General features: G+C 39.3%; 3 protein-coding genes across 3 annotated transcripts; 2 read left to right on the forward strand and 1 right to left on the reverse strand.

Moving 5' to 3' along the window:
- Nucleotides 1-47047: 47047 nt before the first annotated feature.
- LOC122479179 (olfactory receptor 2G3-like) lies at nt 47048-47983 on the forward strand. Its single transcript, XM_043573256.1, has one exon. It carries the CDS (start codon nt 47048-47050, stop codon nt 47981-47983), a length of 936 nt encoding a protein of 311 aa, XP_043429191.1.
- Nucleotides 47984-68173: 20190 nt separating this feature from the next.
- On the reverse strand, nt 68174-69142 carry LOC122479195 (olfactory receptor 2B11). The gene has a single exon (XM_043573257.1). It carries the CDS (start codon nt 69140-69142, stop codon nt 68174-68176), a length of 969 nt encoding a protein of 322 aa, XP_043429192.1.
- Nucleotides 69143-70286: 1144 nt separating this feature from the next.
- On the forward strand, nt 70287-108467 carry LOC122479211 (olfactory receptor 2H2-like). Its single transcript, XM_043573258.1, has 3 exons — nt 70287-70338; nt 70944-71040; nt 107507-108467. Exons 1-3 carry the CDS (start codon nt 70287-70289, stop codon nt 108465-108467), a joined length of 1110 nt encoding a protein of 369 aa, XP_043429193.1.
- Nucleotides 108468-121299: the final 12832 nt, after the last annotated feature.

A 121299-nucleotide genomic window follows, 5' to 3' on the forward strand; every position in this document is an offset into this window, starting at 1 on the left:
AACACACAAGAAAGTATTGGATAAGACAGCAAATGGAGACTGTGCCCAGCACTCTCCAACTTCTATGTGTAGATCCATGAAGTTAGGAGACTCATTTGCCCTTTAACATTTTTTTATCATAGACTTATTGATAGCTATTGTATGCAAAGCAGTATGTCTGATTATCCTGGAGAGTAGATGGATTAACTCAGAAGTTGCCCTCCTTGGTGAATAATGTTTGTAAATAATGAGAAGGGAGAAGGTAAAAGTTCTCTAAAAGATTTGTTAAAAAGCTCAGTGTTTTGCAAATTATTCCCAATTGATCAGGGAAGCCCCTATAGCAGAGTTTACATTATAGGACACAGTTGTACCTGAGAGGTTTTGTTTTGTTTTGGTTTGGTTTGGTTTGGTTTGGTTGTTTTTCAAATAACAAATAATAATTTTACATGATGTATGTTAAGCGAAATATGTTTCGAGTAGAGAAAGTAGTACATGCACAGACACATAGAACCAAACTCACAGATGATGTTCAGGAAATTCACAAATATACATGTAGGGAAATTCCTTAACAACATGTAATTTTATTGAGATTACACACAGTAACTTTTGACATTCACTATAAGAAAGAGCTGAGATGATAGAATGGATTCTGCCTCTGTTCAAGGCACATCTACTAATGTGTGTCCTAATTTCCAGTTTCTCTCTCCATACCTTGGCTTTTCCTTGTATAAGCTAGAAAGGAGGTTACAATCCTCTCAAATCCCAACCCAGACCTCACATATGTGTGGGACTGGTGGCATCAGCAATGTGCCCTGAACATTTTTAGTTTTTCATGGTTTCCACAGTTCATGCCAAGGGCTTTGACGGGGCTCAGCCTTATAGCACTAGAGTATACCTAGGCTTGTGTCAGCCGTGGTAAAGCAAATGGTAATAACCAGTAAGAAATGGCTTTATGCAACATGAAAGGAAGCAGTGGAACACTTTGAACTATGCGTATCTCTGTGTGGCTGCAGTTAGCATCTGTCTAGCTTAACAGTGAAGAAGTTATGAACTCTCTCTAGCTGGGCCTACAAGCAGGAGTTCTGTGAGTTCCAGGCATAGGACCCTCTTGTAAAAACCCATGAAGAGACAAAAAGGGGCAGAGAATTATTAGAAGCAGCCAACTGAAAACCCAAGACTATGTGATCTCGGTAGGTCAACTAAGTACTCAAAGAGAGACATTCCCACACACACTTTGCTGATGGTGGTTGAGAAGAACAACTTGCACTTTTGTATCCATAAACCTGTCATAAGCTTTCATCCAAGTTCAAGAGATTGCATAAAGGGATCCCAGAGAGGTAAGGAGAAACTTAACCACAAATTGCTTAACAACATACATCACTTAGGACCTGACTCCTCAACCAAAAATGGGAAGTTACCACACTGATTTCTTTATGATATAACTATTCTAAGTGACATTTCTCAATGTGATATTCCTTCATTCGAAGGTAATCTGATGTTCATTGTTATGTGAAACATCCACAAGCTACCAAACAAATATTTCAGGTATAAATTGCCATAGTTGGTTTTTTCATGTGTTTTAGCTCATATCCTTAGTCTGAACCATAAAATTGCAAGGAATGGGGCTGAAGGAAATAGAAATTGAAAAGGAATACAGTTACTCAAATACCTGTAGTAGTTTAGTTAGCACATAACGTTACAAACATGTACTAATTTTAAAAACTTTGGCCTAAGGATCTGAAATTGGATTGACGTATTGGGCTCGATTCTCTGACTGGATCTGCACCAATCCACAAAGGAGAACCTGGAAAATGATATTTTGTGCCTACTGAATGGGACTAAAGAATGCCAAGCTGTAGAACTATTTTTTATCTGTTTTAGAAAAACAGTACATCCTAAAAGCCACCACTCTTTCCACATTTATATTAGGTTAGATGTTTCACAGAGCTTTTCTACCTACAGTTATAGCCCATTCTCACAGCAGCCCTGCTAGATTAACAGACCCAACAATAGGATTTCGGTTTAGAGATGAACAACCTCAGTGACAGAAGGGTCCAAAAGTAGACAATTTTGCATGACAGCTTTATATCAGAGCAAGGTCCACAATGCCAGTCCCACCCTTTAGCTCAAACTTCCATTCATTCTTCATTTGTCCTGCTCCTATGTATTTAAACTTGTTTAAAGTTGGCTATTTCCTACTGCTTCTCTCAATAATCTGCACATAAAGGTTTAACAATGAAATCTATCATTATAGAGAAAAGCTGTGATCATTCTCAACATTGCCAGGGAAGCCTTGCAACACTTGATTTGTCTCTGTCCCAAATGAAACTAAACATACAGATTTTCTGTTCAAAGTGGCTCTCATTTCATTGAAGAACTCAGAAGGATGATTTGATGTGTTTGCATTAAGGTCAGGAAATGCCTTTGGGTCGGCCCAGCTAGGAATGCAGAAGAAGTAGAACATAGTCTCTCCTAATCTGTCTGTCATATATTTACTCTTTTTAGAATTGGGTGTATTCAACCTTTTCTGAACAGAATGCAAACTGGAGTTAATGTGAAAAGTGGCATTGAGAAAACTCTTACACAGGTGCCCTAACAGATATAAATCTTAATAGAGTAATCACACATTAGAATTATATATTCACATACAAGGGACCAAAGATACAGAAATAAAACTCATTGCTACAACTAAGCTCCTATCCACTTCCTCACTCTTGTTTCTCCCAGAAAGTGGAAGACCTACTATTATGTCAACCCTCCTTACTTCAATTCCAGAGATCAACCAGGAGTTTTCTCAGGGAGAAAGAAGGCAACTAACTCTGGTCCCTTTTAATTTCTGGATCTTCCAGGAGAAATTCCAACAGAAACTGATGGGGAAGTGAGCACCAAAATACAGTCTGCCCCATCAAAATGTTAATGAACGTTTAAGTAGCACAGTTTTGAAATTAACTACGGGCTAACATTCTCAGGACCAGCCTGAGGTAGCATCTCCTCTGCAATTAGAGGATAGAGTGGCATAGTGCCACATTTCAAATCACATATTCTATCTCACACACATATATACAGGTACCCTAGGGTTATGGAGATGACAGATGACCCCGAGGGACAGAGGGAAGTGCACCTATTTCCAAGAGCTTTAAAGAATTTACATAAATGTCATTTTATTGGTGCATACCAAGGGCATTTAATATTCTGTCACCTTGGGAATTTGGAAAAGTCTGGGGGCCTGGGGACAGATACCAGTTTGTTTACAGAGCTAGGACTTTAGGGACTGGTGTTCTCATTCAAAGGTTGGTTCAGTCCCCCAGGTATAAAGGCAGAACTCAGGAGGAGGGCATTACAGAAAGTTCCCAAACAGGGGACTCAGGTCTTCTTGAGGGGAAAACTGATTTCTGGGTTTCATGTAAAAATAGAAGTAGAGCAATTTCTTCATTTGGCCTGGACTCACAAAATTAAAACCATGAAATTGTAGAGAGGCAAGCATCGAGATAGTTGAATTTGCAACCTCTAGCATGGGAAAGAATAGATTAAGTGAAAATATCTAGGAAACTTCTCGGGTCTGTCATTGTCATATTGAGACACCAAGAGAAACTTCACGTTCCCCCTCTACTACCCAGTGTATAGTACACCTTCTACATGGATGGTACCACATCGTGAGGCTACTGTTCAGCCAGTCCAGCCAGGGCAAGTGAGCGAACAATGTCTATGCCCCTCCCCTGCCCATATTCACCATACAGACATCTTTCCAGGGGCCAGGCCTCCCGCAGAACTCCCAAACAGAAATACATGGTAGGAATGTCAGCCTTCCATGCAATTGACAAAAACAATTTGACTGCAACATTTTATTTAACTCTTTAAATTGGCAGTGGCACTACCTATTTCATTAGGACAGGGATATCTGAGAAGTAACAAAAAATCAAATAGATCTGATTTTATTGGGTCATATAGCTGCTCACTCCATATTGATTAGAACATACAATCTTGCATACAGCTTAGAAAAGATGAACTTATAATACTATGTATAAAGGAATTAACTTCTGGGTATGTTTTGACTTACTCAAGGCCACATTCCTAGTGGATAGTGGCTGCCCAAACTACAATCAGCTCTCTCAGACCTTTCTAACTCACACTGTATTCGATCAAATAGCATGCAACTGGTACTCACTGAGGTGGAAGATAATTAATAATTAGATTCGAATCCTGACTTTTCCAGCTGCAAGTTACAAATTTAAGCCCTATTTTCAAAGAATAAAACCGTGTTTGCTGAATACAATCCTGTCTTTTCATGGACTTTGGAAATACATAGTCTTATCTAAAACTGGAGATAATTTTTGCATCCGAACCTTAGTATGACACCTTTTTCCTTCTACAGTAATGGAGTTTGGAGTTTCTTCTTTGATTTTGCATTTCCCTTTATTAGAAGGGTAAGGTCCATCACAATAAAGTCTGTGACAGAAAAGGGATGTAAACTGATGCTCATATGCCTAATTATCTGGCACCTAAACTATCTTTTCATATTTCAGGTATTATCTGAATCTTTTAAATACACAATTAAGCACCCTGAAAATGGTAATAAGTTTTTATTCTTTACTCAGATAACAAATATTGCTAAAATTCTTCATTGTGCTAAAATTTCAGTTGGATTTGTGAATTTGTGTGTACTAAGCGTAGCTATATATTTTTATATTTTTTTTCCTAGAACTCTTGGCATGTATTATTTCTTAGTATCTGCTTATAAACACATTGAGATTCACATAAAGTAGCTTAACTTTGGGTATCAACAATTTTGATAGAGTTTTATAATTGTTAACGAGTCTTCTGAATTCCTGTAAAGTCTGCATCTTGGTGTTTGGATACATGTATTTGCAACTGTTTCTATCTGTTTCAGTTTAGGTATGTATGTGATATCTTGGCAATTAAGTACTTAGGATTCCCATTGTAGAATGTAAAATTCTTAAAGCCACAATCCTATACATATTTAGAACTTATAGAAATTTTAGAAATTATTTGGTCCTTGAACAGTAATAGCAATAATGAAAAACTCAATCGGAGACTTGACTAATACCTGGCCCTTACGTTTGGCCCTGACTTTCTTTGTAGGGAGACACAAAACATGGGCAAGTACCCATCATTTCCAGGCCAACAGTTCTCAAAGTATAATCCTAGACCCAGTATCATCAGCATCACCTGGGAATTTGTTAAAATTCCAAATTCTTTTTTTTTCTATTACATGTGCCTTCACTTTTTCCAGGTTTATTGAGACATAACTGACATATAAGATTGTATAAGTTTAAGATGTACAACGTGATGATTTGACATATGTATGGACTGTTAAATGATAACCACAATGGGGTTGACTAGTACTTCCATCATGTCATATAATTAACTTTTGTGCATTTGTTTGGTAAGAACACTTAAATCCTACTCTCTTAGCATCTTTAAAGTATAATACAGTTTTGTTAACTATACTCACCATGCTCTATATTAGAGTCCCCAGAACTTACTCATCTTTTAACTGAAAGTTTGTACTTCTTGGCCAATATCTCTCCCTGGCCCCCCACCACCCCCCCCCGGGCCCCTTGCTTTTTCTATGCCTTTGTTTCTATGAGTATGGATTGGGGGGGGGCGGTCATTGCTTTTTAGAATCCACATATAAGTGAGATCATACATTGTATTTCTCTGCCTGATTTATTTCAAGTAGCGTAATGTTCTCAAGGTCCATCCATGTTGTCACAATGTCAGGATTTCCTTCTTTTTAATGGCTGAATAATACACCATTGTGTAATGTGTATATTTATATATTGTGTTCCAAATTTATGCCGTTCATCCACTGATGGACACTTTGGTTGTTTCCATGTCTTGACTACTGTGAATAATGCTGAAATAAACAGGAACATGCAGGTATCTCTTTGAGCTAGTAGTTTAATTTCCTTCAGATATATATATATATACATATATATATATATATACATATATATATATATATGTATATATATGGGTTTAATGGATCATATGACAGTTCTATTTTTAAAAAATTGTAGGAGCCCCTGAGTGGTTCAGTCAGTTAAACATCCGACTTCATCTCAGGTCATGATCTCACAGTTTGTGGTTCAAGCCCTGTGTCAAGCTTTGTGCTGACAGCTCAGAGCATGGAGCCTGCTTCAGATTCTATGTCTCCTGCTTTCTGCCTCTCTCCCACTCATGCTCTGCCTGTCTCAAAAATAAATAAATGTTTATAAAAAGGAATTTTAAAAAAACATATACTATTTTCCATAGAAACTGATCAATTTCCATTCCCTCCTACAGTGCATAAACATTGCCTTTTCTCCACATCCTCACCAACACTTGTTATCTCTTGTCTCTGTGATTAGAGCCATTCTGACAGGTGTGGGGTGATATCTCATTGTGGTTTTGATTTGCATTTCCTTGATGATTAGTGCTGATGAGCACATTTCAACATACCTGTTGGCCATTTGAATGTCTTCTTGTGAAAAATGTCTATGCAGACCGTAGCCCATATTTTAATCAGATTGTTTGTGTATGTGTGTGTGTGTGTGTGTGTGTGTTTGTGTGTTTCATTCTTTTTTTGGGGGGGGTTGTTTTTGCTATTCAATTGTATTAATCCCTTATATATTTTGGATATCAACCCTTTGTCAGATATATGATTTGCAAATATTTTTCCCATTCTGTAGATTGCCCTTTCATTTTGTTGATTTTTTTCTGTTATTGTGAAGAAGCTTTTTGGTTTGGTGGAGTCCCACTTGTTGATTTTGCCTTTGTTACTTATACTTTCAGTGACATATCCGAAAACATTGTTGTCAAGACCAATATCAAGGAACTTTTTCCCTGTTTTCTCATAGAAGTTTTATAGTGTCAAGTCATACACTTTATGTCCTTAATCCATTTCAAGTTAGTTTTCCTAAATGGTGTAAATTAGGGACCCAATTTTATTATTTTGCATATAATTATCCAATTTTCCTGACACCATTTATTGAAGAAACAATTTTTTTGCCTGCACTGAATATTCTCTGCTTCCTTGTCAACTATTAGTTGATTGTATATGCAAACATTTATTTCTGGGCTCTTGATTCTCTTCCATTGGACTGTATGTCTATTTTTTTAACTTTTTAATGTTTATTAATTTTTGAGAGAGAGAAAGAAACAGAGCACAAGCAGGGAAGGGGCAGAGAGAGAGGGAGACACAGAATCCAAAGCAGGCTCCAGACTCGGAGCTGTCAGCATGGAGCCCGATGTGGGGCTCAAACTCACAAACAGTGAGATCATGACCTGAGCTGAAGTCAGACATCCAACCGACTGAGCCACCCAGGCACCCCGTATGTCTATTTTTCTTTAACAGTGCCATACCATTTTGATTACTATAGCTTTCTAATATAGTTTAAAACCAGGAAGTATGTTGCTTCCAGCTTTGTTCCTCTTCCTTAAGATTCCTTTAGCTATTCATGGTCTTTTGTGCTCCAATATAAATTTTAGGATGGTTTGTTTTGTGTGAAATTCCATTGGAATTTTAATAGGGATTGCATGGAATCTTTAGATTGTTTGGGGTAGTATGAAAATTTCAACAATACTAATTCTTCCAATCCGTGAACAATGAAAGATACCATGGGGTACCTTTCCATTGTATCTTCTTCAATTTTTTTATAAAAGTCTTTTGGTTTCGATATACAAATCATTCACCTTCTTGGTTACATATACTCTTCAGAATTTTATTGTTGTCAATGCTATTTTATTTATTTTTAAGAGATTTTATTGTTAGTGTATAGAAATGCACCTGATTTCTGTATGTTGATTTTGTATCCTACAACTTCATGATAAAATTCCAAATTCTTGAGCTGTATTTCAAAGTTGCTAAATGAGAAATTCTGGGTGGGTCCCAACCATCTGTTTTAATAGAGCCTCCAGGTGATGCCTATGCATGCCAAGTTTGAGAACCACTGCTGTATGCTTACATCTCTTTATATTTAAAGTTCCCTTTAAAGAACCTTCTAATGTTTGAGTAATAATCTAAAGATATTAAACAAAGATATATATTGGATCAATTAAACAGTTTGTATTGGAAAATTTTATTATCCATGTGAAATTTTTATGTGGTTTAAAGTAGTGTTTTTTAATCAACAATAAGTTCAAAGTTTCCTAAGGATATTTCAGGAGAATTTTAATGATATCAATTAATATAGTGAGCTATAAATGCTTCTACTTACTTTTTTTTTGAGATGCCCCTGAAGATAGTAAGACTTTGAAGCAACTAACAAAGAGAATAATCTACATTACCTCATGCCTATACCTGGAAGACCTGGTTAGTTGAGAGGGAAGGCAATCAGGAGAAGGTAATAGGAGCCACCTTGCTCAGGATGGAATATCTTTAAGAGAGAGAAGAATATTGTGAAACACCTAAATTAGCCAACATTTTTTGGCGTTTTGCTGTAAAACCTTAGAATAAGACCAACTGGGGCTTCAATTCCAACTTTGCTTCTTAATAGCTTTATAATTTTGATGAATTGTCTAACCTCCTTAAGCTTCCATTTTTCATCAGTAAAATGGAAACATGAATAATGTTTACTTCAAATGATTTTCATGATGATGCAATGAAAAACAATTAAATGTAAAATGTTTCTCACAATGCTGATACATAGTGAAAACTCCATAGACAGTAGTTATAAATCACTGCTAAATCAGTTTGTGCTTTGGTCTGGGAACATCTTCAGAACCAAAAAGGTGATAAAAGTGGACCAAGCCATGTATTTTCTTGCACAGTTCTTAGTGGGGAAAACGAGTTCAAAGCACTTTGAAGAAGATGTTCAAGATGGTACCTAGAAAAAAGAATGGAATATTATTTTCTTTGATGACTTGTGAGTAGATCATTAACATTGATTTTGTGGAATTATTGGCAATCATAGTCTTTTTCATCTTTTTTGCCTCTGTAATACCATTCTGATTCAATCCACCCCACAAATCTACTTCCCATTCCTCCTTTTCTTTTCATTTGCTCTTCATAGGTTCTCTTGGGAGAGTGGGTAAAGAAATAGAGGTAACATGTATTTGAAAGTCTATATTTACCATTTTCATAGGAATGTATCATACATCAAGAAATATGGTTACATCAAAAAGTGGACATACCCATGAAGCCACCAAAGGGAAGAAAGAATGAAAAAGAAAGTAATGAAGAGGAAAGAAATAAAGAAGAAAGAAAGAGAAAGAAAGAGAGAAAGAAAGAAAGAGAGAAAGAAGGAACAATCAACAAAACTAAAAGGCAACTGACGGAATGGGAAAAAAATATTTGCAAATGACATATCAGACAAAGGGCTAGTATCCAAAACCTATAAAGAACCCTCCGAAATCCACACCTGAGAAACAAATAATCCAGCGAAGAAATGGGAAGAAAACATGAATACACACTTCTGTAAAGAAGACATCCATATAGCCAACAGGCACGTGAAAAGATGTTCAACATCACTCCTCATCAGGGACATACAAATCAAAACCACACTGAGATATCACCTCACGCTGGTCAGAGTAAGTTATAAGTTACCCAGTCTATGGTATTTTGTTATATCAGACCGAATGGACTAAGACATACAGTATGCCAAAACTTATGAGATATAGCAAAAGCAGTTATAAGGGGCAAATTTATGGCAATAAACACCTATATTTAAAAAGAAGAAAGATCTCAAAGCTAAAGGTATTAGAAAAAGAAGAACTAAATCCAAAGTTACCAGAAAGGAGAAAATAATAAATATTATAGCAGGAAAAGTCAAAGAGCAAATAAAAACAATATATTCACTAGGAAAAAAGCAGAAAACTCAAATAAATAAAATCAGAAATGAAAGAGGATACGTTATAATGGTAAGCTTAGAAATTTTAAAAAAAGATTATAATAGACAATTGTGAACAATTATAAGCTTCAAAATAGATGACCTAGAAGAAAATAATAAATCCTTAAAAGCATATAATCTACAAAGACTGGATCCAGAAGAAATAGAAAGCCTGAATAGATCAATAATGAAGGAGATTGAATCAGTAATAGAAAACCTCCCAAGAAAGGAAATCCCAGGACCTAATGGTTTCCCAAGTGAATACTGCCAAACATTCACAAGAGAATTTGTACCAGTTTTTCTTAAACACTTCCCAAAAATAGAATAGAGAACACTTCCAAACTTATTTTGTGAGGCCAGCATCATCCTGATATCAAAATAAGGCACTCAAATGGCAAACAGGCACAAAAAAATGTTAAACGTCACTAAACATCAAAATACAAATCAAAACCGCAATGAGATATCACCTCACAACTGTTCAGATGGCTATTATAAAAATTACAAGGGATAACAAATAGAGAATCCTTGTACAGTTGGTGGGACTATAACTTGATAATCTTTATGGAAAACACTAAAATCTTCTAAAAAAATGGACTCAACATAGAGAAGAAACTGAGGGTTATTGGAGGGGAGGTAGGTGGGAGATGGGTATTAAGGAGCACAGTCATGATGAGCACTGGGTGTTGTATGGAAGTGTTGAATCACTAAGTTGTACACCTGAAACTAATATTACACTGTATGTTAACTAACTTGAATTTAAATAAAAGCAGTATGAATCTTCCTCAAAAAAAAAAAACTAAAAATATGACTACCACATAATTCATCAATTCAGCCTTTGAGTACATATCCAAAGAAAATAAGATCATTACCTTGAAGAAATATTTTCAGTCCTATGCTAATTGCAGGATTGTTCACAGTAACCAAGATATGGAAACAATTTAATGAATAAATGAAGGAAGAAAATGTGATATACATGTACAATAGAATATCATTCAGCCTTAAGATAAAAAGAAATCCTACCACTTGTAACAACATGGATGAACCTAGAGGATGTTATGTTATGCTAAGTGAAATAATCCAGACATAGTAAAACAAATACTGCATGATCTCACTTATATGTGGAATCGAAAATAATAAAACTTATAGAGGCAGAGAATAGAATGTTGATTTACAGGAGCAGGGGGAGGCAGAAATAGTGAAATGTTGGTCAAAGGTACAAACCTTCAGTTATAAGATGAGTAAGCTCAGGAAATCAAATATTCAGCATTCAGATTATAATTAACAATATTATCTTGTAGAATCATTGTGGTATAAGATGTCCTTGTTTTGTTCCCCATTAATATCAAAATTTTGGTAATTATGAACAAAAATGACCCTGTGGGACCTGTGAGATCTAACACCACAGGCCAGGGGACTCAGTGGGAGTCTCACCTCTGTGCATTAGGTAATAGGCAGACAGATCTCAGCATGGGCTGTGTAACTGGTAGGAGCCTATGAACCAATCTGAGGCACCTTCAGCCACATCTCCTGGAAAATGCTGAATTGGACAGATACACATGGTTGAGCGAGCCTTTGTAGAATTCCAGGTTTCTAGAGAAGTTCCAGTACTCCAGTGGAGCAAAAAACATGTGAACTTGAATGCATTCAGGTTGGTAAGACGAACTTTGTGAGTATTACCCCCTACCACCACCACCTTGGCAGTATAAAGAAAGAGGAAGCTAAGGAGCTCTCCCACAGGGAAAAGGGAGAACAGTAAGTGCCCACTTCACCAGTTGTGTGAACAATGCAAAAGAAAGTCATTTTTCCCCATAGTACCCAGAGTGTTAACATAAGAACTGGGAAGAGACAGATCAGGACAATAGCAGATAAGAATACCAGAGGGCATAAAGGCAATGTGGTTTCCACTGACTGGAGGATCCCAAGGATTCTTCCCAACTAGTCAAAGGTACACCCAATGCCCCAAGTGCCAAACCCACACTTCTTCCCACTCTGCAGCCAGCTGCTTGTGCCAACTTCTGAGAGTGGCAGACAGAAAGTCCAAGCAGAAAACAAGCCAGGCTGTGTGAGCAAGGGAGAAACCACAATCTTGACCTATATCACCACCTGCAGGAAAACCAGAAGGAAGGTTCTGGCAGCCAGCCTACTGAGACTAAGATTGAGAGAAGAAAACATAAGCTTACTAATCATGCCAAAAAAGTAAAGAGGAAATGTGGAGCTGGTACAAAGTCAGAGAAAATCTCAGATATAAACAGGACAAACAAAATATCTCTCTAGCTGAAGGCAGCTAGGGAAAATTAGGGGAGATGACTGCTACCTCAAATGTGAAAAGAGCAATACAAACCTCCAAAGAACATGAAGAATCAAGAAAATATAATATCGCCAAAAGTTGATAATAATAATGCAATAACTAAACAGAAAAAGTCCTTCTGGGTGCCTGGTTGACTCAATCAGAAGAGCATGTGACTCTTGATCTTGAGATCATGAGTTCAAGTCTCACATTGGACGGAGAGATTACTTAAGATAAATAAATAAATAAATAAATAAATCCTGATATTTAACCAATAAAGAATTCAAAGTCGTTCTTCAGAGGAAACTCAGTGAGCCACAAGAAAACACATATATTTAACAAAATCAGGAAAACAATATGCAAACCAAAAGAGAAATATGACAAAAAGGTAGAAATCAATAAAAAAAAAAGAACTAAACAAATTTTGGAGCTAAAGTATTCAGTGAATAAAATGAAGACTACAATGGAAAACATCAACAACAGAAACTATCAGGAATAAGACAGATCAGTGAGTTAGAGGATGGAAACTTTGAAATAACCCAGTCAGAGAATGAGGGGAAAAAATGAAAAAGAGCAAAGCATCTTGGTAATCTATGAGATACCATCAAAAGAACCAATTCCAGAGTCATTAGAATTCCAGAAGGAGTGGGAGAAGGGAACAAAAAGTTTATTGAAAGAAATAATGGCTAAAAGCTTCCCAAACCTGGAGAGAAAACTGGACATATGAGCTTATGAAATTATAGACCACCTAAATATTTCATATCCAAACAATCTTCTCATCTTCTCCAAAACACATTATAATGAAACTGTCAAAAAATCAAAGACAAGAAGAGAACCCTAAAGCAAGCATCGACCTACCATCAGCTTTCTCAGCAGAAATCTTACAAGGCAGGAGAGAGTGGGACAATGTATTCAAAGTGATGAAGAAAACAAAATCTAGTATAAAATACTCTGACAAAGTTATCTTTCAGAAATGAAGAAACAATAAAAGCATTCCCAGAAAACAACAGTTGAGAGAGTTCATCACTGTTTGACTTTCTCTATAAGAAATGCTGAAAGGAATTCTTCAAGCTAAAATAAAAAGAAGCTATTTAGTAACATGAAAACGTACCAAAAAAAGAAAACAAAACAAACAAACAAACAAACAAACAAAAAAAACATATAACACACTGGTAAAGGTAAATAAATTAAGAAAACTTTAATTCTGTAATATGATGATATGTTAATCACTTAACTATATTATAAAGGTTAGAGGAAAAGAGCACAAAAAATAACTATAAACACTATATTTTCTTAACAAATACACAGAATAAAAAAGAGTTAAACTGAGCCACTAAAAACATAACATAGGAGAGACATCTAGAGTTTTAGTTAAAAAAAAATCAAAGTAGGGGCGCCTGGGTGGCGCAGTCGGTTAAGCGTCCGACTTCGGCCAGGTCACGATCTCGCGGTCCGTGAGTTCGAGCCCCGCGTCGGGCTCTGGGCTGATGGCTCAGAGCCTGGAGCCTGTTTCCGATTCTGTGCCTCCCTCTCTCTCTGCCCCTCCCCCGTTCATGCTCTGTCTCTCTCTGTCCCAAAAATAAATAAACGTTGAAAAAAAAATTTTTTTTAAATAAAAAAAATAAAAAAAATAAAAAAATCAAAGTAGCTATCAGTGTACTATGGATTGTTATATCATTAGAATATTTTATGTAAGGCACACGGTAACCAAAAAGGAAAAACCTAGAGTCAATTCAAAAATATAAAGACAGGAAATTACAGTATACCACAATAAAAGGTCATCAATCTACAATAGTCGGCAGTATGGGGGGGGAGGGAGTAGGACTTACAAAATGGCCAGAAAGCAATTAAGAAGGTGGAATTAGTAGGTTCTTACATATCAATAATACTATAAATGTAAACGGATTGAATTCTCCAATCAAAAGTCACAGAGTGGCTGAATGGATTTTAAAAAGAGTCAAATATATGCTGCCTCTAAGACAGTCACTTAAGATTTAGGTACACACATTAAGCAGATCAACCCAAACTGAGAGTTGGTTCTTTGAGAGAATTAACAAAATTGATAAACCCCTAGCCAAACTTATCAAGAAGGAAAAAGAAAGGACACAAAGATATAAAATCACGCAAGACAGAGCAGAGATTACAATTAACACCACAGAAATACAAACAATTATAAAAGAATATTATTAAAAATTATATGTCAACAAATTGGGCAATATGGAAGAAATGGAAAAATTCCTAGAAACTCAGACACAACCAACACTGAAACAAGAAGAAGTAGAAAATTTGAACAGACCCATAATCAGAAAAGAAATTGAACTGATTATCAAAAATCTCCTAAAAAACAAGAGTCTTGGACCAGATGGCTTCCCAGGGGAATTCTACTAAATAATTAAAGAAGAGTTAATATTTAGTCCTTTCAAATTGGTCCAAAAAATAGAAATAGAAGGACAACTTCCAAACCCATTCTATGAAGCCAGAATTACCTTGATTCCAAAACCAAAGACCCCAATAAGAAGGAGAATTACAGGCCAATATCCCTGATAAACATGGATGCAAAAATTCTCAACAAGATATTAGCAAATTGAATTAAACAGTACATTAAAAGAATTATTCACCATGATCAAGTGGGATTTATTCCTGAGCTGCAGGGCTGGTTCAATATTTGCAAATCAATGTCATACACCACATTAATAAAAGATAAGAATCATATGATCTTCCCAATGCATCTAAAAATTTTGACAAAATATAGCATCCATTCTTAATAAAAACTCTCAGCAAAGTAGGGATAGAAGGAATATACCTCAGCATCATAAAAGCCGTATATGTAAGGCCTGTAGCTAAAATCATCCTCAATGGGGAAAACCTGAGAGCGTTTCCCCTAAGGTCAGTAATGGACAAAAATGTCCACTCTCACCATAACTGTTTAACATCGTGCCAGAAGTCTTAGCCTCAATCAGACAACAAGAGGAAATAAAAGGCATCCAAATCAGCAAGGAAGATGTCAAACTTTTACTATCTGCAGACAACATGATAGTCTATGTAGAAAATCCAAAAGACCGCACCAAAAAAAAAAAAAAAGCTAGAATTAATACAAGAAATCAACAGTCACAGTATATAAAATCAATGTGCAGAAATCTGTTGCATTTCTATACACCAAAATAAAGGAGCAAAAAGAGAAATCACGGAATGAATCCCATTTGCAATTGCACCAAAAACAATAAGATACCTAGGAATAACCTAATAAAGGAGGTAAAAGATCTATACTCTGAAAACTGTAGAAAACTTGGCAAAGAAATTGAAGACAGAAAGTAATGGTAAAGCATCCCATTCTCAAGGACTGAAAGAGCAAATATTGTTAAAATGTCTATACTACCCAAAGCAATCTACACATTCAATGCAATCCTTAGCAAAATAACAACTACATTTTTCTCAGAGCTCCAACAAAAAACCCTAAAATTTCTATGGAACCACAAAACATCCCAAATAGCCAAAGCAGTCCTGAAAAAGAAAAACAAAACTGGAGGCATCCCAATTCCGGTTTTCAAGCTATATTTCAAAGCTGTAGTCATCATAACAATATGGCACAATCACAGACACATAGATGAATGGAACAGATAGAAAACCCAGAAATGGACCCACAAACATATGGTCAACTAATTTTTGACAAAGCAGGAAAGAGTATCCAATGGAAAAAGACAGTCTCTTCAACAAATGGTGCTGGGAAAACTGGTTAGCAATGTGCAGAAGAATGAAACTGGACCACTTTCTTACACCATACAGAAAAGTAACTTCAAAATGGATGAAAGTCCTAAATGTGAGACAGGAAATCATCAAAATCCTAGAGGAGAACACAGGCAGCAACCTCTTTGACCTCAGCTACAGCAACTTCTTCTTAGACACGTTGCTGAAGGCAAGGGAAATAAAAGCAAACATGAACTATTGGGACTTCATCAAAATAAAAAGCTTCTGCTCAGTGAAGGAAACAATCAACAAAACTAAAAGACAACCAATGGAATTGGAGAAGATATTTGCAAATCACATACCTGAAAAAGTGTTAGTATCCAAAATCTATAAAGAACTTATCAAACTCAGCACCCAAAAAACAAATAACCCAGTTAAGATGTAACCAAAAGTCATGAATAGATACTTTTTTTTTTTTAATTTTTTTTTTCAACGTTTATTTATTTTTGGGACAGAGAGAGACAGAGCATGAACGGGCGAGGGGCAGAGAGAGAGGGAGACACAGAATCGGAAACAGGCTCCAGGCTCTGAGCCATCAGCCCAGAGCCCGACGTGGGGCTGGAACTCACGGACCGCGAGATCGTGACCTGGCTGAAGTCGGACGCCTAACCGACTGCGCCACCCAGGCGCCCCTAGATACTTTTCAAAGAAGACAGACGTATGACTAACAGACATGAAAAGATGCTCAATTTCACTCATCATCACGGGAAAACAAATCAAAACCACAATAAGATACCACCTCACACCTGTCAAAATGGCTAAAATTAACAACACAAGAAACAACAGATGTTGGCAAGGACACAGAAAAAGGGGAACACTTTTGAACTGCCTGTGGGAATACAAGCTGGTGCAGCCACTCCAGAAAACAGTATGGAAGATCCTCAACAAAACCAAAAATAAAACTACTTTACAATCCAGGGGCGCTTAGGTCTCAGTCGGTTAAGCCTCCAACTTTGGCTCCGGTCATGATCTCGTGGTTTATGTGTTTGAACCCCGCATCGGGCTCTGTGCCAACAGCTCAGAGCCTGGACCATGCTTGGGATTCTGTGTCTCCCTCTCTCTGCCCCTCCCCCTCACACTCTTCTCTCTCTCCTTCAAAAATAAACAAACATCAAAAATTTTTTTAAAGAACTACCTTACAATCCAGCAATTGCACTATTGATTGTTAACCCAAAGGATACAAAAACAGATTTGAAGGGGCACGTGTACCCTAATGTTTATAGCATTATCAACAATAACCAAACTATGGAGAGAGCCCAAATGACCGAAGAATGGATAAAGATGTGGTATATATACACAATGAAATCTTGCCATTTGTCATGACATGGATGGAGCTAGAGAGTATTATGCTAAGTGAAATAAATCAGTCAGAGAAAGACAAATACCATATGATTTCACTCATATGTGTAATTTAAGAAGCAAAACAGATGAACACATAAGAAGGGAGGGAAGAAAAGGATAGAAACCACAAGGACTCTTAATGATACACAACAAACTGAGGGGTGATTGAGGATGGTGAGTGGGAGATGGGCTAGATGAGTGATGGGTATTAAGGAGAGCACTTGTTTTGATGGATATTGTATGTATGCACTGAGTATTGTATGTACGTGATGAATCACGAATTCTCTTTAAAAAAATATTGCACTGTATATTAACTAACTAAAATTTAAATTTAAAAAAAGGAAAAAATGGGGCACCTGAGTGGCTCAGTCAGTTGAACATCTGACTTTGCCTCAGGTCATGATCTCATAGTTCATGGTTTCGAACCCCACATTGGGCTCTGCACTGACAGTGTGGAGGCTGCCTGGGATTCTTTCTCCCTCTCTCCCTCTGCCCTTCCCCCATTTGTGCTTGTTCTCTCTCTCTCTCTCTCTCTCTCTCTCAAAATAAATAAACTTTATAAAAAGTTAAAAAAAAGGAAGAAAAAAACAAATAAATTACACTAATAGCCGGTTTTGAAAAAGATAAACAAATTGGCAAACCCTTACCTAGACTAAGATAAAAAGAGAAGACTCAGCCCAGAAATAGAACAAACAATCCTAAAATTTGTATGATACCATAAAAGACCCCAAATAGCCAAAATGATCTTGAGTAAAAGAACTAAGTAGGATGCATTATGCTCCCTAATTTCAATCTATATTGCAAACTATAGTAATCAAAAGAGTATGGATTTGACTAAAAACCAGACAAAGAAATCAGTGGGACAGAACAGAGATTCCAGAATACACCCACACATATGCAGTAAATTAATTTATGACAAAAGTTGTGAATATACAATGGGAAAAAGATTATCTCTTCAACAAATGGTGTTGGGGAAAACTGGACAGAGACATGCAGAAGAATGAAATTAGGCCACTTTCTTACACCATATATAAAAATTAACTTGAAATGGATGACAAATTTAAACATAAAACCTGAAATCATAAACTTCTAGAAGAAATACTAGGGGGTAATCTCCTTATCATCAGTCCTGACAATGATTTTTTGGATTTGATACCAAAAGCAGAAATAAACAAATAAGACTATATCAGACTAAAAGTTTCTGCACAGCAAAGGAAGTCATCAACACTATGAAAAGAGAACCTAAAAAATGGGAAAACAAACATTTGAAAATCATATATCTGATAAGGTGTTATATCCAAAACATATAAACATCACTAAATATATCAACATCACTAATCAATTCAATAGCAAAAAGACACGATTAAAAAATTGGCAGACAATCTTAACAGACATTTTTCTCCCAAGAAGACATGCAGCAATCCAACAGGTAAATGAAAAAGTGCTCAGCATCACTCATCATCAAGGAAATACAAATCAAAACTACAATGAGATGTCACCTCACACCTGTCAGAATGACTAAAATTAACAACTCAAGAAACAACAAGAGTCGGTGAGGATGTACAGAAAGGGGAATCCTATTGCACTGTTGGGAGGAATGTAAATTGGTGCAGGCACTCTGGAAAACAGTATGGAAGTTCTTCAAAAAACTAAGAAACAGAACTATCTTTTGATCTAACAATTCTTTATTGTCATTTACTTGAAGAAAGTGAAAACATTAACTCAAAAAATATATATAACCCCCATGTTCAATGCAGCATAATTCATAAGAACTGAAATATGAAAACAACTTAAGAGTTCATCAGTAGATGAATGGGGTAAAGAAATATAGTATATATACATAATGGAATACCACTTAGCTATACAAGAAGAATGAAATCTTGCTATTTGCAACAATATGGATAGACCTTGAAGGCATTATGCTAGACAGAGAAAGTTAGACAGAGAAAGACAAATACTATATGGTCTCATTTAGTTGTGGACTCTAAAACAAAACAAAACAAAAATGAGTGCATAGAGACAGAGAACAGATTGTTGGTTGCCAGAGGCAAGGTTGGATGAGATGGGTAAAGCAAGTTAGAAAGGACAAATTTGGGGGCGCCTGGGTGGCGCAGTAGGTTAAGCGTCCGACTTCAGCCAGGTCATGATCTCGCGGTCCGGGAGTTCGAGCCCCGTGTCAGGCTCTGGGCTGATGGCTCGGAGCCTGGAGCCTGTTTCCGATTCTGTGTCTCCCTCTCTCTCTGCCCCTCCCCCGTTCATGCTCTGTCTCTCTCTGTCCCAAAAATAAATAAAAACGTTGAAAAAAATTAAAAAAAAAAGAAAGTACAAATTTCAACTATAAAAGAAATAAGTCATGGGAAGGTAGTGTATAGCAGGGTGACTCTAGTTAATAATACTTTATTGTATATTTGAATATTGCTAAGACAGTAAATGTTAAAAGTTTTCATTGACAAGCAAAAACATATAACTATGTATGCTGATGGATGTTAACTATACTCACTGTGGTAATCATTTCACAGTATATGCTACTACCAAACTATTATATTGTACACCTGAAACTAATATAATATTATATTTCAATTATGTCTGAATTTTTGATAAAAACATAAGGTTCATAAATAAAATCAGAAATGAAAGTAGAGGGGCACCTGGGTGGGTCAGTCAGTTAAGCGCTGGACTTCAGCTCAGTTCATGATCTCCCCGTTGGTGACTTTGAGCCCCGCATCAGGCTCTGTGCTGACAGCTCAGAGACTGGAGCCTACTTCAGACTCTGTGTCTCTTTCTCTGCTCCTCCTCCTCTCATGCTCTGTCTCTATCTCAAAAATAAGTAAGCATTACAAATTTTAAAAAAAGAGAGAAATGAAAGTAGAGACATTACACCTGATATCACAGAAATACATATGATCACAAGAAACTATTATGAACAAGTATATATGCCAACTAATTGGATAACCAGGAAGAAATGACTAAATTCCTAGAAACATAAAACTTATTAAGACTGAATCAAGAAATAGAAAATGTGAAGAGATCAATGAGTAAGGATACTGAATCAGCAATTTAAAACCCCTGACTACAGAAAACTCCAGAACCAGATGCTTTTCCTGGTGAATTTTACCAAATATTGAAAACAAAATTAATCCAATTATTCTTAAAATCTTTCAGAAAATTTAGAGTATGAAAAATTCTCATGCTGATTTATGAAGCTAGCATTAACCTCATACAAGAACCAGATATAGATAGTACAAGAAAAGAAAATTATAGGTAAATATCCTTTGTGAATATAGATGTAAAAAATCTCAAAAAAATTAGCAAACCAAATTCAACATGTTACAGAACCTGGTCTGGATTACCCAGCGGAAGAACCAAGCAGCACTTGAACATCTTGGAAGGCAGGAGGTTTATTTCACACCGGCAGGTTCAGAGGACATCACTCTCCAGAGGTCTGAGTCCTGAGGCTAAGCATGGGGGACAATTTATAGTCTGTTAGTTCCGCATTAGTGGCAATTTGTCAGCTTGGCACGAGGGGCAGGAAGAAGAACCCAGAAGGAGAGTCTTTGGGCGGGGACTAGAATTCCCCTATCAGTCCTGTCAGCCATCTTATAACATAAATTTTCCCTATCAAACAGTGATGAGGTTTGAGGGTGGGGGGTGGGGATCCAGAGCTGACAGCCAAGAAGAATTCTTGAAGACGTCTTTGATGCAAAATTGGGATTTTATTAAATCAAGGAACAGGACCTGTGGGCAGGAAGAGCTGCACTGAGGTTGTGCACTGGTTGTATACTATTGAATTGGGGCAGTAAAGGCAAACCAGAAGTTCCAGAGAGATTTTCATAAGCTAAAGACTCACAGATTACTGGAGACCTAGCTATTGCCAACCTAAGGTTGTTTTTCCCTCTAGTAAAGCATTAATATTAAGATAGTAGGGAGTTCCTGAAGAAATGTTATACTTTGTATTTGTCTCAAGTATTTGTCAATGGGCTGCAGGTTATAATGAAATTCAATTTTATCTGCCATTTCCTTCTTGCCTTTGTTTCCCACATCACTGTGAAGGGGAGGTGATGTTGGGGTTCCAGGAAACTGAGTCTATAGGTTTCTGGAGATTAGGCTATTGATTTCCTTTTTCTTGTATTTTACAAAGATATTTGTAAACTCATGGAGACTCTATCAGCTTAATGATTTGTCTTTTGTCCTTCCCTTTGTCCTTGGGCAGCCAGGAGTGCCTGAGAAATGGAAAGCCACACATATCGCACATGGGGGTGGGGAAGCAGGTAATGCTAGCTTGTGCTTGGCCCTCAGCTTGCTTTATGGTCCCTCATCAAAAGCACATTAAAAAGATGATGCATTATAATCAAGTGGGACCCATTCCTGGGAAGTTGGGATAGTTCAACATATGCAAATCAATAAATATGATATACCATATTAATTGACTAAAAGGTGAAAATCATATGATTCTCTCAATAGATCCAGAAAACGCATTTGATAAAATACAATATCTCTCTATGACAAAAACCCTCAACAAATTAAGAAACATACTGCAACATAGTAAAGGTCTTGTAGAGGAAATCCACAGCTAACATGATACTGAATGGTGAAAGATTGAAAGCTTTTTCTCTAAACTCAGGAATAAGAAAAGTGTGCCCACTCTGGCTATTCATTCAAAATAGTACTGGCATTTCTAGCCAGAGCAATTAGGTAAGATAAAGAAATAAAAGACATCTGAATCATAAAGGAAGACAAAAATGGTCTTTATTTGCAGATAATATGATATTATATAGAGACAATGTTAAGGACTCAGCCAAAAAAAAAAAAAACTAATGAAACTAATCAAGGGATTCAATAAAGTTGCAGGATATAAATTCAACATACAAAAAAAAAATCTATTGCATTTCTGTGCACTAACAATGAACTAATTGAAAAAATAGCAATACTATTCACAAGGGCATCAAAAACAATAAAATACTTAAGCATAAATTTAACCCAGGAAGTGAAGGATCTATACAATGAAAACTACAAGACTTTAATGAAAGAAATCACAGAAAACACAAACAATTGGGAGGATATCTCATTCTTATAAATCAGAAGAATTAATATTATTAAAATGTCCATCCTACCAAAAACCATCTATAGATTCAATGCAATCGCTATCAAAATCTCAATGGTATTGAGATTCTCTCTCTCTCTCTCTCTCTCTCTCTCTCACTCAAAGTTAAATAAATAAACTTAAAAAAAAGAAAAAATGGTATTTTCACAGAAATAGAAAAAACAATTCTAAAATTTGTATGGAAACACTGAAGACCATGGATAGTGCCAAGTAAATCTGAGAATGAACAGCATATCTGGAAGCATCACACTTGCTAATTTTAAATATACTACAAACTTATAGTAATCATACAGTGTGGCCCTGGCACAAAAATAGACTCATAGACCAATGCAGCAGGATTAAGAACCCAGAATCCTCACATATACATTCAACTAATATTTGACTAGGGAGCCAAGAACACACAGTGGAGGACAGATAGTTTCTTCAATAAATGCCGTTGGAAAAATAAAATTGAACCCCTATCTTACAATATTCCCAAAAATTAACTCAAAATTGATTAAAGATGTAAACATAATACCTGAAGCCATAAACTTCCTAGAAGAAGACACAGGAGAAAACCTCTTTGATATTAGTCCTAACAAATGTTTTTGAATACTAGACCAAAAGTGTAAGTAATGAAGACAAAATCAGCTGGGCCTACATCAAATTGTAAAACTTCTGAGCAGCAAAAGAAACAACCAACAAAACACAAAATAGGCAGCCTATGGAATGGGAAAAGGAGTCTGATAAGGAGTTAATATCCAAAATATATAAAGAACACATGCAACTCAGAAACAAACAAACAATCTGATTGAAAAAAAATGAGCAAAGGAACTGAATAGACATTTTTTCCCCAAAGAAGACATCCAAATGGCCAATAAGTACATGAAAATGTGCTCAACATCACTAATAATTAAGGAAGTGAATATCACACCTACAATGAGGTATTACCTCACACTTATTAGAATGACTATCATAAAAAGACAACAGATAGTGAGTGTTGCTGAGGATATGGAGAGATAGGGACACTGGTGCATTATTTGTAGCAATGTAAATTGATTCAGCCACAAAGAAAAACAATTTGGAGGTTCTTCAACAAATTAAGAATAAAACTACCTTATGAGCCAGAAATCCCGCTTCTGGGTATATAGCCAAAGGAAATGTAAACAAGATACCAAAATGATGTCTGCATGTTCAAATTATGTAAGTATCCAAAGTGTCCATCGATAGATGAATAGGTAAAAAAGATGTGTGTGTATATGTATATATATATATATACCCATTCCCCTGCCCACCTCCCCTCCAGCAACTCTCAATTTGTTCTCTATCATTAAAAGTTTGTTTTATGGTTTGCTTCTCTCTTTTCTCCCACTATGTTCATCTGTTTTGTTTCTTAAATTCCACATATGAGTGATATCATATGGTATTTATCTTTCTCTGACTGATTTATTTCACTTAGCATAATATACTTTAGCTCTATCTACATCATTGCAAATGGGAAGATTTCATTCTTTTTGATGGTTGAATAATATTCCATTGTGTATACATACTACATCTTCTTTATTCACTCATCACTGGATGGACATTTGGGCTCTTTCCATAATTTGGTTATTGTTGATAGCACTACTATAAACATTGGGGTGCACATTCCCCTTTGAATCAGCATCTTTGTATCCTTTGGATAAATACTGAATAGTGCAATTTCTGAATTGTAGAGTAGTTCTATTTTTAATTTTTGAGGAACCTCCACACTGTTTCCCAGAGTGGCTGCACCAGTTTGCATTCCCACCAACAGTGCAAAAGTGTTCCCCTTTCTCTGCATCCTCGCCAACATCTGTTGCTTCCTATGTTGTAATTTTAGTCATTCTGACAGATGTGAGGTGGTATCTCATTGTGGTTTTCATTTGTATTTCCCTGATGATGAGTCATATTGAGCATATTTTCATGTGTCTGCTAGCCATCTGGATGTATTATTTGGAAAAATGTCTATTTATATCTTCTGCTAAATGGGCCAATTCTTTAAAGGCAGAAAAACAAATCCATAGTATTAACCTAAGAAGTATATGCATTGTATAACCAAACATTACATCATCAGCATCCTCAAATACAAGGTTTCTTACACATCAACGTGTAAAAGTACACATTTTTATGAACTGCAAATTTATATTTTGACATCTTAACTCCCAGAATTTAACAATGTGACTGTGTTTGGATGTAACATCTTTAATTTTTTTTTTTCAACGTTTATTTATTTTTGGGACAGAGAGAGACAGAGCATGAACGGGGGAGGGGCAGAGAGAGAGGGAGACACAGAATCGGAAACTGGCTCCAGGCTCCGAGCCATCAGCCCAGAGCCTGACGTGGGGCTCGAACTCCCGGACCGCGAGATCGTGACCTGGCTGAAGTCGGACGCTTAACCGACTGCGCCACCCAGGTGCCCCTGGATGTAACATCTTTAAAGAAGTAACTACTATAAGATAAACTTAGTAGTGTGGGCCCTAAGCCAATATGACTAGTGTCCTCATAACAAGAGGCAATTAGAACACAGGCACATACAGAGAGAAAAAAAAAAAAACAACATGTGAAGACACTGGGATAAAATGGCCACGTACAAGCCAATGAGAATGGCCTCAGAGGAAAACAACCATGTTAACACCTTGACCTCAGACTTCCCGCCAGAACTGCGAGAAAACAAAATTCTGTTGTTTAAACCACCTTCTTTGTGGTAGTTTGTTATTGTAACCTTAGCATCTATTATACATATGCATACCAAAACAATGAACAAAGATAATTAATTTACAAATAATAAAAATTACAAGCCCACATCTGTGAGTTACTGTTCTAAGGGTTTTACATAAGCAAATACTGAACCAGCACAATATGTTCTGATACTTATTATTCTGGCAGAATTATACTCAACAGGAAGCATTAGTCTACTTTTTCCCAGTAACCAGGTTTTGCTGGGGTCTACACACACCTAGACCCCATCATAAAGAAGGTGTGGTCATAGCCTGAAGAGACATTTATTGTTCAGAAAGTAAAAAGAAAATCATTTCCCTCATGCACAGATATGCTTCTTGGGAGGTCTCATTACACTTTTTTCAAGTTTCCATAAGGTAGAACAGCAGCACAGTTGTCCTTTGGGAACACTTCCTAAGAGGCTCTCTGCTACTCCCATGCTTACTGTAAGAAACACATAGCAATTAATACAACTATGAAACGAGTTAATTTAAAAGTAAAAATGATAGACTTCATTGCAACTGAAATATTAGCTAATTATGATACGACTTTCTGTTCTCAAACTACTCTTTTCATAGTTATTTTTTAATGATTCCTCAAATAAAGTCTCTGAATTCTCCTTCCTGATTGAAATTTAAACAGCCCTGCTTTAGAAATTAGATAAAAACAGCGAGGGAGGCGTGCCATAAGAGACACAAATACAGAGAACAAACTGAGAGGTGCTGAGGGGTTGTTGGGTGGGGGGATGATCTAGAAGGGTGATGGGCATTAAGGAGGGCACCTGTGATGAGCACTGGGTGTCTTATGTAAGTGATGAATCACTAAATTCTACTCCTGAAATCATTTAAAAAATCATTTAAATCATTTAAAAAATAATAAAAATAAATAAAACGCCTTGCTTTTAACCCTTAGAATTTTATTTTAAAATGCTACAGAGGGGCACCTGGGTGGCTCAGTTGGTTGGGAGTCCAAGTTTAGCTCAGGTCATGATCTTACGGTTTGTGAGTTCAAGCCCCACATCGGGCTCTGTGCTGACAGCTCAGAGCCTGGAGCCTACTTCAGATTCGGTCTCTCTCTCTCTCTGCCCCTCTCCCGCTTGTCTCTCTCTCTCAAAGATAAATAAACATTAAAAAATGCTACAGAAATGTTGGCAAGATGACAAAATAGGAAGCCCCACACCTCATTTTTCCACAAAAAAATCAATTTAACAATGGCATACGGACCAAAATACCTTTATGAGAAGTCCAGAATCCAGAGAAGATGCAGTAATTGAGATGAGTACAAGAGTAAGACAGCAACAGGGAGAAATACCATCGTTTTGTTGCCTGGGGCAGCTAAGAAAAAAAGAAGAGGTGGGTGTCTTGCTGTGGCCAACACAGCTCTGTAAGATGGAGATAAAGAGCAGAACCTGAGGCTTCTCCCCTAGGGGTAAGAAAGCAGAGTGGAGCCTGCTCCAAATTCCCCACCCGTCAGTGGGGACCAAGGACCTGCTTTCTGTGTCATCTCACTGGGGATGCTGTAGGGACTGATATAGTTTGATAGGGGCAGATAAGAACAAAAGAAAGAGAGTAGGTAGCTTGAGGCAATGGAACAGCTCTGTGAGATTGAGAGAATGTACAAAACAAACAAACAAACAAACACTGAATCTTCTCTATCAGGAGGGAAGGAAAAGAATAGATCCTGCCTCCAGGGTCTCAGACTATGGTATAACAGTCAGACACCAGAGCCAACAAGACCTAATGGGCTTCTGGAGAAAACAAACAGCAGGAAATCATTTTAATTCGAAGTCTACATGCACAAATCCAGAGAAGTCACAAGCATAGAAAACATGTGAGAGGATCCCAAAATTTCTCACAAGGCAGACTGGTGGAGCCAAGCCATAAAGGCTGGGAGAGGTAGCTGTTTTTCCAAATGCAAAGCTACAACAAACAGGAATTCAGGGAAACAAGACACAATCAAAGGAACAAAATAAACCTCCAGTAACTGATCTTAAAGAAATGGGGTTCCATGAATGTCCTGACAATGAGTCAAAGCTTTGTCTTAAAGAACCTCAGTGGGTTAGGAAAAAAAAAAAATGAAGAAAAAAGAAGCAATGTCACCAATGTGGTGACACAGCTCATTCATGACTTCAGAGCCTTCATAAGAAGACCCCCAACTAGCAAGTATCCAGAGACAAGACACCACTGACAAAATCTCATAACCTAGGAGTGAGGCAAACACACCCCTCTGCACTAGAAACAGGGGAGAACCACTTAAAAGGGTGAGGGGAGTGGCTATGCTCTAACCACATGGCCTTTCCCCCAGGATGACACAGCACAGGACTGAGAAGACCCCTGGACCTGTAGTTTTTCCAATGGAAAAAAGAGACCCAAGATGGACATACAACTTCCTCAGCACTGTGGGACACTTCTTGGGAGGGCAACTCAGATCTTGCCTCAACAGGATCCACAGGGGAATCCAAAAAGCTTGACCATCAGGCATCAGATAGAGCTGGAGAAGAGGCACAGAGCTTCTATCAATAAGAGCCCAGATCTTGGTGGGCCAAATCTCAGCTTGCAGAGGCATAAAGCAGAGATCGTAGCCAGGGATCCTGCCCATCTGCAGAGCCAGTCTGGTGACACTATCTGGTTCAGGACTTTGACTGGCAGTTATGTCTCACTTGGATTTCTAGCCAACAAGCCAAGCCAGCTGTGGAGCCCATACACGGCCCCACCCAGGCAAGGAAGCAAATTCACAGCCCTGCACAGTTGCTGAGCCTAGCCTCCAGTCCTGTACCTCCAAAAGCATGACCACAAAAACCCAGCACCAAAGAGTATTTCCCACAGCCTCCTTGGGCAGGGCACCATACAGACCAACAGAACAGAAGAGAGAGCCCAGAAATGAACAGGTTTTCCTGTTAAAAGGAAAACCAAACACCCAAAATGATGTGACTTAGGCCAAGTCACCACACTGGGGCTTAATCCCTAACCTAATTGAAGTTCCAACTTTCCCCCCAGAAATGTAGTCTTAACTGGTCAGTAAGGAATTTTCTTGTCAGCACTAATATATTATTCTGTCATATATACCCTCTTCACGTCTCCAAAGAAAGATGGGGTAATACACCTAATGAGACTCTTGTCCCCCAAAGAAGGTTCACTCATCTAAAATAATCTTTTTTTTTATGTTTATAACTTCCTTGCCTTGCCTTTAAAAACCTTTCCCTTGTGGGACACTTGGGTGGCTCAGTCAGTTAAGTGTCCAGCTCTTGATCTCAGTTCAGGTCTTGATCTCAGGGTTTTGGGTTAAAGCCCCACTTTGGGCTTAATGCTGGGAATAGAGCCTACTTAAAAAAAAAAAAAAAGAACTCTTTCCTTTTCTATAGCCCTTTGGAGGCCCCCTCTACTTGCTAGCTGGGATGCTGTCCAATTCATGAATCATTTAATAAAGCCAAGTAGACCTTCAAGTTTACTCAGTTGACTTTTTTTAAGTTCATTTATTTATTTTGAGAGAGAGAGAGTGAGTGTGGAAGGAATAGAGAAAGGGAGAGAGAGAATCCCAAACAGGCTCAATGCTGTTAGTGAGGAGCCTGACTGGGGGGGGAGCTTGATCCGACCAACTGTAAGACTATGACTCAAGCCAAAATCAAAAGTCAGAGGCTCAACACACTGAGCCACCCAGGCTCCCCTCAGTTGAATTTTGTCAACAAATTCCACACATGTATGATCAGCTGATTCTTGACATGGTTGCCAAGATTCCACAATGGTGAAAAGATTAGTTTCTTCAACAAGGTGTGCTGAAAAAACGAGATATCCACATGCAAAATAATGAAATTGGATATTTTTCTTAAACTGCACACAAATACCAATGCAAAAAGGATTAAAATTGATTAAAAATTTAAATATAAGGCCTGAAATTTTGAAAGTCCTAGGGAAAAACTTCGCAATTTAGGCAATGATTTATTGGCTATGACACTGAAAGCACAAGTAACAAAAATTAAATAAACAGGGCACTAAATCAAACTAAAAAATCTTCTGTACAACAAAGAAATGATAAACTGAATAGGTAACCTATGGAGTTGGAGAAAATATTTATAAATAATATGCATATGATTAGGGATTAGCATCCAAAATATATAAAAAATAGCTACAACTCAATAACCTAATTTAAAAATAAATGAACTGAAATGTGGGCAAAGAACTTTAGACATTTCTCCAAAGAAAACATTTTTTTTTCCTTTTCAATTTTTTACTTAAATCCTAGTTAGTTAACATACAGTGCAGAGTTGGTTTCAGGAGTAGAATTCAGTGATTCATCACCTACATACAACACCTAGTGTTCATCACAACGAGTGCCCTCCTTAGTACTCGTCACCTATCTGGCCCATCCCCCACCTCCCTTTATCAACCGTATTTTGTTCTCTGTCTTTAATAGTCTCATATGGTTTGTTTCCTTCTCTCTATATATATTTTTTCACCTTCTCATACGTTCACCAGTTTTTTTAGTTAAATTACAGAGATGAGTGAAATCATATGGTATTTGTCTTTCTCTGACTGACTTATTTCACTTAACATAATACATTCTAGCTCCATCCAAATCATTGCAAATGGCAAGCTTACATTGTTTTGATGGCTAGGTAATATTCCAATGTGTATATACACATCTTCCTTATTCATTCATTAGTCGATGGACATCCAAAAAAATCTTCTAAATGGTCAACAGGTATGTGAGAAAATACTCAACATTACTAATCATCAGAGAAATTAAAATCAAAACTACAATGAGATATCACCTCACTCCTCTTAGGCTGGCAACTGTTGAAAACAAAAACAAAAACAAAAAAGGTAAGTGATGTAGAGAAGTTGAAACATTTTTTTTCCTTACTACCTTTCTAAACATTTTTTTAAGTTTTTATTTAAATTACAGTTGATTAACATACAGCATAATATTAGTTTCAGGTGTACAATATGAAAATGAAACTTTTTTTTAAAGTTTATTAATTTAAGAAACAGTGCAAGTGGGTGAAGGGCAGAGAGAGAAAGAGAGAGAGAGGATCCAAAGCAGGCTCCTCACTGTCAGTGCAAAGCCCAATGCTGGGCTTGAACCCACAAACCATGAAATCATGATCAGAACTGAAGTGGGACGTTTAACTGACTGAGCCACCCAGGCACCCCTGAAATTAAACTTTTATAAAATTATTGTTTCAAATATAAAATAGTGTCAGTATGGAAAACCAAATGACAGTTTCTTTAAACAATTAAAAATTTAATTACCATATGATCTAGATCATTGGATCTATTACCATCCAATTCCCTTATGGGCATAAACACAAAAGTAGTAAAAGCAGGTCTTGAACAAATATTTGTACACCCATGTTCATAACATTATTATTCACAATAACCAACATATAAAAACAATCTAAATGTCCATCAATATATGAATGGATTTTTTAAATGTGATATATACATAAAATGGAATATTATTTGGATTTTAAAAAGAAGAAATTTTGCCATATATGATAACATGAAAGAACTGAGAAGACATCATACTAAATGAAATAAGCCAGTCATAGAAGGACACTTATATGAGCTATTTAACATGATAAGTCATACTCTTGATTTCAAGGTCGTGAGCTCAAGCCCCACGTTAGGCATAGAGCTTACATTAAAAAAAAAAAAAAAAAGATCACTCATAGAAACAGTAAATGGTGTTGTCAGGGGCCGGGGAAGGGAGAATAGTGAATTCCTGTATAGTTGGTATAATGTTTTAGTTATGCAAGATACTTGTAAGTTCTAGAGATCTGCTGTACATTAATATACAGTACTGTACTGGGCACTAAAATTTTTTAGAGGATAGTTCTCATGTTAAATTTCTTACTACAATAAAATAAACAAATAAACAAACAAAAATAAAATAGGGCAAAATATTCTATCCTCTGATGATTTTAAAAATCTAAATAAAATAATGCATGTGTACAATATGAAACCTACAAAACAGCAGAAATGTATTTGTACTTCAATAATTCTGGAAGCAAGCTTACATACTTTTCTAAAATGTGAAAATACTGCCTTCAAGGGATATTAATATTTTAAGGATACAGAGAATTTCTGATACTACAAAAGCTTAATATTAACACTAAGAAAGTTCTTATTTAAAGGTAATTGCAAATCCAGCAGACTGTTGAAAAAAATAAAGAATTTACTTTTTTGTTAAAAGGTTTCTGACTTTATTATCAAGATGATTTTTTCAATTAACAGCTTCCTTTTGTTCTCTTCACACCAAACAGTCTGTTTTCAAACCCTATTTGTCTCATTCCCTCTTGCCAAAACTGTCATAACTGACATTCTGATAGGAACCCAGATTTTATAAAAATCTAGGTTGTCTGTACCCTACAACCAACCACCTGAATATGATCCAGAGAATAATAGAAAGATGCTGTAGAGAGCCACTTGGGTGGCTCAGTCAGCTATGCTTCTGACTCTTGATCTCAGCTCAGGTCATGATCTCATAGTTTGTGAGTTTGAGCCCCACATTGAACTCTGCAATGACACTGTGGAGCCTGCTTGGGTCTCTCTCTCTCTCTCTCTCTCTCTCTCTCCCTTCCCCTCACCCACTTGCACTCTCTCTCTCTCAAAATAAATAAGTAAACTTAAAAATAAATAAAAATTTTTCAATGAAATAAGGTGAATATAGAAGGATATTGGTGAATAATTCTTAAATGTGGGCTAAGATCCAACTACAAAAATTTGTGACAATCCTCTCCCCAAGCTGGGCTTGCATCAGCTCATGGCCAGCCTCCCAGAGTGTGGAAAGTCTTTGTAATAAGTAAGGTGTTTAAAAGCAAAGCCAGTAACCTTCTTTGAAGCTCTCTGAAGGGTGATGATGACAGCAACATGGAAGAATGGAATGAAAACATAGTTTTATAGTATAGAAGAAAAGAATATTTCAAGAAAAACACTACTAAAATACAGTATGTCATAAAATGCCATAATGTTCACATATGGCAAGAAAATATAAATATTTATCTAAAGAGCTATTTAATTTTCTACAGAAGTGATGAGTTTATGTTTAATATATATCTATTGGCATGTAATTTTATAACAAAAAGTTCCACTATGATAGACATCAGTCTTTCCCTCTGCACACCTTTGATAAGGAGACCAGGAAAACAATCTTATATGGCCAGAGGCTTTATTTCAATCCTGTTCTAGGACAATTTTATTGTTTCATGGTCTTTCCTTCAGCTTACTGGGACATATTCTGCAGGGTGAAGATATTCTGAAGATAATAAATTAGAAGGAGCAGAAATCCCTCTGGAATATTCCTTTGTACAAACTCAACCATTGAACTAATTACCTATATGACATAGTGAAGTCTCAGAGGATCCAAGAGAATAAATCACTGGAGGCTCCCTCCAGTGCCAGTAAGTTCTCCCTTGTGGTTGAATTGAGATTGATCCTATGCCTCTCTCTGTTGAATGCCAGACTTTCTGAAGGGAATCTGTCTCTTTCCAACCCAGGTGTCATCATCCAAGCCAGCTCCTTCCCTTTCTACACCTTTTCCTTCTTCAACCTCATGGTAAAATGAGTAAAATGGGTGGGAGAGACCAGGTTATGTTTGAGCATTTCCATTAGCACCCATTTCTCTTCAGGTTGTGATTAGAAAGGAGGTTATCTCACTCACCCAATGAGAGTGGGCTGTTCTTGGTAATAAGAAGGAACACATAGTACTCCAAATAATAGTATTAGGAAGATAGTACACTCATACCTAATTATGGTCCCCTTATCGCCATTACCACGTAATTTTCAGAGCCAGGAATATGTTAAGACTCAAAAAAGCATATATTTCAAGAAGTCCATGACAAAGGAAAAGACAAGAGGAAAGACAGAGAAAAATAACTATCCACATATTGAGCCTTTAGTACGTATCAAACATTGCACAAGACATTATACAGAAAAAATTAAGAGCACAGGATATAAAACTTCTGTCACTTCATATCTTACATGATGGCAGAGACAAATGTCTTAGGAAAAAATAAAATTTGAACCAAATCTAGAATATTGAGTAGAATCTGAGAAAGTAAATAGAAAGACATTACTATGACAGGTGAAAGACACATCATTTACCAGAGAATTTAGGCACCTGTGACTACAAGCAAGTTTTAAATAAGTAAACAAGATCAGCCTAACATAAGCATTTATGTGGAGCTATAGTTGAAAATGAAATGAAACTGGCATTATGGAAGCAGGCATTTCATTCTGAGTAATTGCAGAATCTAGCTATCCCTTTATACATTTATTAAATACCTGCTACAGAACAAAACTAGCCTAGGCCCTGAGGAAGTAAGTAAGGAAGTAGATCAGGCTTCTAAAATGTTCAGAGGGCAGAAGGAGAGGCCAGCGAGTTCCTGCAATGGCAGAAGAATAGGAGCTTGAATATGGACACAAAGAAGAGGAGATCATGGGATATTTCATTCAGGAAATGATGCTTGATCCAGGCTGTAAAGGGTAAATAGAACTTCAGCAGGTTAATGTAGGAGAAAAAGAAACTAGCATATGCAAAAGAACAGAAGATGGAGCATGTGGTTTTCAAACATGATAGAGTGTGAGGTTGGTGAGAGAGAATGGATATGATAACATCTGGCCAGAAAAGAGATAGTACTGGGTGCCACACACTGGTATTTGAAGGGTTTCTGAGGATTAAAGCAATGGAGAGGGGGAAAAAAATCAGTATTGCATTTTCTGACTATTACTCAAGGATAATATTACTCAAGGAATATTACTTGGATAATAGCATGAAGGATGGATTAGGCTGAATATAACAATCTCAGTTATAAATAAGAAGTCTCACATTATGGCCACAAAGGGATTCCATGGATCATTTTAAGTCATTCTTGAATTTCATGACAAATTCTTCTTTTTGTGACATTCTCAAAAATTTCTGAACCAACAAAATTACTTCCAATGGTGTTGTATGAAGAAACAGTTTTTTTAAGTTCCTTTTATCTATCCAAATTTAACCACTCTCTAACTTTCCCATAGTTGGTATAATTTTCCTCCTGAAAAAAATTCAGTGTATATTTCCTTCTCTTTCAAGTGAGAACCCACTTAAGGAAGAATCGTATCCTATATAACAGTATCTGTTCTGATAATAGGAAATCTTCAAATATATTTTTCTTTTTAAAAAAATTTTTTTTCAACGTTTTTTATTTATTTTTGGGACAGAGAGAGACAGAGCAAGAATGGGGGAGGGGCAGAGAGAGAGGGAGACACAGAATCGGAAACAGGCTCCAGGCTCTGAGCCATCAGCCCAGAGCCTGACGCGGGGCTCGAACTCACGGACCGCGAGATCATGACCTGGCTGAAGTCGGACGCTTAACCGACTGCGCCACCCAGGCGCCCCTCAAATATATTTTTCTATAGCACATTTGTAGACTCCAATTCAGCCTCCTTCTCAAATACCCCGGGGCATCAATGATCCAATTTTAAAATGCTGCCTTAGTAAACAACCACAAAATAGATGTGGTTTGGCAGCACAGAAGGCATGTGCCTTTAGATTTTTATAATCTGGATCATATATCCATGAAGCCAACTCAATAGGTGTCCTCATAATTTCTCCATTGTTTACTTCATTGTAAGCATATCATTAAGGGCCCTCAGAATTTTTTCATGTGTGACATTTTCCAATCAAGTTCCCCCTATCCTATAATGGTGACATTGAATTTTTAAGCAGAATCCTATTTAAGTGCTATATTTATTCAGAGTCCTATTCTTGCCTATTGAGATAAGTTGGATTAGGTATCCCTGCCTGTTTTGCATCACTATAGGTTTGCATTCTTTCTGTGTATAAGGCAGAGGAGTGAATGTGTCAGGCATCTGGGTCCCAAGTGTAAACTCTGGCTTTATCCTGTAGCACCTCCAATTTTTCCTGCAGGTTTCATAATCTCCCCGTGCCTCAGTTTCTTTTACATTTATTACTTATGTTCACCATTTATTTAGCACCAATTTATTGTGTGAAAATAGTGTGTAAATTAAGTGTGATAATCCTCAGTCTGGAGATGAGGAAATGAAAGCTAAATTGTAGACAGCTCTGTGGTTGTTAAAATATGGCAAGCAGGACTTGAACCATGACAACGAGCTTCTGCTCTTCCCATACAGTTTCTTGTGTACTGTTGTGTATTTGCTTTTTGTTTGGTTATTATCATTTAGTAAAATAATAATTTTGAGAATGGATAAATCATTTATTTCAGTATACCTTCTATTTCCATACATACTTTTAGGGCATTTGATCTTATCCAAACCCTGAAATGTGAACATTATTTTTTTTTTGGCATTTTCATGCAAGAAGGCTGAAGCTCAAAGTGCTAATGTTCCTCTTGCAAAGTCCTCCGTTCATTCAGTTACTCATTCTGCCCGAATAGTGGCTGGCAGAATGTGGATTCAGAAAGATTTACTACAGTTAAAAACACTGTGCTCATCACCCAAACAACATCCAAAACCCCATTTCCTGAATCATGTTATTTTTTTCATATTTTATTAAATTAACCCACATTTGGGGTGCATGGGTGGCTCAGTTGACTAAGTGTCCAACTTCGGCTCAGGTCGTGATCTCACCATTTGTGACTTTGAGCCCTGCCTTGGCCTCGCTGCTGTCAGCCCAGAGCCTGCTTCAGATCCTCCATCCCCCTCTCTCTCCCTGCCCCTCCCCCCTTCTCTCTCTCTTTCTCTCTCTCTCTCTCACACACACACACACACAAATAACTATTTAAAAAAAAAATTAACGTACATTTGCTATTACTGATCACACTTTCTTAAAATGCTTACCAAAAAAAGTGTTTTTTTAAATGAACAGAATGATTTTTTTCAGGTATTTCCAGGGTTTATCATCACAATTAATATTCAATCCCAGGATTGTGCTCTCTTCCTCAGAAACCTGGCATTACATTTGCCCCTCTGATCTGGTGGTACTTTTTCTAATCTTCAAGAAATGTCGACAATTGAGAACATTTGCAAGTTAATTCGATATATTGTGCTATAATATCTATGAATTTAAAGAATTAAACATACGTCAAAATGTAAGGTATTCATTCTTAGCTGCTTGACAATATGGTGCTGAAATAGTCCCTACTGGAACTCATTTTTTTTCCAAATTAGACTGATTGTATGTGACAATGATTCCATTATACCCTTGTCTATTTTCATTTCAAGAATAAATAGAAATAATACTATAACTTTTAGAATTTTCTAAAACCTTAACTCATATTTCATTTTCCAGTCTTCATTAAAGTTTTTGTTCACCTTCACGGTATTTGTTTCGTTAAGCCCAGTTTATGTGTACTCCTCTTTTGTGGAATGAAATGTCCTTCAAATTTTGAAGCTTATGAAGATAGTTGCTGTGTAGCCAAACTGAGAATTCTATAGTAAAAGGCAAAAAACCAAAACAAACAAACAAAAACAAAACAAAGCTGAGAAGAAAAGGTTAAAAGAAAGAATAAGGAGGGGAGAAGAGAGAAAGACACAATAATAAAGATGAAAATGTAATATTTAGAAAAAGTTAATTTGCTGGTTGCATTTGCATCAGGCTAATTTTCTCATGGAAAACTAAAGTACCACTATGATAGTAGTATGATTGTAAAATAGATATATTGACCATGATTGTAAAAAGTTATCTGCTTCGTTTATGGAGCTCCTGGGTGGCTCTGTAGGTTAAGCATCCGACTTTGGCTCAGGTCATGATCTCGCCGCTCCGTGGGTTCAAGCCCTGCATTGGGTTCTGTGCTGGCAGCTCAGCTTGGAGCCTGCTTTGGATTCTTTGTCTCCTTCTCTCTCTGACCCTCCCCTGTTCTCTCTCTCTCTCTCTCTCTCTCAAAAATAAACACTAAAAAAAATATTTTTAAGCAAAATAACTAAAAGTAGAAAGGGCATTGTTATGTGACAACTCTGCATTACAACCTATCCTAGTAAAAGTTTGCAGTATAAAATAAAAATCAGATAGTGTGGAAGTACAAACATATTTGTGAGAGGAATGTATTAGAGTAATTTGGCACTTGGACTTTTTAAACTGTAGTACACTGTAACTTCCTGTGTGGCCTATTTGGGGAATAGCTACAAATTGCTGAAGGGTAAAACAATCATGATAGCATGGGCATGATAAAGGAATTGAGGGGAAAAGCTAACCTCAAAACTGAGTATTGGTGAGCTGAGTTTGGAAAATGCTAACTTTAAGATATTGATGGAACATTCCAGAAAAAATCTCCTATAAGAGCTAGGGATTTGAGAGGAAATGAAATTATGCATTTTGAAAATTCATAGTCTACAGAAAAGAGATGACACCATTTAGAAAGAATCTGGGGGAACACAGAGGAAAAATTTAAAGATGAGATAAAAAAAAGAAGGAAAAGATGAAACAAGGGAGAAAAAGATGACAGAATAAGAGGAAAATAAAACTAGTGAAAACTAGGAAGACAAGAGCTAGATGAAAACCAAAGGGAGCGAAGTTACACAAAACAAACTACCTGTTGATGGCCTCTTTCCCAAAGAAAGAGTCTACACTGTCACGTAGCTGTAATAGCCCTGCAACTTCTATCCTGTCTATCCAAGCATCCAAGTACCCTTAACTTAACTGGACTGAAAGGAAACATTATGTAGTAATTCCTTTAAAAATTTTCTGAGGTTGCGGCAAGATGGCAGCTTAGGAGGACGCTGGGCTCACCGCACGTCCTGCTGATCACTTAGATTCCATCTACACCTGCCTAAATAACCCAGAAAACCGCCAGCGGATTAGCAGAACGGAGTCGCCAGAGCCAAACGCAGACGAGAGGCCCACAGAAGAGGGTAGGAAGGGCGGCGAGGCGGTGCGCGCTCCACGGACTGGCGGGAGGGAGCCAGGGCGGAGGGGCGGCTCGCCAGCCAAGCAGAGCCCCCGAGTCTGGCTTGTAAAAGCGGAGGGGCCTGACGGACTGTGTTCCCACAACAAGCGCGACTTAGCGTCTGGGAGGTCATAAGTTCACAGCTCTGCTCAGAAAGCGGGAAGGCTGGAGGACAAAGGGAGGGAGAGCTGCTGAGCCCCCTGACAACAGAGCTCAGTTTGGTGGGGAACAAAGGCGCTCGCCAGCGCCATCTCCCCCGCCCATCCCCCAGCCAAAATCCCAAAGGGAACCGGTTCCTGCCAGGGAACTTGCTCGCTCCGCTCCGCACAAACACCCAACTCTGCGCTTCGGCGGAGCCAAACCTCCGGCAGCGGATCTGACTCCCTCCCGCTGCCACAGGGCCCCTCCTGAAGTGGATCACCTAAGGAGAAGCGATCTAAGCCTGCCCCTCCTGCCCCCGAGCACCTTGCCTACCCACCCCAGCTAATACGCCAGATCCCCAGCATCACAAGCCTGGCAGGGTGCAAGTAGCCCAGACGAGCCACACCACCCCACAGTGAATCCCGCCCCTAGGAGAGGGGAAGAGAAGGCACACACCAGTCTGACTGTGGCCCCAGCGGTGGGCTGGGGGCAGACATCAGGTCTGACTGCGGCCCCGCCCACCAACTCCAGTTATACACCACAGCACAGGGGAAGTGCCCTGCAGGTCCTCACCACGCCAGGGACTATCCAAAATGACCAAGCGGAAGAATTCCCCTCAGAAGAATCTCCAGGAAATAACAACAGCTAATGAGCTGATCAAAAAGGACTTAAATAACATAACAGAAAGTGAATTTAGAATAATAGTCATAAAATTAATCGCTGGGCTTGAAAACAGTATACAGGACAGCAGAGAATCTCTTGCTACAGAGATCAAGGGACTAAGGAACAGTCACGAGGAGCTGAAAAACGCTTTAAACGAAATGCATAACAAAATGGAAACCACCACAGCTCGGCTTGAAGAGGCAGAGGAGAGAATAGGTGAACTAGAAGATAAAGTTATGGAAAAAGAGGAAGCTGAGAAAAAGAGAGATAAAAAAATCCAGGAGTATGAGGGGAAAATTAGAGAATTAAGTGATACACTAAAAAGAAATAATATACGCATAATTGGTATCCCAGAGGAGGAAGAGAGAGGGAAAGGTGCTGAAGGGGTACTTGAAGAAATAATAGCTGAGAACTTCCCTGAACTGGGGAAGGAAAAAGGCATTGAAATCCAAGAGGCACAGAGAACTCCCTTCAGACGTAACTTGAATCGATCTTCTGCACGACATATCATAGTGAAACTGGCAAAATACAAGGATAAAGAGAAAATTCTGAAAGCAGCAAGGGGTAAACGTGCCCTCACATATAAAGGGAGACCTATAAGACTCGTGACTGATCTCTCTTTTGAAACTTGGCAGGCCAGAAAGAATTGGCACGAGATTTTCAGGGTGCTAGACAGAAAAAATATGCAGCCGAGAATCCTTTATCCAGCAAGTCTGTCATTTAGAATAGAAGGAGAGATAAAGGTCTTCCCAAACAAACAAAAACTGAAGGAATTTGTCACCACTAAACCAGCCCTACAAGAGATCCTAAGGGGGACCCTGTGAGACAAAGTCCCAGAGACATCACTACAAGCATAAAACATACAGACATCACAATGACTCTAAACCCGTATCTTTCTATAATAACACTGAATGTAAATGGATTAAATGCGCCAACCAAAAGACATAGGGTATCAGAATGGATAAAAAAACAAGACCCATCTATTTGCTGTCTACAAGAGACTCATTTTAGACCTGAGGACACCTTTAGATTGAGAGTGAGGGGATGGAGAACTATTTATCATGCGACTGGAAGCCAAAAGAAAGCTGGAGTAGCCATACTTATATCAGACAAACTAGACTTTAAATTAAAGGCTGTAACAAGAGATGAAGAAGGACATTATATAATAGTTACAGGGTCTATCCATCAGGAAGAGCTAACAATTATAAATGTCTATGCGCCGAATACCGGAGCCCCCAAATATATAAAACAATTACTCATAAACATAAGCAACCTTATTGATAAGAATGTGGTAATTGCAGGGGACTTTAATACACCACTTACAGAAATGGATAGATCATCTAGACACACGGTCAATAAAGAAACAAGGGCCCTGAATGAGACATTGGATCAGATGGACTTGACAGATATATTTAGAACTCTGCATCCCAAAGCAACAGAATATACTTTCTTCTCGAGTGCACATGGAACATTCTCCAAGATAGATCATATACTGGGTCACAAAACAGCCCTTCATAAGTTTACAAGAATTGAAATTATACCATGCTTACTTTCAGACCACAATGCTATGAAGCTTGAAATCAACCACAGAAAAAAGTCTGGAAAACCTCCAAAAGCATGGAGGTTAAAGAACACCCTACTAACGAATGAGTGGGTCAACCAGACAATTAGAGAAGAAATTAAAAAATATATGGAAACAAACGAAAATGAAAATACAACAATCCAAACGCTTTGGGACGCAGCAAAGGCAGTCCTGAGAGGAAAATACATTGCAATCCAGGCCTATCTCAAGAAACAAGAAAAATCCCAAATACAAAATCTAACAGCACACCTAAAGGAACTAGAAGCAGAACAGCAAAGGCAGCCTAAGCCCAGCAGAAGAAGAGAAATAATAAAGATCAGAGCAGAAATAAACAATATAGAAACTAAAAAAACTGTAGAGCAGATCAACGAAACCAAGAGTTGGTTTTTTGAAAAAATAAACAAAATTGACAAACCTCTAGCCAGGCTTCTCAAAAAGAAAAGGGAGATGACCCAAATAGATAAAATCATGAATGAAAATGGAATTATTACAACCAATCCCTCAGAGATACAAACAATTATCAGGGAATACTATGAAAAATTATATGCCAACAAATTGGACAACCTGGAAGAAATGGACAAATTCCTGAACACCCACACTCTTCCAAAACTCAATCAGGAGGAAATAGAAAGCTTGAACAGACCCATAACCAGCGAAGAAATTGAATCGGTTATCAAAAATCTCCCAACAAATAAGAGTCCAGGACCAGATGGCTTCCCAGGGGAGTTCTACCAGACGTTTAAAGCAGAGATAATACCTATCCTTCTCAAGCTATTCCAAGAAATAGAAAGGGAAGGAAAACTTCCAGACTCATTCTATGAAGCCAGTATTACTTTGATTCCTAAACCAGACAGAGACCCAGTAAAAAAAGAGAACTACAGGCCAATATCCCTGATGAATATGGATGCAAAAATTCTCAATAAGATACTAGCAAATCGAATTCAACGGCATATAAAAAGAATTATTCACCATGATCAAGTGGGATTCATTCCTGGGATGCAGGGCTGGTTCAACATTCGCAAATCAATCAACGTGATACATCACATTAACAAAAAAAAAAAGAAGAACCATATGATCCTGTCAATCGATGCAGAAAAGGCCTTCGACAAAATCCAGCACCCTTTCTTAATAAAAACCCTTGAGAAAGTCGGGATAGAAGGAACATACTTAAAGATCATAAAAGCCATTTATGAAAAGCCCACAGCTAACATCATCCTCAACGGGGGAAAAACTGAGAGCTTTTTCCCTGAGATCAGGAACACGACAAGGATGCCCACTCTCACCGCTGCTGTTTAACATAGTGCTGGAAGTTCTAGCATCAGCAATCAGACAACAAAAGGAAATCAAAGGCATCAAAATTGGCAAAGATGAAGTCAAGCTTTCGCTTTTTGCAGATGACATGATATTATACATGGAAAATCCGATAGACTCCACCAAAAGTCTGCTAGAACTGATACAGGAATTCAGCAAAGTTGCAGGATACAAAATCAATGTACAGAAATCAGTTGCATTCTTATACACTAACAATGAAGCAACAGAAAGACAAATAAAGAAACTGATCCCATTCACAATTGCACCAAGAAGCATAAAATACCTAGGAATAAATCTAACCAAAGATGTAAAGGATCTGTATGCTGAAAACTATAGAAAGCTTCTGAAGGAAATTGAAGAAGATTTAAAGAAATGGAAAGACATTCCCTGCTCATGGATTGGAAAAATAAATATTGTCAAAATGTCAATACTACCCAAAGCTATCTACACATTCAATGCAATCCCAATCAAAATTGCACCAGCATTCTTCTCGAAACTAGAACAAGCAATCCTAAAATTCATATGGAACCACAAAAGGCCCCGAATAGCCAAAGGAATTTTGAAGAAGAAGACCAAAGCAGGAGGCATCACAATCCCAGACTTTAGCCTCTACTACAAAGCTGTCATCATCAAGACAGCATGGTATTGGCACCAAAACAGACACATAGACCAATGGAATAGAATAGAAACCCCAGAACTAGACCCACAAACGTATGGCCAACTCATCTTTGACAAAGCAGGAAAGAACATCCAATGGAAAAAAGACAGCCTCTTTAACAAATGGTGCTGGGAGAACTGGACAGCAACATGCAGAAGGTTGAAACTAGACCACTTTCTCACACCATTCACAAAAATAAACTCAAAATGGATAAAGGACCTAAATGTGAGACAGGAAACCATCAAAACCTTAGAGGAGAAAGCAGGAAAAGACCTCTCTGACCTCAGCCGTAGCAATCTCTTACTCGACACATCCCCAAAGGCAAGGGAATTAAAAGCAAAAGTGAATTACTGGGACCTTATGAAGATAAAAAGCTTCTGCACAGCAAAGGAAACAACCAACAAAACTAAAAGGCAACCAACGGAATGGGAAAAGATATTCGCAAATGACATATCGGACAAAGGGCTAGTATCCAAAATCTATAAAGAGCTCACCAAACTCCACACCCGAAAAACAAATAACCCAGTGAAGAAATGGGCAGAAAACATGAATAGACACTTCTCTAAAGAAGACATCCGGATGGCCAACAGGCACATGAAAAGATGTTCAGCGTCGCTCCTTATCAGGGAAATACAAATCAAAACCACACTCAGGTATCACCTCACGCCAGTCAGAGTGGCCAAAATGAACAAATCAGGAGACTATAGATGCTGGAGAGGATGTGGAGAAACGGGAACCCTCTTGCACTGTTGGTGGGAATGCAAATTGGTGCAGCCGCTCTGGAAAGCAGTGTGGAGGTTCCTCAGAAAATTAAAAATAGACCTACCCTATGACCCAGCAATAGCACTGCTAGGAATTTATCCAAGGGATACAGGAGCACTGATGCATAGGGCCACTTGTACCCCAATGTTCATAGCAGCACTCTCAACAATAGCCAAATTATGGAAAGAGCCTAAATGTCCATCAACTGATGAATGGATAAAGAAATTGTGGTTTATATACACAATGGAATATTACGTGGCAATGAGAAAAAATGAAATATGGCCTTTTGTAGCAACGTGGATGGAACTGGAGAGTGTGATGCTAAGTGAAATAAGCCATACAGAGAAAGACAGATACCATATGGTTTCACTCTTATGTGGATCCTGAGAAACTTAACAGGAACCCATGGGGGAGGGGAAGGAAAAAAAAAAAAAAGAGGTTAGAATGGGAGACAGCCAAAGCATAAGAGACTGTTAAAAACTGAGAACAAACTGAGGGTTGATGGGGGGTGGGAGGGAGGAGAGGGTGGGTGATGGGTATTGAGGAGGGCACCTTTTGGGATGAGCACTGGGTGTTGTATGGAAACCAATTTGTCAATAAATTTCAGAAAAAAAAAATAAATAAAAAAAAATAAATAAATAAAAGCAAAAGTGAATTACTGGGACCTTATGAAGATAAAAAGCTTCTGCACAGCAAAGGAAACAACCAACGAAACTAAAAGGCAACCAACGGAATGGGAAAAGATATTCGTAAATGACATATCGGACAAAGGGCTAGTATCCAAAATCTATAAAGAGCTCACCAAACTCCACACCCAAAAAACAAATAACCCAGTGAAGAAATGGGCAGAAAACATGAATAGACACTTCTCTAAAGAAGACATCCGGATGGCCAACAGGCACATGAAAAGATGTTCAGCGTCGCTCCTTATCAGGGAAATACAAATCAAAACCACACTCAGGTATCACCTCACGCCAGTCAGAGTGGCCAAAATGAACAAATCAGGAGACTATAGATGCTGGAGAGGATGTGGAGAAACGGGAACCCTCTTGCACTGTTGGTGGGAATGCAAATTGGTGCAGCCGCTCTGGAAAGCAGTGTGGAGGTTCCTCAGAAAATTAAAAATAGACCTACCTTATGACCCAGCAATAGCACTGCTAGGAATTTATCCAAGGGATACAGGAGCACTGATGCATAGGGCCACTTGTACCCCAATGTTCATAGCAGCACTCTCAACAATAGCCAAATTATGGAAAGAGCCTAAATGTCCATCAACGGATGAATGGATCAAGAAATTGTGGTTTATATACACAATGGAATATTACATGGCAATGAGAAAAAATGAAATATGGCCTTTTGTAGCAACGTGGATGGAACTGGAGAGTGTGATGCTAAGTGAAATAAGCCATACAGAGAAAGACAGATACCATATGGTTTCACTCTTATGTGGATCCTGAGAAACTTAACAGGAACCCATGGGGGAGGGGAAGGAAAAAAAAAAAAAAGAGGTTAGAATGGGAGACAGCCAAAGCATAAGAGACTGTTAAAAACTGAGAACAAACTGAGGGTTGATGGGGGGTGGGAGGGAGGAGAGGGTGGGTGATGGGTATTGAGGAGGGCACCTTTTTGGATGAGCACTGGGTGTTGTATGGAAACCAATTTGTCAATAAATTTCAGAAAAAAAAAATAAATAAATAAAATAAATAAATAAAAGCAAAAGTGAATTACTGGGACCTTATGAAGATAAAAAGCTTCTGCACAGCAAAGGAAACAACCAACGAAACTAAAAGGCAACCAACGGAATGGGAAAAGATATTCGTAAATGACATATCGGACAAAGGGCTAGTATCCAAAATCTATAAAGAGCTCACCAAACTCCACACCCAAAAAACAAATAACCCAGTGAAGAAATGGGCAGAAAACATGAATAGACACTTCTCTAAAGAAGACATCCAGATGGCCAACAGGCACATGAAAAGATGTTCAGCGTCGCTCCTTATCAGGGAAATACAAATCAAAACCACACTCAGGTATCACCTCACGCCAGTCAGAGTGGCCAAAATGAACAAATCAGGAGACTATAGATGCTGGAGAGGATGTGGAGAAACGGGAACCCTCTTGCACTGTTGGTGGGAATGCAAATTGGTGCAGCCGCTCTGGAAAGCAGTGTGGAGGTTCCTCAGAAAATTAAAAATAGACCTACCCTATGACCCAGCAATAGCACTGCTAGGAATTTATCCAAGGGATACAGGAGCACTGATGCATAGGGCCACTTGTACCCCAATGTTCATAGCAGCACTCTCAACAATAGCCAAATTATGGAAAGAGCCTAAATGTCCATCAACGGATGAATGGATCAAGAAATTGTGGTTTATATACACAATGGAATATTACGTGGCAATGACAAAAAATGAAATATGGCCTTTTGTAGCAACGTGGATGGAACTGGAGAGTGTGATGCTAAGTGAAATAAGCCATACAGAGAAAGACAGATACCATATGGTTCCACTCTTATGTGGATCCTGAGAAACTTAACAGGAACCCATGGGGGAGGGGAAGGAAAAAAAAAAAAAAAAGAGGTTAGAATGGGAGACAGCCAAAGCATAAGAGACTGTTAAAAACTGAGAACAAACTGAGGGTCGATGGGGGGTGGGAGGGAGGAGAGGGTGGGTGATGGGTATTGAGGAGGGCACCTTTTGGGATGAGCACTGGGTGTTGTATGGAAACCAATTTGTCAATAAATTTCATAAAAAAAAAAAAAGAAGAGGGATGAACATCATTCAAAGACTCTATCCTCTTTTGGGGAGGGAGGGAGCTGTCTCAGGCTGTATGATAGTTGCATCATATGGACATAAGCATGATTTTACTATGATCTTTATTTGAAAATTAAATATGATTTAAAAAAGTGAAAAAAAAATTTTCTGAGAGAAATGTGCCACTTTCAAAGGATTGAAATCCCCATTCTTGATGACATGATAGCACTGTGTTTTATGAAGGAGCTAGGAGAGAGAAACAAAGATGCAGGAAAGAAGAGACAGACAGACAGACCTACACCCACAGAATGAGAGAGAGACTAAGAGAGGACAAGGGAAAAGAGAGGAGAGAGAAGAGAAAGGAAGAGAGAAGGAAGGAGAGTAAGTATAGACATAATTGTAGACTAAATATAGATAACAGTACCTAACACTTATATAGACCTTATCATGTGATAAATAAGTTTGATGATGATGATGATGATGATGATGATGATAGAGATGATAGATAGATATTGGGTTGATAGATAATGGTAGATATATACATAGATGATGAATGGATATACATTATAAAGAGGTTATAAATAGATGATAAATAGATGATAGATTAGATAGATAGATGATAGATAGATAGATAGATATAGATAGATAGATGATAGATAGTTAACAGATGATTAAATAGATAATAGATAGATGATAGATAGATAGATAGGTAGGTAGATGATAGATATAGACAGAACTTAGTTATATAAAAATTATTTTAAGATATTTAAATAACCATATAAGTTAAGTTAAGGACTATTTTTATTCTCACTTTTTAAATAAGGAAACTAAAATGTGTAGAGGTTAAGTGACTTGACCAAGTCCACAAGTGATTGAGATTCAACTTCAGCACTCACTGCACTTAACCACTACACCATACAACAACAGAGTTGAGGAGAAAGAAAGTTAACCTAAGTGGGCTGAAAAAATAAATCATATAGTGCTTCTGTTAATTTTTTGTTTGAATACTTCAAAAGTTTTTAAAGGATTCAAAAGATTGCATTCCACTTCTATGACCTGAGAGAAGTATGTCATAAAGACTTGGGTTGACTGAGCTCAATGAAGAGTTTCTCACCATATCTAGGATATTCCAAATCTAATCCTACTTTAGTAGCAGCTGTGAAGACAGTATTTAAATAGAATCAACCCAATCTTTTGAGAAATTCTCATAACAATTATGAAGATTATCCCACCAACATAGTTGAAGGTTTCAAGATGTTTATTGAAACATAAAAGTCATGCTTAATCTCTAAACTGTGTCTCTCTCCTTCTAGCCATACATAAGGTGGGTTCCATGGAAGGAGAAAATGTGAGTTTCCCTAGAACTATTGTGTTGTTGGGCTTCTCAGATTATCCATGGCTAGAAACGCCCCTCTTTGGAGTGGTCCTGGTCTCTTACATCCTCACCCTGATAGGGAACAGCTCCATCATCTTTCTTTCCACGGTGGAGCCCAGAGTCCAGCTCCCCATGTATTTCTTCCTGGGCAATCTCTCTGTACTGGACGTTTGTGTCACCTGTGCCATTGTGCCCCAGCTGCTGGCGAACCTCTGGGGACCAGAGAAGACAATTCCTTCTTGGGGCTGCATCACCCAGGCCTACATCTTCCACTGGACAGGATGCACTGAATGTGCTCTGCTGGCAGTAATGGCTTTTGATCGCTATGTGGCTATCTGTCAGCTCCTCTGGTACACTCTTATCATGAGGCCCTGGGTGTGTGTGCAACTGGCAACTGCTACCTGGTCCAGTGGCCTGGCAAATTCAATACTCCAAACTACGCTTACTCTCCAGCTCCACCACTGCAGTCACCACACACTTGACCACTTCTTCTGTGAAGTACCTGTTCTGATCAAGCTGGCCTATGGTGATACCACTGCTAATGAGCTGTCTCTGGCCATTGGAGCCATCCCTTTTGCACTGATGTCTCCTCTGCTTGTGCTAATCTCCTACACATTAATTGTCAAGACTGTGTTGAAGTTACCTTCAGCTGACAAAAGGTACAAGGCACTCATCACATGCAGCTCCCACTTGGTGGTTGTCATCATGTACTTTGGACCAGACATCTGCATGTACATCCAACCCCCTGAAAATAGCACCCAGGCCAAGTTCATGTCCTTCTTCTACTGTGTTATCACCCCACTGCTCAACCCACTCATCTACACTCGGAGAAACAAGGATGTGAAGAGAGTGTGGAAAAGGATTCTACAACCTCAGAGTGAGGTAAAATCCTAAGGATAGACGTCATAAAAAAGCCAGATAGTCTCTGCCTGCCTCCTGGGCCAACCCCATGCACAACTCAGTAAATACTGGCAGGTCTGTTTCCAAATGAGTGTCCATGAGCTCCAAGGAAAGAGTTCCCATCTGTCAACATCAACCAGCCTGATGTCTGGAGAAACTCTTCCAATTAGAAAGTGCTCTGTTCTGAAATATCAAGTACAGCAATGCTACTCCTTTTTAACACTTCCTAAATGTCTTGTTCTCAGTGGAAAGAATGAGTCTGCATATCTGTAGGAGGGTAAGTAACACCATCTTTTCAAATAGTTTTCTTTCTCTTAATGCTTATTTGTTTTGAGAGAGAATACATGTGAGTGAGCGAGGAAGAGGTAGAGAGAGGGGGAGAGAGAGAGAATCCCAAGCAGGCTTCATGCTGTCAGCACAAAGTCTGACTCAGGGCTCTACCTCACAAACCATGAGAGCGTGAACTGAGCTGAAATCAAGAGTCAGATGCTTAACCAGCTCAGCCACCCAGGCGCCTCTCAAATCACTTTCTATAACAGCTCCCCTTTACCAGATAGCATACAAGAAAATTTGGTGGAAAACTTTCGTACAGATCCCAACAAGAGTTTTAAATAATACTTCATTGGATTCATTACATCTCATTCACAAACCTATGTTTATTTACTTGAGAGAGAGAGAGAGAGAGAGAGAGAGTGTGTGTGTGTGTGTGTGTGTGTGTGTGTGTGCCTGAGCAGATCAGGGGCAGAGAGAGAGAGAGAGAGAGAGAGAGAGAGAGAATCCCAAGCACATTCTGAGCTGTTAGCACAGAGCCCAATATAGGGGTCGAACTCACAATTTGTGAGTTCATGACCTGAGCTGAAATCAAGACTTAGAGGCTTAACCCACTGAGCTACCCAGGTACCCCATCATACGCCAATTATTATGATCTCTCCAGTCTCTGAGTGTCTCAGTTGCTCTCTCCTTTCTCAAACACCTTATCACCCTAAAATTTATCATATTCTTACCTCAGCAATGGCCTCACCATCTGTATTCAATTATTCATTAATAAAACAATTTCAGGGGCACTTGGCTGGCTCAGTTGGTGGAGCATCTGGCTGTAGATCTCAGGGTTGTGAGTTCCAGCCTTATGCTTGGTGTAGATATTATTTAAAAATAAAATCCTTAAAAAAAATAAAATAAAATAATTTCAAGCTCCCCATAACACATTTCTTTCACTTATCTCAATTAATTCATGACAAATATGAATCAATATGCCTTTATATTTCTTATACATGTATGAACCAACTCCATTTGTTTAATTTCACTATTTCACTATATGCTTTGGAAGGTTAGAGACAACCTTCTTTGAAGTTATATAGAAAAGAAAATTTTTCCATCAAATCTGATTCAAATGAACTGATGAAGTTCTGAACAGGGTACCATCCTAGACTGTCTTCTGTGACCTGGGAAAGTTCAGAGAAAGTTAAGTGTTTCAAAGATGCTTCCCCATAAGCAAAGCTTTTGTTTCCATTTCCAAAATGTTGGGTTGAGAAGTTAGTTTCTGCTCAAATACATAAAACAAAGAAGGCATATTGGAAAGGAGGGACTTAAATTTAGTTTAGGAAATATCTATTTTCAAATAACATGGGAAGAGATTAAAGTAGCAGTATTAAACTGTTTCAAGTCTGTTAGTTAACTGGAATCCATGCTTCTTTATTACAAAAGATCAAAAGTAGGCATCACTAGACAAAAAAGAAGTTGTCTATGGCTTTGGTAGATGTCTAAAACAAACTCTATAGGGGACATTATGTACTTTGGATCGGTAGTGAGGATCATCTTTGTACTTAACTCTTAGTCCAAATTTTTGTTCAATCCTGGCTCTGTTTAGATGTATCTTGGACATTTAGAGCCTAATATTTATTGATCAATAAATACAATAGAAAGAGGTCTCTAACCTTCCAAAGCATATAGTGAAGCTCACTTTCCACACACACACACACAGACACACCCCAAAATTCTGAAATGTGACAAGTTCCATTTGTTATAACTTTTTATACTTATCTTTCTGGGGAAAAGTTATGAAAAAATATCAGTAAAATCAGTCATCAGTAAATTAATTTCCTGTCACAGTTTAGTTTCTGATATTAACCCTAACTTTTTTTTTCTGAGAAAAGGATAAAATATTCATGTTAATCATCAAGGAACCTCAAAAACTTTCAGGAGAAAGTGAACAATAGCTTTCAGAGGATACTCAGGAGGCCCCTGACAAAAATGGAGGTTTATTTCTATGAAAGGAATTTTTGGACCACACTTAGTATTGATTTACAATGGGAAATATCAAAGAGTAAAAGCAACTGGCTGTTCAGAGAACTGGAAGAAGATATTGGGAATACACTTACACCTTGAATATAAACCAGAAACTCATATATGAATGGTATGCAACACATTTTTCCTTTAATTTTTATTTTTAATTAATTTATTTAAAATCACATTAGTTAACATACAATGTAGTAGTGGTTTAAAGAGTAAAACCCAGGGATCCTGGGAAGATGGTGGTGTAGGAGGATGCTGGGCTCACCCTGCGTCCTGCTAATCACTTAGATTCCACCTATACCTGCCTAAATAACCCAGAAAACTGCCAGAAGACTAGCAGAATGGAGTCTCCGGAGCCAAACGCAGATGAGAGGCCCAGGGAAGAGGGTAGGAAGGATGGGGAGGCGGTGTGCGCTCCACGGACTGACAGGAGGGAGCTGGGGTGGAGAAGCATCCAGCCGGCAAAGCAGAGCCCCCAAGTCTGGCTTGCAAAAGCAGAGGGGCCAGATGGAGTGCGTTTGGACAGCAAGTGTGACTTGACATCTGGAAGCTTATAAGCTAACAGCTCTGCTCGGAGAGCGGGAAGCCTGGAGGACAACAGGAGGGAGAGTTGTTGAGCCCTGGACCACAGAGCTCAGCTTGGTGGGGAACAAAGGCGCTCGCCAGCACCATCTCCCTCGCCCATCCCGCAGCCAAAATCCCAAAGGGAACCGGTTCCTGACGGGGAACTTGCTTGCACCACGCAAACACCCAACGCTGTTCTTCTGTGGATCCGTCCAACTAGCGGGTCTGACTCCCTCCTGGTGCTGTAGGGGCCCTCCCAAAGCAGATCTCCAAAGGAAAAGCGAGCTGAGCCTGCCCCTCCTGCCCCTGTACACCTTGCTGATCCACCCCAGCTAATACACCAGTTCCCCAACACCACAAGCCTGGCAATGTGCAAGTAGCCCAGAAGGGACATGCCACCCCACAGTGAATCCTGCCCCTAGGAGAGGGAAGAGAAGGCCCACACCAGTCTGACTGTGGCCCCAGCAGTGGGCTGGGGGCAGACATCGGGTCTGACTGCAGCCCCACCCACCAACTCAAGTTATTCAACACAGCACAGGGGAAGTGCCTTGTAGTTCTGCACCACTCCAGGGACTATCCAAAATGACGAAACAGAGGAATTCCCCTCAGAAAAGTGTCCAGGAAATAACAACAGCTAACGACTGATCAAAAATGATTTAAACAATATAACAGAAAGTGAATTTAGAATAATAGTCATAAAATTAATCGCGGGGCTTGAAAACAGTATAGAGGACAGCAGAGAATCTATTGCTACAGAGATCAAGGGACTAAGGAACAGCCAGGAGGAGTTAAAAAATGCTATCAATGAGCTGCAAAATAAAATGGAGATGACCACGGGACGGATTGAAGAGGCAGAGGAGAGACTAGGTGAATGACAAGATAAATTATGGAAAAAGAAGAAGATGAGAAAAAGAGAGATAAAAAAATCCAGGAGTATGAGAGGAAAAGTAGAGAACTAAGTGATGCACTAAAAAGAAATAATCTATGCATAATTGGTATTCCAGAGGAGGAAGAGAGAGGGAAAGGTGCTGAAGGTGTACTTGAAGAAATAATAGCTGGGAACTTCCCTGATCTGGGGAAGGAAAAAGGCATTGAAATCGAAGAGGCACAGAGAACTCCTTTCAGACATAACTTGAATCGATCTTCTGCATGACATATCATAGTGACACTGGCAAAATACAAGGATAAAGAGAGAATTCTGAAAGCAGCTAGAAATAAACATGCTCTAACATATAAAGGGAGATCTATAAGACTCGTGACGGATCTCTCTATTGAAACTTGGCAGGCCAGAAAGGAATGGCACGAGATCTTCAATGTGCTGAACAAAAAAATATGCAGCTGAGAATCCTTTATCCAGAAAGTCTGTCATTTAGAATAGAAGGAGAAATAAAGGTTTCCCACACAAACAAAAAATGAAGGAATTCGTCACCACTAAACCAACTCTACAAGAGATCTGAAGAGGGATCCTGTGAGACAAAGTACCAGAGACATCACTACAAGCATGAAACCTATGGACACCACAATGACTCTAAACCCATATCTTTCTATAATAACACTGAATATAAATGGACTAAATGCGCTAACCAAAAGACATAGGGTACCAGAATGGATAAAAAAAACAAGACCCATCTATTTGCTGTCTACAAGAGACTCATTTTAGACGTGAGGAAACTTTCGGATTGAGAGTGAGGGGATGGAGAACTATTTGTCATGCTACTGGGAGTCAAAAGAGAGCTGGAGTAGCCATACTTAGACAAACTAGACTTTAAATTAAAGGTTGTAACAAGAGATGAAAAAGGACATTATATAATAGTTACAGGGTCTATCCATCAGGAAGAGGGAACAATTATAAATGTCTATGTGCCGAATACAGGAGCCCCCAAATATATAAAACAATTACTCACAAACATAAGCAACCTTATTGATAAGAATGTGGTAATTGCAGGGGACTTTAACACTCCACTTACAGAAATGGATAGATCATCTAGACCAACGGTCAATAAAGAAACAAGGGCCCTGAATGATACATTGGATCAGTTGGACTTGACAGATATATTTAGAAATCTGCATCCCAAAGCACCAGAATATACTTTCTTCTCGAGTGCACATGGATCATTATCCAAGATAGATCACATACTGGGTCACAAAACAGCCCTTCATAAATATACAAGAATTGAGATCATACCATGCATACTTTCAGACCACAATAATATGATGCTTGAAATGAACCACAGGAAAAAGTCTGGAAAACCTCCAAAAGCATGGAGGTTAAAGAACACCCTACTAAAGAATGAGTGGGTCAAGCAAACAATTAGAGAGGAAATTAAAAAATATATGGAAACAAACGAAAATGAAACTACAATGATCCAAACGCTTTGGGATGCAGCGAAGGCAGTCATGAGAGGAAAATACATTGCAATCCAGGCCTATCTGAAGAAATGAGAACAATCCCAAATACAAAATCTAACAGCACACCTAAAGGAAGTACAAGCAGAACAGCAAAGACAGCCTAAACCCACCAGAAGAAGAGAAATAAAAAAGATCAGAGCAGAAGTAAACAATATAGAATCTAAAGAAACTGTAGAGCAGATCAATGAAACCAAGAGTTGGTTTTTTGAAAAAATAAACAAAATTGACAAACTTCTAACCAGGCTTCTCAAAAAGAAAAGGGAGATGACCCAAATAGATACAATCATGAATGAAAATGGAATTATTACAACCAATCCCTCAGAAATACAAGCAATTATCAGGGAATACTATGAAAAATTATATGCCAACAAACTGGACAACCTGGAAGGAATGGAACAATTCCTAAACACCCACACCCTTCCAAAACTCAATCAGGAGGAAATAGAAAGGTTGAACAGACCCATAACCAGTGAAGAAATTGAATCAGTTATCAAAAATGTCCCAACAAATAAGAGTCCAGGACCAGATGGCTTCCCAGGCGAGTTCTACCAAACGTTTAAAACAGGGATAATACCTATCCTTCTCAAGCTATTCCAAAAAATAGAAAGGGAAGGAAAACTTCCAGACTCATTCTATGAAGCCAGTGTTACTTTGATTCCTAAACCAGACAGAGACCCAGTAAAAAAAGAGAACTACAGGCCAATATCCCTGATGAATATGGATGCAAAAATTCTCAAAAAGATACTAGCAAATCGAATTCAACGGCATATACAAAGAATTATACCATGATAAAGTGGGATTCATTCCTGGGATGCAGGGCTGGTTCAACATTTGCAAACCAATCAATGTGATACATCACATTAATAAAAGAAAAGATAAGAACCATATGATCCTGTCAATTGATGCAGAAAAAGCCTTTGACAAAATTCAGCACCCTTTCCTAATAAAAACCCTCAAGAAAGTCGGTATAAAGGAACATACTTAAAGATCATCAAAGCCATTAATGAAAAGCCCACAGCTAACATCATCCTCCATGGGGAAAAACTGAGAGCTTTTTCCCTGAGATCAGGAACACGACAGGGATGTCCACTCTCACCGCTGTTGTTTAACATAGTGTTGGAAGTTTTAGCATAAGCAATAGGACAAAAAAAGGAAATCAAAGGCATCCACATTGGCAAAGATGAAGTCAAGCTTTTGCTTTTTGCAGATGACATGATATTATACATGGAAAATCCGATAGACTCCACCAAAAGTCTGCTAGAACTGATACATGAATTTAGCAAAGTTGCAGGATACAAAATCAATGAACAGAAATCAGTTACATTCTTATACACTAATAATGAAGCAACAGAAAGACAAATAAAGAAACTGATCCCATTCACAATTGCACTAAGAAGCATAAAATACCTAAGAATAAGCCTAACCAGAGATGTAAAAAATCTGTATGCTGAAAACTATAGAAAGCTTATGAAGGAAATTGAAGAAGATATAAAGAAATAGAAAAACATTCCATGCTCATGGATTGGAAGAATAAATAATGTCAAAATGTCAATACTACCCAAAGCTATCTCACATTCAATGCAATCCCAATCAAAATTGCACCAGCATTGTTCTCGAAACTAGAACAAGGAATCCTAAAATTCATATGGAACCACAAAAGGCCCCAAATAGCCAAAGGAATTTTGAAGAAGACCAAAGCAGGAGGCATCACAATCCCAGACTTTAGCCTCTACTACAAAGCTGTCATCATCAAGACAGCATGGTATTGGCACCAAAACAGACACATAGACCAATGGAATAGAATAGAAACCCCAGAACTAGACCCACAAACGTATGGCCAACTCATCTTTGACAAAGCAGGAAAGAACATCCAATGGAAAAAAGACAGTCTCTTTAACAAATGGTGCTGGGAGAACTGGACAGCAACATGCAGAGGGTTGAAACTAGACCACTTTCTCACAAAAATAAACTCAAAATGGATCAAGGACCTGAATGTGAGACAGGAAACCATCAAAACCCTAGAGGAGAGGGGCGCCTGGGTGGCGCAGTCGGTTAAGCGTCCGACTTCAGCCAGGTCACGATCTCCTGGCCCGTGAGTTCGAGCCCCGCGTCGGGCTCTGGGCTGATGGCTCAGAGCCTGGAGCCTGTTTCCGATTCTGTGTCTCCCTCTCTCTCTGCCCCTCCCCCGTTCATGCTCTGTCTCTCTCTGTCCCAAAAATAAATAAACGTTGAAAAAAAAAATTAAAAAAAAAAAAAAACCCTAGAGGAGAAAGCAGGAAAAGACCTCTCTGACTTCAGCCTCAGCAATTTCTTACTTGACACATCCCCAAAGGCAAGGGAATTAAAAGCAAAAATGAACTACTGGGACCTAATGAAGATAAAAACCTTCTGCACAGCAAAGGAAACAACCAACAAAACTAAAAGGCAGCCAACAGAATGGGAAAAGATATTTGCAAATGACATATCGGACAAAGGGCTAGTATCCAAAATCTATAAAGAGCTCACCAAACTCCACACCCGAAAAACAAATAACCCAGTGAAGAAATGGGCAGAAAATATGAATAGACACTTTTCTAAAGAAGACATCCGGATGGCCAACAGGCACATGAAAAGATGCTCAACGTCGCTCCTCATCAGGAAAATACAAATCAAAACCACACTCAGATATCACCTCACGCCAGTCAGAATGGCCAAAATGAACAAATCAGAAGTCTATAGATGCTGGAGAGGATGTGGAGAAACGGGAACCCTCTTGCACTGTTGGTGGGAATGCAAACTGGTGCAGCCGCTCTGGAAAACAGTGTGGAGGTTCCTCAAAAAATTAAAAATAGACCTACCCTATGACCCAGCAATAGCACTGCTAGGAATTTACCCAAGGGATACAGGAGTTCTGATGCAGTGGGGCACTTGTCCCCCAATGTTTGTAGCAGCACTTTCAACAATAGCCAAATTATGGAAAGAGCCTAAATGTCCATCAACTGATGAATGGATAAAGAAATTGTGGTTTATATAACAATGGAGTACTACGTGGCAATGAGAAAGAATGAAATATGGCTTTTTGTAGCAACGTGGATGGAACTGGAGAGTGTTATGCTAAGTGAAATAAGCCATACAGAGAAAGACAGATACCGTATGTTTTCATTCTTATGTGGATCCTGAGAAACTTAACAGAAACCTATGGGGGAGGGGAAGGAAAAAAAATAGGTTAGAGTGGAAGACAGCCAAAGCATAAGAGACTCTTAAAAGCTGAGAACAAACTGAGGGTTGATGTAAGGTGGGAGGGAGGGGAGGGTGGGTGATGGGTATATAAGAGGTCACCTTTTGGGATGAGCACTGGGTGTTGTATGGAAACCAATTTGACAATAAACTTCATATATTGGGAAAAAAAAAAACAAGAGTAAAACCCAGTGGTGGCGGCTGGGTGGCTCAGTAAGTTAAGCATCCGACTTCGGATCGTGTCACGATCTCATGGTCCGTGGGTTCAAACCCTGCATCTGCTCTGTGCTGACAGCTCAGAGCCTGGAGCCTGCTTCTGTCTCTCCCTCTCCCTCTTCCTCTTCCCCTCCCCCACTTACAGTTTGCCTCTCTCTCCTCAAAAAAATAAACATTAAAAAATGAAAATAAAGAGTAAAACCCAGCAATTCATCACTTACATATAACACCAGTGCTCATCCCAACAAGGGCCCTCCTTAATGTCCATTGTTCATTTAGCCCATCTCCCCTACCACCTCCTTTCCAGAAACATTCAGTTTGTTCTCTGTATTTAAGAGTCTCTTATGCCTCCATCTCTCTTCTTATCTTATTTTTGCTTCCCTTTCCCTACATTCATCTGTTGTGTTTCTTAAATTCCACATATGAGTGAAAACATATGATATCTGTCTTCCTCTGACTGACTTATTTCATTTAACATAGTACACTCTATTCCATCCACATTGATGCAATTGGCAAGATTTCATTATTTTTTATTGCCAAGTAGTATTCCATTGTGTGTATATGTGTGTGTGTGCGTGTATACACACACACACACACACACACACACACATACATATATACCACCTCTTCTTTATACATTCTTTAGTTGATGGACATTTGGGCTCTTTCCACAATTTGGCTATTGTTGATAGAGCTGCTATAAACATTGGGGTGCATGTGCCCCTCCAAATCAGAATTTTTGTAGCCTTTGAATAAATAATTAATATTTCAATTGCTGGCTTAGGGTAGTTCTATTTTTAATTTTTTGAGGAACCTCCGTACTGTTTTCCAGCGTGGCTACACCAGTTTGCATTACCACCAACAGGACAAAGGGATTTCCCTTTCTCTCCATCATCACCAATATTTGTTGTTTCCTGTGTTGTTAATTTTAGCCATTCTGAGTGGTGTGAAGTGATATCTCATTGGGTTTTTATTTGTATTTCCCTGATGATGAGTGATGTTGAGCATCTTTTCATGCATCTTTTTGCCATCCAGATGTCTTCTTTGGAAAAGTGTCTATTCATGCCTTCTGTGTATTTCTTCATGGAATTATTTGTTTTTTTGGGTGTTGAGTTTGATGTCTTATATATTTTGGAAAATAACCCTTTATCTGAGATGTCATCTGCAAATACCTTCTCCCATCCCCTCTGTGACTTCTAGTTTTGTTGATTGTTTCCTTCACTGTACAGAAGATTTTATTTTGACGAGGTCCCAATTGTTCATTTTGTTTTTATTTCTCTTGCCTCCAGAGACACATCTAGTAAGAAGTTGCTATAGACTAAGTCAAAGAGGTTGCTGCGTGTTTTCTCCTGTAAGATTTTGATGGTTTTCTATCTCACATTTAAGTCGTTCATCATTTTGAATTTATTTTTGTGTATGGTCTAAGAAAGGGGTCCAGTTTCATTCTTCTGCATGTCACTGTCCAATTTTGTCAACACCATTTGCTAAAGAGACTTTTTTTCCCTTTGACACTCTTTCCTGCTCTGTCAAATATTAGTCGGCCATACATTTGTGTGTCCATTTCTGGTTCTCTATTCTGTTCCATTGATGTATATATCTGTTTTTGTGCCAGTACCATACTGTCTTGATGATTATAGCTTTGTAATACACCTTAAAATCTGGAATTGTGATGCCTCCAGGCTTGATTTTCTTTTTCAACATTACTTTAGCTATTCAGGGTCTTTTCTGGTTCCATACAAATTTTAGGATTGCTTCTTCTAGTTCTGTGAAGAATTCTGGTGTTATTTAAAGATTTCATTGAATGTGTAGATTGTTTTAGGTAGTATCAACATTTTAACAGTATTTGTTCTTCCAATCCATGATCATGGAATGTTTTTTTTCCCCTTTTTTGTGTGTCTTCTTAAGGTTCTTTCATAATCATTCTATAGTTTTCAGTATACAGGTACTTTACCTCCTTGGTTATGTTTATTCCTAGATGTCTTATAGGTGTCTTATGGGTTTTGGTGCTATTGTAAATGAAATCAGTTCCTTGATTTCTCTTTCTGCTGCTTCACTGGTGTTTAGAAATACAACCAATTTCTATATGTTAATTTTATATCCTGCTACTTTGCTGAATTCATGTATTAGTTATAGCAGTTTTTTGATAGAGCCTTTTGGGAATTTTATATTGGGCATCACATCATCTGTGAAAAGTGAAAGTTTGACTTGTTCTTTAACAATTTGTATGCCTTTTATTTACTTTTATTGTCTGATTGCTGAAGCTAGGACTTCCAACAAAATGTTCAACAACAGGGGCGCCTGGGTGGCTCAGTCGGTTGAGCATCCGACTTCAGCTCAGGTCACGATCTCGCGGACCGTGAGTTAGAGCCCCGCGTCAGGCTCTGGGCTGATGGCTCAGAGCCTGGAGCCTGTTTCCGATTCTGTGTCTCCCTCTCTCTCTGCCCCTCCCCCATTCATGCTCTGTCTCTCTCTGTCTCAAAAATAAATAAATGTTGAAAAAAAAAATTTTTTAATAAAAAAATAAATAAATAAATGTTCAACAACAGTAGTGAGAGTGGACATCCCTGTAATGTTCTTGATCATAGGGGAAAAGCTCTCAGTTTTTCCTCATTGAGGATAATATTGAGATGTTGAGGTACATTCCTTCTATCCCTGCTCTTTAAGGCTTTTTATCATAAAGATAAAAGTGCTTTTTCTGCATCTATTGAAGGGTAACATGGTTCTTATCCTTTCTTTGATTCGTCTGGTGTATCACATTGATTGATTTGTGAATATTAAGTCGCTCCTGAAGCCCCCGAATAAATCCCACTTTAAATTTACTGTTGAATTCAATTTTCCAGTATTCTGTTGAAAATTTTGCCTTCATAAGAGAAAAAAAAGATTGAGAAAAAAAGAGAAGAAAATGGGGCGCCTGGGTGGCTCAGTCAGTTGAGCGTCTGACTTCAGCTCATGTCATGATCTCACAGTTCATGAGTTCAAGCCCCACACTGAGCTCTCTGCTATCAGTACAGAGCCCACCTCAGATCCTTTGTCCCCCTCTTTCTATGCCCCTCACTCACTCATGCTCTCTCTCTCTCTCTCAAAAATGAATAAAACAAAACTGGCACACCACTGTGGAAAACAATATGGAGTTTCCTCAAAAAAATTGAAAATAGAACGGCCTTATGACCAAGCAATTGCACTAGTAGATATTTATCAAAAGGATACAGGAGTGCTATTTTTTTAATATGAAATTTATTATGAAATTGGTTTCCATACAACACCCAGTGTTCATCCCAACAGGAGCCCTCCTCAATGCCCATCACTCAGTTTCCCCTCCCTCCCACCCCCCTTCAACCCTCAGTTTGTTCTCAGTTTTTAAGAGTCTCTGATGGTTTGCCACCTTCCCTCTCTGTAACTTTTTTTTCCCTTCCCCTCCCCCATGGGTTTCTGTTAAGTTGCTCAAGATCCACATAAAAGTGAAAACATATGGTATCTGTCTTTCTCTGTATGACTTATTTCACTTAACATAACACTCTCCAGTTCCATCCACGTTGCTACAAAAGGCCATATTTCATTCTTTCTCATTGCCACGTAGTATTCCATTGTGTATATAAACCACAATTTCTTTATCCATTCATCAGTTGATGGACATTTAGGCTCTTTCCATAATTTGGCTATTGTTGAAACTTCTGCTATAAACATTACAGGAGTGCTATTTTGAAGGGGTACATGCACGTGAATGTTTATAGCAGCACTATCAGCAATAGCCAAAATATAGAAAGAGCTCAAATGTCCATCAACTGATGAATGGATAAAGAAATTATCCACACACACACATGCAATGGAATATTACTCAGTGATCAAAAAGGATGAAATCTCGGGCCACCTGGGTGGAGCAGTCAGTTGAGCATCCGACTTCAGCTCAAGTCATGATCTCACAGTTCATGGGTTCAATACCTGCGTAGGGCTCTCTCCTGACAGCTCAGAGCCTGGAACCTGCTTTGGGTTCTGTGTCTCCCTCTCTCCGTACCTCTCCCCTGCTTGTGTTCTCTCTCTCTCTCTCTCTCTCTCTCTCTCAAAGATAAACATTAATTAAAAAAAAATAAAATCTTGCCATTTGCAAGTACTTGTATGGAACTAGAGGGATTATGCTAAGCAAAGTTATTCAGTCAGTGAAAGGCAAATATCATATGACTTCACTCATATGTGGAATTTAAGATACAAAACATATTAGCCTAAGGGAAGGGAAGCAAAAATAATTTAAAAACAGGAAGGGGGCAAACCATAAGAGACACTTAAATACAGAGAACAAACTGAGGGTTGCTAGAGCAGTTTGGGTGGGGGGATTGGTGAAATGGGCAAGGAGCATTAAGGAGGACCCTTGTTGGGATAATCACCAAGTGTTATATGTAAATGAAGAATCACTAAATTCTATTCCTGAAATCATTATTATACTATATGTTAAGTAACTTGGATTTGAATTTTAAAAAATAATTTAAGTAGAATAAAATCTTATAAAATAAAAAAAATGAATAATACATTTTAAAACAAAGAGAGGAAAAAAGTTTTATCTGTTGGTACCTAGGGGGTGATAGCTATGATGGTCTGAAAGAGAGGCTGGCTGTGTAGGCTCTGAGTCAGTCTTGCTCCAGTAAATAAGTAGCTGCCAGGCAAGGTTTGGTGTAAGCGGGTCCTACCTTCACTGGGGGCTCCTGTGCCGCTCTCTGAAGCCCCACTGTGTTGGTGTTGGGGGATAAAATGTACCACCCCAATCTCTCATCACGGACCATGGATCTCATCCCCCACTCTTCAGGCATCCCTCACAGAATACTAAGAGTGTCAGCTTGCCCTGAGCCACAACTCTCCTGTGCTTTCTCCTTGACACACACAGCTAGGATTCAAAACCCAAGGTCTTAAAGATTGACACAGTGCAGATCAGCTCCCCTTCTCTGGGATAGGCCCTCTCTACCCTGTGGGTGAAAGGCCTTTTCCTAGCACCTGCATGGTCTTTTGTCTTTGGGGAGGCAATAAACCCTCTTCCAAAAGTATTCCTAGAAGAGGATTGTTCTCTCCCAGTTCATCCTGAAGATTTCTACATCACACAATGCACTCCCTCCTTCTTCCCAGGAGTGCACTCTTCAACTTAGCTCTGGAGAAAGTCACACACTTCCAGAACCTCCGAGTTTGGACTCCACCACTGTTTGCAAAAACTGGGACACCCAGTACTTCTTTCTACCCAGTTTGTGGTCCAGAGAGGTTTTCCTCTTGTGCTAACTCAATGCCTCACTATCTCAACCCCTGTTTCTTTCTCTCCCCTTTGTCTCTCCACAGAAGGGGTTACCTCCCCTCCACAGGTCTGTCACTTTCTCTCCCACGGCTCACACCTGCACACCTCACTCCTGCCAAGCTGTCTTCCTCCAACTGTGGAGATTCTTCTGCCACTCTGCAGATCAGCTTCCTGGGTGTTCTGAGTAATATGACCTCAATACAGCTGTCTTTGAGCCCAGGATACCCTGAATTCTCTGCCATCTTAACTCCCCTCTATGCAACACTTTTTAAAAACCCACAAGAGATGTGCTCTTATAGAAAAAAAAGAATCAGGAAAGGTAACAGAAGATTAGAGTATAATCCTTATGCCCATGAGCTAATGCTTTCTCTGCCCTTGCAAAGTCTCCCTGGAATGTCAAACATCCTTAGTCCAGGAGGAATCAGCAGAGCCTCAGTTGATATCACCACCTTCTGTAAGAGTCTTATTCATTCACCTACATCCATCGCCACCGTAAGAGCATTTCTGTTGTATAATGAGAGTTCAGGATTCTGCACTTAGACTCATTAGATGCATTTCTTTGGCTGATACTCTGTTATAAAAAAGCCTATGATTCTTTTCTTAGCTTTCTTTGCTTACTCTCTATGTAAAAAGGTTTCTACCAGGCACTTTGCTTGGTCTTGATAATGAAAATATGCTTATAAATCATAGTTAAAATAGATTACATCTTCCCATAACTCATCTCAGGTGTTAGACAACTTTTCTAGAATGACTTTCAGAGGATGAGGTTGTCTTCACATTATCTGAAAAGTCTTAGAGTGATTTACCATGGCTTCCTGCTATGGCCTAAATGTTTATGTCCTCCCAAAATTTATATGTTGAAACTCTAACCCCAAATATTATAGCACTGAGATACGGGGCTTTTGGGAGGTAATTCAGTCGTGATAATGGAGCCCTCATGGTGGGGTTAGTGCTCTTATAAGAAGAGACACGAGAGAGACTATATATCTCTCTCTGTCAATATCTCTCAATGTTGTTGCTGTGTGAGCATACAATGAGAAGGCAGCCATCAGTTATCCTGGCCAGAAACTTGATCTTGGACTCCCCAGCCTCTAGAGCCATGAGAAATAAATGATTGTGAAGCTACCCAGTCTACAGTATTTGTATTTGTTGCCCAAGCAGACTAAGACACTCCCTATACAAACACTATAACAGCCTGTCTCCCATGTGGCTGGGACACAGTCTGGTATATCCTGAGATATGAGGGGCCCAGAGGATCAGTCTAACACCAGAGTAGGGAGATATATATCTCCCATCCAGGATAAAAGGAAGTTTCAGGAGGTAAAACATGAAGTCTTACAATAAACCAGTGGGAACTGAGCAGTGCCTCAGACTATACTGTGACACCACACTGCAAGAAAGAAATGAGAAGATAGACATGTGTAACAAGTCACTTGGTGTCTCAGTGACCAACAGAAACTAAAGTGATCTGCAATGATCTTCATTTTGATATGTTTATATGTTTATGCATTTTTTAAAGAAAATATCTTATTTGGGTGTGTGAAATCTTTACAGAAGTGCCTGCCCTCTAGGAAATTACTGCCTCATACTGTACATACTTAGAGGCTAGAAAACCCCCAAATAATATTAATAAAGTCAGCCTCCACAGCAGTCCCAAAATTATTTTATTTTATTTTATTTTATTTTTAATATGAAATTTATTGGGGCGCCTGGGTGGCTCAGTCGGTTAAGCGGCCGACTTCGGCTAGGGTCATGATTTCGCAGTCCGTGAGTTCAAGCCCCGTGTCGGGCTCTGTGCTGACAGCTCAGAGCCTGGAGCCTGTTTCAGATTCTGTGTCTCCCTCTCTCTTATCCTCCCCCATTCATGCTTTGTCTCTCTCTGTCTCAAAAATAAATAAACGTTAAAAAAATTTTAAAAAAAACAGAAATTTATTGTCAAATTGGTTTCCATACAGCACCCAGTGCTCATCCCAACAGGTGCCCTCCTCAATGCCCATCACACACTTTCCCCTCCCTCAGTTTATTCTCAGTTTTTAAGAGTCTCTTATGGTTTGGCTCCCTCTGTCTCTAACCATTTTTTTTCCTTCCCCGCCCCCATGGTCTTCTGTTGTTTCTTGGGATCCACATAAGAGTGAAAACATATATATTTTTTTTATTTTTTAAGTTTATTTTGAGAAAGAGAAATAGTGAGTGGGGGATGGGCAGAGAGGGGGAGAGAGAGACAATACCAAGCAGGTTCCACACTCTCAATGCAGAGTCCAATGTGGGGCAGCTGAACTCACGAACCGTGAGATCATGACTTGAGCCGAAGTCGTATTCTTAAACGACTGAGGCCCCCCGGCGCCCCAGAAACACAATTTTAAACATGTAAGATGGGTATAAAATTTGCCAAAGGTAATTGAGTTTATTCTTAAAGGGGAAAAAAAAAGGATCTCTGTTACTGTTACTGCTGTTGCACAAAATCACTATTGATTGAAACCTAGCAGCTGTGGAGTTCAGTCCAGCCATAAAGACTAAATCCACTGCAGATGTAAATGTTGCGTGTTTCAGTCCTCCACCACCTTGCATTGTGGGCAGCACATGTCTGTGCATTGTCTGAAAGCCTTCCGTAGACACTGCAGCTAAATGATTGTCTGATTGCTTTTGCATTTAACACACTAGCATGAGGATTTTTACATCTAAATGCTAGTTGACAGACAATTTCAGCTAGCCGCATATTGTATGTGTGAGGTGCATACTTTTCAATCATTCATTTCCACTTATCAACTAAAATTTTGTTTAGTATGTGAATGTTTTTGAAATGTATAGCAATAGGATGTTGCACTGGGGGCAATTCATCATGCAATATAATAAAATTAATTTTTACCTTCCCCCTCCCCCACAAAAGAAAGAGTCTCACTATATGCACAACACACACGAATAGGTTTCCAAAGCTTTTCTGGCAGAATGATACTTTTGAAAGAGTACCTGAAAAGCACACATCCTATCCTGTTTTCTTCTTGAGTGTTTCTCGCACTTTCCCATAGTGTACTCATAAAAGCAGAGAGAAGTGAATGATGGGAAACTTATCATAATATACAGCAGTGCACCAAAGCATGCAAATTAATTGAAGTCTTGGGTTTCATTACAAAATTTTGTCTATGTTTTTCTATCTATTATGCCAGTTTATCATAATGGAAACATGCTTTCATTTAATTATCAGTTGAATTATTTAAGTATTTTCTCCTAAAACATCTAATACTATTGACACTTCTGGGAAATTCACCATGTTCATCTTGTGGTTTTACAGAACTGTGATACTGAAAATTCTATGGGTCCTCAGTAGAGGACCTACCTGCCTGCCATACCATCCCCATATTTAGTGGCTTATATTAACAACCATTTTATTATACGTGACTATTTTGTGGGTTAGGACCTTGAGCAGAGCTCAGTTAGGAGATTATTCTGCTCTATGTTGTGTCTACCGAGGTCACTAGGTGGGAAAGTCTGGTCAGGTGGGTCTAGGATAGATAGCTCCACTTAGGTGTGGAGAACTGGCTGGAAGCCTGACAGAGGTAGAGCTGTAGACGACAGCATCCATCCACAGTCTCCTTAACATGGCTATCTTAGGATAGTTAGCCTTCTCACCTGGTGACTTACAGACACAGAAAGAATGTTAATTAGCTGGAAGCTGCTGGATTTCTTATCATCTTGCCTTAGAAGATCTAAAATATCACTTTTGCTCATTCTAATAGTCTTCATATATCACTGCACGGAAGAGAAAATATTTTTAAATTTTTTAATGTTTATTTCTTTTTGAGAGAGAGAGGCAGTGTGCTAGTGGGTGAAGGGCAGAAAGAGAGGGAAACACAGAATCTGAAGCAGGCTCCAGGTTCTGAGCCATCAGCACGGAGCCCAATGCAGAGCTTGAACTTATGAACCGCGAGATCATGACCTGAGCCAAAGTTGGACACTCAACTGACTGAGCCCCCCGGGCACCCCAGATATAGAAAATACTTTGAGATATCTTTAATCTAGCACCTCTGTTTTGAGAAACACAGTCCTCAGTCCTCTCAAATGTGTTCTAAAATGAGGTTGGGTTGTGACATAGCTGTGTGTATGAATTGACCCTCTTCAGGGTCATGTCACATTGCTTTCACTGAATTGTGTCTGGACCTGTTCCATTAGGCAAAGTTAGAATAGAAAGCTCTTATATATTATTATACATGCTCACGAAGTTAGTTCTTTTTATTTATTTTTTTTACTTTTATTTTTTATTTTTTAAAATTCACATCCAAATTAGCATATAGTGAAACAATGATTTCAGGAGTAGATTCCTTAATCTACTCTAATCTAATCTAATTTACATGTGTAATGCCCCATTTAGCCCACCTCCCCTCCCACACCCCCTCCAGTAACCCTCTGTTCTCCATATTTATGAGTCTCTTATGTTTTGTCACCCTCCCTGTTTTTATATTACTTTTGTTTCCCTTCCCTTATGTTCATCTGTTTTGTCTCTTAAAGTCCTCATATGAGTGAAGTCGTATGATTTTTGTCTTTCTCTGACTGACTAATTTCACTTAGCATAATACCCTCCAGTTCCATCCACGTAGTTGCAAATGGCAAGATTTCATTCTTTTTGATTGCCGAGTAATACTCCATTGTATATATATACCACTTCTTCTTTATCCATTCATCCATTGATGAACATGTGGGCTCTTTCCATACTTTGGCTATTGTTGATAGTGCTGCTATAAACATGGGGGTGCATGTGTCCCTTTGAAACAGCACACCTGTATCCCTGGTATAAATGTCTACTAGTGCAACTTCTGGGTCGTAGGGTAGTTCTATTTTTAGTTTTTTGAGGAACCTCCATACTGTTTTCCAGAGTGGCTGCACCAGCTTGCATTCCCAATGAAGTTATTTTTAAAGGGCTTTTAGCTGTTACCCAGTGGCTGCTCTATGGCAACCCAGGGAAAAATTTCTTTGTGGTTTTGGAAATAGGAATAGTCATGGTTCTTTCACAATTCTGAAATCAAATGTTGTAGCTCTGTGATTTATATTTTCTTATTGCCTTTACTCTCAGAAAGATTTCAATTTCCCTTTTGTCCTAATTGTCATACATTTATTATCATTATTATTATTATTAATTATTATTATTATTATTATTATTATTATTTGTCTCTGCTAGGTTATATTAGTATCTGGCATGCTCATGGCAAGGAGGTAAAAATGAGTACATTAAATGTAATAAATACAAAAGGTGACAAAAATGCAAATATAGAGTCCTAGTATCATGACTCCATTCTGCTAAAGGAGGCAGACAATATGGACTTTAGTGCTGGACTCAGTTCCTAGAGTGGCCATGACCAAGTTATTGCAACCTCTCCAATAGTCCAGTTCTTATACGACAATGGAAAGTTATAAAAGAGCTCACATCATGGGAGTATATTAAATAAGATGGCATACACAAATACACTTAATCTAGTACCTACATCTTGGAAGGCTTCTACAAATGTTACTTGTTACAATGACCTTGAACTTGTTAGTTAAAATTTCATTGTCCCTAACTTTGATTGTATACATATCTTGTATTCTCAAGTCCAGCATTGGCTTTTTAGATAAGATATTATGCTATTTGACTCTAATATAGAGTCTTACACGTTCAAAATAAATATGCTTGCTTTCAGCCAATAGAGTGGAAAACTTTCTATAGAAGAAAACCTGAACTGTAGAAAAAGCAACAACAAACACATCACGTAAGTCACAGGAAGAAGAAAGCAATCCCCTTAATTTTGGGAATTTTTTTAAAATTTACATAAAATTCATGGAGATTTAAGTATATGGAGACAAACAAAATTATTATAAGTAATATAAGATTACATTTCAGGTTCATATTATGCACACTTAGGAGTAATGAAAAAGGAAGAGGGAAGATCAGAAAGAAACAAGTGGGAGGGAAAAAAGGGGGGCAAGTATTAGGAAAGTAGAAATTAAGTAATTTGACAAAAACTTACTGCACACCAAGTGTGTTTAAATGATTCCTAAAAGTATATGGTGTCTTAGAACTAAAGACTATTGGGAGACGTGGGATTTTAGGCACCATGACCACACAGAAGGCAAAATGCTTTGACAGAGGACTTGAGGGGCTCCCAAATGTCTCTAAAAACTTAACTCTGGCTGTGGACTTCTCAATCACACAATACATTTTCCCGGGTTTCTGTAACCAATGGACATTGTCACATCTCAGAGCCTAATCTGCAGAGCCTCCAGATCCTTGACAGGAGCTTTCTCAGGGCTCCCTTTACATCCTTGTTCCTCAGAGTGTAGATAAAAGGATTGAGGGTGGGGGTGATTATGGAATAGAAGAGGGAGATAAACTTGCCCTGTTCTTGGGAGTAGCTGGAAGAGGGTTGCAGGTACATGTAGATGGCTGGCAGGTAGAAGAGGGACACCACCACCAGGTGGGAGGAACAGGTCCCAAAGGCTTTGTGCCTTCCCCTGGAGGATTGGATCCTGAGCACTGCTCGGGCAATGAAGCCATAGGAGAAAAGGATGAGAGCTAGGGGAACCAGCACAAAGAAGGCTACCAGCACAGCCAGTGTGGTATCATTCATGGCTGTGTCAGCACATGACAACTTAATCATGGCTGGCACCTCACAGAAGAAGTTGTTCAGCACCTGCCGCCCACAGAAAGGCAGCTGCACCGTCAGCACTACCTGAACAAGGGAGTTGCCAAAGCCACTGAGCCAGGCCACAGCCACGAGCTGTTGACAGAGAGGACGATGCATGATAACGGCATACCGGAGAGGCTCACAGATGGCCACATAGCGGTCCAGCGCCATAGCAGCCAAGACAATGCACTCAGTGCATCCCAACCAGTGGAAAATTGCATACTGCATTGTGCAGCCACCATAGCTGATGGTCTTACTGGAGCTCCCCATGTTGACCAGCATCTGAGGGACTGTGGTGGTGGTATAGCAGAGGTCAAGGAAGGATAGGTGCCCGAGAAAGATGTACATGGGGCTGTGGAGCTGAGAATCCAGTCGAGACACCAGGATGATAGCAATGTTCCCCAACATGGCCAGAATGTAGGACACCAGGAGGACCGCAAAGAGAGGGAGCTCCAGCCATGGCCTGTCAGAAACACCTAGAAGGATGAAGTCTTTAGGGGGTTCCCGCAGAATGCTGTGGTTATGACCTCTCATGTTGAGGCATGTTTTTGGTGCCTGTGATGAGTCAAGAAAGTCAAAGTGAATAAAACCTGAGAGCATGAGATAACTGTCTTCCTCATGCTTGTGCCTGAGCTTTCCTACAGACGTTGCATCCTGTCATCTCCATAGAGACACTGAGACATGGGGAGGTCGGGATCAGGAGGCACAGCACATGCACATGGGTTTTGCTCTGCCTCCTATGCTCTGTGACCTTGATTATGCCATTTAATCTTTCTGAACTTTGATTTCTGCATCTGTGATGCAGGGAGAAAATACTTCCCTCAAATGCAAAGTTTTGGAGATGATAGATCAACATGATGTTTGTGAATGTACACCATAAATGACAATTTTCTTCCAATTTGGTCAAAGTCTGTCATATCTCCCATAACTATCAGAATGTTTGACCTCTCTCTGCAAACTCACTGACAGGCAATTGACTTCTTTCTTAGGTTTTCTTCCTTTGCCTTTTGTAAGTGTTGGTAGGAGGGAGGTGAGGAGGGGCATAAAGCAAGATAGGAACACACTTGACTCACCTACTAAGGCTTGCATCTGTCTCTGTTCATCATGAACAGGTGCTCTTTGGCTTTCTGCACATGCTGGTCTCTCTCCCATGGTCACCCACACATAGGCAGCACTATCACTCACTTTGCAGTAAAAAAAAAAACCCAAAACAAGCAAAACACAACACAACACAACAAAACAAAACAAAACAAAACAAAACATAAAAACAAACAGAAAAAAAATCACATACCAAGACCCTTCGAGACCCTGGAGTGAAGGAGTTAAGTCACTGCAGGGGTTGACTTGGTCCAGGCACCTAATAAGACCCCAGAGCATAGGGAGAAAGATATTACACCCTGTCAGGAACATAGCCCCTGGAGTTGGCTACTGAAGGTTCTGATTGCCTCCAGAGCCAACACTTATTGGGCAGTTTGAGTGACATTTGGATTTCCCTGTACAACCTCTTTACCAAGCAGCTGTTTCCTCTCCTCGTTGGAGCACACAGATTATTTGATGTCTGGATTCTGTATCTTTTAGAAAGCAACTGTATTTCCACCTGCTGATGCATGGGGCCTTTCTACTGAGCTTCATCAGCCCCAACCTTCTACACTCTTTGTAGGACTGTGCACTTTCCAGGATGCAGGGTGGTATAGTCCAGGATGAGACCAAAAAGAAGTTAAATCCTGTGTGTGAGTAATTTATGAAAGATTCATTTTTAGTCCCTTATTTGATACTTTATGCATAGACTATAATATTCATGGAGATCTATTCAGTGGTGCTGCAATAAACAAGTGCCCCCCTTCCCCTCCAAGTCTTGCATTCTTAAGAACCCTGGTATTACTTTGGGGCACCTGGGTGGCTCAGTCACTTAAGCACTTGACTTTGGCTCAGGTCATGATCTCATGGTTCATGAGTTTGAGTCCCACATTGGGTGATCATGAGCCCCACTTCTCTCTCTCTCTCTCTCTGCTCCTTACTTGTACTCTCTCTCTCAAAAACAAAACAAAACAAAACAAAACAAAACAAAACAAACACCCCTGGTATTACTTGAAAACAACTCAAATTCTAGGATTTAAATGCTCTTGTGGGACACCCAATTATTACACTTCTTCCCACTATTCTGTCGAAAGTACTTCTAAGGTGAATCTTACACAATGCAGTTATTTTATCTCTAATGGGAGCTCAGGGCACCATTTTTTATTTAGTTGGCTGGGCAGGGGAAAATCAGGCTATCCCACCTTTTAAGATGAAAAGTGATCACACCATCTCCCTTTCTTCGATTTCTCATCCCAAGGTTTATTCTCAGAGTCTACACTGGACAAGAATGGGAAAAGTTATAAGGATGGTGAGGACAGATATAAAAGGATGGAAGAACCAAAGAAGATGGATGGGTAGGTATAGGTCATAGTTAGTAATTAATGCAAATTATTGGGCACTCACTATGAGCCAGGTGCTGTGATAACAACTTTATGTGATTATCTTACTTAGTGCTTTAACGGTTCGGTAAGGCAGATGTTTTTACCGCCATTTTGCTGTTGAACAGAGTGGCTTGCAGAAGATGACTGGTCTACTTTACATTACCTAAATAGCAGCAAGCGATAAAGCCAAGATTGAAAGCTAAGCTCTTGCTCATAATCATTATTCTCTTTGCTTTAAAAAAAAGCCACTGGTGACCTGGAAAGCAGCATCAGTATCCATGCACATGACTGAGATGAAGAGAATGACAGAAACAGAAGAGTAATGTCATCCAAGGGAAAGTAGTGAGGGGACTGAAGAGGAGGCGCTTCCTCTAACTTCTGGTTCAGTGCACCAGGCACCCATGGGCACACACACAGCTGGTGGCCCACAAAGCTAGACATCAGCCCAACCTGACCCTTCTCTGAATTTGATGGCTTGTGGTCCAGCCCTTTCCACTTAGAACTCTGCTTTGGATCCAGTCTCTGGACCTCCTTGACCTCCTTCTATCTTCCTATCACCCTTATAGAGGTGTTCTCCAAGGCACTGCCTCGCTTCCCTGGATAAACACAATAATTTCCACATCTGTCACAATTACCCTCAGAGTCCTTCCAGATCTGTGTCTCTAGCTGTCACTTCTTCACTAATATCTAATCTCCCTTTTGACATTTTTTTTTAAGTTGGTATATTTATTTTGAGAGAGAGATAGAGAGCACGCAGGAGAGTGTCAGAGAGAAAAGGAGAGAGGGAGAATCCCAAGCAGTCTCCATGCTGTCAGCACAGAGCTTGACACAGGGCCTAATCTCATGAACTGTGAGATCATGACCCGGGCCAAAATCAAGAGCCAGACGCTCCACCGACTGAGCCACCCGGATGCCACTCCTTTCTGACATTGTCAACTGGTGCATCCCAAACTTAACCTGTCAGTTGTTCCTCTAACTTCAGTCCAGCACCTTCATTCTCATTCCTGATTGCCTCTGCATCAGTTACCCTCAGAGTGTTCAGATTATTTCTGTTAATGTTCCTCATTGTCTACATTTTATACACGGCATTCTTATTGACTTTACTAGTCTAAGGTTATAGTACAAGCTATCTGCATCCTTGCCACTGCCATCCTTGGCCAGGATGACCATCTGGACCCCACTTAGAGCCTGATAATTGTCTTCCCATAGGCAATTCCTTCCTTATCCAGCCCATTACTCCACTTACAAGGGAACCATCTTTCTAAGACACAGGTCTTAAAAGCAAATATATCTCTAAGTGTTTCAATTACCTAAAAACTAAACAACTGTCTTCTTAAACAGTTGTGTGGTAAGAGTAGGGATTATATTCTTCTTTCACTCAATCCTCTGCAGTTTCTTCTGATCACTGTCACATCCCTATCTGTTAGCAGCTGCCCTGAGATATTTCAGTCACGGGACTTACCCGATACCTACTGGTAGGCCAGGGAGATTTTTGAACACATTGATAAAACCCTGTGATCTGTATCATTCTGTATATGATATATAATCCTCATTATGCATCTATACCTATGTCTGTGTATATACATGCATGTATTTAATACATAATCCTCATTGTGTATCTATATCTATACCTATATCTGTGTATATACATGTATGTGTATATACATACATACATACATACATATATCTTGTTTTCATGTATATATTATCATAATGCCTGGTGCTGGCTGTGGACTTCCCCTTGGAGATGAACAGAACATATTATCTACAACAAACAGAAAAGAAAATCTGGAAATAAGCTTATGAGGTGGGATAAGAAGGACTAGACCATGGGGTTTTATTGCCTATTAGTCCAAGAGATCCCTTTCTTCAATCTAACATTCAGCCTAAACTTTCCACCACCCAGATAACCAGGTGAAGGACCTATTTAACTGTCCAGGTCATAATCAGGATTAAACTGCAAGATATTGAGTCTTGGGGTAAGGCTTAATGATGGACAACATTTCTCTTCACTGATACTAGCAGGTGCTCTTTCATCACACACACCAAAAGTACTTTTCTCAGGATTTGTCTATGTTTCTGGTTCTTTCCCAATGACATGCTTATTTCTTGGGTAGAAGGTCAATTAGAATAAAATCAAGAAGTGAACTGGCCCAGTGAGGAAGAGTCTAAACGCATAACTTCAGCCTGCCCTCTTCAGATTTGCTCTGCTATCATCCACCAGCCCCTTGCATATAATCAGTGGCCAGGTGTACCCACAGGCTTGCTCATCCTGTCTAGACCTTTGCTTATTGTGGGTCCTCCTACCAGGAATGCTGTCTCACATCACATAGTACAATTCAGCTTCTGCCTCTTTCCAAAACCATCTTCACTGATTACTCACTGGATCATCTGTAAGCTCCCATGTACAAAGAGGTTTGAGGGGCATTGATAACCATATCCACATGAGGGGGCTGAGGTATAACTTTTTTAAATGCTTTAGTTCTAGAGATTAGACAAGTATTTCACAACAAGAAGTAAAAGTAGATGGGAGATAACTCAGCAATGAGTGAGCACCCATCACCTCTCAATCTGTATACCAAGAACTATGTGTGCCATTTCATATCCTCCTTCAATAATGATGGGAAAACTGAGAAATCTACAAAGGTTAGGAACATCCTTTTCACTCAGGTCAGCACACACTATGACTTCATGTAGAAAGATATTTAAGCCCCCTGTTGCTAGTTTATATGGAAGGAAGTTACCTCCCTCTAGACCCTCAAGATGTCTTAACCCTGGATGCATAATACCTGCTTTCAAAGTATCAACAGTCCTGTTTCATATCGTGACTTTTTGTTAAACACCCCTCTTGCACACACCTGCTTCCCCACCCACATTCCACTGCCTATTTTTGTTCTTTAACTATTTCAATTTGCTGCTAAAATTCACCTCAAAGCTTTCTTTCTCTGGGGGCTGGTAATATTTGGCTTTCTCACTCTATTCCTCTCTGTATAAGGCCATGCTTGGCTTAATATTGTTTTTGTGACCATAACTCAGTTTTGTTGAAAATATTGAACAGCAGTAGAAATGAGCCTCAGGACCCTCATCACTGTGAACAACATTCACGCTTCTGATGAGTACTGGACAACTGGTATACCTACAGGCAGGAGCAGCCTGTTCTGTTCCTGCCTGTCTTTTCTAGCTTGAAGTACACCATTTTACATATGCTGCTTAATGTGTGGCCGCTACTCACTGACTCACCTGTCCTCCATCTCATGTCCCCTTGGTCTCCAACATAGACCAGCATTCATGCTGAGGACTAATCACTCATATCCATGGTTCTCTGGCTTCTACAGAGGGCTTGGTTAAGGACATGAGGCTTTATTAGCTTCTGGTGGTCTTGTCTGAAGAGGAACATTTACGGATGAAGTCATTGGAAAAGCTTTTTGTATTTCAGAAAGAGAAAACGTGTTTTCTCTTATAAGGCTCCTGGGACTTTGCCCTTTCTTGAGTTTTACCCTCTGAGCAAGTGTGGAGAGATTATTCTCAGTCCAGAAGAAGAGTCTGCTCACTGGGGAAACTCAGTGCTTTCTGGTCTTTATCCAAGTAACAAATGAGATCAGCAGATATGCTCTAGCCATGGTCCCCTGGCCACAGAAGAGCTAGCTTATACGTTTATGTGGCAGAGGTTACTTCCAAAGAGAAGTTTCTTAGGTGACAAGCCATCCCCGTGTCCTGCTCCCCACTCTTTTCAAAATTACCATCAGGATAAACTTAACCTCATTCTTTCCATTTATTTCTATAAGGACTCTGTTCTTTCTCCCAAGACACTTAGAGTAAAACCTTGCCCTCCTCTGCTGAGAAGTTATCCCTGATGTTTTGTTTAATTAGTGTCTGAGGGGTTAGCTGGTAATTGATGTATTGTGCGAGCATGAAATACTCGCAATTAAGGGTAAATCTTCGAATACCAGAAGACCAGAGGAAATAGACCAATAATGGGAAATGAGGACTCTGGATTTTTAACTCCGTAGGGAAGGTGGGTGTTGCCATAAAGTCAGAGTGGAAGAGTAACTTGTATAGCATGTAATTCAATTAGAGTGTGGTCACTGCACAGACTTCAGCACCAAGGTCAGCCACTCACTGTATGTCTTTGGACAGATTACATATCTTCTCTGGGCAACATTCATGAGATCAGAAAAGTATAGGAAGCAATAGTACTGGCCTTCACACTCTGTTACAAGTGTAACATGAGTTGTCTTTTGTTTGTTTTTGTTTGGTTAAGCACTCAGGATAGTGAACGGCATAGGGTAATAACTTTGATTTTTTTCTGACTACTACATATGGCTCAGCCACCTATTCCATTCATCACATGGAAGGGATGTCCAGAAAGCCTGTTGGTAGATGATCAGCATGAAGTGGTGCACGTGTTAATTCACGTTAATTTATTCATGTGAATAAAAGCTAGTGCTAGAACCCATCATGGATAATGACACCTTTGGGCAGTCATTTCTCCTCTGTAGATTTTGACTTGATCATCTTTGGGTAGTTCTAGATGTTGGAGTGGGAATATGATGAGATCATGGCAGTGGTTCCATTTTTATGTTCTAGGAGTTTTAGGAAGCATTTTGTCTAACATTATAGGGAGAGGAACCCTGACTCAAAGGAAGACAAGGGACATTGTGCTTGGGGGATGAAGTGGGAAAATTCTCTGACAACATTGCTCTGCTGTGTTCTCTACCTGAAAGAGCAGGGTGTGAGATGTAGAATGTCTTGGGAATTGTCTTGTTGTCCAGTTGGGATAACTTCCAGAAATGCTGAGGCTTAAACGTCTGTGAATTTGGGGAAGAAAAAGAGATGGACTAGACAGTTTTATGCCATAAAGTGCAGCAATCGTGTAGATGGAAACTCTCGTGACTGAGATGAAAACAGGGTCCCTTTAGCATTATGTTGATCATAACCTTCCTTACCTCCTTTCAGATATCTTGGCTTCCGCTTATTGTCCACAGTCCCTGTCACTCCAGGAGGCAAGATGCCCTGTGAAGGAATTGAATTTTCCAGTTTCCCTGATAGGGGAAGACAATAAGATGAATGAGATGCTGGGAAAGCTGGCAGAAGATACTTGTCCATCTTTCTTCATTTTCATACATGCAATGTAGACTTGATGGCTGGAGGCTTAGCAGTCATGGGTGACCTTGAAGCAAACTTGAAGGTGAGGGCTTTACACTAAGAATGATGGAGCATTGAGAGGAGTCAGGGCACCTGATCATCATGGATGTGCATTACCTGTTGACCCCCCGGTTTCCTGATGTGAGAGTGATAACCTTCAATCTTGTTTACAGCACTGATTTGGGTTTTATATTTTAAGAGGCTGAAAGTAACCCTGACAGATCATTCAAGAAGATTTCCTAAAATTTCGTTATTTTTTTTAAATAATAATTTTCTTTACATCCAAATTAGTTAACATATAGTATAATAATAATTTCCTGTGTAGAATTTAGTGATTCATCACTTATATATGACACCTAGTGTTAATCACTACAAGTGCCCTCCTTAATGCCCGTCACCCATTGAACCCATCTACCCACCAGCTCCCCTCCAGCAGCGATCAGTTTGTTCTCTGTATTTAGAAGTCTCTGATGGTTTGCCTACCTCTCTTTTTCCCCCTTTCTCCTATGTTCGTCTGTTTTGTTTGTTGTATTCCACAAATGAGTGATATCATATGATATTTGTCTTTCTCTGACTGACTTATTTTGCTTAGCAGAATACACTCTAGTTCCAACCACATTGTTGCAAATGGCAAGATTTCATTCTTTTTCATCATCAAGTAGTATTCCATTGTGTGTATATATATATATATATATATATATATATATATATTGTGGGGGGCCGGGCCCCAGTGCCAGGCTGAGACCGGGTCGAGCAATGTTCCCCGTTGACTCAAGCCAACCTGGTGGCTCCCCCTCCCATTCATGTGGGAGGCCGGGCCCCAGCACCAGGCTGAGACCGGGTCGAGCAACGTTCCCTGTTGACTCAAGCCAACCCGGTGGTTCCCCCTCCCATTCCCCCATTTTCAAGGGCATACCAAAGCCTTGTCAAGGCTGAGAAAGTTAATTCCTGAAGACTGTGGTCTGCAGGTGTTGGCAGTAATGCTACCTCCCTTTTTCTACCCTGAGTCAGATAGAAACAAACATGGGAATTGTGTTTTGCTAGCAATCTTATCAACAAGGTCTTGTGACCCGTCTAGAAAATGCACAAGAAACACAGGACTAAATGTTTTGGTGGGCAGCAATTATGTGAAACCTGTTTATTCTTAGAATGACCTAACCCATAAGAGTCTGGTTATAAAAGATTGTGTACAGCAACAATAAAGCCGTCACTTGGGCCATCAGCCCAGGGGACCCTCCTGTTCCCAAACTTTCTCTTCTCTCTTTTTTTCTTGCATTCCCCTACCGTCAGGACCCTGACCTCGGTGTTTGTCGCGCCGGCCGCAACAATATATACCACATCTTTATCCATTCATCAGTCGATGGACATTGGGGTTCTCTCCATACTTTGGCTACTGTTGATAGTGCTGCTATAAACACTGGTGTGCATGTGCCCCTTTGAAACAGGATTTTTGTACCCTTTGGCTAAATTTCAAGTAGTGCAATTTCTGGTTCATAGGGTAGTTTTATTTTTAATTTTTTAGAAATTCAATTTTTGGGAGCACCTGGGTGGTTCAGTTGGTTAAGCATCTGACTTTGGCTCAGGTCATGATCTTGTAATTCTTGAGTTCGAGCCATGAATTGGGTTCTGTTCTGACAGCTTGGAGCCTGGAGCTTGCTTTGGATTCTGTGTCTCCCTCCCTCTCTTTGCCCCTCTCCTGCTCACGTTTACTCTCTCTTTCTCAAAAAATAAACATGAAAATTTATTTTACAAAAAGAAATTTATTTTTTTAAGTTTATGTATTTATTTTTCAGAGAGTGTGAGTGGGGGAGGCGCAGAGAAAGAGAGGGCCAGAAGATCTGAAGTGGGCTTTGCAATGACAGCAAAGACCTTGAGGTGAGGTTTGAACACATGAACTGTGAGATCATGACCTGAGCCTAAGGCAGATGCTTAACCAACTGAGCCACGGAGGAGCCCACTATTTTTATTTTTTTAATATGAAATTTATTGCCAAATTGGTTTCCATACAACACCCAGTGCTCATCCCAACAGGTGCCCTTCCCAACACCCAACACCCACCCTCCCCTCTCTCCCACCCCCCATTAAGCCTCAGTTTGTTCTCAGTTTTTAAGAGTCTCTTATGTTTGGCTCCCTCCCTCTCTAACTTTTTCTTTTTTTCCTTCCCCTCCTCCATGGTCTTCTGTCAAGTTGCTCAAGATCCATATAGGAGTGAAAACATATGGTATCTGTCTTTCTCTGTATGACTTATACACTTATAACACCCTCCACTTCCATGCATGTTCCTACAAAAGCCATACTTCATTCTTTCTCATTGCCATGTAGTATTCCATTGTGTATATAAACCACAATTTCTTTATCCATTTGTCCGTTGATGGACATTAAGGCTCTTTCCATAATTTGGCTATTGTTGAGAGTGCTGCTATAAACATTGGGGTACAAGTGCCCCTATGCATCAGGACTCCTGTATCCCTTGGATAAATTCCTAGCAGTGCTATTGCTGGGTCATAGGGTGATCTATTTTTAATTTTTTGAGGAACTCCACACTGGTTTCCAGAGCAGCTGCACCAGTTTGCATTCCCACCAACAGTGCAAGAGGGTTCCTGTTTCTCCACATCCTCTCCAGCATCTATAGTCTCCTGATTTGTTCATTTTAGCCACTCTGACTGGCATGAGGTGGTATGTGAGGGTGGTTTTGGTTTATATTTCCCTGATGAGGAACGACATTGAGCATCTTTTCATGTGCCTGTGGCCATCTGGATGTCTTCTTTACAGAAGGGTCTATTCATGTTTTCTGCCCATTTGTTCACTGGATTATTTGTTTTTCAGGTGTGGAGTTTGGTGAGCTCTTTATAGATTTTGGATGCTAGCCCTTTGTCTGATATGTCATTTGCAAATATCTTTTGCCATTCCGTCCGTTGCCTTTTAGTTTCATTGATTGTTTCCTTTGCAGTGCAGAAGCTTTTTATCTTCATGAGTCCCAATCATTCACTTTTGCTTTTAATTCCCTTGCCTTTGGGGATGTGTCGAGTAAGAGATTGCTACGGCTGAGGTCAGAGAGGTCTTTTCCTGCTTTCTCCTCTAGGGTTTTAATGGTTTCCTGTCTCACATTCAGGTCCTTTATCCATTTTGAGTTTGCTTTTGTGAATCGTGTAAGAAAGTGGTCTAGTTTCATCCTTCTGCATGTCCAGTTCTCCCAGCACCATTTGTTAAAGAGACTGTCTTTTTTCCATTGGATGTTCTTTCCTGCTTTGTCAAACATTAGTTGGTCATACTTGTGTGGGTCTAGTTCTGGGGTTTCTATTCTATTCCATTGGTCTATGTGTCTGTTTTTGTGCCAATACCATGCTGTCTTGGTGATTACAGCTTTGTAGTAGAGGCTAAAGTCTGGGATTGTGATGCCTCCTGCTTTGGTCTTCTTCTTCAAAATTGCCTTGGCTAATCAAGGCCTTTTGTGGTTCCATACAAATTTTAGGATTGCTTGTTCTAGCTTTTAGAAGAATGCTGGTGCAATTTTGATTGGGATTGCATTGAATGTGTAGATAGCTTTGGGTAGTATTGACATTTTGACAATACTTATTCTTCCAATCCATGAGCACGGGAAGTTTTTCCATTTCTTTGTATCTTCTTCAGTTTCCTTCCTAAGCTTTCTATAGTTTTCAGCATACAGATCTTTTACATCTTTGGTTAGGCTTATTCCTAGGTATATTATGCTTCTTGGTGCAATTGTGAGTGGAATCAGTTTATTTCTTTTTGTTGCTTCATTATCAGTGTATAAAGGTACAACCAATTTCTGCACACTAATTTGGTACCCTGCGACTTTGCTGAGTTCATGTATCAGTTCTAGCAGACTTATGGTGGAGTCTGTTGGGTTTTCCGTGTCGAGTAATATGTCCTCTGCGAAAAGTGAAAGTTTTACTTCATCTTTGGCAATTTTCATGTCTTTGATTTCCTTTTGTTGTCTGATTGCTGGTGCTAGCACTTCCAACACTATGTTAAACAACATCGGTGAGAGTGGACATCCCTGTCATGTTCCTGATCTCAGGGAGAAAGCTCTCAGTTTTTCCCCATGGAGGATGATAATAGCTGTGGGCTTTTCATAAATGGTTTTTATAATGTTTATTTTGTTCCTTCTATCCCGACTTTCTCGAGGGTTTTTATTAAGAAAGCATGCAGAATTTTGTCAAACGCTTTTTCTGCATCGATTGACAGGATCATATGGTTCTTATCTTTTCTTTTATTAATGTCACGTTCATTGATTTGCAAATGTTGCAAATGTTGAACCAGCACTGCAGCCCAGGAATGAATCCCACTTGATCATGGTGAATAATTCTTGTTATATGCTGTTGAATTCAATTCGCTGGTATCTTATGGAGAATTTTTGCATCCATAGTCATCAGGGATAATGGCCTGTAGTTCTCTTTTTTTACTGAGTCTCTGTCTCGTTTAGGAATCAAAGTAATGCTGGCTTCATAGAACGAGTCCGGAAGTTTTCCTTCCCTTTCTATTTTTTGGAACAGCTTGAGAAGGATAGGTATTATCTCTGCTATAAATGTCTGGTAGAATTCCCCAGGGAAGCCGTCTGGTCCTGGACTCTTATTTGTTGGGAGATGTTTGATAACGATTCCATTTCTTTGCTGGTTATGGGTCTGTTCAAGATTTCTATTTCTTCTTGTTTGAGTTTTAGAAGTGTATGGGTGGTTAGGAATGTGTCCGTTTCTTCCAGGTTGTCCAGTTTTTGGCATGTAATTTTTCATAGTATTCCCTGATAATTGCTTGTATTTCTGAGGGATTGGTTGTAATAATTCCATTTTCATTCATGATTTTATCTATTTGGGTCATCTCCCCTTTCTTTTTGAGAAGCCTGGCTAGAAGTTTATCAATTTTGTTTATTTTTTCAAAAAACCAACTCTTGGTTTCATTGATCTGCTCTACAGCTTTTTTAGATTCTATATTGTTTACTTCTGCTCTGATCTTTATTATTTCTCTTCTTATGCTGGGTTTGGGGTATCTTTGCTGTTGTGCTTGTACTTCCTTTAGGTGTGCTGTTAGATTTTGTATTTGGGATTTTTCTGTTTCTGTAGATAGGCCTGCATTGCAATGTATTTTCCTCTCAGGACTGCCTTCGCTGCATCCCACAGCATTTGGATTGTTGTATTTTCATCTTCATTTGTTTCCAAATACATATATTTTTAATTTCTTCTCTAATTGCCTGGTTGACCCATTCATTCTCTAGTAGGGTGTTCTTTAGCCTCCATTCCTTTGGAGGTTTTCCAGACTTTTTCCTGTGGTTGATTTCAAGATTCATAGCATTGTGGTCTGAAAGTATGCATGGTATGATCTCAACTCTTGCATACTTATGAAGGGCTGTTTTGTGACCCAGTATGTGATCTCTCTTGGAGAAGGTTCCATGTGCACTCGAGAAGAAAGTATATTCTGTGGCTTTGGGATGCAGAGTTCTAAATATTTCTGTCAACTCCGTCTGATCCAATGTATCATTCAGGGCCCTTGTTTCTTTATTGATCCTGTGTCTAGATGATCTATCCATTGTTGTAAGTGGGGTATTAAAGTCCCCTGCAATTACCGCATTCCTATCAATAAGGTTACTCATGTCTGTGATTGTTTTGTATATTTGGGAGCTCCTGTGTTCAGCATATAGACATTTATAATTGTTAGCTCTTCCTGATGGATAGACCCTGTGATTATTCTATAATGCCCTTCTCCATCTCTTGTTACAACCTTTAATTTAAAGTCTAGTTTTTCTGATATAAGTGTGGCTACTCCAGCTCTCTTTTGACTTCCAGTAGCATGATAAATAGTTCTCCATCCCCTCACTCTCAATCTAAAGGTGTCCTCAGGTCTAAAATGAGTCTCTTGTAGACAGAAAATAGATGGGTTGTTTTTTTATCCATTCTGATACCCTATGTCTTTTGGGTGGTGCATTTAGTCCATTTACGTTCAGAGTTATTATAGAAAGATATGGATTTACAGTCATTTTGATGTCTGTATGTTTCATGCCTGTAGAGATGTCTCTGGTACTTTGTCTCACGGGATCCCCCTAGGATCTCTTGTAGGACTGGTTTAGTGGTGACAAATTCCTTCAGTTTTTGTTTGTTTGGGAAGACTTTTATCTCTCCTTCTATTCTAAATGACAGACTTGCTGGATAAAGGACTCTCGGCTGCATATTTTTTTGTTCATCACATTGAAGATCTCCTGCCATTCCTTTCTGGCCTGCTAAGTTTCAGTAGAGAGATCTGTCACGAGTCTTATAGATCTCCTTTATATGTTAGAGCATGTTTATCCCTCACTGCTTTCAGAATTGTCTCTTTATCCTTGTATTTTGCCAGTGTCACTATGATATGTCGTGCAGAAGATCGATTCAAGTTACGTCTGATGGGAGTTTTCTGTACTTCTTGGATTTCAATGCCTTTTTCCTTCCCCAGATCAGGGAAGTTCCCAGCTATGATTTCTTCAAGTATACCTTCAGCACCTTTCCCTCTCTTCCTCCTCTGGAATACCAATTATGCATATATTATTGCATTTTATCACATCACTTAGTTCTCTAATTCTCCCCTCATACTCCTGGATTTTTTTATCTCTCTTTTTCTCAGCTTCCTCTTTTTCCATAATTTTATCTTCTAGTTCACCTATTCTCTCCTCTCCCTCTTTAATTGGAGCCGTGGTCATTTCCATTTTATTTTGCAGCTCATTGATAGCATTTTTTTAGCTCCTCCTGACTGTTCCTTAGTCCCTGTATCTCTCTAGCAATAGATTCTCTGCTGTCCTCTATATTGTTTTCAAGCCCAGCGATTAATTTTATGAATATTATTCTAAATTCACCTTCTGTTATATTATTTAAATCCTTTTTGATCAGTTCGTTAGCTGTTGTTATTTCCTGGAGATTCTTTTGAGGAGAATTCTTCTGTTTTGTCATTTTGGAAAGAACTTCAGGGCACTTACCCTGTGCTGTCTTGAATAACTTGCGTTGGTGGGTGGGGCTGCAGTCAGACCTGCTGTCTGCCCCCAGTCCACCGCTGGGGCCACAGTCAGACTGGTGTGTATCTTCTCTTCCCCTTCTAGGGGCGGGATTCACCGTGGGGTGGTGTGGCCTCTCTGGGCTACTTGCACACTGCCAGGCTTGTGGTGCTGGGGATCTGGCATATTAGCTGGGGTGGATCAGCAAGGTGCACGGGGGTGAGAGGGGCAGGCTCAGCTCGCTTATCCTTCAGTGATCCACTTCGGGAGGGGCCCTGGGGCACCAGGAGGGAGTCAGACCCATCGCCAGAGGGACGGATCCATAGAAGCACAGTGTCGGGTGTTTGCGGGGTGCAAGCAAGTTCCCTGGGAGGAACTGGTTCCCTTTGGGATTTTGGCTGGGGGATGGGTGAGGGAGATGGTGCTGGCGAGTGCCTTTGTTCCCCACTGAGCTGAGCTCTGTCGTCCAGGGCTCAACAACTCTCCCTCTCGTTGTCCTCCAGCCTTCACGTCTCCAAGCAGAGCTGTTAACTTATAACCTTCCAGATGTTAAGTCTCGCTCGCTGTCCAAACACACTCCATCTGGCCCCTCCACTTTTGCAAGCCAGACTCAGGGTCTCTGCTTGGCTGGCAGGCTGTGCTTCCACCCCGGCTCCCTCCCCCCAGTCCATTTAGCGCACACCACCTCTCCACCCTTCCTACCCTCTTCCGTGGGCCTCTTGTCTGTGCTTGGCTCCAGAGAATCCATTCTGCTAGTCTTCTGGCGGTTTTCTGGGTCATTTAGGCAGGTGTAGGTAGAATCTAAGTGATCAGCAGGATGCGGTGAGCCCAGCATCCTCCTATGCTGCCATCTTCCCCTCCATCTGGGCTGTTTAACTGTTAATGAAAGAAAAAAATGAAGGATTGCTTCAGAGGGAAAAGTGTCTCAAAAATTAAATTTGATTTATAAGGTCATTTTCAGGTTACCCAAACAGGAAAAACCAAATGGGGAAAAAATTAGAGTTTTATAACATAAGATTTGAGAATGAAGAAATATAAGCTAAAGAAATTTAAAGACTCAAGATTTTTAAAAGGACAAAAAGAGAGTAAGAGGCTAGTATAAAATCAAATAACGCTCTTTAAGAGAGACATATTGTGCCAGACAGATTGTGATGACAGATTTTCATTTATGTTTGTGAAACACTATATTTTTTTATTTTTTAAATTTATTTTATTTTCTTTAAATGTTTATTTTTGAGAGAGAGAAAGAGAAAGTATACAAGCAGGGGGGGGGGGAGAAGAGAAAGAGGGAGACAGAGGATCTAAAACAGGCTCTGGTGACAGCAGGGCTCAAACCCATGAACTGTGAGATCATGACCTGAGCCAAAGTCAAACGCCACACACCACAAGGAAGATTTGCTCATCGAGTTATCTCGAGTTATTTGCTCATCTGTTTATCTTCCAGATAATGTTGTTTTCACAGTTCCTACTATTAGGACCACAAAGCTTCCATCCTGTCTCATCCCTCATTCTAAAGTTAAATGATTAAAATTCCCAAAGGCTGCATGAGTATTCCAAAGAAACTGAACAACCATGTTTGAGAGATACTGAGGGAGGTATGCTTCAACTTTCCAATGTTTTTTCCCCCAAAAGGCATCTGAGAGCTCAGAAGCCAAGTTAGGACTTTGAGAACAAAAATGATTTTGTCTGTCAGCTACTTCCTATAAACACATCCAGTGGGAAGTATGCCAGTCACTCTGTGGGACTGGAGGACAGAGGACTTTCTCCACCTAGTTTCTCTGTTTCATCTGTGTCTCTAAGCTTCCTCAGCAAGGCTGCTTCACCCTGGCTGCAGCGACTGACTTCCATTTCCACACCTGCAGAACCAGCCTTTTCTACCCCTTAAGGACAGCACCAGCCACCCAGAACAGCGCTCCCTTCCCAGAGGCTAGGACTCAGCTCCACAGGGGCCTCCTCCAAACATCCAAGTTCTAATAAAGCCAACTACCTGTTTGCTGCAGTCACTGTCCCCATGAAAGCTTTGTGTTGTTTTTCTCTTTTCAGAGAGCCAATCCCTAACATTTTTATGTTAAATTCCTTCCATTAAAACAACAGTATAGTTTCTGTCACATGGCTGTGTTCTTACTGATATACCTGTATGTTGTTTAGTGTTGATATCACTGCTCTGAATTATCAAAAGGTACGACTCTTACCTGAACTCTTTAATTAGAATACGTAACATAGTTTCAGGTGCAGAAAGATGCTTAATGAAAATGAGTTCACAGTAACACAGACATTCTTGGACCTGAGGCATCAATAATAAAACAGTAAAACTGTGGATTGCAAGTATCTTATTCTGTGAGTGTTCCAGAAAATGAGCAAACATTGCTAATAAATTTTAACTTGATAAACAAGGGATGTCTTGCAATACAAACAGTACATGACACGGAATGTCACAGGATCACAACGGAGCCAGTAGTTCTTGAAATTCGCTTGATATACAAGTGCTTTGGATGACAAGCATGTTTCCAGAGCGAATTATGCATGCAAGCCAAGGTTTTACTGTAATTCCTAAAATGAGGCTTGCGTGTCTGTTAAGGTAATTCCTGATACAGCTAAGCAACACATCATGAAGTTGAAAACAGGTACCTTCTGCCCATTTATGGTCACAGAACTAAGTTTTCTATCCTGGGAGGTAGGGTTCCAGGGACTCCATTCCAAAGTAAGTCCTCTAATCCACAGAGAATGCTATCCAGTAGAATGGAAACTGAAATTGAGCCTTTAATCCATGACCCTATTTCTGACACTTACCCCTCAAAGATGATGGAAGAAGAAAGAGAAGAAAATAGACTTCACTCTATCCTAGGCCTGCTCTGAATGCAACAGTAACCCTTTTAAATCTCAAAGTAGCAAAATGAGACAGATATAATTATTATCTGCATTTTTATATATAATGGAAATTTGAGTGACTTACTCATGGTAACACAGTGAGTGAAGCATTTGGGACCCTACATACTTGCTGGCCAATTGTTCACCCCCAATAATGTGTTCAATAATCCAGCCCAATGTTGACACTAACTCTGGAGTTACCACAGAGCCTGTAGGTGTAAGGGTCTCAGTCCCACAAGACGTCCCCCCACTTCAGATGCCAGCTGAGAGTCTCAGAGGCCACCCACAATTTTTGCATGATTTAGCTGTAAATTCTGGCTTTCCTACAACCCATACTTAGGTTTGATGATTTGCTAAAAGAACTCACACAACCCACAGAAAAGTGTTATGCTTATGAGTACCATTTTTTTATAAAGGATACAACTCAGAAACAGCCAAATGGGAGAGATCCATAGAGCAAGGTTCAGCTTCAGGATGGAGGATGCAGACCCTCCATGTCCCATCCCTAAGGAGCAGGTGCATCACCTTCCCAGCACATCATGTGGGGACCTCTGCCAAGACTCAGTGTCCTGAGTCTGATGGGGAGTTGATCACATAGGCATGATTGATTAATTCACTGACTTGTGACTGGCTCTCCTCCAGCCCCTCACCCCTCTTCAGAGGTAGGGGATAAGGCAGAAAGTTTGGTCTAATCACATGCTTATCTTTCTGGTAGGGACAGCCCCTCCCTTAAAACTACACAAGGACCCACAGTAAGTTACATTAGCATAAGCCCAGGTATGGTTGAAAGGGGTTTTTAATGAACAACAAAAGACACTCTTCTCACTCAGGAAATCTGAAACGTTTTTGAAGTTCTGTGCCAAACACTAGAGATAAAGACTAAATATTTTTATTATACCACAGACCCTGACTACGGAAGGCTCCTCTCACACACTGCAAGGTCTTGAAATAAAGAGGACCAGAAGGTATGATAGGAATGAGAGGGGGCAAATCCAACCACAGGGAAATAAAGAGCATCCCTTTGGGACCCAACCTATACCTGCCTAGAGCATGAGAGCTACACCTGGGACAAACTAGCACAGATGCCGGAAACAGAGGGGAGGAAGAGACAGTCATCCATCCGTGGACTTCCAGGCCATGAGGCTCCAGTGAGTAGCATGTCACAATGTTCCTACTGAAGAAAATGTCAACACCTGAGCTGAGAGGCTTGGAGTAAATTCTAGGAGCTCAAGGGTCTCCAAGAAATAAATCTCTCACCCCTTTAGGCAGGGATTCACATCTGTCTGTGGCTGGACTCCAACAATCCAGAAGACTCAAGGGCCTTGGTTGTTTCCTTCCTGATGCTCAGCTCCCACTGGGCACGGACTGGCAAGAAATCTGTAATCCATGCTTTCTCCAGAGGTCCTGGCAGACCTGAGGTCTCAAGTGCCCACCTCATGCTCAGGAGGTTTACACTCTGTGGCCACTCTGTTGCTCCAATTAGAAAGGTAAATAGGGGGCGCCTGGGGGGGGGCGGGGCTCAGTCAGCTGAGCATCCGACTTTAGCTCAAGTCATGACCTCATGGTTTGTGAGTTCGACCCTCATGTCAGGCTCTAGACTGACAGTTCAGAACATGGAGCCTGCTTCAGATTCTGTGTCTCCATCTCTCTCTGCCTCTCTCTCATTAATGTTTAATGAATAAACATTAAAAAAAATAAAGGTGAATGGAATTTGCAGAGAGGGAGGCTGAGGATACATATTGGGGCTGCCAACTTCCTGGATTTCCTCCCCTCCTTCCCCAGCTCCACCTGCCTGGGCTCTTCATGCCAGACTTGCAAGGCACCACCCTCTCCTCTCTTGAGATTATATTTTTTTAAGTAAGCTCTACACCCAACATGGGGCTTGAACTCATGTCCCCAAGATCAAGAGTTGCATGCTCTCCTGACCAAACAGACAGGAACCCCTAGATTATAACTTTTAATGGTGAAAAAAAAGAAAGTAGCGTTTCTTAAAAAAATAAAATAATAAAATGATACAATCAACTCCCACACTGACACTTTGTGCTGTTCTCAATTAGCAATTTTTTGCACTTGTCAGTTTTTTTTTTAATTTTTAAAAGTTTTTATTTATTTTGAAGGAGAGAGAGAGAGCATGTGGGGGGGGGTGGTACAGAGAGACAGGGAGACACAGAATTCAAAGCAGGCTCCAGGCTCTAAGCTGTCAGAACAGAGCCCGATGCAGGGCTTGAACTCACGAACCATGAGATCATGACCTGAGCTGAAGTCGGATCCTTAACTGACTGAGCCACACAGGCACCCCAGAATTCTTTTTTAATTTTCAGAAATACATTAGCTGTATTGCTTTGTTTCAATTTTTTTATTTAAATTCCATTTAGTTAACATACAGTGTATTATTATTTTCAGGAATAGAATTTAGTGATTCATCACTTACATATAACACCCAGTGCTCATCCCAACATGTGCCCTCCTTAAGGTCCTCCATTCATTTAGCCCATCCCCTGGCCACCTACCCTTCAGCAATCCTCAGTTTACTCTGCATTTAAGAGTCTCTTACAGTTTGAAGAAGTAGTGTTTTATAGAAGAACTTGAACTGGAAGAAAAATGGAGCAAGCTACCACCATCACTGCTGACATGTAGATTCTAGGAAGGTGAACTTCTATTAGAGTAAGAGGCAGGAGAGCCAGGCCGGGTGTGGCCAGTGAGACCCACTCTCAGTGCAGGCACTGGATGCATGGAGTGTTCAGCTTCAGTCTGGGATCAAACCACCGCATGTTTGAGCACAACTGTGGGAACAGGTCTAGTTGGACAGCCCTGACTTTATGCAAACTCCTAGTCTCTTTTACCCTCACCTGATCTTCCTACACTTAATGACAATTCTACTTCCTATCGCCCAGGCAATGAGGTTACTTTCTTGACCTTCTATTTGGTTTATTGGTTTATTCACACCCATTCACCAGGGTATTTCTATTTTTGCACCAATATCACCACGGTATTTTTTCTGGTTTTCTTGAGAGTTACTGACATATAACATTCATTGTATAACTTTAAGGTATATAACATAAAAATTTGATATATGTATATATTTCAAAATGATTACAATAAGAATAATTAATAAGCAACACCACACATATTTATAATTTTTCCTTATGATGAGGACTTTTTAAGATCTACTCTTAGGGGCGCCTGGGTGGCTCAGTCAAACAGCCGACTTCGGCTCAGGTCATGATCTCGAGGTCTGTGAGTTCAAGCCCCGTGTCGGCTCTGTGCTGACAGCTCAGAGCCTGGAGCCTGTTTCAGATTCTGTGTCTCCCTCTCTCTGACCCTCCCCCGTTCATGCTCTGTCTCTCTCTGTCTCAAAAATAAATAAACGTTAAAAAAAAATTTTAAAAAAAGATCTACTCTTAACCACTTTCATATGTGCAATACAGTATCATTAACTATAGTTCCCATATTGTATATTACATCCCTCAAACTGATTTATCTATACGTGCAAGTTTGCACCTTGTGATCACTACCTTTTAATGGGTATGGCCTCATAAAAGTTGTAACATCTGGTATGGAAAATCTCCTTGGGTGTTTTTCCCCTTTAAAAGTGTCTCTACTTGGGGGCGACTGGGTGGTTCAGTTGGTTAGGCATCCAACTTCAGCTCAGGTCATGATCTTGTGATTCATGAGTTTGAGCCCCGCCTCAAGCTCTCTGCTGCCAGCTCAGAGACAGGAGCCAGCTTTGGATTCTGTGTCTCCCTTACCTCTTCCCCTCCCTTGCTTGCACTCTGTCCCTATCTCAAAAACTAAATAAACATTAAAAAAAATTTTAAAGTGTCTCTACCTGAATCCTTTCACATGTATATGTATTTTAAAACATCAAGTTGTAAAAGGGAACCAGTTCACATCATGGAACTTGCTTGCACCGTGCAAACACCCAATACTGTGCTTCTGTGGATCCATCCCTCCAATGGGTCTGCCTCCCTCCCAGTGCTGAAGGACACCTCCAGCAATGCACCACTCAAAGCAGAGAGCTGAGCCTGCCTCTCCCACACTGTGTACCTTGCAGACCCACCCTGGCTAACATGCCAGATCCCATCAAAGCAGCACCACAAGAGTGGCAGTCTGCAAGTAGCCCAGACAGGGTCCACACCACCCCACAGTGAGTCCTGCCCCTGGGAGACGGGAAGATAAGGTACACACCAGTCTGACGGTGGCCCCAAGAATGGGCTGGGGAGAGACATCAGGTCTGACGGCGGCCCCGCTCCCCAACACAAGTTACTCCAGACAGCATGGGGGAAGAGCCCTGCAGTTCCCCGCCACTCCAGGGACTACCAAAATAAAGAAACGGAAGAATTCTCCTCAAAAGAAACTCCAGGAAGTAGCGAGAGCTAACGAACTGATCGAAACGATTTAAACAATGTAAAAGAAAATGAATTTAAAATAATAGTCATCAAATTAATCACTATCTTTGAAAAAAGTATAGAGGACAGCAGAGAATCTATTACTACAGAGATCAAGGGACTAAGAAACAGTGAGGAGGAGCTAAAATATGCTACAAATGAGCTGCAAAATAAAATGGAGGCAACCACAGCTTGGATTGAAGAGGCAGAAGAGAGTATAGGTGAATTAGAAGATAAAATTATGGAAAAAGAAGAAGCTGAGAAAAAGAGAGATAAAAAAAAATCCAGGAGTATGAGGGGAGAATTAGAGAACTAAGGGACAATATTAAACGAAATAATATACGCATAATTGGGATTCCAGGGGGAAGAAGAAGGAGGGAAAGGTGCTGAAGGTGTACTTGAAGAAATCATAGCTGAGAACTTCCCTGATCTGGGGAAGGAAAAAGGCATTGAAATCCAAGAAGTACAGAGAACTCCCTTCGGATGTAACTTGAATCGATCTTCTGCATGACATGTCACAGTGAAACTGGCAAAAAAAAAGGATAAAGAGAAAATTCAGAGAGCCGCTAGGGATAAACATGCTCTAACATATAAAGGGAGACCGATAAGACTAGTGACAGATCTATCTACTGAAACTTGGCAGGCCAGAAAGGAATGGCAGGAAATCTTCAATGTGATGAAGAGAAAAAAATATGCAAGTCTGTCATTCAGAATAGAAGGACAGATAAAGGTCTTCCCAAAGAAACAAAAACTGAAGAAATTCATCACCACTAAACCAGCCCTACAAGAGATCCTAAGGGGGATCCTGTGAGACAAAGTACCAGAGACATCACTGCAAGCATGAAACCTACAGACATCACAAGGACTCTAAACCCATATCTTTCTATAATAACATTGAATGTAAATGGGTTCAATGTTCCAACCAAAAGACATAGGGTATCCGAATAGATAAAAAAACAAGACCCATCTATTTGCTGTCTACAAGACACGCATTTTAGAACTGAGGAAACCTTCAGATTCAAAGTGAGGGGATGGAGAACTATCTATCATGCTACTGAAAGTCAAAAGAAAGCTGGAGTAGCCATAGTTATATCAGACAAACTAGACTTTAAATTAAAGGTTGTAACAAGAGATGAAGAAGGGCATTATAGAATAATCACAGGGTCTAGCCATCAGGAAGAGCTAACAATTATAAACATCTATGTGCCAAACACGGGAGCCCCCAAATATATAAAACAATTAATCACAAACATGAGTAACTTTATTCATAAGAATGCGGTAATTGCAGGGGACTTTAATACCCCACTTACAACAATAGATAGATCATCTAGAAACACGGTCAATAAAGAAACAAGGGCCCTGAATGAGACATTGGATCAGATGGACTTGACAGAAATATTTAGAACTCTGCATCCCAAAGCCACAGAATATACTTTCTTCTCGAGTGCACATGGAACATTCTCCAGGATAGATCACATACTGGGTCACAAAACAGCCCTTCATAAGTATGCAAGAATTGAGATCATACCATGCACACATTCAGACCAAAATGCTATGAAGCTTGAAAAATAACCACAGGAAAAAGTCTGGAAAACCTCCAAAAGCATGGAGGTTAAAGAACACCCTACTAACGAATGAGTGGGTCAACCAGACAATTAGAGAAGAAATTAAGAAATATATGGAAACAAATGAAAATAAAAATACAACAATCCAAATGCTGTGGGATGCAGCGAAGGCAGTCCTGAGAGGAAAATACATTGCAATGCAGGCCTATCTCAAGAAACAAGAAAAATCCCAAATACAAAATCTAACAGCACACCTAAAGGAAATAAAAGCAGAACAGGAAAGACACCCCAAATACACCAGAAGAAGAGAAATAATTAAGATCAGAGCAGAAGTAAACACTATAGAATCTAAAAAAACTGTAGAGCAGATCAACGAAACCAAGAGTTGGTTTTTAGAAAAAATAAACAAAATGGATAACCCTGTAGCCAGGCTTCTCAAAAAAAAGGGGGGGATGACCCAAATAGATAAAATCATTAATGAAAATGGAATTATTGCAACCAATCCCTCAGAGATACAAACAATTATCAGGGGGTACTATAAAAAATTATATGCCAACAAACTGGACATCCTGGAAGAAACAGACACATTCAGAAACACCCGCACACTCCCAAAACTCAATCAGGAGTAAATAGAAAGCTTGAACAGACCCATAACTAGCATAGAAATTGAATCAGTTATCAAAAATGTCCCAACAAATAAGAGTCCAGGATCAGATGGCTTCCCAGGGTAATTCTACAAGACATTTAAAGCAGAAATAATACCTATCCTTCTCAAGCTATTCCAAAAAATAGAGGGGAAGGAATACTTTCAGATGCATTCTATGAAGCCAGCATCACCTTGGTTCTCAAACCAGACAGAGACCCAGTAAAAAAAGAGAACTAAAGGCCAATATCCCTGATGAATATACATGCAAAATTCCCAATAAGATACTAGCAAATAAAATTCAAAGCATATAAAAAGAATTATTCACCATGATCATGGGATTCGTTCCTGGGATGCAGGGCTGCCTTAACATTTGCAAATCAATCAATGTGATACATCACATTAATAAAAGAAAGGATAAGAACCATATGATCCTGTCAATTGATGCAGACAAAGCATTTGACAAAATTCAGCATCTTTCCTTAATAAAACCCCTCGAGAAAGTCGGGATAGTTAAACCTAATAAAAGCCATTTATGAAAAGCCCACAGCTAACATCATCCTCAACGGGGGAAAACTAAGAGCTTTTTCCCTGATATCAGGAACACGACAGGGATGTCCACTCTCACCGCTGTTGTTTAACATAGTGTTGGAAGTCCTAGCATCAGCAATCAGACAACACAAGGAAATCAAAGGCATCAAAATTGGCAAAGATGAAGTCAAGCTTTCACTTTTTGCAGGTGACATGATACTACACATGGAAAATCTGATAGACTCCACCAAAAGTCTGCTAGAACTGATACATGAATTCAACAAAGTTGCAGGATACAAAACCAATGTACAGAAATCAGCTGCATTCTTATACACTAACAATGAAGCAACAGAAAGACAAATAAAGAAACTGACCCCATTCACAATTGCACCAAGAAGCATAAAATACCTAAGAATAAGCCTAACCAAAGATGTAAAAAATCTGTATGCTGAAAACTATAGAAAGCTTATGAAGGAAATTGAAGAAGATTTAAAGAAATGGAAAGACATTCCCTGCTCATGGATTGGAAGAATAAAAATTGCCAAAATCTCAATACTACCCAAAGCTATCTACACATTCAATGCAATCCCAATCAAAACTGCACCAGCATTCTTCTCGAAACTAGAACAAGCAATCCTAAAATTTGTATGGAACCACAAAAGGCCCTGAATAGCCAAAGCAATTTTGAAGAAGAAGACCAAAGCAGGAGGAATCACAATCCCAGACTTCAGCCTCTACTCCAAAGCTGTCATCATCAAGACAGCATGGTATTGGCACCAAAACAGACACATAGACCAATGGAATAGAATAGAAACCCCAGAACTAGACCCACAAAAGGATGGCCAACCAATCTTTGAGAAACCAGGAAAGAATATCCAATGGAAAAAAGTCTCTTTAACAAATGGTGCTGTGAGAACTAGACGGCAACATGCAGAAGGATGAAACTAGACCACTTTCTTACACCATTCACAAAAACAAACTCAAAATGGATAAAGGACATGAATGTGAGACAGGAAACCATCAGAACCCTAGAGGAGAAAGCAGTAAAAAACCTATCTGACCTCAGCCGCAGCAATTTCTCTACACATCCCCAAAGGCAAGGGAATTAAAAGCAAAAATGAACTATTGGGACCTCATGAAGATAAAAAGCTTCTGCACTCCAAAAGAAACAATCAACAAAACTGAAAGGCAACTAACAGAATCAGAAAAGATATTTGCAAATGATATATCAGACAAAGGGCTAGTATCCAAAATCTATAAAGAACTCACCAAACTCCACACCTGAAAAATAAATAATCCAGAGAAGAAATGGACAGAATACATGAATAGACCCTTCTGTAAAGAAGATATCCAGATGGCCAACAGGCACATGAAAAGATGCTCAATGTTGCTCCTCATCCGGGAAATACAAATCAAAACCACACTCAGATATCACCTCACGCCAGTCAGAGTCCCCAAATTAACCAATCAGGAGACTATAGATGCTGGCGAGGATCTGGAGAATTGGGAACCCTCTTGCACTGTTGGTGGGAATGCAAATTGGTGCAGCCGCTCTGGAAAACAGTGTGGAGGTTCCTCAGAAAATTAAAAATAGATCTACCCTATGACCCAGCAATAGCACTGCTAGGAATTTACCCAAGGTATACAGGAGTGCTGATGCATAGGGGCACTTGTACCCCAATTTTTCTAGCAGCACTCTCAACAATAGCTAAAATTATGGAAAAAGCCTAAATGTCCAACTGACGAATGGATAAAGAAATTGTGGTTTATATACACAATGGAATATTAAGTGGCAATGATAAAGAATGAAATATGGCCTCTTGTAGCAACGTGGAGCAAACTGGAGAGTGTTATGCTAAGTGAAATAAGTCATACAGAGAAAGACAGATACCATATGTTTTCACTCTTATGTGGATCCTGAGAAACTTAACAGAAGTCCATGGGGGAGGGGAAGGGAAAAAAAAAGAGGTTAGAGTGGGAGAGAGCCAAAGCATAAGAGACTGTTAAAAACTGAAAACAAACTGAGGGTTGATTGGGGGTGGGAGGGAGGAGAGGGTGGGTGATGGGTATTGAGGAGGGCACCTTTTGGGATGAGCACTGGGTGTTGTATGGAAACCAATTTGACAATAAATTTCATATATTAATAAGTAAATAAATAAATAAATAAAACAGAGAGTCACTAGGTAAAAAAATTAAAAAATAAAAAAATAAAAATAAATAAATAAAAGGCAAAGTGATATTCTCAATTGCTAATGGACCTGAGATAAAACTTATAAAATACTTTTATCTTTTTAAGAACACAGTGTGCCCCACTAGCATAATGTGGTTTTTGGTTGTTATCTTTTTTTTTTTTTTGTCTTTGTGCTGATAAGGAGAAGATTGTAAAAACCCAAGGATTAATTGGCTCGCCTTAATGATTTCAAGTCTTTCATTTTCTCTCCACCTTTAGGAAAAACAATTAACTGATTAATTTAAAAAATCTATATATTTCAGTTTTCATGTGACCTTAAGAACACACATAAAACCATGACAGTGACTATTGCAGGGACATACTACATATACAACTTAGTATTACAAATTTTCTTCTATAAGCACATATAAAATTTAGAATAAATAACCTATGGGGAGCCTGAGTGACTCAGTCAGTTAAGCATCTGACTCTTGGTTTAGGCTCAGGTCATGATCTCATGGTTCATGGGACTGAGACCCACATTGGGCTCTGCACTGACAGTGCAGAACTTGCATGGAGTTCTTTCCCTCTATCTCTCTGCCCCTCCCCCACTCTGTCTTTCTCAAAAATACATGAATAAACATTAAAAAATAAAGAATAGGTAACATATTTAAAAAAATCCTTTCCTCTGGATCTCAAAGTCTTTTTCTGAGCATCTTTGTCTTTTGTCCATGAGGAAAAAAAACCACTGGATTCTGAATCCAAACAGCTCATCAGAGGAAAGCATGAGAATGGGAACCAGACTGAGCAGAAGACTTCAAAGACCAATAGGATTTATTGAGCCTTCCATTGACAGAATTAGATTATGAACAAAAAAAGTCTAATTTTGGCAGATTGTAAGACAGGAGAGAAATCCTTCGTGGTGTGCCCCCATGGGCCCACCATCTCCAATGGCTCAGAGCAGTTGCTGGTAAGTGCTGAGGGGACTGAGAACTCGCCACAGAAGACATTCAGATGAAAGGCTAATTTCCATCTGAGATGAGGTCCCAGTGGCCTTATTAGTCTTAGCAAGCTGAGTCTTTCTGGGATAGGCAGGACATTTCCAGGGCACTGGTTGCTGCGATCTCTCCATGATTCTGTGCACCAAGATGTTAATAAAAGCAGGTCTTTAAATCTAAGCCCCTTTCAACAACTATGGTATTCTGGAGGTAAGTCATTTACCCCACTGATCAAGTCGTGATCAAGTCTGGACTGAAATACCATACCATAAAATCCTATGAAAAAAGGCAGTGGGAACCTCACGGATGTCTTTGGGAATGGCTATGACTGAGAGGCTGAAAGGGAAAGGAATATATTCCAAGCACAAACTCAAAAGAGACTGAGATTAGTGTGTGTGTTCTCCCTAGTCAATCTCTGGATTTTCAGAAACTTCAGAAATCCACATCTTCAGTTAAGAGTAGAGTATTTTGGTATTTGCATTGAGTTTCCAATGCCAGGCACTCGCCACAGTGGCTCAACATCTAGCTGAGCCATTTGTAAGAGAATATAGATAACTGTCACATGAGAATGAAAATGGAATTAGGCATGAAATTAGATCAATACAACTGAAAAAGTAAGATTCATTTATTTCATTATTAATAGTTAATATCAATTTCATTAATATACTAATTTAATTAATATATTAATGATTTTAAATATTAGTAGCAAAAACAGAAAAAAACTTCAGCAGGAATGCATTGGTGATACAAAATGAAAATTGTTGACAATTCAAGTATTTAGGTGCAGATGGGGAGAGAAATGTTAACTGTATTAAATGATTATGTAGCAGCCAAAAGAATATTTTCCTAAATTCCAAGTTGCTGGTGTAAAACTAATTTCTGTAAAACCTTGCAAGTAGCAGACGCAATGATGTTCGGATCATCAGAATTGCTGGAGGCAGTGGGGAGAATGTGGGAGCCAATGTATGTGCATGTGGACAGGCCCGATGAGGTCAGCAAAGGAAAACCAGGGAACTGTCAGAAGTTAGAGAACAACCAAAGATCTCTGTGCAGGGTGCAATGGGGGACCTAGTTTTATCATGAATCCATAATATCCAACACAAAAACACTTCTTAGTCCCCCAGAATGTGCACAAAGTCCAGGTGACACATTGTTCTTTCCTCAGTGGGTACTCCTTTTGTTGTTACTCTGCTCTGTTTTAGATTTGTCTGGCTTGCCCAAATGTATACCTAGATTCTCCAGTGTTCATCACCATCTGTAACCACAACTTTCTTTAGGCTCTGACTGGTGTTTTACATGAATTATCAAGACTGGACAGGTAAGACAGATGGGTCAGGAAAGGCAAGTGTAGGAACCAGTCTCCTGAGGAGGAACCACAGAGCCATTGCCTTGGGGTATTGGCAGAGTTGAGGTCCAGAGCACAGACTGTGGGACCATACAGTGCTGGTTGCATAGGAAGGACTTGCAATGAATGGAGAGAGTGTCCGTAGCCTACTCTAACACAGCTTGCACAAACAACATCAGTAGCATAAATTCCAGTAGTGATAATATCTCATATGAGCAGAGATTGTCACACAGGGTCACAGAACACCAAAGGAAGTGACATAGTCAGCAGTGTTTTATAAGCAGTTTGAAAATGTCCCTGGGACACTTTTGATATTTAATCACACAAGAAGTCGAGATGTGTAGACATGTATTATTAGGAAAAACCACAGCCAACTTATGGAGTGAGGGCCAAATGAAACAAATACGTATGCTAAATTAATATGCTTTAAGTTCAACTGGTCTAGGCTTTTCCAGATGTGGGAAGAGAGCTGCTAAGTGGCTGTTTGTTTCCACCCTCTGTCACAAAAAGGAGAACACTGAGCATGCAATGTCATAAAATATATCATTAGCTCTCAAATGTATGGTGGTTTCATCAGTGATCAATGAAAATATCACTTAATGACACATTAGATGTCAAATTCTGCTCTAGAAAAAGGCAGATGTGACTCAGGATAAGTACAGAAGTCGACTTTTGGGGGTTTTTTTTCCAGACAGAAAACATAAATTTCAACCTAAGTTCCACATAACTTAAGCAGAAACTCAACTTGATTCTAAGAACAAAAGGGTAGAAAAATCAAACGATGCTAGTGTCAAAAGAATAACAGAGATAGGTGGGTTTTTGTCCAGTTTATTAAGATATAATTGATATAAATCACAGTATAAATTTTAACTGTACAGGATAATGGTTTGACTTACATATATTATGAAATCATTATGTCCCTTACTGAGATAGATACAAATAAAAGCAAAAAAAGAAAAAGAAAAAAAAATGTTTTCCTTTTGATGAGAACCCTTAGGGTCTACTCTCTTAGCAAAGTTCATATACATTATAGAGCAGTGTTATCTATAGGCATCATTTATATATTACATCCTTTATTTACTTATTTTATAACTGGAAGTGGGTAACTTTTGACCACTTTTCTGCAGTTCACCTTACCCCCTACCACAAACCTGTTGTAATTACAAATCTGATCCTTCCCCCCCCCCGATTCTGCTTTTAATTAATTCTGAAACAGAGAGTGTCATAGAAATCTGAACACTAAAATTACGCTAATTTTTTGTGTGTAATATGCACAAGATTATTTTGAGTTCTAATTTCCTCATTTACATGGGGGTGTAACAACAAAGCTCAAGAACTAGATTTTAAGGAAGTTCATTTCCAGCTCTAGGTCTCCACTCCAAATAACATGATTTCAATACTGCTTTTTATCTTTTTTAAATTTTCTTAAGGTTTATTTATTTATTTATTTATTTGAATTTTCTTTTCAGTTTCTTTTTTTTTCTTTTTTTTAATGAAATTTATTGACAAATTGGTTTCCAAAAAACACCCAGTGCTCATCCCAAAAGGTGCCCTCCTCAATACCCATCACCCACCCTCTCCTCCCTCCCACCCCCCATCAACCCTCAGTTTGTTCTCAGTTTTTAACAGTCTCTTATGCTTTGGCTCTCTCCCATTCTAACCTCTTTTTTTTTTTTTCCTTCCCCTCCCCCATGGGTTCCTGTTAAGTTTCTCAGGATCCACATAAGAGTGAAACCATATGGTATCTGTCTTTCTCTGTATGGCTTATTTCACTTAGCATCACACTCTCCAGTTCCATCCACGTTGCTACAAAAGGCCATATTTCATTTTTTCTCATTGCCACGTAATATTCCATTGTGTATATAAACCACAATTTCTTTATCCATTCATCCGTTGATGGACATTTAGGCTCTTTCCATAATTTGGCTATTGTTGAGAGTGCTGCTATGAACATTGGGGTACAAGTGGCCCTATGCATCAGTGCTCCTGTATCCCTTGGATAAATTCCTAGCAGTGCTATTGCTGGGTCATAGGGTAGGTCTATTTTTAATTTTCTGAGGAACCTCCACACTGCTTTCCAGAGCGGCTGCACCAATTTGCATTCCCACCAACAGTGCAAGAGGGTTCCCGTTTCTCCAGATCCTCGCCAGCATCTATAGTCTCCTGATTTGTTCATTTTGGCCACTCTGACTGGCGTGAGGTGATACCTGAGTGTGGTTTTGATTTGTATTTCCCTGATAAGGAGCGACGCTGAACATCTTTTCATGTGCCTGTTGGCCATCCGGATGTCTTCTTGAGAGAAGTGTCTATTCATGTTTTCTGCCCATTTCTTCACTGGGTTATTTCTTTTTCGGGTGTGGAGTTTGGTGAGCTCTTTATAGATTTTGGATACTAGCCCTTTGTCCGATATGTCATTTGCGAATATCTTTTCCCATTCCGTTGGTTGCCTTTTAGTTTTGTTGGTTGTTTCCTTTGCTGTGCAGAAGCTTTTTATCTTCATAAGGTCCCAGTAATTCACTTTTGCTTTTAATTCCCTTGCCTTTGGGGATGTGTCGAGTAAGAGATTGCTACGGCTGAGGTCAGAGAGGTCTTTTCCTGCTTTCTCCTCTAAGGTTTTGATGGTTTCCTGTCTCACATTTAGGTCCTTTATCCATTTTGAGTTTATTTTTGTGAATGGTGTGAGAAAGTGGTCTAGTGTCAACCTTCTGCATGTTGCTGTCCAGTTCTCCCAGCACCATTTGTTAAAGAGGCTGTCTTTTTTCCATTGGAAGTTCTTTCCTGCTTTGTCAAAGATGAGTTGGCCATACGTTTGTGGGTCTAGTTCTGGGGTTTCTATTCTATTCCATTGGTCTATGTGTCTGTTTTGGTGCCAATACCATGCTGTCTTGATGATGACAGCTTTGTAGTAGAGGCTAAAGTCTGGGATTGTGATGCCTCCTGCTTTGGTCTTCTTCTTCAAAATTACTTTGGCTATTTGGGGTCTTTTGTGGTTCCATACAAATTTTAGGATTGCTTGTTCTAGTTTTGAGAAGAATGCTGGTTCAGTTTTGATTGGGATTGCATTGAATGTGTAGATAGCTTTGGGTAGTATTGACATTTTGACAATATTTATTTTTCCAATCCATGAGCAGGGAATGTCTTTCCATTTCTTTAAATCTTCTTCAATTTCCTTCAGAAGCTTTCTATAGTTTTCAGCATACAGATCCTTTACATCTTTGGTTAGATTTATTCCTAGGTATTTTATGCTTCTTGGTGCAATTGTGAATGGGATCAGTTTCTTTATTTGTCTTTCTGTTGCTTCATTGTTAGTGTATAAGAATGCAACTGATTTCTGTACATTGATTTTGTATCCTGCAACTTTGCTGAATTCATGTATCAGTTCTAGCAGACTTTTGGTGGAGTCTATCGGATTTTCCATGTATAATATCATGTCGTCTGCAAAAAGCGAAAGCTTGACTTCATCTTTGCCAATTTTGATGCCTTTGATTTCCTTGTGTTGTCTGATTGCTGATGCTAGAACTTCCAGCACTATGTTAAACAGCAGCGGTGAGAGTGGGCATCCTTGTCGTGTTCCTGATCTCAGGGAAAAAGCTCTCAGTTTTCCCCCGTTGAGGATGATGTTAGCTGTGGGCTTTTCATAAATGGCTTTTATGATCTTTAAGTATGTTCCTTCTATCCCGACTTTCTCAAGCGTTTTTATTAAGAAAGGGTGCTGGATTTTGTCAAAGGCCTTTTCTGTATCGATTGACAGGATCATATGGTTCTTATCTTTTTTTTTGTTAATGTGATGTATCACTTTGATTGATTTGCGAATGTTGAACCAGCCCTGCATCCCAGGAATGAATCCCACTTGATCATGGTGAATAATTCTTTTTATATGCCGTTGAATTCGATTTGCTAGTACCTTATTGAGAATTTTTGCATCCATATTCATCAGGGATATTGGCCTGTAGTTCTCTTTTTTTATTGGGTCTCTGTCTGGTTTAGGAATCAAAGTAATACTGGCTTCATAGAATGAGTCTGGAAGTTTTCCTTCCCTTTCTATTTCTTGGAATAGCTTGAGAAGGATAGGTATTATCTCTGCTTTAAACGTCTGGTAGAACTCCCCTGGGAAGCCATCTGGTCCTGGACTCTTATTTGTTGGGAGATTTTTGATAACCGATTCAATTTCTTCGCTGGTTATGGGTCTGTTCAAGCTTTCTATTTCCTCCTGATTGAGTTTTGGAAGAGTGTGGGTGTTCAGGAATTTGTCCATTTCTTCCAGGTTGTCCAATTTGTTGGCATATAATTTTTCATAGTATTCCCTGATAATTGTTTGTATCTCTGAGGGATTGGTTGTAATAATTCCATTTTCATTCATGATTTTATCTATTTGGGTCATCTCCCTTTTCTTTTTGAGAAGCCTGGCTAGAGGTTTGTCAATTTTGTTTATTTTTTCAAAAAACCAACTCTTGGTTTCGTTGATCTGCTCTACAGTTTTTTTAGATTCTATATTGTTTATTTCTGCTCTGATCTTAATTATTTCTCTTCTTCTGGTGTATTTGCGGTGTCTTTCCTGTTCTGCTTCTATTTCCTTTAGGTGTGCTGTTAGATTTTGTATTTGGGATTTTTCTTGTTTCTTGAGATAGGCCTGCATTGCAATGTATTTTCCTCTCAGAACTGCCTTTGCTGCGTCCCAAAGCGTTTGGATTGTTGTATTTTCATTTTCGTTTGTTTCCATATATTTTTTAATTTCTTCTCTAATTGCCTGGTTGACCCACTCATTCGTTAGTAGGGTGTTCTTTAACCTCCATGCTTTTGGAGGTTTTCCAGACTTTTTTCTGTGGTTGATTTCAAGCTTCATAGCATTGGGGTCTGAAAGTAAGCATGGTATAATTTCAATTCTTGTAAACTTATGAAGGGCTGTTTTGTGACCCAGTATATGATCTATCTTGGAGAATGTTCCATGTGCACTCGAGAAGAAAGTATATTCTGTGGCTTTGGGATGCAGAGTTCTAAATATATCTGTCAAGTCCATCTGATCCAATGTCTCATTCAGGGCCCTTGTTTCTTTATTGACCGTGTGTCTAGATGATCTATCCATTTCTGTAAGTGGGGTGTTAAAGTCCCCTGCAATTACTACATTCTTATCAATAAGGTTGCTTATGTTTATGAGTAATTGTTTTATATATTTGGGGGCTCCGGTATTCAGCACATAGACATTTATAATTGTTAGCTCTTCCTGATGGATAGACCCTGTAACTATTATATAATGTCCTTCTTCATCTCTTGTTACAGCCTTTAATTTAAAGTCTAGTTTGTCTGATATAAGTATGGCTACTCCAGCTTTCTTTTGGCTTCCAGTCGCATGATAAATAGTTCTCCATCCCCTCACTCTCAATCTAAAGGTGTCCTCGGGTCTCAAATGAGTCTCTTGTGTACAGCAAATAGATGGGTCTTGTTTTTTTATCCATTCTGATACCCTATGTCTTTTGGTTGGCGCATTTCATCCATTTACATTCAGTGTTATTATAGAAAGATACGGGTTTAGAATCATTGTGATGTCTGTATGTTTTATGCTTATAGTGATGTCTCTGGGACTTTGTCTCACAGGGTCCCCCTTAGGATCTCTTGTAGGGCTGGTTTAGTGGTGACAAATTCCTTCAGTTTTTGTTTGTTTGGGAAGACCTTTATCTCTCCTTCTATTCTAAATGACAGACTTGCTGGATAAAGGATTCTTGGCTGCATATTTTTTCTGTCTAGCACCCTGAAAATCTCGTGCCAATTCTTTCTGGCCTGCCAAGTTTCAAAAGAGAGATCAGTCACAAGTCTTATAGGTCTCCCTTTATATGTGAGGGCACGTTTACCCCTTGCTGCTTTCAGAATCTTTTTTTATCCTTGTATTTTGCCAATTTCACTGATATGTCGTGCAGAAAATCGATTCAAGTTACGTCTGAAGGGAGTTCTCTGTGCCTCTTGGATTTCAATGCCTTTTTCCTTCCCCAGTTCAGGGAAGTTCTCAGCTATTATTTCTTCAAGTACCCCTTCAGCACCTTTCCCTCTCTCTTCCTCCTCTGGGATACCAATTATGCGTATATTATTTCTCTTTAGTGTATCACTTAGTTCTCTAATTTTCCCCTCATACTCCTGGATTTTTTTTATCTCTCTTTTTCTCAGCTTCCTCTTTTTCCATAACTTTATCTTCTAGTTCACCTATTCTCTCCTCTGCCTCTTCAAGCCGAGCTGTGGTGGTTTCCATTTTGTTATGCATTTTGTTTAAAGCGTTTTTCAGCTCCTCGTGACTGTTCCTTAGTCCCTTGATCTCTGTAGCAAGAGATTCTCTGCTGTCCTGTATACTGTTTTCAAGCCCAGTGATTAATTTTATGACTATTATCCTAAATTCACTTTCTGTTATATTATTTAAATCCTTTTTGATCAGCTCATTAGCTGTTGTTATTTCCTGGAGATTCTTCTGAGGGGAATTCTTCCGCTTGGTCATTTTGGATAGTCCCTGGCGTGGTGAGGACCTGCAGGGCACTTCCCCTGTGCTGTGGTGTATAACTGGAGTTGGTGGGCGGGGCCGCAGTCAGACCTGATGTCTGCCCCCAGCCCACCGCTGGGGCCACAGTCAGACTGGTGTGTGCCTTCTCTTCCCCTCTCCTAGGGGCGGGATTCACTGTGGGGTGGTGTGGCTCATCTGGGCTACTTGCACCCTGCCAGGCTTGTGATGCTGGGGATCTGGCGTATTAGCTGGGGTGGGTAGGCAAGGTGCATGGGGGCAGGAGGGGCAGGCTTAGATCACTTCTCCTTAGGTGATCCACTTCAGGAGGGGCCCTGTGGCAGTGGGAGGGAGTCAGATCCGCTGCCGGGGGTTTGGCTCCGCAGAAAGGCAGAGTTGGGTGTTTGCGCGGAGCGAGCAAGTTCCCTGGCAGGAACTGGTTCTCTTTGGGATTTTGGCTGGGGGATGGGCGGGGGAGATGGCGCTGGCGAGCGCCTTTGTTCCCCACCAAACTGAGCTCTGTTGTCAGGGGGCTCAGCAGCTCTCCCTCCCTTTGTCCTCCAGCCTTCCCGCTTTCTGAGCAGAGCTGTTAACTTATGACCTCCCAGACGCTAAGTCGCGCTTGTTGTGGGAACACAGTCCGTCAGGCCCCTCCGCTTTTGCAATCCAGACTCGGGGGCTCTGCTTGGCTGGCGAGCCGCCCCTCCGCCCCGGCTCCCTTCCGCCAGTCCGTGGAGCGCGCACCGCCTCGCCGCCCTTCCTACCCTCTTCCGTGGGCCTCTCGTCTGCGTTTGGCTCTGGCGACTCCGTTCTGCTAATCCTCTGGCAGTTTTCTGGGTTATTTAGGCAGGTGTAGATGGAATGTAAGTGATCAGCAGGACGTGCGGTGAGCCCAGTGTCCTCCTAAGCCGCCATCTTGCCTTTTTCTCCTTCTTTTCAGTCAATGTTTATTTTTGACAAAGAGAGACAGAGCATGATTTCGGGAGGGGCAGAGAGAGAGGGAGATACAGAATCTGAAACAGGCTCCAGGCTCAGAGCTGTCAGCACAGAGCCTGATGCTGGGTTCCAACTCATGGACAGTGAGATCATGACCTGAGCCAAAGTCAGACGCTCAACCAACTGAGCCAACCAGGAGCCCCTCAATACTGCTTTTTAAAAAATAAAAGTGCATATTTAAAAAAACTTCCTTTTCAAATTTAAATCTTATACTTTGAACAGTATATCATTAAGGCAATCATTTCCTTTAACATGAAATGACATATCCTACATTCATAGGGTAATTCTATTTTTAATTTGGGGGGAAACCTCCGTACTATTTTCCAGAGTGGCTGCACCAGTCTGCATTCCACCAACAGTGCAAAACGTTTCCCCTTTCTCTGCACCCTCACTACCATTTATAGTTTCCTGAGTTGTTAATTTGAGCCATTCTGACAGCGGTGAGATGGTATCTCATTGTGGTTTTGATTTCTATTTCCCTGACGATGAGTGATGTTGAGCATCTTTTTATGTCTCTATTAGCCATCTCTATGTATTCTTTGGAAAAGTGTCTATTCATGTCTTTTGTCCCTTTCTTCACTGGATTATTTGTTTTTTAGGTGTTGAGTTTGATAAGTTCTTTATAGATTAAGGATATTAACCCGTTATCTAATATTACATTTGCAAATATCTTTTCCCATTCTGTCAGTTGCCTTTTAGTTTTGTTGATTGTTTATTTTGCTGTATTGCAGCCTTATTTATAATAGCCAACATATTGGAGAAATCCAAATGTCCATTGATAAGTGAATGGGTAAGAAAGATGTTATACTTATACAATAGAATATCATCCCGCCATCTTAAAAAGATGAGATAGTGCCATTTGTGACAACATGGATGGACCTAGAGTGTGTTATGCTAAGTGAAATAAGTCAGACTGAGAAAGACAAATACCAATGATTTCATTCATGTATGGAATATAAAAAGAAAAAAAAAGAAAAAAGAAACAAAAAGCAGAATCAGATATATAGGTACACAGAACAAACTAATGCTAAAAGTGATGCTAAAAGGGAAGAGGGTGGGAGGATAGGTAAAATGGGTAAAAGAGAGTGGAAAATACAGGCTTCCAGTTATGGAATGAAGAAGTCATGAACATAAAAGGCACAGCACAGAGAACATAGTCAATGATATTGTAATAGTGATGTATGGAGACAGATAGTGGTTACAATTGTTCTGAGCATTGCATAATGTATAAACCTGTTGAATTATTCTGTTGTACACCTGACACTAATGTGACTATACTCAACAATGTCAATGATACTCAGACTTTTTAAGGAGTTTTCATCATTAACAGATACTGAATTTTTTCAAGTATTTATTCCACATTTATTAAAATAATAATATACTTTTTTCTTTTATTGTATTTATGTTGTATGTATTAATTGAGTTGCATATATTGAACCATCCTTGCATCCCAAGGATAAGTCCCACATTGATCGTGGGGCATGATGCTTTTAATGGGCTGCTGAATTCAGTGTGCTAACATTTTACTGAGAATGTTTGCACCTATATTCATCAGGGATATTGGTCTGCAGTTTTCTTTTCTGCTGGTGTCCTTATCTGGATTTTGTATTAAGGTAATACTGCCCTTTTTAAATGAGTTTGGCAGTGTTCCTTCCTCTGATTTTTTTGGAAGAGTTTGAGGTTTGGTGTTATTTCTTTTAAATATTTGGTAAAATTCACCAGTGAAGACATCTGGTCCTAGGCTTTTCTTTAAAGGGAGATTTTTTTATTACTGATTCAGTCTATATAATAGTAATTGATCTATTCAGATTTTCTATGTCTTCCTGATTCAGTTTTAGTAGTTTGTATGTTTCTCAAAATTTTCTCCATTATATCTAGGCTGTGCAGTTTGTTGCCATAAGTTGTTCATAGTGGCAAAGGTTAGTTTTATTTTTTTAAGTTGATTTATTTATTTTGAGAGAGAGCATGAGCAGAGGACAGGCAGAGGGAGAAGGAAAGAGAAAGAATCCCAAGAAGGCTCCATGCTCAGTGCAGAGCCCTACACAGGGCTCAATTTCCTGATACTGTGAGATCATGACCTAAGCCAAAATCAACAGACACTTAACCAACTGAACCACTCAGGCACACTGGCAAGGGTTAGTTTAAAAGAATGACCTACCACAATCTCATGTTCTAGGAGTTTGCTAGAATCATCCACCTTTGAAGAAATTAACAGATGAAAATGTCCAAAAAGGGACAGAGATGAAAGAACAGCCAGTAAAAGTTTACAGAAAATATTAATAGAGAAAGGGTGATGTTCTAAAATCAAATATCACTAACTGATGTGTTGTTCCTTGTAGATTCAGGTGGGCGTTGGATAGACATGCTAATGGCACTGTCCCAGATGGCTTCATTCTCTTGGGCTTCTCGGATAACCCTAGGCTAGAAATAACCCTATTTGTGGCGGTTTCTGTCTTTTACACAGTCACACTAGTGGGCAACACCACCATCATACTCCTGTCTCACCTCGACCCCCACCTCCACACCCCCATGTACTTCTTCCTCACCCACCTCTCCATCCTGGACCTCTGCTTTACCACCAGCTGCATCCCTCAGATGCTCGTGAATTTCTGGAGTTCGGACAAGACCATCAGCTATTTGGGGTGTGCAGTCCAGCTCTACATCTTCCTGGGACTCGGAGCTTCAGAATGTGTTCTGCTGCTGGTCATGGCCTTCGACCGCTATGTGGCAGTGTGCCGGCCCCTGCACTATGCAGTAATCATGCACCCACCCCTGTGTCACAAGTTGGCTTTCCTGGTCTGGGCAAGTGGGGTTTTTGGCACATTGGTGCAGTCTCCCACTACCATGAAACTCTCCTTTTGCCATCACCACCAGGTTGACGACTTTGTCTGTGAGGTCCCTGCACTGATCCGCCTGGCTTGTGGAGACACACATGTCAATGAGCTTCAGATCTCAGTGATTGGTGCCATCTTCCTGATGGGGCCCCTCCTGCTCATCCTTGTCTCCTATGGCCGTATCACCCAGGCAGTGCTGGCCATCCAGTCCCAGAATGGAAGGAGTAAGGCCTTCCATACCTGCTCCTCCCACCTGGCTGTTGTTTTTCTCTTCTACTGCAGTGTCACCGCTGTCTATATCCAACCCCGGAGTCATTTTTCCCAGAAGGGAGGGAAATTTCTAACTCTCTTCTACACTGTGGTGACCCCCACTCTCAACCCCCTCATCTATACTTTAAGGAACAAGGACATGAAGCGAGCTTTCAGGAGGCTCCTAGGGAAAGACAGAATGTCCAGTGAAGAGTGAAGACGGGCTCAGACTCAAGGGGAAGTCAGCTTTTGCCCAGTTCATTTGCTGATTTGCATACATGAGGACTCTCAATCATCAACTCTAAAGAAGAGAGGGGCCAATTGCGTGCTTTGTACAGACAGTGGACTAATGAAAAGTAAACGTGATGCAGCTGGCAATGTTATTCTTAAACTTAAATGTAGGAGAAACATTTCTCTGAGTCAATCTACCATCAGGAAGTAGACACCATTTTCATTATTATAAAAAGACTGCATGGGGTACTGGGTGGCTCAGTCAGTTAAGCATCTGACTTCAGCTCACGTCATAACCTCGTGGGTTCAAGCCCTGAGTTGGGAACTGTGCTGACAGCTCAGAGCTTGGAGCCTGCTTCAGATTCTGTGTCTCCCTCTCTCTCTGCTCCTCTCTGTCTCGCTCTCTCTCAAAAATAAATAAACTTAAAAATGTTTAATAAAAATAAATAAAAAATTAAAAAAGAGCATTTGCTACAAGGAATTATTAGCTAGATAGATATTAAAGGAGACAAAGTGCACAAAGGAGCAGCCTCTAGCACTAGGAGAACACAAGGAAAGAACAGGAATGTTTTAAACTGATGGCCTAGAGAAGAGACCCCTGGGAGCATAAATTTTCTGACCTCCTACTTGTGAGTCAGGAGTATTGCTAGCTGGGCTGATGTCACTGAGGAAATGCTGGTTTTGCTCACCACCCAGTGGAGAATGCTGATTCAACCACTTTTACCTAATCTACTGCAGATTAAACGAACAAGAAAGACACCAAAGCAAAGAGGAAAGAGCGAGTCTCCTTCCCAACATTGAGCCTGCAGCCCACCTGCCTGTATCACCCCATATGCATGAGGCCTAAAAAGAAATGAGCAAGCGAAACAAACATATGACATGCACACTCCCGGCACCAGCCTCACAATGAGGCTGAGTGATTCAAGTGTGGGTTAGAGTTGTAAGACTCTGGCATCTCACAATTCTTAACTCTACAAGAGGAATCCAGAATACAAATCTAATCAAGAGGAAGGCACAGCTGTGGTCATTTTATGGATTATGGTCAGTATAATTCCCACACATCACTTTTTGTGAAGTAAGGACTCCATGTCTGACCAGAATAATGACAAGAAGCAAGTATATGACTTCTCATTCATGAGGTACCCTAAAGAAAACAATAACATCAAAATTGTTACAATCTTATGACAAAATGCATCTTCACTCTGCCTGGTACATTGGCTTACTTATTTATGTTTTTATCAATTCAAATACTTTAATTCTCTCATTTAAACATCCAAGAATTTCTGTCTAAACCTATTTGATTCTAAAATTAAGAGTAAATTAACAACCTACCTGTCATTTCACCCTATTTCCTTTTGTACTTTAAAACCACTATCACCAGTACAGCCACAATCAATTAAAATATGAAAATAGTGGTGCCTGGGTGACTCAATTGGTTAAGCGTCCAACTCTTGATTTCGGCTCAAGTCATGATCTCATGGTTGGTGAGTTCGAGCCCCTTGTCAGGGGTCCACTGTGAATGTGGAGCCTACATAGGATTCACTCTCTCCCTCTCTCTCTGCCCCTCCCCACTCTTGCTCACTCACCCACACAGGTGCGCTCTCTCTCTCTCTCTCTCTCAAAATAAATACAAATACTTTAAATAATAATTATATGAAAATAGGCTATGGAATATGTAAAATAGAATCAAATATGGAATGTGTACAGAAAATTTCCCTTAGTGGATGCTAATTGCACTGATTTTTTCTGCCAAGAGTAGGGATCATAGAAGTTAATAACCTGATATTAAAGGAAAAAAGAAATCCTTCATTTGACTTCATTGTTTCTCAATTCTTCTTTATCTTAAGAATGGTACATTTATTACAACATTTGAAATATGTTTAGTCAAGTAAAGAAGCTACTTGTTGAAAAATGTGCTTTGAGATTAATATCTAATTTTTCACATGGATTTGGTAGAGTATAATTGTCCAAAAATTGCATAAAGATTGCATTCTTGAAATTGAGACGATTGCGGGGCACCTGAGTGGCTCAATTAGGCGTCTGGCTTCAGCTCAGGTCATGATCTCACAGTCTGTGAGTTCAAGCCCCGTGTCAGGCTCTGTGCTGACAGGTCAGAGCCTGGAGCCTGCTTCAGATTCTGTGCCTCCCTCTCTCTCTGCCCCTCCCCTGCTCATGCTCTGTCTCTCTCTGTCTCAGAAATAAATAAAAACATAAAAAAATTAGAAAAAGAAATTGAGGCAATTGCCTCAGTATTATAAATGTTAGTTGGGTACAACACATTGATTTTCATTATATAGCTGCAAGATGTAGGCATGTTCTGCATATCCATTTAAAGCAAAGTTTGTGTTTAAAAGATGTCTTTGTGCCCTCTAAACAGGTGTGTGATGCTAGATTTTTCATATGACTTCCTTAGAAAAATTGATAAGAATTGTTCCCAAGTGCCCAGACAAGCTAAGATAGCAATCAGAATTGTATGAGTAGGTCTGAATTTGTCTTTGTGGAAGACTTAATCTAAAAATAGATTGGGAAAAGTTTCCTTATTTCTTAACCATAACACTGTATTTTTGTTGAGATCATCATTGAATAATGTAAGAATTAAACTATTAATTTGTTCAGTGACATTAAAGTTCAGTAGCCATCCTGTGTGGGTTCTTCCTATTGTTTACAAATTCTTTATGTCTTTAATCTGTTTGGTGAACTCCTGGTCATCTTTCAAGTTCCAGGTTAAGTGGCACTTCCATGAAGTGTTCTCTCTGCCAGGCAGAGTTGGCTGCTCTTCCCCACTGGCCCCATTACTGCTCTGCATTATCTGTTCTGGATACAGATATCTGTTATAGCCATATCACAATGGATTATGAATGTTTGTATATCTTTTCTCCCTTTTCCCCAGCAGATAGTGAGTTTTTAATGGGAAGAAAGAATGCCTTACTTATATCTTTAATATCAACTTCTTAAATAGGACTGAGTTTATTATAATGGGTTCTTTAGTTGGGAAAGTAAGCAAACATAATTGCCTATATCTGCCTTTAGTTCATTTGTAATAACCTCTGCTGTTGGGCTTGGATTCAACTTAAATGATGTAAATAAAGCCAGTGTGTCTGTCAATTTTATATGGATGTGCTAGGTATAATAAAAAGACTGATTAAATATCCACCAAGTTAAATTAAACGTTGGTATACTCTCTACTGCACCAATAAGTTAATGTAAAAAGATTTTATTATGCTGTATTCTGAAAAGGCAATATCATGAATCCTGTTTTATTAATATCCAAATATGTTATATACCTTAATATAACCATGGATTGGTTTTGAGAAGTTTTATATGATGGACAGGATAGAGAAGGAATCATATTGAAAAGAGATTTTAATCTTCTGTACTTTTCCCTGTGATTTTGCAAACATGCATTCCATATATATGCCTATAACTCTATAACTTTAAAATAACTCTATACCTTTATTAAAGCTTCAATATCGTCACTTATGTTCAGAGTGGTAGCAACATAAAATTGAAAGATATAAAGATGTGAAAGATAGAAAGTCATGTTTTAATAAAGAAACTAAATTGCTCCTTCAAAGAGCCTATAAAACTGAAAAGCATTCATTATAAATGTAATAAAAACTTACAAGTCTCATTTTATTAAAACTACACTCTTGGGGCGCCTGGGTGGCGCAGTTGGTTAAGCGTCCGACTTCAGCCAGGTCACGATCTCGCGGTCTGTGAGTTCGAGCCCCGCGTCGGGCTCTGGGCTGACGGCTCAGAGCCTGGAGCCTGTTTCCGATTCTGTGTCTCCCTCTCTCTCTGCCCCTCCCCCGTTCATGCTCTGTCTCTCTCTGTCCCAAAATAAATAAACATTGAAAAAAAAAATTAAAAAAAAAACTACACTCTGTTTTCTGAAGGGAATGGATCATTTAGAGGTAAACCAGTGACATTTTATATCTAGCAACATTCTTTATGTGAGATAAGACATCTCCTGAAATGAAGTTGGTGGTTTTAACATGATCCCTAATGGAAATCCATTCATGTTAAAAGATTAGAATTTCTATTTTAGCAGTTTGAAGCTTCTGATGATACTTTACCTCAATCAGGTTAATCACAATAGTAAATTACTTACTTCTCTAAGTTCCTTCAAGAAACAGAACAATCATGAAAGATGAAGCTTATGCTTCTACTAATTGGTATGTTACATCATTCTAACATTCTCTAAACTTCTTACTGTAGTCAAATTATATTATTGCAGGATAATAACTTTCTAGTGATTACTATTAACTTTTTTCCCCTTTCAGATACAGTAATATTTTTAGTGTGTTAAAGGAAAATCATTTCCTTTTAGTCTTTAATTACTTTCAGTGTCTTTAAATATCTTGTACACATTGGGTTTATTTTAAATGAAACATTGTATTTTGAGATAATTTTAGATGCATATGCAGCTGTAAGAATTAATAAAGGTAGCTCATAGACCTTTTACCCACTGCCCCCAGTGGTAAAAACTTGCAAAACTGTATTGCAATATAACAACAAGCATACTGACATTGATACCCACAGGATACAGAGTATTTCCATTCCCACAAGGATCCTTCATGTTGCCCTTCACAGCCACACCTGCTTCTCTCACAGTGCCATCACACCCTCTTAAATCTTGGCATGAACCCACCTATTCTGTGTTTCTACATTTTGGTCAGTTCGAGAAGTTTATATGAATGGAATTATGTAGAGAGGAACATTTCAAGATTGGCACTTCCCATTCAGGATAAATCTCTGGAAATTCATCCAGGCTGTTGTGCGTATCAATAGTTTTTTTTTCTCCCTTTTATTGCCAATAGTTATTCCAGTGTATTGATGTACCGGTTCATTGAGTCCTTCACCCACTGAAAGTTTCTGAGCTGTCTCCAGTTTGGGTCTACAGGAATAAAGCTCCTATGAACATTTATGAACAGGCTTTTGTGTGATCATTAGAATTGTGTTTCTCTGGGATAAATGTCTAAGAGTGAAATTTCTGAGTCATACAGTAAATATCTAATTTTGTAAAAAACTGACACAAGCTTTCCAGGACAGGAATACAGTTTACCATTCCCAACAACATATGAGCATTCTAGCTTCTCTGCATCCTTGCAAGCACTTGGTATTGTCACTGTTTTTTTTTTTTCAATTTTACCCATTCTGGTAGATGTTTAATGATGTCTCACTATGATTTTACTTATTTCTCTAATGGCTATCAATGATGAACACTTTTCATCTTTCATCAGTGAATCTTCCTCAATGTATCTTGTTTGCCTGTTTTCTAGCTGTTTTCTGTTGTTGAATTTGAGATTTCCTAAATATTCTACACATAAGTTTGTTTTGTCAGACACATAGCTTGGAAATACTGCCCCCCCCCTCAAAATCTGTAGCTTGTTTTTCTCATAATTTTAACAAAGTCACAGAGCAAACATTTTAAATGTTGATGAATTCTTATTTGCCAATTTCTTCCCTTTATGGGTCATGCATTTTGTGTCATCCCTAAAACCTCACCATGCCATAGGTCCAGGCTGTAGAAACTTTCTCCTATGTTGTTTTTTAAAGTTTTATAGTTTTTTCATTTTACATAAAGCCCATGGTACATTTTTTTAAAGTTTTTATTATTTTCAAGTAATCTCTACACCCAACATGGGACTCGAGCTGATAATCCTGAGATTAAGACTCGCATGCTACACCAAGTGAGCCAACCAGACACTGGTTTTTCAGTTAATTTTTACACAAAATGTAAGGTTGGGCCAAGGTTTGTTTGTTTATTTGGCTTGTGGATATCCAATTGCTGCAGCACCACTCATTGAAAAGAGATTCTTCAGCTCCATGTCTGGGATAGAGGAATTAAAAACAAACAAGCAAAGAGACACAAACCTAGGGCCCTCACCACAGTGTCATTCCCTGTGTCCTGAAGTCCCCATCTGGTCTCTTCTCTCTACTTTCAAAGTCTTCTTAATATATGTTCCACATGCAGTGTGATGGGTTTAAGTTGGAAAATTAGATCCATCTTCAAACAAGTGTCATTCCACAGGATTTTTTGAAGTAATGTTAATATAAATAAAGAAATCAACAAAAGCATAATCTGCTAATGCAGTCCCCTCTGTCCAGGAGGAAAATAAAACTACTTATTTGCCTGAGTACTGTGCAGTAGAAAATTGAAAGAAAACTAAATCTGAGGATTAAAAGGCAAAAACTGAAACAGAACATGCAGTTTTTGGAGAAAAATGTTGATGAAGTTACTTAGCTTCAAAGATAAAAAAGCAGAATCTAAAGGTATCCGGTCAGAAAAGCAATGGAGAAGAATCAGAATAGGCTTCAATCTCAGCATAAAGGGGTGTGGTTTCTACACAGACCTGAGTTTCAAAGTGCCATCAAACCAGACTGTCACTGTACAAACCACAGGGAAATGTCACAGGCAAAAAGAACCATAAAGAAACTTTATACTGCATTTATTTACTGGCCTTGAATTTTGTCATTATTTTGTAACTATATACAGGATGGATGATAGATAGATAGATAGATAGATAGATAATAGACACATGATATGTAGATAGGTAGATAGATGATAGATACATAGATGATATAGATAGATGATAGATAAAAAATTTGATGATAGATAATAGATGATAAATAGAGAGATGGGTAGATAGATAATTGACAGATGATAAATGTATAGAAAGATACATAGATACATAGATGATAGATGATAGAGAGAGATGATAGCTAGATAAAGTAAATACATAATGATGTCAATGTGCTTAGGAACCAAGATTTTATATCTAAAATAAAATAAAGATATAAAACCAAGGAAGTTCACAAAGGAACACAAAGAGCCAAAGTAATATTGAAGAAGAAAACCTAAGTGGAAGGCATCACAATGTCAGACTTTAGCCTCTACTACAAAGCTGTAATCAAGACAGTATGGTATTGGCACAAAAACAGACACATAGACCAATGGAATAGAATAGAAACCCCAGAACTAGACCCACAAAAGGATGGCCAACTAATCTTTGACAAAGCAGGAAAGAATATCCAATTTACTCTGGAAAAAAGACAGTCTCTTTAACAAATGGTGCTGGGAGAACTGGACAGCAACATGCAGAAGAATGAAACTAGACCACTTTCTTACACCATTCACAAAAATAAAAATGGATGAAAGACCTAAATGTGAGACAGGAAACCACCAAAACCCTAGAGGAGAAAGCAGGAAAAAATCTCTCTGACCTCAGCCGCAGCAATTTCTTGACACATCTCCAAAGGCAAGGGAATTAAAAGCAAAAATGAACTATTGGGACCTCATCAAGATAAAAAGCTGCTGCATTGCAAAGGAAACAGTCAACAAACCTAAAAGGCAACCGACGGAATGGCAAAAGATATTTGCAAATGACATATCGGACAAAGGGCTAGTATCCAAAATCTATAAAGAGCTCACCGAACTCCACACCCGAAAAACAATCCAATGAAGAAATGGGCAGAAAACATGAATAGACACTTCTCTGAAGAAGACATCCAGATGGCCAAAAGGCACATGAAAAGATGCTCAACGTCACTCCTCATCAGGGAAATACAAATCAAAACCACACTCAACACCTCACACCAGAGTGGCTAAAATGAACAAATCAGGAAACCAGCAATGCTGGCGAGGATGTGGAGAAACGTGAATCCTCTTGCACTGTTGGTGGGAATGCAAACTGGGGCAGCCGCTCTGGAAATCAGTGCGGAGGTTCCTCAAAAAATTAAAAATAGATCTACCCTATGACCCAGCAATAGCACTGCTAGGAATTTATCCAAGGGATACAGGAGTGCTGATGCATAAGGGCACTTGTACCCCAATGTTTATAGTAGCACTTTCAACAATAGCCAAATTATGGAAAAAGCCTACATGTCCATCAACTGATGAATGGATAAAGAAGACGTGGTTTGTATATACAATGGAATACTACTTGGCAATGGGAAATAATGAAATCTGGCCTTTTGCAGCAACATGGATGGAACTGGAGTGTATTATGCTAAGTGAAATAAGTCAGTCAGAGGAAGACAGATATGTGTTTTCACTCATATGAGTATCTTGAGAAACTTAACAGAACACCATGGGGGAAAGGAAGGGGAAAAAAAGTTACAGGGAGGGAGTGAGGCAAACCCTAAGAGACTCTTAAATACAGAGAACAAACTGAGGGTTGATGGGGAGTGGGGGAAGAAGGGAAAATGAGTGATGGGCATTGAGGAAGGCACCTGTTGGGATGAGCACTTGGTGTTGTACATAAGCTATGAACCACAGGAATCTATCCCAAAACTCAGAGGCACACTTTACACACTTTATGTTAGCCAATTTGATACTAAATTACATTAAATAATAATAATAATATAAATAAATAATGCCAAAGAAGTTAAGAACACTTTCGTCTTATTTTGAAACAGTAAATGTCACTATGAAATACTGACTTGTTTATTAATAATAATAAACCCAGTAGTAGTCTAGGACCTAGAGTCCCAATTGTAACCACTATGCTAAGAAGCCAAGAATTTGTAAAAGAAGCCAAGAATTTTACTGTAAAAGAAGCCAAGAATTATGAATCTTAGATTGATTCCCATTAAACCTTGGAGCATGACAGAGATATTCACAACCACTCCCAGTAGCAAAAACTATGTAATGAGCAAACTAAGGAGAAAAATAAGTTGTAAAAGAATGAGAAAGATTCAGAACTGTTATTTGAAAGGGTTACCTTATATAGAAAATAAGCAGATCCACTAGGTGGAGCCACTAGACAAAGTACTGAAACATTAAGACCTCTTAATCCAATTGTTTGGCACTAGATAAACAGTAAATATTTAAACCATACCTTACTTAAATAGCAGTTTATTTATATTTATAAATAGCTATACATATAATTTTCACATTCCAGCAATGACATTACCAAATCAACCTTCTTAGCTGAAGCCAGGAATAGAGGTATGGTATATGGAAAGGTCTATGAAAGACCTACTTCTCTGATGGTTTGGATCCCTGTGAATTGCACAGGAGACCAACAACATTTTTGTGAATGTTTTATCCACAGAAACACGACGTCTTGGAAGCTTAAGACGACAGATACAGAATGAAATGAGGGAACGCTGTCCATGTAAGATTCTACAGGCAGGAAAAGGGCCAACAAAGCTATGTATCTGGAAATATACATTAACCTTCAAGAAAAGGAAAGAATAATCCCAAAGCTGGTTCAGAGTTGGACAAGGCTGCCATGGCCATCAGGCCCAGAAGGTACAGGCCCAGGGGTAGGATTGTGTCTTCCTCAGTTCCAGGGGCCAGACAAGGAGGGCAGAGCATAACCACAGAGGATTATTCTTAAGCCTTGAAATCTAATGAAATGTGTCCTGTCAGGTCACATACTTGCTTGGGACCAATGACTCCTATTTCCCTCCTGATTCTTCTCCCTTGGAATGGGGACATCTATCCTACATCTGCCCCACCACTGTATTTGGGAAGCACATGGTATGATGTCTGATTTTACGCATTCAAGGCTGGAAAGGATGTATCTTCCTTCAAATCTCACCCAAATCTGATTTAGATGGTATTTACCTGAAATTAGATGCTGGAATGAGTTAGGACTCTAGGGAACATTGAGAGATGGTGAATATATTTTACATGTGAAAAGAACATGAATTTGGGGAGAGGGTAGATTTATGAGTTGAATTGTGTTTCCCAGAATTCATATATTGAAACCCTAATGCATCGCACCTCAGAATATGACCTTATTTGAAAAAGCATAATTGCAGTTGTAATTAAATAAGATGAGGACATACATAGGGTGGACCTCCTTCATTTCCACAAGGATTTCTTCAAAGTCTGGTCACTGGGAAGAGTCCACTGAATGCCAGTGATAGCCTCAATTCTGAGAGTGAATGGTGCCATTTTAACCTGACTATACATTTTGCTGTTATAGGCTATATTCATTTACTAGGGCTGCCACAGACTGTGTAGTTTAAATGATACAAATGTATCACATCACAGTTGCGGAGGTTAGAAATATGCCAGCAGAGGTGGTTCCTTCAAAGGGCAATGAGGAAAAATCCATTCCATGCCTGTCTCCTAGCTTCTGGTTGTCTCCTGGAAATCCTTGCATCACACGGCTTGTAGATCTCTGCTTTCACATGGTGTTTTCCCTGTATGCATATCTGTGTCCAAATTCCACTCCTTTATATCAGGTCACATTAGTTATAAATTAGGACTCATCCTACTCCACTATATTTCTACCTTTACTAATTACATCTGCGATGGCCCTATTTCCAAATAAGTTCACACTCTGAGGTACTGGGGGTTAGGATTTTAACATGTGAATTGGAATGGCCTGGGTGGGGTAAGGCGACACAGTAGGACCCATAGCAAAAGGAAAGCGAATGCCAGGAAAGCCTAATAAATTGGCCCCTACAACTAAATCCAGGGACTCAAACCCACCAAGGTCTTCAGAAGGGCTTGTAGAATGTTATCTCACAAAGGAAGTAGGGGTCTTCATCATGGCCCCCACCCAGATGATCAAAGTCAGCTCCACAGGTCATTAGCTTTGTTGTCCTGGCAGATTGAGCCTGGGGCACGTCTGCAAGTGCCCTATGCACTGTCACAGAAGCTGCCAGGATGAAAGGCAGAGAGATAAGCAGTCCACTGATGGGACATGCTGTCACATTATATCTGTGTGCAGCTGGTGAGCACAATGATGGCTGGAGTAAAACGTGGACCCCAGCCCAGCACAGGAGGGCTTAAGATAGGGCTAAAATTCTAACTTTGCAACAATACTCAAAAATTTTACTTTTTAAAATAATTTAACTTGCCAACCTTTTGTCATTTTAAGTCTATTTCAAGAAACACATTAAGCTTATATCTTACATATTTTGCTCTGTTTTCTTCTAACTGGTTTATACATTTATTTTTCTCCCCAAAGGAAACAATATGCTTTTATTATAACTTCATTCTGTTAGTTTGTTGATCTGTGTCTATATGCTTGCGTGTCATGCAATGCAATTTGTTGTTTTTTATCCAAATTTATTTATTTACATATATATAATATATAGTGTATAATGTGATGTTTTGAAATGAGTATACATTGTGAAATAATTACCACAGTCAAGCTACTTAACATGTCCATCATTTCACATAGTCACCCTTTTACATTGTTGTGTATGTTCATGTGTGATGAGAACACTTAAGATCCACCTTAGCAAATTTCAAGAATACAATATGGTATGGTTGACTATAGTCACATTACTGTACATTTAGCTCCACTTTTAAAATGTATCTTTACAGGAAACCATTAAAATCCTAGAGGAGAAAACCGGCAACAACCTTTTTGACTGAGGCCGCAGCAACTTCTTACTTGACATGTCTCTGCAGGAAAAGGAAATAAAAACAAAATGAACCATTGAGACCTCATCAAGATAAAAAAAAAATCTGCACAGTGAAGGAAACAACCAACAAAACTAAAGTCAGCCTACAGAATGGGAGGAGATATTTGCAAATAACATATCAGATAAAGGGTTAGTATCCAAAATCTATAAAAAACGTACCAAACTCAACACCTCCCCAAAAAAAAACAGAACCTAAAACTAAAACTAAAACAAATAATCTAGTTAAGAAATGAGCACAAGACATGAATAGACATTTTTCCAATGAAGACATCCAGATGGCTAACAGACACATGAAGAGACACTCAACATCACTCATCATCAGGGAAATACAAATCTAAACCACGGTGAAGGGAAGACTGGATTATTCAGTCAGCTGAGTGATTTCAGGTCAGGTCATGATCCCAGGGTCATGGGGTGAAGACCCACATTGAGCTCCATGGTCAGTGTGGAGCCTATTTGAGATTCTCTCTCTCTCCCTCTGCCTCTCCTCCCCCACTCACTGTCTTAAAAATAATAACAATAAATAATAATAATGATGATGATGATAGCACTCTCCTTTTTAATAGAACTTCCTCATTTGGAGTTGATCTGGTATTTCCTGATAATTAGATTCTGGGTATGCATTCTCAGCCAGAATTACACACAAGTGACAATATTTCCTTCTCAAGTTATCTCACCCAAAAGCAGACATCCATTTGCACCCATCGATCTTTTTTTTAGGTGGTCAGGGTACTATCTAGTTCCTGTTCTTTATAAAGTTACTATTCTTCTTTAGCAATTGATTAGCCAACTGAGGAGAGATAACTCTCAGACTACAGAAGTATCCTGCTCTGATTTAAACTTCTCTTTAGATTTTAGTATGCATTGCTGCTTCATACCTGATCCAATCTTTACTAAGATGGTTGAGAATGATTTTTTTTTCCAATCGCATGCTGTTGATGTTTATAGATTGATCTTCTATCCAGCAGCTTTACTTATTTTTTAGTTCTGCTGGTGTGGAAAGCCTCATGGATATTTCCAAATTAATAGTCCTATTGTGGAATGTGTATTAATTCAGATCTTCCTCTGGGTCATTGAGGGGTAAATTCCTCAGTTTTAAGTTCCTCGTGCCCATTTTTTTTTTCCTCTTTCAAGCTTAACTGTGCTTTAATTACATTTTACCCTGTGTGTCAAGACATCTCTAGCAGGGAGACAGTCTGTAATAGTTCACTTCACCCAGATGCAAAAACAAAAATCTAGACCAGAGTTACTAAAAAGGGCTGGTCCTAGGCAAAAAAGAAAAAGAAAAAAAAGTTTCTAACAGAATATAAATCATATACTTCTTTCTTTATTGAGACAGTCTTACCAAGAAAAAAAAAAGTCACCTTATCTAAAAAGCATACTTAGGAATGGGATTGATTTACATTCTTGCGTAAGCTCCT

Source organism: Prionailurus bengalensis, chromosome A1 (assembly GCF_016509475.1).
Source record: "Prionailurus bengalensis isolate Pbe53 chromosome A1, Fcat_Pben_1.1_paternal_pri, whole genome shotgun sequence".
Classification (NCBI taxonomy): domain Eukaryota; kingdom Metazoa; phylum Chordata; class Mammalia; order Carnivora; family Felidae; genus Prionailurus; species Prionailurus bengalensis.

Coding starts and splice junctions, on each gene's coding strand:
- LOC122479195 (XM_043573257.1), bottom strand. CDS start 69,142: ATGAGAGGTCATAACCACAGCATTCTGCGGGAACCCCCTAAAGACTTC.
- LOC122479179 (XM_043573256.1), top strand. CDS start 47,048: ATGGAAGGAGAAAATGTGAGTTTCCCTAGAACTATTGTGTTGTTGGGC.
- LOC122479211 (XM_043573258.1), top strand. CDS start 70,287: ATGCAGGGTGGTATAGTCCAGGATGAGACCAAAAAGAAGTTAAATCCT. Junction 70,339..70,943: donor AAAGAAGTTAAATCCTGTGT/GTGAGTAATTTA, acceptor TCTCATCCCAAG/GTTTATTCTCAGAGTCTACA. Junction 71,041..107,506: donor GAACCAAAGAAGATGGATGG/GTAGGTATAGGT, acceptor TGTTCCTTGTAG/ATTCAGGTGGGCGTTGGATA.